This window comes from Salvelinus alpinus, chromosome 12, assembly GCF_045679555.1.
Source record: "Salvelinus alpinus chromosome 12, SLU_Salpinus.1, whole genome shotgun sequence".
Classification (NCBI taxonomy): domain Eukaryota; kingdom Metazoa; phylum Chordata; class Actinopteri; order Salmoniformes; family Salmonidae; genus Salvelinus; species Salvelinus alpinus.
This window is the reverse complement of record NC_092097.1, coordinates 30,180,189-30,293,317: the sequence shown is the minus strand read 5'-3', so window position 1 is coordinate 30,293,317 and position 113,129 is coordinate 30,180,189. Positions and strand designations below refer to the sequence as shown.

Genomic DNA, 113,129 nt, shown 5'->3' with positions numbered 1-113,129 from the left:
ACATTTACATTTAAGTCATTTAGCAGACGCTCTTATCCAGAGCGACTTACAAATTGGTGCATTCACCTTATGACATCCAGTGGAACGGCCACTTTACAATAGTGCATCTAAATCTTTTAAGGGGGGGGGGAGTGAGAAGGATTACTTTATCCTATCCTAGGTATTCCTTAAAGAGGTGGGGTTTCAGGTGTCTCCGGAAGGTGGTGATTGACTCCGCTGTCCTGGCGTCGTGAGGGAGTTTGTTCCACCATTGGGGGGCCAGAGCAGCGAACAGTTTTGACTGGGCTGAGCGGGAACTGTACTTCCTCAGTGGTAGGGAGGCGAGCAGGCCAGAGGTGGATGAACGCAGTGCCCTTGTTTGGGTGTAGGGCCTGATCAGAGCCTGGAGGTACTGAGGTGCCGTTCCCCTCACAGCTCCGTAGGCAAGCACCATGGTCTTGTAGCGGATGCGAGCTTCAACTGGAAGCCAGTGGAGAGAGCGGAGGAGCGGGGTGACGTGAGAGAACTTGGGAAGGTTGAACACCAGACGGGCTGCGGCGTTCTGGATGAGTTGTAGGGGTTTAATGGCACAGGCAGGGAGCCCAGCCAACAGCGAGTTGCAGTAATCCAGACGGGAGATGACAAGTGCCTGGATTAGGACCTGCGCCGCTTCCTGTGTGAGGCAGGGTCGTACTCTGCGGATGTTGTAGAGCATGAACCTACAGGAACGGGCCACCGCCTTGATGTTGGTTGAGAACGACAGGGTGTTGTCCAGGATCACGCCAAGGTTCTTAGCGCTCTGGGAGGAGGACACAATGGAGTTGTCAACCGTGATGGCGAGATCATGGAACGGGCAGTCCTTCCCCGGGAGGAAGAGCAGCTCCGTCTTGCCGAGGTTCAGCTTGAGGTGGTGATCCGTCATCCACACTGATATGTCTGCCAGACATGCAGAGATGCGATTCGCCACCTGGTCATCAGAAGGGGGAAAGGAGAAGATTAGTTGTGTGTCGTCTGCATAGCAATGATAGGAGAGACCATGTGAGGTTATGACAGAGCCAAGTGACTTGGTGTATAGCGAGAATAGGAGAGGGCCTAGAACAGAGCCCTGGGGGACACCAGTGGTGAGAGCACGTGGTGAGGAGACAGATTCTCGCCACGCCACCTGGTAGGAGCGACCTGTCAGGTAGGACGCAATCCAAGCGTGGGCCGCGCCGGAGATGCCCAACTCGGAGAGGGTGGAGAGGAGGATCTGATGGTTCACAGTATCGAAGGCAGCCGATAGGTCTAGAAGGATGAGAGCAGAGGAGAGAGAGTTAGCTTTAGCAGTGCGGAGCGCCTCCGTGATACAGAGAAGAGCAGTCTCAGTTGAATGACTAGTCTTGAAACCTGACTGATTTGGATCAAGAAGGTCATTCTGAGAGAGATAGCGGGAGAGCTGGCCAAGGACGGCACGTTCAAGAGTTTTGGAGAGAAAAGAAAGAAGGGATACTGGTCTGTAGTTGTTGACATCGGAGGGATCGAGTGTAGGTTTTTTCAGAAGGGGTGCAACTCTCGCTCTCTTGAAGACGGAAGGGACGTAGCCAGCGGTCAGGGATGAGTTGATGAGCGAGGTGAGGTAAGGGAGAAGGTCTCCGGAAATGGTCTGGAGAAGAGAGGAGGGGATAGGGTCAAGCGGGCAGGTTGTTGGGCGGCCGGCCGTCACAAGACGCGAGATTTCATCTGGAGAGAGAGGGGAGAAAGAGGTCAGAGCACAGGGTGGGGCAGTGTGAGCAGAACCAGCGGTGTCGTTTGACTTAGCAAACGAGGATCGGATGTCGTCGACCTTCTTTTCAAAATGGTTGACGAAGTCATCTGCAGAGAGGGAGGAGGGGGGGAGGGGGAGGAGGATTCAGGAGGGAGGAGAAGGTGGCAAAGAGCTTCCTGGGGTTAGAGGCAGATGCTTGGAATTTAGAGTGGTAGAAAGTGGCTTTAGCAGCAGAGACAGAAGAGGAAAATGTAGAGAGGAGGGAGTGAAAGGATGCCAGGTCCGCAGGGAGGCGAGTTTTCCTCCATTTCCGCTCGGCTGCCCGGAGCCCTGTTCTGTGAGCTCGCAATGAGTCGTCGAGCCACGGAGCGGGAGGGGAGGACCGAGCCGGCCTGGAGGATAGGGGACATAGAGAGTCAAAGGATGCAGAAAGGGAGGAGAGGAGGGTTGAGGAGGCAGAATCAGGAGATAGGTTGGAGAAGGTTTGAGCAGAGGGAAGAGATGATAGGATGGAAGAGGAGAGGGTAGCGGGGGAGAGAGAGCGAAGGTTGGGACGGCGCGATACCATCCGAGTAGGGGCAGTGTGGGAAGTGTTGGATGAGAGCGAGAGGGAAAAGGATACAAGGTAGTGGTCGGAGACTTGGAGGGGAGTTGCAATGAGGTTAGTGGAAGAACAGCATCTAGTAAAGATGAGGTCGAGCGTATTGCCTGCCTTGTGAGTAGGGGGGGAAGGTGAGAGGGTGAGGTCAAAAGAGGAGAGGAGTGGAAAGAAGGAGGCAGAGAGGAATGAGTCAAAGGTAGACGTGGGGAGGTTAAAGTCGCCCAGAACTGTGAGAGGTGAGCCGTCCTCAGGAAAGGAGCTAATCAAGGCATCGAGCTCATTGATGAACTCTCCGAGGGAACCTGGAGGGCGATAAATGATAAGGATGTTAAGCTTGAAAGGGCTGGTAACTGTGACAGCATGGAATTCAAAGGAGGCGATAAACAGATGGGTAAGGGGAGAAAGAGAGAATGACCACTTGGGAGAGATGAGGATCCCGGTGCCACCACCCCGCTGACCAGAAGCTCTCGGGGTGTGCGAGAACACGTGGGCGGACGAAGAGAGAGCAGTAGGAGTAGCAGTGTTATCTGTGGTGATCCATGTTTCCGTCAGTGCCAGGAAGTCGAGGGACTGGAGGGAGGCATAGGCTGAGATGAACTCTGCCTTGTTGGCCGCAGATCGGCAGTTCCAGAGGCTACCGGAGACCTGGAACTCCACGTGGGTCGTGCGCGCTGGGACCACCAGATTAGGGTGGCCGATGCCACGCGGTGTGGAGCGTTTGTATGGTCTGTGCAGAGAGGAGAGAACAGGGATAGACAGACACATAGTTGACAGGCTACAGAAGAGACTACGCTAATGCAAAGGAGATTGGAGTGGCAAGTGGACTGCGCGTCTCGAATGTTCAGAAAGTTAAGCTTACGTAGCAAGAATCTTATTGACTAAAATGATTAAGATGATACAGTACTGCTGAAGTAGGCTAGCTGGCAGTGGCTGCGTTGTTGACTTTGTAGGCTAGCTGGCAGTTGTTGACTTTGTAGGCTAGCTGGCAGTGGCTGCGTTGTTGACACTACACTAATCAAGTCGTTCCGTTGAGTGTAATAGTATCTACAGTGCTGCTATTCGGGGGCTAGCTGGCTAGCTAGCAGTGTTGATTACGTTACGTTGCGTTAAAAGAACGACAATAGCTGGCTAGCTAACCTAGAAAATCGCTCTAGACTACACAATTATCTTTGATACAAAGACGGCTATGTAGCTAGCTATGTAGCTAGCTACGATCAAACAAATCAAACCGTTGTACTGTAATGAAATGAAATGAAAATGTGATACTACCTGTGGAGCGAAGCGGAATGCGACCGGGTTGTTGAGTGCAGAAGTTCTATTCGGTAGACGTTGGCTAGCTGTTGGCTAGCTAGCAGTGTCTCCTACGTTAAGGACGACAGATAGCTGGCTAGCTAGCCTCGGTAAATTAAGATAATCACTCTAAAACTACACACTCTAAACTACACAATTATCTTGGATACGAAGACAGCAAAGACAACTATGTAGCTAGCTAACACTACACTAATCAAGTCGTTCAGTTGGGTGTAATAGTTGCTACAGTGCTGCTATTCGGTAGACGGTGGACGTTTGCTAGCTGGCTAGCTGCTGGGCAGATGGCAGATAGCAGTGTAGACTGCGTTAGGACGACGAAATACGATAATTACGCAATTATCTTTGATACAAAGACGGCTATGTAGCTAGCTAAGAAGAAATTGCTAAGATTAGACAAATTAAACCGTTGTACTATAATGAAATGTAATGAAATGTAATGAAAAGTTATACTACCTGCGGACCAAAGTGCTGCTATTCGGTAGACGGTGGACGTTTGCTAGCTGGCTAGCTGCTGGGCAGATGGCAGATAGCAGTGTAGACTGCGTTAGGACGACGAAATACGATAATTACGCAATTATCTTTGATACAAAGACGGCTATGTAGCTAGCTAAGAAGAAATTGCTAAGATTAGACAAATTAAACCGTTGTACTATAATGAAATGTAATGAAATGTAATGAAAAGTTATACTACCTGCAGACCAAAGTGCGAAGATAATAAGATAGTATAGTATAATGGGTTACTAGAGATAAAGTACCATAATATTTGTATAATGGGTTACTATGATGATCTGATGAAGTAAGAATAGAAAAATTATAATAATATACAACCTGCACACCCACACGTAGACATAGGTAAGTGGAGTAAAAAGTATTCTGTTCAGAGTGGTCCCTTTACGGATAATTTGATAAAGATGAGGTTAATCCTTTGACGCGTACAATCACGTATTTGTGATCATTGTTGACTGGTCCCTGCAGCGTACCATCACAAATATGTGATTGGAACAGCAGCAACAGAACGTATGACACAACAAACGCGTCTAAACACCATTGTTGTCTGAACAGCATCTAAATATTATTTTCTACTGATGGAAAGTAAGTCTTACTTTATTCCTCAATTTGAACTTTTATTGTAAAAGATAAATGCTAACTTCATCATCCAAGCATCACACGGAACACATCCACAGCCAAACTCATTCAATAAATCAGTCTAAATAACAGGTTGCGCTGACAAAAAACCAAAACATAATGTAACGACCCTGGATTTTTAAACGCGGAAATCTACTCTGCCGCACGAACATGCTTTTGCAGCACAGTCGATAGCGCGCCGGACTTCGGGCTAGAAGGTCGAAGGTTCGAGACCTGCTCCCTGCTGTTTCATTACATTGGTGTCAGAAGTGATCGGACCTTGCATCCACGACAGTGCGTGTGCTTGGCCGGTGAGCGCGTTCCTGTAAGACGTAGCTAGAACGAGGACGCGCTCTTTGAAAGGAAGGAGTAGTGTAACGACCCTGGGTTTATAAGCGCGGAAATCGACTCTGCCGTTCGAGCATGCTTTTGCGGCACAGTCGATAGCGCGCTGGATTTCGGGAAAGAAGGTCGGCGGTTCGAGACCTGCTCCCTGCTGTTTCATTACAATAGGTTAGCGACCTAACAGCTAGACTAGTTTACAATGTACCACATCTCTGGTGAGCACAAAAGACTAATGTAATGTTGTTTAGAAAATAAATGTGTGTCAACTAAACTAACAGCAACTACATTCTTTATTATGGCAGCCATGTTTGTGTAACAGATGTATAGTGTACTCTCCATGCGTTGTGTTTTAAAATAATAAATCACTTCGGCCAGTGGTCCCAGTTGAGCATCATTTATTTCTGCTGTGATTAAATGGGAAACAGCACGTTAGTTGTGCAGGACTTAACAGTGATGATGGCTGTCGATGGCAAAATCCCTCGCATCACATTTTCATACTGGGCGAACAAAATACAAAAATACAATACAAAATATAACATGTGTAAATACCTGTGATTAAATGGGAAACAGCACGTTAGTTGTGCAGGACTTAACAGTGATGATGGCTGTCGATGGCAAAATCTGTAGCATGAAGACAACTGTGTTAGCCGTGGCTTATGTGACCATGACATCGGTGTATGCTAGCTAACACAATTATTTACAGCAATCATATGCCAAAGCACATCCCAGAAAGCCCCTCAATCCCTAACAGGTACCATATAACCACACATGTATAAAATCAGTAACGTACAGCAAATTTGTACACATTGTAAAATAGAAAATAGAAAACAGTATTCAGAACGTGACCTACCCCTCGCATCACATTTTTATACTGGGAAGACCTGACGTTCGCGATCTCCCCCTATCTGCAAGCGGGGCCAATCACAACACCCCTTATTGTCATCAGAGTTGAACTAACCAATAAGAATGCTTGAACATCAAATACACATTTCTTTAGAGGCAAGTGGAAACATAACCAACCCTGTTACATTTGTTTACGTTTGCGAAAACACCCTAATCCCAGAATGCGAATTCACTATAATGCCGCATTCAAAACAACTGGGAAATCGGAAATCTCTGACTAGAAATGGGGGAAGGTATCGAGGTGGAGGAAATATTACTATGATGGGGGATTTATCAATAAACACAGGAGAAGTTTATAAACTAAATAAAAAGAAACTATAAATGTACTGTATAGTTAGTAATACTTGAAGTTTTTATAAATGTAACCACGTTTTGGAAGGAGAGCAATAACTGGTCCACCCATGTAACATTCAGATGGCGCCAAAGCATAAACCTAGATAATCCTGTCTAGCGCCATAGTTTACGATACCCCATTATCTACAACCTCGCTTCACTCACGCCACGTTCTCTGCATACAATATAGCTGATTAGACGCACGCAACATTCAATCTGAACGCCTGCACAAACTACCTCACTGTTACGTTCGTTCGTAAAAACGTATGTTGAGTTCCACATAATTTATTAAAGAAGTGAAACTTTAGCAAAGACAAAACAATAAACAAAAAACTAACAAACAACGAACCGTGACTACAACACTAACTCAAAACATAAACAATATCCCATAACCCACAGGTGGAAAAAATGCTACTTAAATATGATCCCCAATTAGAGACAAAGATAGCCAGCTGCCTCTAATTGGGAATCATACCAAAACCCCAACATAGAAAAAACAACCTAGAACCCCACATAGAAAATATAAACTAGACTAACCCCCCGTCACACCCTGACCTACTCCACCATAGAAAATAAAGGCTCTCTATGGTCAGGACGTGACACTCACTTTGTTGGTAACATGACTTTGTCCACCACCCTGTTCTCATTGTCCTCCGCCTCGACCAGGCTAAAACCTATCCAAGCCATAATACTCACCGCATTTGATGAGAAATATCTTCCTCGCTTGGTGATGAGGCAGGCATCTGTAGGCTACATGTCCAGTGGTGATAATATGTTGACATGGGGATGAAATGTAGCCACCGCTATAGTCTCGTTTTTCCAGGGGAGAATAAATTAAATTCATTTTTAAAAATGAAGAAAAAGTATTTAGGATGCCAGCCTTTTCCGGCCTTAGCAATGGTCGGCATATGTAATATATGCTCATACCACGCTCTCACTTTTTGTATGCCACCACTGTATCAAATACACCGGATTTAGCGCCTCAGGTTTCCCGCCCTATCTCACAAGTGCAGCCCCGCAGACGGGCTAATAGAAAAGCCTCTTTCAGATAATAAAAAATGTAATATAGACGATAATAATAATTATTCAATAATACTATAGATTCTCACTGCTACTACTATAGGAAGAAAGTTTTATAAAGCCTCATATGAAGCAGACATTGCGATATTGATACAATGTGGTTTGTAGAGAATAGCGAAAAAATGCAACAATCAAATTCTAGAACTGCAGCATAGAATTCTGGTACCGCGTGCTAAAAGAACTCACGCTGTAAGGGCCGTTATTAACATTTATAACTTACGTGTCAAAAGGTTAAGCTCGGGGCCCAGGGTCTGAACCCCGCCCTGTGCAACTGGATCCTGCACTTCCTGACGGGCCACCCCAAGGTTGTGAAGGTAGGAAACAACACTTCAACTTCGATGATCCTCAACTCAGGGGCCCTACAAGGGTGCATGCTCAGCCCCCTCCTGTATTCCCTGTTCACCCATGACTGCGTGGCCACGCACGCCTCCAACTCAGTCATCAAGTTTGCAGACAACACAACAGTAGTAGGCCTGATTACCAACAATAACGAGACAGCCTACAGAGAGGAGGTGAAGGCCCTGGGAGTGTGGTACCAGGAAAATAACCTCTCACTCAATGTCGACAAAACAAAGGAGCTGATTGTAGACTTCTGGAAACAGCAGATAGAGCATCGACGGGACCGCAGTGGAGCAGGTGGAAAGCTTCAAGTTCCTCAGCGTACACATCACTGACGATCTGAAATGGTCCACCCACACAGTGTGGTGAAGAAGGCGCAACAGAGCCTCTTCAACCTCAGGAGGCTGAATAAATTTGGCATGTCCTCTAAAACCCTCACAAACTTTTACAGATGAACAATTGAGAGCATCCTGTCGGGCTGTATCACCGTCTGGTACGGCAACTGCACCGCCATCAACCGCAGTGCTCTCCAGTCTGCCCAATGCATAATCGAGGGCAAACTACCTGCCCTCCAGGACACCTTCAGCACCCGATGTCACAGGAAGGCCAAAAAGATCAAAGACAACAACCACCCAAGCCACTGCCTGTTCACCCCGTTATCATCCAGAAGGCGAGGTCTGTACAGGTGCATCAAAGCTGGGGCCGAGAAACTGAAAAACTGTTTCTATCTCAAGGCTATCAGACTGTTAAATAGCCATCACCAGGCGGCTTCCATCCGGTTAAGTAACCCTGCACCTTAGAGGCTGCTGCCCCATATACATAGACTTTAAATCACTGGCCACTTTAATAATGGAACACTAGTCACTTTAATAAATCTTTACATATTTTTGCTTTACTCATTTCATATGTATATACTGTATTTAGTATATGCCACTCACATATTGCTCATCCTAATCTTTATATATTCCTTAATTCCATTATTTTACTTTTAGATTGTGTGTATTGTTGTGAATTGTTAGATATTACTGCACTGTTGGAGCTAGAAACCCAAGCATTTCGCTACACCCGCAATAACATCTGCTAAAAATGTGGATGTGACAAATACATCTGATTTGATTTTGATTTGATCTACAAAGCCCTTCACCATCTTATCTCTCAGACCTTCTTCTCCCCCACCAACCCACAATGCAATCAGTTCTGCCACAGTGGGCCACCTTGTCATCCCCAGGTTGAAGCTCCAGAGCTTTGGCGACAGGGCCTTCTCCAGGGTTGCTCCTAGGCTCTGGAACATCACTATCTTTCAATCCCTCCTAAAGCCCCACCTCTTTGACAAGGCCTACCCTTAAGCCCCCCACCCCTCCTAAGACACACTCTCTTCACCGTACTGAGCAGCACCTAACCCTTACCCAAACTGGGTTCAAATCGAGATCCCAACCATCCCCCTCCCCATAGACTGATACCTCACACTCTTTCCCTTCTGTCCGCCCACTTCTCTTTTATTAATGTCTTGTTTAGTCTGTTTTGTTTTTTATTTCTATAATTGTAAAGCAACTTTGGGTCCTTGAAAAGCTCCATATAAGTCCAATGTATTATTATTATTATTATTGTGTACGTAACCAATAACATTTTATTTTGATTGGAGTGAAATATTGCATGAACTCTTTGAGACAAAAGTATAATTCAAATGGATTTGAGTCAAATGTTGTATGCTGGGACTTTTACTAAATAAAACTCATTAACTGTTGATATACTGATTTATATATGTGCTGTAGCAATACATTTATATTCTCCTATAATAACAGAAAATAGCATATACCTTGAAATCTGGCCTTATTTACTCACCCCCTTCTGAGTCACTTGGCACTGCAAAAGGCTGCTGGTCAGGAGCACTGGAGGTTGCATCTTCCCTGTCCAAGCCAGTGGTTATCTGTCAAGCGACAGACATATGGGTACACTCACAATCGCCCCCAGTCCACCTATTATGGCATCATTGACTTGAATGGGGACCCCAGTTCTATTAATTCTTATTTCTATGGAGGTAACTAGTGACAACCCTGAAGGGCTTGAGCCTTCTGGTTCAAGATTCACAAAGCCTAGCAACAAACATCTTAAAACTTCTTCGGGATCGGTGTCCTTTCCACGGGACAGTGGAAGGGCAGGTTGTAAGTAAAAATAACATTTCCCAGGACAGACATATCTGATATTGGCAGAAAGCTTAAATTCTTGTTAATCTAACTGCACTGTCCAATTTACAGTAGCTATTACAGTGAAATAATAGCATGCTATTGTTGCACAATTTTGAACATGAAAAGTTATTAATAAACAAATTAGGCACATTTGGGCAGTCTTGATACAAAATTTTGAACAGAAATGCAATGGTTCATTGGATCAGTCTAACACGTTGCACATACACTTATGCCATCTAGTGGCCAAAATCTAAATTGCTCCTGGGCTGGAATAATACATTATGGTCTTTCTCTTGCATTTCAAAGATGATGGTACAAAAAAAGAACAGTTGGTTTTTCTTTGTTTTTCTTTGTATTTCTTTGTATTATCTTTTACCAGATCTATTGCTAATCCTTACTACATTCCTTTCACATTTCCAGAAACTTCAAAGTGTTTCCTTTCAAATGGTACCAAGAATATGCATATCCTTGCTTCAGGGCCTGAGCTACAGGCAGTTAGATTTGGGTATGTCATTTTAGGCGAAAAAAAAAAAAAAAAGTGGCTAATCCTTATCATATAATATAATTTCATGAAATCACAAGTCCAATACAGCAAATGAAAATAAACATCTTGTGAATCCAGCCAACATTTCCGATTTTTTAAATGTTTTACAGCGAAAACACAATATATATTTATGTTAGCTCACCACAATAGCCAAACACACAACGCCATTTTTTCACCGCAAACATAGCTTTCACAAAACCCACAAATAGAGATAAAATGAATCACTAACCTTTGAACAACTTCATCAGATGACAGTCTTATAACATCATGTTATACAATACATTTATGTTTTGTTCGAAAATGTGCATATTTATAGGTATAAATCGTAGTTTTACATTGCAGCCATCGTCACAAATAGCACCAAAACAGCCAGAATAATTACAGAGAGCAACGTGAAATACATAAATACTCATCATAAAACATTTATGAAAAATACATGTTGTACAGCAAATCGAACATGTGCATATTTATAGCTACAAATCGTGGTTTTACATTGTGAATACGGCGCCAAAATGCACCAAATTCTCCGGAGAAATTTTGGACAGTCACGTAATCTAACCAAAAAACTCATCATAAACTTTGCTAAAAAATACATGTTGTACAGCAAATGAAAGATACACTGGTTCTTAATGCAACCGCTGTGTTAGATTTTTAAAAATGACTTTAGTACAAAGTACGGCATGCAATAATCTGAGACAGCGCCCAGCCATTCTCGCCATGTTGGAGCCAACATATTCCACAAAAATACGAAATAACATCATAAATATTCTCTTACCTTTGATGATCTTCCATCAGAATGTAGTGCAAGGAGTCCTAGTTCCACAATAAATCGTTGTTTTGTTTTAGAATGTCCATTTCTTCTGTCGAATTAGCATGGTGGAGCGCACATGTCCATGAACTCTTGGCGCATGGAACGAAAAATTCCAAAAGTCACAATAAACGTCAAATAAACTGGTCAAACTCAGTTGAAAATCCATCTTTATGATGTTTTTCTCATATGTATCCAATAACGTCCAAGACGGAGCATTTCGTTGTGTCTACCTAACGCATTTCAGAAAAGAATATGGTGCTCTCTAGTGCGCAGCTAAATACTGCCAATATGGCGGACCTGTCACTCCAAAAGCTCTCATTCGGTCTCACATCAAGCTAGACACCCCATTCAACATTCTACTGCCTGTTGACATCTAGTGGAAGGCGTATGAAGTGCATACAGATCCATAAATATAAGGCAATTGAATAGGCAAGGCCTTACACAGACACCCATTTTCAGAATTTTCACTTCCTGTTTGGAAGTTTGCTGCCAAATGAGTTTTGTTTTACTCACAGATATAATTCAAACAGTTTTAGAAACTTCAGAGTGTTTTCTATCCAATAGTAATAATAATATGCATATCGTATGATCTAGAACAGAGTACGAGGCCGTTTAATTTGGGCACTATTTTTTCCCAAAGTGAAAACAGCGCCCCCTATTAAGAAGACGTTTTAAGAAGATTTGTAAGTTGTTTGAGAAGTTTGTGAGAAAATCATTAAATCTTAAGATATTGTTGAGGAATTGCACTTAAGAACTATTTTATGAACTTCTTTTTTTCTCTTAAGAATCTTCTTACGTTTTTGTACAGCGCCATATTTTCCTAACGGGAAACCCAGAGGGTTTAGTTTTTAGTTTTTCTTGGAATAGAAACACCATAATATTAATCAAATTAATTAAGCTACATTTCTTAAAATTAATCCCATATACTATTATCTTACAAAAAAGGTTTTAAATTATTTAGTACAACCAATATTAAAAACTGTCAAATGCTTCTCAAAGATGTCCTCTGGTGGTCAAACTAGCACTAACTAGCATTAACCCTTTCATGCGTGAGTTCCAAATATCTCTAACGGTCGCCCCAGCGTGAGTTTTTTTATGCACGTAATGTTAGAACGTTCTCTCCATTCCAGAATGTGATTGTTACGCAACAGTACATTTAATCCGCGCTGCCCTCAAACCAAGGCACGCAGCCTGTTTTTATTTATAAACTGTTTTCAACTTCAATTTCAAATGATTTTCGAACAAGTTTTTATTTTCTAAGAACAGTTTGAATTGAGGTGTGTTCCGCCTCCTCATTCATTCACATAACAATTGTCATTTTTACTTTTCTGGACCATTAATTTTTCAGACATTTCTGACCCAGACAAAATTCCCCAAGCACTACCCAATTGTTTGTGCAGTTCAAGTCTGCACACACGTGTTCACATTTTCCATCTGTTGTTTTCATTACTAATAATAACTTTGGAAATGTGTGCGTTTCTATCAAAGTACGTGCCTTATTACGTTATAATAGTTTCTGTATGTCTTTTCTATTGTAGCTCACTGTGTGTATGGAGCATAATATATTTGTGTATATTCCTTATAACCGCGGACATGTGAGGTAACGTTCCTCATTTCATAACCTTTATGATGTTATATTCAATCGTGCTTATGTAGCTAGTTACATTCTTCTATTAGCTCTGTAAAAAATGCTAATTGCATCTGAGAAGTATTAGCTTGTGTTGTATTTTGAAGCTACCCTGGCTTTATGACTCCAAAGTGGCGCAGCGGTCTACGGCACTGCATCTTAGTGCTAGAGGCATCACTACAGACACCCTGGTTTGAATCTAGGCTGTAACACAACCAGCTGATTGGGAGTCCCATAGGGCGGTGCACAATTGGCCTAGCGTCATCCGAGTTTGGCCGGTGTAGGCCGTCATTGTAAATAATAATTTGTTGATAAATGACTTGCCTAGTTAAATGAATAAAAAAATATGACCATGGTTTGTTTTTATTTGGCATATTTAGCATAGCTCTGTTCTGCCCTGCCTTGACCCCTTGTGGAGCTCAAAAGTTAGTTTCTTACTGTTATAACTCAAATATGTGATTTTTGACAAATAAAATATACTATTTTTATAGCAGTGTTTTATGTTACTTCTTTGTAATATTATTTTATTGCTATATCCTTATATTGTATTCTAATGAATAATTCCTCTTTATTCTGTACTTTCAGAAACCACAAACAGTATTTGCCAATATCATAACTGGAACTGGAGCTGGACATCTTTGGAGCTGAAGATTGAGGACAGCTTTTGTATGCTAGTGTACACTCCTTAACAGTTTTACTGGATGAAAACACAGCAAGAAAACACATAGGCCAATATGTAATAGTCATCTATTTTATTGCAGTATTGGTGGTGGTTGGCTGAATAACAACTTGTTTTACTAGAGGGGGAAAAAATGAATATGCATAACCCATATTTAATATTCACGCAGTGACTGAACAACTTCATTTCCACCCCCACCTCTAAAGGCATAGTATCATGGCAGGTCACCTGTCAAGTCACCTGTCAGGTCAGTCTTTCACTAATTGCTGCAGATGTGCTCAATAGTGCTTGAGCATATGATACTCCCCAAAGCATGGTGAAATACGTAGAGGTGTATCACAAGCTAAACACATGTATTTTGTCAACTTCCCCTGCTTACTTCTCCTGGTGCCAGACAGGCAGACTTTGCAGTGCCTCCATGGGTGACTACCTTGAGCATCAGTTTGAGGGACTTTGCAGGGAAATTGCCGTGCAGTGAGGCGTAGGGGATTGTCCACAGCAGGACGACCCCCAGTGGATGGGCGCCGAGGGGTGTGGTGCTCCTCCAGCAGCTCTCTCATGAGGATCTCTCTGTACTTTTGGTAGGTAATTACTTTACCTATGAGGGAGTGGGGAGGATGAGGGAAGGGAGAGGATGATGAGGCAGTGGGTAGGTGGGTGAGATATTGTCACTATAATTGCATAATGGAACTGTATATGATTTGCATGTGAACTGTACATCCAATTACAAAAATACCTTGTTCAGTATCCATCTCACCTGTTAGTTGGTGGTGAACTATGTGGCCATTAAGGGCAGAAGTGTCGATCAGATGGAAAAATATCTTGTCACCGATCCCTCCGGAACTTTCATTACGCACACCTGGCCTCTATTCCCAGTGATTAGTAATTGTATAAGTGTGCCCTTGGTTTACCATTGTCCTGTCGATTATTGTTACTATGTCCGTTGGTCGTGTGAGTACCTGTGCTGTGTGTTTTGGCTTTTGTGCCATTGTGGATTGCGCAGATGATTACGGGTCTCATCCCGTGTGATAATCATTGTACGCTTGCGTTATTTATTCAAGGTACTCCTCCCTCTTTTGTTTGGGTTTCAACCCTGGGTGTTGTATACGTGTTTGATTGGTCCTTTACATGGCACTCTGTAATTTGGGTGAAAAAAATAATAAAAAATTACGCATTCTTGCACCTGTCTCCTGACCCTTTAACGTGACACTTCTTATACCACTTGATTGTTTTCTGAGTGCATTTCACAAAGATGTTTATCATGTCCGCCTTATCCACTGCCCCCATTTTGAGGTTATAGTCAAGCACGCAGTCTGGTTTGATTTTTCTTTCTCCCGTCAGGTGGTCCACCTTCCCTGTGGCCGACATAGTTGCTGTGTGGACAGTGGAGAGGACATGGACTCGTTTGTCTCGTTTGTCATGCCACTTTACTGCCAGCTGTTGACTGTTCTCCTTGAACTCCACCTCCCCTCTCTGCATCTTCCTGCATCCGAATGCTGGCATTCCCTTCCTGTTCGACCTAACGTGCCACAGGCCCTTGTGCTGTTGAAGTTCAGATGCTGGAAGAGTGTGCGACTGCTGTAACAATTGTCCACATACAAAGTGTGTCCCTTGCCGAGATGAGGAGCCAGCATGGTCATCACCACGGACCTGGACACCCCAAGCCCCTCAATGTTGGACCCTGTGTAAACTATAATGTTCTGGACAAATCCTGTCTTCAGGTCACACATGACAAAGAACTTGACCCCAAACCTGTGCCTTTTGGAGGGAAAATATTGACGAACCGCCAGCCTACCTTTCCATAACATCAGGGACTCATCAATGCATAGGTCCTTGTATGGCACAAACACCCGACCAAATGCTGATGTCAGGCTGGTAAGAACATTTCTTATTTTGTATAACGGTCATTTAGGATGGCAGTAGCATTGTTGACGAAATGCAGGCATCACAGCAGAACTAGGAAGCGGTCTTGGGAAAAGAGGGTGCCAAAGAAGGGAATGGCAAACATAGGATCTGTGCTCCAGTAGTCTCTTAGGGAGTTCTTCTTTACTATCCCCATGAGAAAGACTGTCACCAGGAAGGTATACATTTCACTAATTGTGGTTGTCACCCATTTAGCGAGTCCCCCCCCCCACTCCTGGCTCTCTCTTCTCCTGTAGTTCCAAGGCATAGCGATTGGTCTCCTCTACTATGTCTCCCACCAGCTTCTCTGTCAGAAACAACTTGAAGCACTCTGCCTCAGATGGAAATGGAAAGGGGCGTTGCACTCCAGACTGGGACTCATCAAAGCAAACAGCAGGGCCAGGAGGGGTGAAATGGCTGGCGGCCTTCCAGCTACCACAAAACTCCTGTACTTCATCCACTGTCTGTCTGCCTCCATCACCACCAGCATCTTCAAAAGGGACCTGGGACTTCGTCAGTGGACAAGTTGTCCTCAGATTCAGGGTTCTCAATGGCTAAAAGGTTGGGGAGCAGCTCCTCCCTGTCACTATCAGAATCTGATCCTGACTTTCATACTCAGACTCGTTGTCAGAATTTTAAAAAGTCTCCAGAATTTCCGCATTCATGAGTTGTCTCCTTTTGAAAGACATTGCTGATGCTACAGCTTAGCTCACTAGCTACATACATAAACAACAACACTGAATGGCTCAGAGTGGGAGTGAGAGGTTACGTGATTGACTGCCAGCACGCGCCACTTGTATCAATAAATCACCCAGAAAATGTTTTGTGTGATAATTATTTATATAGTTACGGTTTTATTTTCAATGACCGGTGACAAGTCATGCATTCCCGATTCTTGCATAGATTGTAATGGGCACATATTGTGTGTAAAAAACTTTTTTGAAGGTTGTACTGTTTATGATGATCTAAGCTAATTCCAGCGGTGTGTGGAGCCATGTTTGTTGACATACAATGCATTCTGGGTTTCACGTAATCGTCTGTCGGACCAAAGATGTTATAACAAAATGAGTTGAGTAAGGGTGCACTCATTTTTTGAGAACTTCCAGAAATGAATGGTGGGATGTGAATGATGGTAGACGACCCCCCCCCCCCCCTTGAACATGCATACTATAAATAGACCAAACTCATCTTGTCTTCTCTATTCCTTGGTTTCCGTGAGAGAAAAAAGCGTGTCAGCGCACAAACTACCCATCGTCGGATTACTTTCAATTTCTAGAGAGTGTTTTACTCAATTAATTTAGATCAATGGTGAGCTCACCCGTGATGTGATGCAATTATAAATAGTAATTACTATTTCATATTGTAGTTTGTCAGCGAGAGTTATACAAATATGACTGCTTGTGTTACCTCAATCTTTCCTCAGTTAGCGCTAGAAAAAATGTAGCCTACATTTTTCCTGTTTGGATGATTGTGTTATGCTGTAGATACCGCTGTGAATGTCTGAACATTGCATCCAAAAGTAAACTGTTCACATTCTGGACATAACTTTGTAAGGACTGCATTTGTTCAAAATGTTTCTGAAAAAACAATGTGGCCAGCTCAAAAGCTGATTGTTGCGTCATTCGAAACTGGCCATTCTAAATAGGCGTTCTAAATAAATCACACCTGTGTGATCATAAGCTACAGGGACCACTGTAGAATGATGACACCCGTTTGATGGTATGTGTGAAAGGGTCAATGGCAACAATGGCTGACAGTTAAATAATGTGGCATAGGTGTGCTGCAGTATGACACAACTTTTAAATTAATAACCACTGAACATAAAGCTGTCCCAGCAGAGCTTACTTTTCTTTTCGATTACAACAGGTGTAGAAATGCTTTACCGTGAAATGTTTATTTACAAGCCCTTAACCAACAGTGCAAGAGTAAAAAAATAAAATAAAATTAACACAATAAAATAACAATAACAAGGCTATATACAGGGCGTACTGGTTTCGAGTCAATGTGCAGGGGTACAGGTTAGTTGAGGTAATTTGTACATGTAGGTAGGGGTAAAGTGACTATGCATAGATAATAAACAACGAGTAGCAGCAGTGTACAAAACAAATGGAGGGGGTGTCAATGCAAATAGTCCGGTGGCCATTTGATTAATTGTTCAGCAGTATTATGGCTTGGGGGTAGAAGCTGTTAAGGAGCCTTTTGGTCCTAGACTTGGTGATCCGGTACTACTTGCCGTGCGGTAGCAGAGAACGGTCTATGACTTGGGTGACTGGAGTCTCTGACAATTTTATGGGCTTTCCTCTGACACCGCCTATTATATAGGTCCTGGATGGCAGGAAGCTTGGCCCCAGTGATGTAATGGGCCGTACGTACTACCCTCTGTAGCGCCTTGCGGTCAGATGCCGAGCAGTTGCCATACCAGGCAGTGATGCAACCGGTCAGGATGCTCTCAATGGTGCAGCTGTAGAATTTTGAGGATCTGGGGACCCAAACCAAACCTTTTCAGTCTCCTGAGGGGGAAAAGGTTTTGTCTTGCCATATTCACAACTGTCTTGGTGTGTTTGGACCATGATAGTTAGTTGAAACTTGAAACTCTCGACCCCCTCCACTTCAGCCCCGTCGATGTTAATGGGGTCCTGTTCGGCCCTCCTTCTCCTGTAGTCCACGATAATCTCCTTTGTCTTGCTCACATTGAGGGAGCGGTTGTTGTCCTGGCACCACACTGCCAGTTCTCTTACCTCCTCCCTATAGGCTGTCTCATCGTTGTCGGTGATCAGGCCTACCACTGTTGTGTCATCGGCAAATTTAATGATGATGTTGGAGTCGTGCCTGGCCATGCTGTCATGAGTGAACAGGGAGTATAGGAGGGGACTGAGAACGCACCCCTGAGGGGCCCCCGTGTCGAGGATCAGGGTGGCGGATGTGTTGTTACCTACAGTTGAAGTAGGATGTTTATATACAGTTAGGTTGGAGTCATTAAAACTCAGAAAATTTCTTGTTAACAAACTATAGTTTTGGCAAGTTGGTTAGGACATCTACTTTTTGCATGACACTAGTAATTCTTCCAACAATTGTTTACAGACAGATTATTTCACTTATAATTCACTGTATCACAATTCCAGTGGGTCAGAAGTTTACATACACTAAGTTGACTGTGCCTTTAAACAGCTTGGAAAATTCCAGAAAATGACGTCATGGCTTTAGAAGCTTCTGATTGGCTAATTGACATCATTTGAGTCAATTGGAGGTGTATCTGTGGATGTTTTCAAGGCCTACATTCAAACCCAGTGCCTCTTTGCTTGACATCATTGGAAAATTTTAAGAAATCAGCCAAGACCTCAGAAAAGAAATTGTAGACCTCCACAAGTCTGGTTCAACCTTGGGAGCAATTTCCAAATGCTTGAAGGTACCACGTTCATCTGTACAACCATTAGTACGCAAGTATAAACACCATGGGACCACGCAGCAGTCATACTGCTCTGGAAGAAGACGCGTTCTGTCTCCTAGAGATGAACGTACTTTGGTGCGAAATGTTCAAATCAATCCCAGAACAACAGCAAAGGACCTTGTGAAGATGCTGGAGGAAACAGGTTCTAAAGTATCTATAGCCACAGTAAAACGAGTCCTACATCAACACAACCTGAAAGGCCACTCAGCAAGGAAGAAGCCACTGCTCCAAAACCGCCATAAAAAAGCCAGACGATGGTTTGCAACTGCACCTGTAGACAAAGATCGTACTTTTTGGAGAAATGTCCTCTGGTCTGATGAAACAAAAATGGAACTGTTTGGCCTTAATGACCATCGTTATGTTTGGAGGAAAAAGTGGGATGCTTGCAAGCCGAAGAACACCATCCCAACCGTGAAGCATGGGGGTGTTAGCCTCATGTTGTGGGGGTGCTTTGTTGCTGGAGGGATTGGTGCACTTCACAAAATAGATGGCATCATCAGGTAGGAAAATTGTGAATATATTGAAGCAACATCTCAAGACATCAGTCAGGAAGTTAAAGCTTGGTGGCAAATGGGTCTTCCAAATGGACAATGACCCCCCAAGCATACTTCCAAAGTTGTTGCAAAATAGCTTAAGGGCAACAAAGTCAAGGTATTGGAGTGGACATCACAAAGCCCTGACCTCAATCCCATAGATACTTTGTGGGCAGAACTGAAAAAGCGTGTGCGAGCACGGAGGCCTACAACCTGACTCAGTTACACCAGCTCTGTCAGGAGGAATGGGCCAAAATTCACCCAACTTATTGTGGGAAGCTTGTGGAAGGCTACTCGAAATGTTTGACCCAAGTTAAACAATTTAAAGGCAAATTAAAGAAAATAAATAATTCTCTTTACTATTATTCTGACATTTCACATTCTTAAAATAAAGTGGTGATCCTAACTGACCGAAGACTGGGAATTTTTACTAGGATTAAATGTCATGAATTGTGAAAAACTGAGTTTAAATGTATTTGGCTAAGGTGTATGTAAACTTCCGACTTCAACTGTAACTACTACAGTGTGGAAATTGTAAAGGATATGTTCACGTGTCAAATGTTTGCAGACGGGAGAAGTATGATGCTGAATAATCTGTGAATGGAAAATGTTGCAACTGTGGTCGGGATCATACTCCGGACTTCCTTGAGTGCCCTGTTAGGGTGACGGAGGTCGAGGTGTCAAGGATCAGGGCTGCGCAGTGAATCTCCTATGTGGATGCGATGAAGAGAGTCGAAGAGGCAACAGTGTTGAAGATATGGCAGTGGATGCATTGCAACCTGTTTCTAGTGTTTTAAGTAATTTGGGTGATCTGGGTACACTTATTGTGGAGAAGGTGGATTTTGTGGCATTGATAGCCACAGTGATTAATTGTACAACACAAGTGTCTAAGAAGTCCAAGAAGCTGGGTATCATTATATCTGCAGCCGATACAATTTTAGGGCTCCCAGACTTAATGGCAGGAGCACTACAAGGACTTTTGTCACTAGGAAATGTCCCGCCCTGCTTCTGAGCAGATGCTTCTGAGCCTGTGTTGGGACCTGATTAGAATGAGGTTTTTACAGAAAAGCAGGTTGATTTTGTTTAGTTAATTTATTTTTTGGTAGTTTGTATGATTATTTATTTATTTTTACCCAAATGTTTTCCTTTCTTGTGATCCTTATTATCCACCCCCACATTAGGTGGCGGAATCCACATTTAATTGTTGCGAACGCCATTATACCATAGAAGAAGGAAACGTCATGTTCCTGGAAGTGTGCATTTGGTACGAAAATAAATCTAGGCGGGATTATACATAGCTAACGTTACTTACTCGTCACAGAGTTTCTGAATTATTTTCTCATTTTGGGTTTAGCGAATCAAAACTGTAAGAAACTAACTACTGCTTATCAAGAACTGTCATCATGGCCAATTTGAATGAAGCTGATTTACCACCAAATCTGACTTGTCTCAAAGTAAGTGCTGGTTCAAAACAACTCCCACCTCGACAAGCTAACGCTAGTTAGTTAGCTAGCTAACGTTAACTATTTTCGCAAAATAGCTTAACAAAATAGTATAAACCTATGTTAGCAAGCGAATATAACATATGTGTCAGCCAGTTACTTTAGCTAGCTAATTTACTTTTATTGTTTTGCCTTTTTAAACATGCATACAGCTAATGTTAGTTAGCAAACAAAAAAAGCTAGCTATTTATCCCAGCAGTGTGTATAACAATCATGTCAGTGTAGATGCTTTTTGCAACGCGTTACTAAAAGCAGTTTGTTAATGTGATGCTCACCATGTAACTATCATACTAGCCTACCTAACGGTATTATTTCTGTAATGCAGAATGTTGATACCATTCTCCGATGTCCCATTTGTTTCGAATTCCTGAGTATCGCAATGATGACCAAATGTTCTCACAACTGTAAGTTACCCAGATTTTGTCGTCACTAGACACAAACTATCCATTCGTTTTAAAAACAATGTTATAGCTGTACCGTTAGGTATAGGCTATAGAAGAGAACACTTGTCTCATAACAATACTGAATCCACACCTGATTATTTGAATTTCTCATTACAGTCTGCTCTTTGTGCATAAGAAAATTTCTGTCCTACAAATTACAATGTCCAGTATGCAATTCAGTAAGTATGATGCATGGTGGCACTGCATCATGACAATAAAACTATCTTTCAAATGTAATCTGTTTAGGTGGCTTGAACATGTCAAAATCAGACAAGCATTTATTTTTCTCTATTTTAGCCTACAACAGAACAGGACCTAAGAAACAACCGGATACTGGATGACCTGGTCACAAACTTTAAATCTGCAAGGTACCTATTGTGTATTAAATACTCCCATGATATGCTGGTAGAAAAACAGAAATTGAGAAATAATCCATAATGTATCTAGCCTATATCTTGAAGCATCTATTCAGGCAACATCTAGCTCAACTGAGTCTTGTTAAATGTGCTTACTGATACCATAGATGAACTGCCAATTCATAATAGAGAAACCACAACACTTTGTATTTTGAAAAGGCCACCATGCTCAGTGTCTCAAGGTGAAATCTATGCCTGATACCATAAACCCAACTGGCAGGTTTCATTAGTTTATTTCTCAGTTGAAAAAGACCACCTAAGATTTAAAGCATTCTTTGAAAGGTGTGTATTATTTTCAAATACATGTGTATTATGCACTGAGTATACAAAACATTAAGACACCTGCTCTCTCCAAGACATAGACTGACCAGGTGACTCTACAGTGCATTCGGAAAGTATTCCGTCCCATTGACTTTTTGGCTTAGTCATTATGGGGTACTGTGTGTAGAATGATGAGGGAAAGAAATAATGTAATCCATTTTAGAATAAGGCTGTAACGTAACAAAAAGGGGAAGGGGTCTGAATACTTTCTGAATGCACTGTAGGTAAAAAGCTATGATCCCTTAATGATGTCACTTGTTAAATCGACTTCAATTAGTGTAGATGAAGGGGAGGAGACAGGTTAAAGAAGGATTTTTAAGCATTGAGTAATGGATTGTGTATGTGTGACATTCAGAGGGTGAATGGGCAAGGCACAAGATTTATGGTAATGGGTGCCAGGCACACCGGTTTGTGTCAAAAACTGCTGGGGTTTTCACACTCAACAGCTTCCTGTGTGTATCAAGAATGGTCCACCACCCAAAAGACATTCAGCCAACTTGACACGACTGTGGGAAGCGTTGGAGTCAACATGAGCCAGCATCCCTGTAGAGTCTATGCCCTAACAAATTGAGGCTGTTCTGAGGGGATGTCGACTCAATATTAGGAAGGTGTTCCTACTGTTTGGTCTACTCAGTGTATACATTCAGAACCATTCAAACAGTGCTGTTTTGTGTACTGCCTTTATAAGTTTTGTTCCGATGTTTGGGGATGCAATTAAAATGTGTCATTTTAGAATGATTATACTGAGGATAAAGTGGAAGGAATTATAACACAGATTCTTTTCCCTCTGGAGGCTTCGCCTGGCCTTGCGATTTGTCAGCTCATTAATCTAACGCCCACTGTTAATAGCATTTTTCTACCAATTAAATGACGACAAAAAAGCAAGCAGCATGGAATACTTTACTTTGGCCTTTAGGGTAATGTATTTCCCTCCCTATATAGATGTTGTGAATGAGATTGGACGCTGTGTTTAGGGGGCAGGTCTCCTGGTTTCCTAGTAACTATCAGGATGCCCTTTCCTCTGGGAACTGGGTGATTCATGCCTCCTCTAAAACCATGGCTCTGCATTCCTCCCTGTTATTCACAATGGAACTGGCCTGGACTCTGTGCATCTGAATAGTAAATCAGGCAGGCAATCAGATAAAACTGTCATGTAGGCTTAGATCATCTCCAACTCATCTCATCCTCCTCCGCCTGGGCTCAACCCATGCCAAAGCGCACCTCGTGGGGGAAAATTACAACTCTACAGTGTCCTCCGTCTCCTCGTTCTTCCCCAGAGGGCATAGGGGTACATTGTGTGTGTGTGTGTGTGTGTGTGTGTGTGTGTGTGTGTGTGTGTGTGTGTGTGTGTGTGTGTGTGTGTGTGTGTGTGTGTGTGTGTGTGTGTGTGTGTGTGTGTGTGTGTGTGTGTGTTAGGGGTTGGGCGATAATAGGACAGCATCGTCTATCGACAGCTGTCATTGATGGTGATGACATCGTGATAGGCTAAACCATCGTCTGTCACATTTGAACTTGACTGGCGCCACGCAGTAAAGAACATCTTGCACACGTGACATTCTGGTACTTTACCTATTTTATAGCCTAATTCAGTAAATATGTTGTATACAGAACGCAATAGTGGGATGTAGGCCAGACAGAATGGAAAATTCCACCAAAGCAGCGCAAAATGGCCAGTCAGAAAATATAGTTTTTCTCTCTCTGTCAGATGCATGAGCCTTTTTTGTTGTTGTAACGGACACTAGCTGTTTAAAAAACACTTAGCCTCTCTCCATTCGATAGGCAATGAATTTGACTTTGGGCTCATAGGCTATGCTTTCATTGTTTTATGCATGGCTTTCTTCTAATCAAACCATGAATGTAATGGAGTTCCATCTCAAAGTAGTTTGAATAGCCTAAAAAACGTAAGGTAGCCAGGGGACTAATAATAAGAGAGAACCAACAATATCAATAGCCTATAGAAAAATCAAATGACAAGTTTAATGAAGTTTTAAGCTTATTAAGAAATATAGGATTCACGCGATCCGGGTAAATCCCTCCATGCGAGGTTTAAAACCAAATGGCCAATAACCTAGCGTCACTCCAGTAAAACAAATCATGACTCTCGAGTCAGTAAAAAGAGTTGTTCAAAAATAACTAATAATTTGCAAACATCACTACCTACTAGGCCTATCATAAGCTTTAAAACAAGTTAAAGTTATAAACAGTAGCTTATTTATCAAATATTCTATCCTAAGAAGGTGTTGTCCTAAAGTTGCCGCTTTCAAAAATAACAAGAATGAACGTCTATAGCATAGGCTATTCTCAATCACAGCTTTATGATGGTTCTGTGAAATCAGAGTGGAGTTGGGGGGTGAGGTGTTGACTACTAAAACCTAAACCTCTTAGCTACCTGGGATGCATCCTTGATGGAATCCTGGGAGGTGTGAGCATGGCCACTAAAGTGCTAGGGAAGGTTAATGCAAGGACTACATTTTTGGTTAGAAAGTCCAATCTGCTTGATAAGGCCTCCAGTAGAGGGCTAGCCACTGCCCTCATTCAATGCCATTTTGACTACGCTAGTACTTCCTGGTTTGGGGGCTTATCTAAGCTGCTGAAGGGTAAGCTCCAGATAGCCCAGAATAAGCTGATCAGGGTGGTATTGAAGGTGAGTCCACATTAGAGGTCGACCGATTATGATTTTTCAATGCCGATACCGATTAATCGGCCGATTTATTTTATTTATATATATATATATATTTTTTAAAATATATATCATACACACACACACACACACACACATTTTTGTAATAATGACAATTGCAACAATACTGAATGAACACTTTTATTTTAACTTAATATAATACATAAATACACACACGCACACAGCTCTGAAGTGACAATGATACTGAAGAGTCTGCTTAGGAGACAAATACTCTCAACTGTTTGAATAAAAATTGAGTTTAAGTTACCTGTGAATGTTGAAAACAAACTTTAATTTCTATATGCAGGAAATCCTATTTTAATAATGGGCATGACACCTTCTAGCAAAATCTGATAAGCGGTTCCTTCATTTATTCCATAGGATATTTTTAGATTCACTTAAAATAAGGTCTGTGTTTCGTGTAGGCTTACATCACCGTGCCAATTTTATAACTGTGTAGATATCCATAGGACAAGGTAACTCTGATCAATATTGGCTAAATATAAGCGAAGATAAAAAAAATTGTAGAGTGGATTTATGAAAATATGTTGACAAACGTTACCTTATCCTAGTGAGATTTACACGGGTATCAAAAGCCTGCACGAAACACAGACCTTATTTGAAGTAGATCAAGACATTCTCTATGGAAGACATGAACGGTAAAATAACGAAGGAACCCCTTTCAAATTCAGCCGCAAGTTATTACAGGAATTTTAACGCGTCGACTATTTCTCTCTAAACCATATACCTTTGACTAATCCGGAAACTATCACCTCGAAAACAAAACGTTTATTCCGTTCCATATTTGATCTAACGCGTGGCATCCATGAGTCTAAATATTCTTGTTACATTGCACAACCTTCAATGTTGTCATAATTACGTAAAATTCTGGCAAATTAGTTCGCAAAGAGCTAGGCGGCCCAAACTGTTGCATATACCCTGACTCTGCGTTCAATGAACGCAAGAGAAATGACACAATTTCACCTGGTTAATATTGTCTGCCAACCTGGATTTCTTTTAGCTAAATATGCAGGTTTAAAAATATATACTTGTGTATTGATTTTAAGAAAGGCATTGATGTTTATGGTTAAGTACACATTGGAGCAATGACAGTCATTGATTGATTGTTTTTTATAAGATAAGTTTAATGCTAGCTAGCAACTTACCTTAGCTTACTGAATTCGCTAACAGGCAGGCTCCTCGTGGAGTGCAATGTAATCAGGTGTTAGAGCATTGGACTAGTTAACTGTAAGGTTGCAAGATTGGTTCCCCAAGCTGACAAGGTTAAAAATCTGTCGTTCTGCCCCTGAAGGCAGAACGTTCCTAGGCCGTCATTGAAAACAAGAATGTGTTCTTAACTGACTTGCCTAGTTAAATAAAGATTAAATAAAGGTGTAAAAAAAACGAAAAAAAAAAACGGAAAATCGGCGCCCAAAAATACCGATTTCCGATTGTTATGAAAACTTGAAATCGGCCATTCCGATTAATCGGTCGACCTCTAGTCCACATACTCTACTGGCTGCTTGTTGAGGGTTTCCCAGATTAGACTGGTTTTGGTTTACAGGAGTATTTATGGTCCTGCACCCAGATATCTAACTGATTACTTCCCCCATGTTAGGGATGCACACAATCACAGCACCAGATCAGGTGTTGCTAATTTAAGTTTATACAGTTTCAAGAGTAATGCTGGGAAAGGTACTTTCTTGTATGCTGGAGCTTCAGAGTGGAATGTGTTGCTTCTGCCCATATATACTGTATGTAAACATTATTGACGTGACCAGTGTTTAATGACTCGATGTACATAGGGGAGAAGTCTCTAAGGTTCAGGGCATGGTACTGGGAGGAGGCAGGCTAGTGGTGACTGTTTAACAGTTCGATGGCCTGGAAATCGAGAATTTCAATAAGCATTTTTCTATGGCTTGCCATGCTTTCCACCTGGCTACCCCTACCCCGGTCAACAGCTCTGCACCCCCCGCAGCAACTTGCTCAAGCCTCCCCCACTTCTCCTTCACCCAAATCCAGATAGCTGATGTTATGAAAGAGCTGCAAAATCTGGACCCCTACAAATCAGCCGGGCTAGACAATCTGGACCCTCTCTAAAATTATCCACCGCAATTGTTGCAACCCCTATTACTAGCCTGTTCAACCTCTCGTATCGTCTGAGCTCCCTAAAGATTGGAAAGCTGCAGCTGTCATCCCCCTCTTCAAAAGGGGAAGACACTCTAGACCCAAACTGTTACATACCAATATCTATCATGATCTTCTTGGCCTTCCTGTGAACCAGGTGCTTTAGATGTCCCTGCCTTTCTAAGGTCTTCGAAAGCCAAGTTAACAAACAGATCACCGACCATTTCGAATCCCACCGTACCTTCTCCAATACGCAATCTGGTTTCCGAGCTGGTCATGGGTGCACCTCAGCCACGCTCAAGGTCCTAAACGATATCATAACTGCCATAGATAAGAGACAATACTGTGCAGCCGTATTCATCGACCTGGCCAAGGCTTTCGACTCTGTCAGTCACCACATTCTTACTCAACTGGCTTGGTTTCTCAAATGACTGCCTCACCTGGTTCACCAACTACTTCTCTGATAGAGTTCAGTGTGTCAAATCGGGGGGCCTGTTGTCCGGACCTCTGGCAGTCTCTATGTGGGTGCCACAGGGTTCACTTCTCGGGCCGACTCTCTTCTCTGTATACATCAATGATGTCGCTCTTGCTGCTGGTGATTCTCTGATCCACCTCTGCGCAAACGACACCATTCTGTATACTTCTGGCCCTTCTTTGGACACTGTGCTAACTAACCTCCAGACGAGCTTCAATGCCATACAGCTCCTCAAACAGGAATATCGCCTGTTGGGGCAGTGAGAGCATACTCCTCAAACAAGAATATCGCCTGTTGGGGCAGTGAGAGCATGCTCCTCAAACAGTGGTTGATGCATGATCAATTGATGAGAGAACAGCTGTCCACCCTGAGGCAAGAAACAGTGCAAGCTTCTTTTTTGCCACTTTTTCAAATCATCAGTAACGTGTAGTCATAGCCCCTATGTTTTGATTTCTAAGACATTCTAAGGTTTGTATCCTTCACAACTAAAGTTGCCAAATAACTCTTAATGTAGCATATAGGACCTGTTTTAAATGATCACTTTATTACGCTCAACATTGCCATTTCATATGTGCAGTCACTCTGTAATGGGAAAAATATCCTTTCTATTTTATTCCGCTAAGTTCAATTGTATTGTTCTTACTATAAAATCATCTAAAATAAAATAATGGCACAGGACTTAAAATAATTGGTTGGCATATCGCTGTAGAATGCTGTGGTAGCCATGCTGGTTAAGTGTGCTTTGAATTCAAAATAAATCACAGACAGTGTCACCAGCAAAGCACCATCACACCACCTCCTTCATGCTTCACGGTGGGAACCACACATGCAGAGATCATCCATTCACCTACTCTGCATCTCACAAAGACGCGGCGGTCAAATTTGGACTCATAAGAACAGATTTCCACCAGTGCATTGCTCGTGTTTCTTGGCCCATGCAAGTGTCGTCTTCTTATTGGTATCCTTTAGTAGTGTTTTCTTTGCAGCAATTCGACCATGAAGGCCTGATTCACGCAGTCTCCTCTGAATAGTTGATGTTGAGATGTCTGTTACTTGAACTCTGTGAAGCATTTACTTGGGCCTCAATCTGAGGCTGGTAACTCTAATGAACGTATCCTCTGCAGCAGAGGTAACTCTGGGTCTTCCTGTCTGGCCGCAGGTCCTCATGAGAGCTATTTTCATCATATTGCTTATTGGTATTTGCGACTGCTCTTGGAGAAATTATTTTCTTGAAGTGTTCCACATTGACTGACCTTCATGTCTTAAGGTAATGGTGGACTGTCGTTTCTCTTCGCTTATTTGAGCTGTTCTTGTCATAATATGGACTTGGTATTTTACCATAGAGGGCTATCTTCTGTATACCAACCCTACCTTGTCACAACACAACTGATTGGCTCAAATGCATTAAGAAGGAAAGAAATTCCACAAATTAACTTTGAACAAGGCACACCTGTTAATTGAAATGCATTCCAGGTGACTACCTCATGACGCTGGTTGAGAGAATACCAAGAGTGTGCAAAGCTGTCAAGGCAAATGGTGGTTACATTGAAGAATCTTGAATTGAACACTTTGGTTACTACATGATTCCATTATTCCATTATGATTCCGTTATTTCATAGTTCTGATGTCTGATGTCTTCATAGTTCTGATTCTACAATGTAGATAATAGTAAAAATAAAGAAAAACCCTTGAATGAGTAGGTGTGTCAGCTTTTGACTGGAACTGTATAATTTCGGATGGAAAAATGCTTTCAGTGTAAACCTGAACGACTTAAACCAGATATAAAGTATGTAGAAAAGATAATAGACCTATATGTTATAATTTTGGAACTAACAATCACCAAAATAAAAGCTAGACAGACATTATTAGCCATAGCAAAATGCATAGAATTGCAGGAAATTGGCTTTAAAACTGCAACATTTTCTCTCGCCTCCATGGCAAAATGTCTAGAATTGCGGAACATTTGCTAAAAAATTTAAAATAATGTATGCATCACCAAGATGAGGGGCCTCCTTAAATTTTCTCAAACATTCAGATGGGCCGACCTGGCCCATTGCCATGCCCCCTGCCACGCTTACCACCTTAGCCCATTTTTTTAATCCAGATATTTTGATGGGCCACCTAATCCAGTGATTGTCATGCATTGTTTTTTCAATAGAGATGAATTTGCCTGCATCTTTACTGTATGTGCACTAAAATCATATTCTAATTTTGTTGGGACTAATTCACCACCTGAGTAAATGGAAACTCAACATATTATCTGGATCGCTAACTCTAAATATAACATCCACTGCTAGTAACATGTATTAATCTAACAGTAAATTAATTGTCCAAAAAAACATTGCAGTTGTAGCCTACCGCCCAATGAGGCCTATGCTATCACAATGGCCAATGCACATAATCATTTTGCGCGCATCGTATCTCAAATCCACCTCTAATATCTTGGTTGTAAAATCGTTGCTATTGAGCACAAAATTGAGAGTTGAAAAAAAAGTTATACAGTGCATTCGTAAGGTATTCAGACTCCTTTGACTTTTTCCACATTTTGTTACATAACAGCCTTATTTTAAAATTGATTAAATAGTTGTTTTCCCTCATCAATCTACACACACTACCCCATAATGACAAAGCAACATTTAATTTTTTTTGCAATTGTATAAGAAATTCTAAACTACCACTTTTACATACAGTTGAAGTCGGAAGTTTACAAACAGTTAGGTTGGAGGCTGACAGGCTAAATGACATAATTTGAGTGAATTGGAGGTGTACCTGTGGATGTTTTTCAAGGCCTACCTTCAAACACAGTGCCTCTTTGCTTGACATGGGAAAATCAAAAGAAATCAGCAAAGACCTCACATGTCTGGTTCATCCTTGGGAGCAATTTCCAAATGCCTGAAGGTACCACGTTCATCTGTACAAACAGTAGTACGCAAGTATAAACACCATGGGACCACGCAGCCGTCATACTACTCAGAACGCGTCCCCTTCCTATCCTAGAGTTGAAAGTACTTTGGTGCGAAAAGTGCAAATCAATCCCAGAACAACAGCAAAGGACCTTGTGAAGATGCTGGAGGAAACAGGTGCAAAATTATCTATATACACAGTAAAACGAGTCCTATATCGACATAACCTGAATGGCCGCTCAGCAAGGAAGAATCCACTGCTCCAAAACCGCCATTAAAAAAGCCAGACTACGGTTTGCAACTGCACATGGGGACAAATATTGTACTTTTTGGAGAAATGTCCTCTGGTCCGATGAAATAAAAATAGAACTGTTTAGCCATAATGACCATCGTTATGTTTGGAAGAAAAAGGGGGATGCTTGCAAGGGGGATGCTTGCAAGCCGAAGAACAACATCCCAACGGTGAAGCACGGGGGTGGCAGCATCATGTTGTGGGTGTGCTTTGCTGCAGGAGGGACTGGTGCACTTCAGAAAATAGATGGCATCATGAGGATGGAAAATTATGTGGATATATTGAAGCAACATCTCAAGACGTCAGTCAGGAAGTTAAAGCTTGGTCGCAAATGGGTCTTCCAAATGGACAATGACCCCAAGCATACTTCCAAAATTGTGGCAAAATGGCTTAAGGACAACAAAGTCAAGGTATTGGAGTGGCCATCACAAAGCCCTGGCCTCAATCCCATAGAAAATTTGTAGGCAGAACTGAAAAAACGTGTGCGAGCAAGGAGGCCTACAAACCTGACTCAGTTACACCAGCTCTGTCAGGAGGAATGGGCCAGAATCCACTCTACTTATTGTGGGAAGCTTGTGGAAGGCTACCTGAAACGTTTGACCCAAGTTAAACAATTTAAAGGCAATGCTACCAAATACTAATTGAGTGTATGTAAACTTCTGACCCACTGGGAATGTGATGAAAGAAATAAAAACTGAAATAAACTATTATTATTATTCTGACATTTCACATTCTTCAAATAAAGTGGTGATCCTAACTGACCTAAGACAGGGCATTTTTACAAGGATTAAATGTCAGGAATTGTGAAACTGGGTTTAAATGTATTTGTCTAAGGTGTATGTAAACTTCTGACTTCAACTGTATGTGAACTTCAGACCCTTTACTCAGTACTTTGTTGAAGCACCTTTGGCAGCAATTACAGCTTAGTCTTTTTGGGTAGGGCGTTACAAGCTTGGCACACCTGTTTTTGGGTAGTTTGTCTCATTCTTTTCTGCAGATCCTCTCAAGCTTTGTCAGGTTGGATGGGAGCGTCGCTGCTTTCCGAATGCACTGTACATACAGAAAGCTGTATTTTGCCAGCAATTGGATTTTAAAATGCTATACAATCAGAACACCTTTATTCTCCAGGATAATGTTTTTCACCGGGAAAGAGGAGAGTGGCTCGCTAGACACAGCAGCAGGCCCCAGCGAAACAGCTATCCTCCAGGGGCAGGCACACACTTTCATGAGGATAATGTTCTTTACTGTTTTACAAAATCACGGTTTTAGCCTCTTAAAAAAATAAGATGTTTTGAGTGAAGTGACCATGTAGAATTTTCCGCTCGCATTGATGCGACCAATTAGAAGTGTAACTCGCACAGCTAAGTAAAGGGGTCACAAAATGCAACAAAATGGTCGCAGTCTGGAGCCCTGCTATGCATTCATGATTTGTCAAGTTGTAGCATTTGATTTTTGCTATAGGCCAACGGTCGTTTTAGCAGTTGAATTTTTATTTATTTCAGTACAAATATTTTTGGTGGGGTTGGCCGGTAGGGGTCGATAACATCGTATATCACAATGTTTTATGGGTACATAATCACAATAGTACAAAGGTTGACATCGCCCAACTCGAGTGTGTGTGTGTGCTCATCACTGCCACCTCCCTGTACCAATAAACACAGAACTCATTGGCGCTCTCTTCTAATTACAGGCACATTCATTTAGTCTATGAACAGTTTTCAGGCACAAAGGGAAGATATTTGTTTAATTAACTTCACTATTCTATACTTTGTCAGATTTATCTTTCAAGTGCTGCCTCTTTCAACCTTTTGAAAGTGTAGCTAACGGTTTTCTGAAGAATTACAATGTTCGTATTGGGTGCTGTATTAAATGTAGTGGACAAAAGGTCTGGAATTTAAATCAAACCAACAATGCAGTTCAAGAAAAAGTTAAGAAATTGAAATGAAGTACATTTTTGATTGTATTTTATTACATGAAAATAACATAACAATAACGAGGCTATATACAGGGGGTACCGGTACCGAGTCAATGTGCGGGGGTGAAGGTTAGTCAAGGTAATTTGTAAAGTGACTGCATAGATAATAAACAGCGAGTAGCATCAGTGTAAAAACTAAGGGGTGGGTGTCAATGTAAATAGTCCGGGTGGCCATTTGATTAATTGTTCAGCAGTCCTATGGCTTGGGGGTAGAAGCTGTTAAGGAGCCTTTTGATCCTATACTTGGCGCTCCAGTACCGCGTGCCATGTGGTAGCAGAGAGAACAGTCTGACTTGGGTACCTGAAGTCTTTGACAATTTTTGGGGCCTTCTTCTGACACCGCCTAGTAAATAGGTCCTGGATGTCAGGAAGCTTGGCCCCAGTGATGTACTGGGCCGCACACACTGCCCTCTGTAGCGACTTAAGGTCAGATGGCGAGCAGTTGCCATACCAGGCAGTGATGCAACCGGTCAGGATGCTCTCGATGGTGCAGCTGTAGAACTTTTTGACGATCTGGGGACCCGTGTCAAATCTTTTCTGTCTCCTGAGGGGGAAAAGGTGTTGTCGTGCCCTCTTCACGACTGTCTTGGTGTGTTTGGACCATGTTAGTTAGTTGATGTGGACACCAAGGAACTTAACTCTCGACCCGCTCCACTTCAGCCCTGTTGATGTTAATGGGGGACTGTTGGGCCCTCCTTTTCCTATCATCCTATATCAGCACCTTCGTCTTGATCACATTGAGGGAGAGGTTGTTGTCCTGAAACCACACAGTCAGGTCTCTGACCTACCTATAGGCTGTCTCATCGTTGTCGGTGATCAGGCCTACCACTGTTGTGTCGTCAGCAAACTTAATGATGGTGTTGGAGTCGTGCTTGGCCACTCAGTCGTGGGTGGACAAGGAGTACAGGAGGGGACTAATCACACACCCCTGAGGGGCCCCAGTGTTGAAGATCAGCGTGGCAGATGTGTTGTTGTCTACCCTTACCACTTGGGGGCAGCCTGTCAGAAATCAAGGATCCAGTTGCAGAGGGAGATGTTTAGTCCCAGGATCATTAGTTTAGCGATGAGCTTTGTTGGTACTATGGTGTTGAATGCTGAGCTGTAGTCAATGAACAGCATTCTCACATAGGTGTTCCTTTTGTCCAGGTGAGAACGGACAGTGTGGAGTGCAATTTGAGATAAGGTCATCTGTGGATCTATTGGGGTGGTGTGCGAATTGAAATGGGTCTAGGGTTTCCGGCGTGCTGGTGTTGATGTGAGCCATGACCAGCTTTTCAAAGCACTTCATGGCTACCGACGTGAGTGCTACGGGCGGTAATCATTTAGGCAGGTTACCTTCGCTATCTTTTGCACAGGGACTGTGGTCGTCTGTTTGAAACATGTAGGTATTACAGACTCGGTCAGGGAGAGTCAAGTAAGACTCTTTCCAGTTGGTCTGCGCATGCTTTGAGTACACATCCTGGTCATCCGTCTGGCCCCGTGGCTTTGTGAATGTTGATCTGTTTAAAGGCCTTGCTCACATCGGCTACGGAGAGAGTGATCACAGTCGTCTGGAACAGCTGGTGCTCTCATGCATGCTTCACTGTTGCTTGCCTCGAAGTGAGCATATATGGCATTTAGCTCATCTGGTAGGTTCTCGACACTGGGCAGCTCGCGGCTTGGTTTCCCTTTGTAGTGCGCAATAGTTTTCAATCTCTGCCACATCTGACGAGCATCAGAGCCGGTGCAGTAGGATTCAATCTTAGTCCTGAATTGACGCTTTGTCTGTTTGATGGTTCGTCTGAGGGCATAGCGGGATTTTTAATAAGCTTCCGGATTAGTGTCCCGTTCCTTGAAAGCGGCAGCTCTAGCCTTTAGCTCAGTGCGGATGTTGCCTGTAATCCATGGGTTCCGTTTGGGATTTGTACGTACGTACGTATTCATCCAATGGCACTGAATACGTACGTATGTACGTACAGTCAATATGGGGACAACATCGTCGATGTACTTATTGATGAAGCTGGCGACTGAGGTGGTGTACTATTCAGTGCCATTGGATGAATCCCGGAACATATTCCAGTCTGTGCTAGCAAAACAGTCCTGTAGCATCCACATCATCTGACCACTTCCGTATTGAGTGAGTCACTGGTACTTCCTGCTTTTAGTTTTTGCTTGTAAGCAGGAATCAGGAGGATATAATTATGGTCAGATTTGCCAAATAGAGGATGAGCTTTGTATGCCTCTGTGTGTGGAGTGAAGGTGGTCTAGAGTTTTTTTCCCCCTCTGGTTGCACATGTGACATGCTGGTAGAAATATTAGGTAAAACGGATTTAAGTTTCCCTGCAGTAAAGTCCCCGGCAACTAGAGGTGCCACTTCTGGATGTTAGTTTGGAGCCCGTAAACGGCAGCCATCCCTTCCGGCACCATTATATAACTCTGATTAGGAGACAGTAGGCAGTTTTATCTACTCCCATAATCCATTATTGGCATTTTGATTATCTATCTTTCAATGAGGTTAGGTGGAGCAGGCAATGTTGTGCTCTTTGTATGGAGAGGCATTTCTACTTTTGAATAGGAATGGGACTTTGCTAAATCTGACTTTGATCTGATAGCTACCAAGTAATGTTGGGCTCAGTATCACTGAAATTGATATTGTAACCATTACTTTTTACATAACAATACTGCTTCTGCTTTGGCTTTAATGGGGTACATGTTAAAACTAACATAACTAGAAAAAAGCTTTACATGTGTGTGTCAATACTTAGCCTTACTGTCAGCCTCTTAAACTATTGCATTAGCCTAGGCCTAAATGTTGGAATTCTTCAAAGAAATGTAATATACCATCCATTAAAATAACACGTTAGCAAGCAGTTATTTAACCACCATGACACAGTCCTGTCTAAAGGATGTAAACAACTTCACCTTCTTTGGTACTATAAAGGCTATGTTTCAACACTTCCCTACTTCAATTTATTCAGTCTTTGGTTTGGTCTGTGCATTGTCTGTACGGCCAGTCTACTGCTGCTTATTGTTAATGTATGCTTTCCCCTGCTTCTGAAAGGTGTCTAAATGTGTCCTTGACCCTGCTGGTTATCTCACACACTGCAGTCTCTGGAGTGAAGCCAAATAGGGGGTGCTTATAACCTGGACAGTGTGTGGTGAAATGTACATTCATTCTTTTGCATATCCCACTCCCCCTGATCCCATGCCGGAGAGTGGGGTCACAGCATGGGGTCAGCCATTGACTGCGACCTGGGAGCAATTAGGGTTAAGTGCCTTGCTCAAGGCCAGATTGACAGATTTTTTTGATCTTGTTGGCTTGGGGATTTTAACTAGTTACTGGCCCAAGGCTCTAACCCTATTGTATTTAACTAAGGGGTAAGGTACTGTGAGCAGTCCTAGTGTGGGATTTATGTTTTTTTCTGCTCTGCATAGTGTGTGCTGTGAGGGTGCTGGCTGCCCTGTGTGCAGGAGTGTTGTGACCTGCTCTAATGCTCAGAGCGAAGACAAATAAAATGGTTTCAATATGGAAAGCAGAGTATTGCACACCTCATTGATTCCACTTTATGGCCCAGTAATGGCTCTGCAGCTACCAGGCACCAGCTGTATTTGTTTGCTCTCCATATTTCCAAGATTGTGGCCAACTGGCCCAGTCTTTTTCACTCGCAGGGAAGTGCAAGATAATTGGACATGTGCAGTTTCTGTCAAGGGGCTCACATTACTCTTTCCAATGGGCCACAAGACCTCCAAGAAATCCTGCACCTCAATAGATGCAACTGTTGTTGTTTAGCCATTTTAGTGAGTGTTTGTTTCACTGTGTGTGTGTGATTTTTGGTTGTTGTACATATTTGTGTGAAATTGTGAATGAATTTTATCAGACTACTTAGAGCTGGAGGATTTGTCAGCTTTGTCCTCTTGTTCCTCTGCTGTGACTGATTGACTATTTATTCACACTAAAGCTCTGATGTTCTTATCCCAGACAGCAGTTGTCAAACGCTAATTTTGACTCGCCTCCAATATCCCGGAAGACCCCGGGCTCATCTGTCAAGTGTAAAAAACCTAGACAGACCACAGGCCCCAAGAAGGAGGCATCCATCTTCAATCACTTTTTCCGAAAGGGGCCCACCACCTCCACAACTTCTCTCACGACAGAGGCCCCGCCAGCACAGCAACCTATTCCCTGCAGAAAGAGACTGTCTGGCACTCCTCTACGTAGCCATACTGTGAAGGAGAGCCCCCGTCCTACACAGACTGTGAAAGTAGACCCTGATCATCAGGTCTCTGTGAAGGAGAAGCCCATTGAGGACATACCGGCCCAGGTGCTGGTGTCTGTAAAGATGGAGAAGATGGACTTCTCCATGACAGGGCTGGCGTCCCTGGCTGATTCACAGTCCTCATCACAGGACCTGAATCCTCTAGTTAAAGGTAAGGCCTGCCTGCTGACTGACTTTCTCCAGGAATTCTTCGGTGTGTGTGTGAAGACACTAATTCTATTTTCCATTGGAACATTTTGAATATGAGAGACTTGGCTGCCAAAACATAGTGTTTCTAATGCATACAGTATGGGCCTATGCTTAAAATGGAAATGCTCTCCATAGAGAAAGCAATGTTGGTTGTACTGTTTTTCATATTACTAGTTGCATAGAATATTCTTGTCCATTTAAAGACATGCTCAGGACCTTTGGTGACTACTAAGTATTTCTTAAACCTCCCAGTTTGAGCTGGATGTGTAGTTCATACATGCATAATCTATGAGCAGAATTACTGTTTTACCTCAATTAACCACAAAATCCCTAGATTGTAAGCGACTGTTTTTCTGGAAGCTGTGCTGCGCTATTTTTCTTAAATTCTTCCCCATGTGGGACAGCCCCCTAGCTATTTGAGTTCTAGCCAATGAGCTTCAGCCCCTCACCTTCTGAGTGACAGCTAGCAAGATGCACACACACAGCAGAGCGAGAGAGCAATGACATGATGCACATACAGTACCAGTCAAGTTTGGACACACCTACTCATTCAAGGGTTTTTCTTTATATTTACTCTTTTCTACATTGTAGAATAATAGTGAAAACATTTGGGTGATAGTGAAGGCCAGGTCATCTGATGCAGCACTCCATCACTCTCCTTGGTCAAACAGCCCTTACACAGCCTGGAGGTGTTTTTGGTCATTGTCCTGTTGAAAAACAAATGATAGTCCCACTAAGCGCAAACCAGATGGGATGGCGTTTCACTGCAGAATGCTGTGGTAGCCGTGCTGGTTAAGTGTGCCTTGAATTCTAAATAAATCACAGACAGTGTCCCCAGCAAAGCACCATCACACATCCTCCTCCATGCTTCACAGTGGGAACCACACATGCGGAAATCATCCGTTCACCTACTCAGCGTCTCAGAAAAACAATGCGGGTTGGAACCGAAAATCTCATATTTGAACTCATTAGACCAAAGAACAGATGTCCACCAGTCTAATGTCCATTTCTTGTGTTTATTGGCCCAAGCAAGTCTCTTCTTCTTATTGGTGTCCTTTAGTAGTGGGTTCTTTGCAGCAATTTGACCACGAAGGCCTCATTCATGCAGTCTCCTCTGAACAGTTGATGTTGAGATGTCTGTTACTTGAACTCTGTGAAGCATTTTATTTGGGCTGCAATCTGAGGCTGGTAACTCTAATGAACTTATCCTCTGCAGCAGAGTTAACTCTGGGTCTTCCTTTCCTGTGGCGGTCCTCATGAGAGCCAGTTTCATCATAGCGCTTGATAGTTTTTGACTGCACTTGAAGAAACATTTATAGTTTTTGAAATGTTCTGTATTGACTGACCTTCATGTTTTAAAGTAATGATGGACTGTCATTTCTCTTTGCTTATTTGAGCTGTTCTTGTCATAATATGGACTTGGTCTTTTACCAAATAGGCCCATCTTCTGTATACCCCCCTACCTTGTCACAGCACAACTGATCTGCTCAAACGCATTAAGAAGGAAAGAAATTCCACAAATTAACTTTTAACAAGGGACACCTGTTAATTGAAATGCATTCCAGGTGACTACCTCATGAAGCTGGTTGAGAGAATGCCAAGAGTGTGTAAAGCTGTCATCAAGGCAAAGGGTGGCTACTTTAAAGAATCTCAAATATAAAATATGTTTTGGTTTAACACTTTCTTTGGTTGATTCCATATGTGTTATTTCACAATGTAGAAAATTGTAAAAATAAAGAGAAACCCAGGAATGAGTAGGTGTGTCCAAACTTTTGGCTGGTACTGTATCTGCACATATGTGATGTAGTAACCAGGGACCACTTTTGGGTGTTGAGCACTACCTTCAGAACTACTGGCTAAAAAGCATACTGGATAATTCCTTTAAAAATGATGGATGATTTCAATGCTGCATGGAACTGTGGCCATTTCACAATGTGTCTCTCCTTTTCTATATGTGTGTTTGTCTATAAATCCTGCTGTGTGTGTTTTGCAGTGGAGTGTCCTGTGTGTTCTGTGGGCATCCTTGAACAGTTCATCAACAAGCACCTGGACAGCTGTCTGACCCAAGGGGAAAAGAAGGAGAGCCTTAGGAGGTACCATTGAACACACATCTCACAGGGGTTCAAGAGAGTTCCCTTTTTTTGACGTTTCTACTTGTTTTAGGCTTCCTTGACACTGATGACGTCCAAACTAAGCTGAAACTTCAAAAAAGTGTCCCTTAGAATTCCCCTAGAATATTCTATTAAACTTGATGTAAAGCTAGCACTAGGTCAGGTATGTGACTTATGTTTTGATTATTTTGACATGTCTCTGTGTTGTATATTTTGTTTAGATTTCTGTTTTGGGAGATGTAATATCCCTTCCTCTGCTGAAAGTACTGTCTACTCTACCTTCAAATTTGAAGTCAACCTGGAAATGTTTATTTCTGTAGATATCTAATGGAAGGTTCCACAGTAGGATAAATATAGGCCTGAGCCATTTGATTCTCCATCATAAACTGGCGAAGTGTACATGACAGCATGGAGCCCTTGATTCGTGACCTTGATGTCAGAGTGATGGATTACACACGTTCCTATAGTCTTCAACACATTTGACCTGCCACACACCTCTGAATAGGAGCTGGTGAGGAGTTTTCAATGCTACTGTACTCATATAAATACAGGCATTGCGTCTTGGTGATGAAGAGATGCCATGTGGTCAGAACCTTGTCCTGTCCTGAATCCTCCTCATGGAGTTTCTATCTGAAAAGCAGAGATTTGAAAGTATACTTCACATAATGGCTAGTAGGAGAGGGGAACAACAACAGAACTGAAACAGAATTACTTGGAAAGCCCAGAAAAACCCAATATACACTGCTCAAAAAAATAAAGTGCACATTTGTGGCCTGCTGGAGGTCATTTTGCAGGGCGCTGGCAGTGCACCTCCTTGCACAAAGGCGGAGGTAGCGGTCCTGCTGCTGGGTTGTTGCCCTCCTACGGCCTCCTCCACGTCTCCTGATGTACTGGCCTGTCTCCTGGTAGCGCCTCCATGCTCTGGACACTACGCTGACAGACACAGCAAACCTTTTTGCCACAGCTCGCATTGATGTGCCATCCTGGATGAACTGCACTACCTGAGCCACTTGTGTGGGTTGTAGACTCCGTCTCATGCTACCACTAGAGTGAGAGCACCGCCAGCATTCAAAAGTGACCAAAACATCAGCCAGGAAGCATAGGAACTGAGAAGTGGTCTGTGGTCACCACCTGCAGAATCACTCCTTTTTTGGGGGTGTCTTGCTAATTGCCTATAATTTCCACCTTTTGTCTATTCCATTTGCACAACAGCATGTGAAATTTATTGTCAATCAGTGTTGCTTCCTAAGTGGACAGTTTGATTTCACAGAAGTGTGATTGACTTGGAGTTACATTGTGTTGTTTAAGTGTTCCCTTTATTTTTTTGAGCAGTGTATTTATTAGCCTTACGTGGGTGGCCAGTGCAGTAGTAGAAAAACCCAATTGTCACCCAGTAGAATCTTACTTAGGTAAAGTATTTGGTTTGAAATATACTTAAGTATCAAAAGTAAATGTAATTGCAAAAATATTTCACATTCCTTATATTACGCAAACCAGACGGTATTTTTTAAAGTTTTATTTACGGGTAGCCAGGGTCAGTCACACTCCAACACTCAGACATAATTTACAAAATCAGCATTTGTGTCTGCCAGATCAGAGGCAGTAAGGATTACCAGGGATGTTCTCTTGATAAGTGTGAGTTGGACCGTTTTCCTGTCCTGCTAAGCATTTGAAATGTAACCTGTACTTTTGGGTGTCAGGGAAAATGTATGGAGTAAAACGTACATTATTTTCTTTAGGAATGTAATGAACTAAAAGTTGTCAAAAATATAAATAATGTACAGATACCCCAAAAAACTACTTATTAAGTAGTACTTTGAAGTATTTTTACTTAAGTACTTTACACCACTGGGTAAGCGATAGCGAAGAGCTTTATACCATACACTGCTGCCACGATGTCTGGCTCCAAATATATGTGTCTGTTCTTACAAGTGGTAGCGGAGTGACTCCCGGCCTCTAATATAATTTCATTACAGAGCCTCGCTCCGCCCTGCATATCAGGCCTTAGGTTAACCATAAAGAAAAGGAGAGCCTCACACTTTAGGAGCTCAGACGCTATAATTTAATAACCGTTGTTTCGACAGACAAGCTGTCTTCATCAGGGTAAAATGACAACTGTGGGTCACTAGTTTATATGGATTGGAAGGTTAACTATGGACATTCAATTCATGTTGTCTTCTTCTGTGGTGCCCTCCCTATGATGGACTCTTATTGGGCCAGCCAGAGGTCTGAGTGCTGCAATAACACTTCCTCACTGTAGTTCATTATGAAATGAATAATAGTCTAATGACCATGTTATAACAAGTTATTAACTGATCTTCTCTATGGCTTCATATGGCACAGCTGCCTAGGTGCCAAGAGGAAGCCGATGAGGAAGCTGGTATACACTCTGCTGTCCATGCAAGAGCTGAAGAAGAGGCTGAAGGAGTGCCACCTCTCTGCCCAGGGCACCAGAGACCAGCTGGTCAGGAGGCACCAGGACTTTGTACACTTCTACAATGCCCAGTGCGACGCCCTCGAACCGAAATCAGGTAAGAGCGCCATTTTCACTGTGTGAAAAATGACGATGACAGGGAGTCAACCTTGGCTGATGGTACACATCTACTTTTAAATCTCAAAGCAGTCTTCTGACCACCATAAATGTAGTTTCCTCCATTCAAAGCCATCGTTGTATAACTGTTTAGGCCATTATTGACTACAAGCTATCATTCACAATTGATGAACATTTACAAGAAAAATGTGAAATCACAACAGCTAGTTCCAATTTGTGTGCGTGCGCGTGTAGCGGAGGTAATTTACAGCAGCCCAGTGTGGTGTGTACAGAGCCAGGCCCACTGACGGCTGTGTTTGGGGAGAGCCCTGCAGACCATGTCACAGCCCTGCCAAGTCCTCTCTGAGTTAGTATTTCCCCATGATGACACAGAACCTGCCTCTGCATGGAACGGTCAGAGGTTCAGCACAACAGAATAGACATCTCTGATGGGAAGCAGTGTTTGAATGAAACACCAAGGCCTGCTTTGAGCCTAGCACATGATTTGAGAGTCTACTCTTATCAAGACTTAAATCATTTCAGCTCTGGCAAGTATTTTTTCTTGCCTTGACTTTTGCCATGCTTCTGTGATATCTTGAGAGTGTTTATTACAGTACTTGTACATGCTCTAAGAATGTCAGTGAGTGACCTTGATACATGATCATGCTAGGTGTATAATGTCATGTCCTCCTAGACCTAGCTCTTGGCCTGTACTATCCAGTCAGTAGTTGGGTATGTCAGAGGATAAAGGCTGTTAACAACACACACATTTATATATTTGACCTCAGTGGACAGGTTCTCTAATCCAACAGCACCTGCTCAGACTAATCGACATGAAATGGCCAGGAGACGTGTGTGTACAAATCACCCAGAAAAATGTAACCACTTGATAGTTAATGTGCATCTCTGGGGATGCTTCATTTCCTCAGTAGTGGTCTCCTGGTCATATACCTTAATGTGGTAAAAACAACAGTTCACATAAACAAGCCATGGGCACCTGATCCAGAGGGTCATAAAGGTCTCTGTTCATCCTCTTTCAATAGCCAAAGACATCGCCAAAGAAGTGGAGGCCAACGAGAAGGCCAGGAACCAACTGCAGGGGAAAACCAAATGTGTACGTACCAAAACAGGATCAAAGCATCATTGACTAGCTCCACAGGACCACCGGATAGTTTCTGTTGTTCCCAACATGGCAGTATGTCCAATAAAAGGTGTTGTCCCTCGTAAACAACCTGGTCTAGTGTGTTCTTGCAGTTCAAATGATCACTTTACATGGTATTTTTGTTGTCCAATTGTGTTGCAGGCTATGGTCTTCTCTAAGAACCAAAGTCTGGGGCAAATCGATGAGATGCATTCAACTTACAGTAAGTCATGTCTGACTGGTACGCTTCCTCCATTGATCTGTTGTCAGTAGCTAGGTTGTTATCCAATTTGTGACCGATTTTAATGCTAATATTCTAAAATCTTTATAAAGAAAATATGCGCATTTTCCCACCAGTGGTGTTTTCACCAAACGGATTTGTTACGGATAGAAATCAGTGAGTGATGACGTAGTGCACACAAAATGTTATTTTTTGCTTAAGATTTCATGTACCGAATAAAAAAGATAAAGTTCAATGTGTTTCCACCGCATTTTCAACTCTACCAATAGTTTTGTCACAAACTGTTTCGTTTAAGTAGCAAATGTGCCTGATCTAGCCAACAGCATACAGTGCAGGTAGGCTGTGCGGGTAGGCTAGTCTACATGATGAGATTATTATGGATAAGAGCGAGAATATTTTATTTGTCAAACGGCAGTCAAGCATTGATCATCATGTCACCAGTATCAGACCCTCGATATTTATTGGAATGGATCATCAAGATCAATGTACTCTTTCAACACCCTGTGAAGTTCATAAGTTATTTCATCTGTAGCCTAAGAAATTGCATGGTTTCCCTAGTCGTAGTGGAAGGATCACACACCATATCATTGCGTAAATCCAAGTTTAATTCGATATGATGGTTATTATATTAATATTTGCGCATAAAAGCGTTTCCACTGCTATTTCTCGCAGAATACATTTTACCGACACAAAAAAATCCCCCGCATGTCGAACAAACAAATGTATCTGTCGGCACCTATACATTTTGTACCAAAACTTCCTGTTTCCATCACAGATGTTATGATTTATTTTTATACAGTATGACTTTATTTGCATACAAACTGGATGGAAACGTGCTGTGTGAGTTCAGAATTGTTTTTTGAAGGCCTTTTCTCAATTGACTTTAGCACTGATGTGTATTATTGTCTACAATGGATGTGTGCGATATTGATTAAGTTGACCGTTGATCCCTGTTTCGTCTCAGTGAATCTGAATGATTTCTCCTGATGAGTCAGAGCTGACGTCATCTCAGTGAAGGGTTGGTGTAGAAATAGTTTAGCAGCATCACTGCGCTCTGAGTGTATTCTCACTCTGTTCCCACTGGTGCAAAGTATTCATGAATTCATGCATAGTAAACCTCCCACATCAAAAGATACTACAGTTTACTATAGAATATTAAAGTACTTACTATGGAATGGAAGAAAATAAGCGCATTTTCCCACCAGTGGAGTTTTCAACAAAAGGATTTGTTACGGATAGAAATCAGTGAGTGATGACGTCAACGGTCAACTGCATACTTTGCACCAGGACCAATTCGGAAAGATAGGTAGGAGCAAGCCCATGTAACGCTTTGTAGGTTAACAGTAAAACCTTGAAATCAGCCCTTGCCTTAACAGGAAGCCAGTGTAGGGAGGCTAGCACTGGAGTAATATGATAAGTTTTTTGGTTCTAGTCAGGATTCTAGCAGCTGTATTTAGCACTAACTGAAGTTTATTTAGTGCTTTATCCGGGTAGCCGGAAAGTAGAGCATTGCAGTAGTCTAACCTAGAAGTAACAAAAGCATGGATTAATTTTTCTGCATCATTGTCCTTGGGGAGCTCATGCCAGAATTTTTACTCTGATGTTCCCCCCTCGATCATGTAGTGCTTACTATATAATTTTGTAATATACTGTAGTATACCATACTCCCCACTGTAGTATCCCTTGCAGTGCATAAAATTAACTGTTTGGTCCACCGGCCACTGGGGCAGGGGTGCAACGCTGTCATCAAGGCAAAGGGTGGCTACTTTGAAGAATCTCAAATATAAATATATTTTGATTTAACACTTGTTTTGGTTACTATATGTGTTATTTCAGTTTTTGATATCTTCACTATTATTCCACAATGTAGAAAATAGTAAAATAAAGAAAAACCCTGGAATGAGTAGGTGTGTCCAAACTTCCTATTTATCTTTCGATCGATCAAACAAAGTTTATTATAGCTTAGGTTTGCTTGTTTGACAGACAAATAACACATTAACATGTGGTCACCAAAATGACTTAGATCAGTTACTTCCACTAGATAGCTTTCTGAAATGAACTAAAAACGATGACAAACAATACTGTACTTCTGATGGTAGAAAATAACAGGTGCATTTACATGAACAGATATATATATATTTTTTTTTACAAATGGCTTTACTTAAAGACAGTCACCTTATTGGTGGGCGCAGCCAATAAACTGCCTGGACCTGAAACTGGCAATGCCTCCAAAAAAACCTTTACATAATGAACATCTTGAATTTTGTTACACATGATTAAACTCACTGATGGTCAAACTTAACACATACCATTCAGAACAATTGACCACCCCAAACAGTTCTTAAAGACAGCTTGGTCACAAAATGATTGCTCACAGAACTAAACCAACAGCAACAATGCCCTACAGCCTATACTCACAAAGGACCTTCCAGGTACAAAGGCTCTTCCAGGTACAACACTCTCACCTGGACATGACCAAAGGGTGTTTTTTTACATTTCCTGCATGTCCTCCCCTAATAAGGGTGGCTAGGGAAACAGTGACCAAAATGTGGTTCTTGCAGTTTCAAGATTGTAACTGATTGAGGATTGATAGGTAGGAGGTTAAGGTTATGGTGATGCCCATCTGTGGGACTTAAGTTAAAGAGCAGCTGAGTCTTTATAGATTCAGGTAATGGAGATGATACATGGCAGGGAATAATTGACAGTTGTTGATGTGATTTGTCTTGAATCAAGACTTGGTTGGCTTTGTATGGAGTATGGTTTACCTAAAAGGAGGCACAGAAATATAATGAACAGCAATAAACATGCCATTAACAGTCGATTTAATTATGTAATAATCAATGACAATCTCCACAGAGGAGCTCTGTCAGTGACCATCGGGTTCTTGGTCTCCCCCGATTGCTCCGTTTGGCCGGGCGGCCAACTATAGGTAGAGTCTTGCTGATTCCAAACTTATTCCATTTAAGAATAATGGAGGCCACTGTGTTTTGGGGACCTTCAATGCTGCAGAATGTTTTCGGTACAAGGGTTCCTCGACACAATCCTGTCTAGGAGCTCTATGGCAAATTAACTTCGTTTTTGCTCTGACATGCACTGTCAACTGTGGAACCTTAAATAGACAGGTGTATGCCTTTCCAAATACAATCAATAGAATTTACCACAGGTGGACTGCAAGTTGTAGAAACATCTCAAGGTTGAGTAATGGAAACAGGATGCACCTGAGCTCAATTTCGAGTCTGAATACTTATGTAAATACGTTTTTTGTTGGTTTTTTGTAAAAATGTCAACCTTTTTCTTTGTTATTATTGGGTATTGTGTGTAGATTGATTTAGAAAAAAAATTATTCTATCAATTTGGCTGTAATGTTACAAAATGTGGAAAAAGTGAAGGGTTCTGAATAGTTTCCGAATGCACTGTACATATAGTAATGCTACAGTTTTTTTTAGACTGTAGTATTTTCTTCATGTGGGCTGGCCCTTAGATACTGTATCGGGGCGGCAGGTAGCCTAGTGGCTAGAGCATTGGGCCAGTAACCGAAAGGTCGCTGGATCAAATCCCCGAGCTGACAAGGTAAAAATCTGTCATTCTGCCTCTGAACAAGGTAGTTAACCCACTATTCCCCGGTAGGCCGTCATTGTAAATAAGAATTTGTTCTTTACTGACTTGCCTAGTTAAATAAAGGTTAAATTAAAAAAAGATACTAAAACACTGCTGGTGCGTTTCTTATTTCAGAGTGCTTAGTCATTCCAGTCCACTTGAGTGGTGCACTCACTTTAGTCCTTGTACCAGTTTAGGAGAAGTCATCTTCCTCAGAGCTGTGAAGTGAATCAGGCCAGAACCAGAGATAAGAGGAGTGGCTCTGTCACATACACAGATCAGATCAATACAGTGGGAGTGCAACAGGGGTGCACCATCGAGCCTGCTTAATGCCCTCGTATGGCTAAGGACCCACTTCAACGGAGAGAATTGCCAGGAAGACCATAAGCTCCCCTGGTGGCTGTGTAGCTGTAAATTCTGAGAAGGCCTCTAACTGTAATGAAGTGATTAAGCATCAGGGACTCTCACAGCAGCAGACATTACACGATGAGAGGAGGGAAACGCTTAGGTTTACTGGGGTGTTTCAGTGTCTCTTTGGTGAATAATTCTGACCTGTAATAGCCTTTACCCAGCGGGAATTAATTTATACAGAAGAATCTGAGACAGATTGTGTTTGCCTTGCCTCTTGGGCAGACAGACAAAGAGAGAGCGAGAGTTTGTAAGTGGACCGTATGGCACTTTGCAAGGTTAAGTGGCTGTGATAGCCAGAGGAAGATAAAAGGTGGGTGGAACTAGAAATAGCTTGGTGGTGCTAACTTTGATAAATATGGAGATTGAAATATTGATCTGACTCATGGAGGGGTGTATTATAAATAGCTGGCTTAAATGAAAACAGTTTGATTAATCAGACCAGAGCCGGCTCGCCCGGCCCCGTGATGACTCACTCCTGTGACTGTTAGATCAGTGAATGGGCAGACACCAGGGATATGGCAACACACATGCACAAACACAGAGTGCTGGCCTCATGCTGTATGTGGTAGCAGTTTCGCTCTCTCTTCCAAACGTGTGAACAAGATTGGCACACTCAATGAATGTGCCTCCATCAGTGTGCTATTGTATCATTGAACAGCAAGGTTGCGAGCAGGACCCTAAACAATGCCAAACAGAACTCTGTCAATGGAGACCAGTTTTTTTTTTCTCAGTGAACTTCAGCTTTTATTATTATTATTATTATTATTATATATATATATATATATATATATATACAGTTGAAGGCGGAAGTTTAGTTCCTTGCTGAGCGGCATTTCAGATTATGTCGATATAGGACTCGTTTTACTGTGGATATAGATACTTTTGTACCTGTTCTGGGATTGATTTGCACTTTTCGCACCAAAGTACATTAATCTCTAGGAGAAACGCATCTCCTTCCTGAGCGGTATGATGGCTGCGTGGTTCCATGGTGTTTATACTTGCGTACTGTTGTTTGTACAGATGAACGTGGTACCTTCAGGCATTTGGAAATTGCTCCCAAGGATGAACCAGACTTGTGGAGGTCTACAATTTTTTTCTGAGGTCTTGGCTGATTTCTTTTATTTTTTCAATGCCGAAAGACGGCACCCTACACAGGGCACTGCCCTGGGGCCATGGGATATTTTTTAGACCAGAGGAAAGAGTGCCTCCTACTGGCCCTCCAACACCACTTCCAGCAGCATCCAGGGACTGACCAGGACCAACCATGCTTAGCTTCAGAAGCAAACCAGCAGTGGTATGCTGAATTTCAGCTCAGGTGCATCCTGTTTCCATTGATCATCCTTGATGTTTCTACAACTTGATTGGAGTCCACCTGTGGTAAATTGAATTGATTTGGAAAGGCACACACCTGTCTATATAAGGTCACACAGTTGACAGTGCATGTCAACAAAAGCCATGAGGTCAAATAAATTGTCCCTAGAGCTACGAGACAGGATTGTGTCGAGGCACAGTTCTGGGGAAGTGTACCAAAACATTTCTGCAGCGTTGAAGGTACCCCAGAACACGGTTGTCTCCATCATTCTTAAAAAGAAGACGTTTGGAACCACCAAGACTCTTCCTATAGCTGGCCGCCCGGCCAAACTGAGCAATCGGGGGAGAAGGGCCTTGGTCAAGGAGGTGACCAAGAACCCGATGGTCACTAACAGAGCTCTCGAGTTCCTCTGTGGAGATGGGAGAACCTTCCAGAAGGACATCCATCTCTGCAGCACTCCACCAATCAGGCCTTTTTGGTAGAGTGGCCAGACGGAAGCCACTCCTCAGTAAAAGGCACATGACAGCCCGCTTGGAGTTTGCCAAAAGTCACCTAAAGAACTCTGACCATGAGAAACAACATTCTCTGGGCTGATGAAACCAAGATGGAACTCTTTGGCCTGAATGCCAAGTGTCACGTCTGGAGGAAACCAGGTACCGCTCATCATCTGGCCAATACAATCCTTACGCTGAAGCATAGTGGTGTCAGCGTCATGCTGTGGGGATGTTTTTCAGCGGCAGGGACTGGGAGACTAGTCAGGATCGAGGGAAAGATAAACGGAGAAAAGTACAGAGAGATCCTTGATGAAAACCTGCTCCAGCGCTTAGCCCCAGTCTTATTTGGAATGACAGTTCATCTATCGCCTGAACTGAGGTAACGTTTGCTTAGCTGGCTCTGTGTACCTAACGTTATCAAGCCCAGCAGACAAATGTTTTGTTCATAATCAAATTTATTATATTCAGTTTGGATTCATAAACCTGTTGAACAGCAAGTAGTAATATTTTTTTTTTAACGATTGGAAGTTAGCTGCTAAACAGACACAAAATATGAAATTGGTGATATTATGCAAGCACTGCTGCGATGAGCTAATCTGAGTATGTTATTTAGCAATGACAAGGAGTGAATGTTGGCTAAAGAGACTGGTACTTAGACTAGCGACGAGCAGGTGAACTGACTTTTGATGTTCTGTGTATGAAAGTGTGTTCAAGCTTCACAGTTCCTTTCTGTTTATGGTAGATTTAGAAAGCATTTATTTTGCTTTTCCTTATCAGACTGTCAACCCCTAGTGACTAAAAACGATGGGAGTAATTTAGTAAATTACTTTTTTCCCCTGTTGATTGAGGCCTAATAAAAATAATCTTAATTCAAAAACCTGTTCTATTTCCCCCTTGTGGACAATAGCGCATAAAGATTAGGGAGTGTTACAGCATCAGTCAATGTTGTAGCCACCAGTATGAGTGTGCACTTCATGACACAAATGTTCACATCACAACTGAAGGACATATGGCCGGAGTCAAGAATTGCTTCAAATTCAACGTAAAGCAAAAAATTGAGCTGGTTGCAGGAGACTGTCCATGTTTAAGGGAACACCACAGGTTTTCCATGCCGTGCCTTGCCGTGCCTTACACCAGGGTTTTCCAAACTGTCCTGGGGCCCCATGTTTAGTTTTCCTCCCCTAGCACTACACAGCTGATTCAAATAATAATAATTCAATCACATCCCTGAAACCAACCGCCTCGATTCGGTCTTACGTATCAAAACTTGAAATTGTGTTTTTTAAAATAAAATTAAAAAAATTAAAGTAGAGACTCAGTTTTATACTATTTTCTATCATACACTGCAGTTGAGGAACAATGGGAAAGTAATTCTCCTTTGAAAGTTGATATACTTTTAACCCCACTTTTGAGAAAATGGCCCTTGAATGTTTTGGTACACCAACTGGAGAGCTCTTCTTTGTCTATACCCATATAGCATCGTTCACAGCCTCTTAAGCCTTAAACCCACCCATCTCTTTAAGGATTCACATGTGAGGCCATGTGGTAAACACACACTATACCAAATAAATCTACGTTTATTTGTTACATGCACAGGATACAGAAGGTGTAAATGGTACAGTGAAGTGGTTACTTGCATAGTAGCAATATCAAAAACAAAGTGTGTAAACGTCATTATTCGATGACGTTTACCTGACACACTTGTCTAAATTGATGAATCATGTGAAGGAAATGCTATAACCACCTCCCAGCCACATTTAGCTAAGTGGATGGGTCACTATTGTCTAGACATGCACACATGCACACATGTTCATGAAATACAATAGATAATACAATAATCTCCTGTCATAATCCCAACTCCTACTACAACCAATACAAACATTGTCAGTATGATTCTGCAGGTAGCTAAAGCTAACAAACTAGGTTCAATGTTAGCTAGCTAACATAAGGCTATAACTAGCAATGCAAATGGATTTCTGATTTGAATAATATTTGTCTGTAATCATTGAAAACACTTTATTTCGGATGCAGCAGGTTTAGCTACTTAGCTAGCTAGCATTGCTAACATTAGCACCAAAGATAAAGACTAGGATTCCGTAATGATTTGCCTGTAAATTTCATAAATGTTGTTCTAAGATAAATTGTCTGTTATTGTTGCAAACACTTATTTTGGATGTAGCAGTCCGGCTAGGAAGCATGCTAACTAGATACAGTAACTCTGTCTAATAGAAGATACTTCTGTGATAAAGAGAACAAAGGAATTTCAGTCATAGGCCCTATCAGGAAACAACCCCTGGTTCCTACTGCCTAGACACTTGTGTCAATTCAGAAGGATTGGATATACAGTACCAGTCAAAAGTTTGGACACACCTACTTATTCATGGGTTTTTCTTTATTTTTTACTATTTTCTACATAAAAACTATGAAAAAACACATTTTAGATTCTTCAAAGTATCCACCCTTTGCCTTGATGATAGCTTTGCTCATTCTTGGCATTCTCTCATCCAGCTTTACCTGGAATGCTTTTCCAACAGTCTTGAAGGAGTTCCCATATGCTGAGCTTGTGTTGGCTGTTTTTCCTTCACTCTGCGGTCCAACTCATCCCAAAACATCTCAATAGGGTTGAGGTAGAGTGATTGTGGAGGCCAGGTCATCTGATGCAGCACTCCATCACTCTCCTTCTAGGTGAAATAGCCCTTTCACAGCCTGGAAGTGTGTTAGGTCATTGTCCTGTTGAAAAACAGATGATAGTCCCACTAAGCGCAAACCAGATGGGATGGCGTATCGCTGCAGAATGCTGTGGAAGCCATGCTGGTTAAGTGTGCCTTGAATTCTAAATAAATCACATTGTCACCAGCAATTCCTCCATGCTTCACGGTGGGAACCACCCATGCGGAGTTCATCCTTTCACCGACTCTGCGTCTCACAAAGACATGGCGGTTGGAACCAAAAACCACATGTGGACTCATCAGACCAAAGTCTCCTTTGAACAGTTGATGTTGAGATGTGTCAGTTACCTAAACTCTGAAGCATTTATTTGGGCTGCAATCACTGTAGCCTGGTAACTGTAATGAACTTATCCTTATCCTCTGCAGCAGAGGGACCTCTGGTTCTTCCTTTAAAATGAACATTCAATTCTCTGGCAACAGCTCTGGTGGACATTTCTGCAGTCAGCATGCCAATTGCACTCTCTCTCAGTTGAGACATCTGTGGCATTGTGTTTGTGACAAAACTATGCATTTTAGAGTGTCCTATTGTCCCCAGCACAAGGTGCACCTGTGTAATCATGCTGTTTAATCAGCTTCTTGATATGCGACACCTGTCAGGTGGATGGATTATAATGGCAAAGGAGAAATGTTCACTAACAGGGATGAAAACATATTTGTCCACAACATTTGAGAGAAATAAGCTATTTGTGCGTATGGAACATTTCTGGGATCTTTTATTTCAGCTCACAAAACATGGGACCAACACTTTACATTTTGCTTTTCTATTTTTGTTCACTATAGTTTCAGGGGAGCATATCCTAAATTCACACTTTTAGTAAATCATTTACAATATGACTGTTGAAGTGTGCTATGCTGGCAACACTATCTAGCTAATCAATTTCCAAGTATCCTCACCATGCCATTATTTTTAGACACTTTTATGAATCCCCAGGAACTTGTTTCTAACAACCAGAGCAGTAAAGCTTGTGCTTGCTATATTCATTCATCCTACTCTCAAACTGTGTTGCTTCTCGGATTTCCTCATTGATCTGTAACAAGTTGCCCTCACGCTAATCTCTTGTCACAAGAGCCTTGCTGGAAACTGAGAAATACAAATTAAACAACTTATCATTTTAGAAAAAATTACTGAATATCAAAATCAAGGGGAACTGACCCAATAACAAATGGGAAGTCTTTAACAAGAATATGATGTAAAGTATAGCTAGCGAGATACATTGCAAATGTTAGTCAAGCAGAGATGGAGCTTGCAGCTAGCTAGTTGTGAATACTCACCCTAGTAGTTGTTGATGTAACTCAATATGTACAGCTTAAATCCCTTTTTTTTAAGCAACAGCTGATCCTCTCACGATACGATGAACAGCGTTTACCATAATAAGGGGGAGGTCTTGAAGGTAATGGGTGTAGAAAGACATTTCGTCATAAGGTGAATGCACCAATTTGTAAGTCGCTCTGGATAAGAGCGTCTGCTAAATGACTTAAATGTAAATGTAAATGTACTGTGTTTTGACAGCTCTCAGTACAGAAGATTGCGTCAGGTGCTGGAAGTTGTTGGGCTGGCAGAGCTTAAAAACAGAAATGGGTGTGCATAAACGGAATACGGAAACTTCAAAATGACAAAAACAAGGAATTGTGCAGTATGACTAACAAAAACAAGGAATTGTGCAGTATGACTAACAAAAACGATAGAAGTTCAATGTGTATCAAATCTTACTGTTGTTCATATACACAGAGTATACAAAACATTAAGGACACCTGCTTTTTCCATGACAGACTGACCAGGTGAATCCAGATAAACTATCATTCCTTATTGATGTTAATTGTTAAATCCACTTCTATCAGTGTAAATGAAGGGGAAGGAGACAGGTTAAAGAAGGATTTTTAAGCCTTGAGTCAACTGAGACATGGATTTTGTATGTGTGCCATTCAGAGGGTGAATGGGCAAGACACAAGTTTTAAGTGCTTTTGAATGGGTTATGGTTTGTGGCAAGAGCAAGAACAGCAACGCTGATGGGTTTTTCACGCTCAACAGTTTCCTATGTGTATCAAGAATGTCCACCACCCAAAGGACATCCAGCCAACTTTACACAACTTTGGGAAGCATTTGAGTCAACATGGGCCAGCATCCCTGTGGAATGCTTTCGACAGCTTGTAGAGTCCATGCCCTGACGAATTGTGGCTGTTCTGAAGGCAAAAGGGGCGAGTTGGTTATAAAGTGGGGGAATTGTCCTTTAACATAAAGTGGGGTCCCAAATGATTGACACCCTTAATAAAGATGAACAAAAACGACTGTATATACAATGTATTATTCAAATACTGACCTGTATTGTATGCTCAAAGAAATGTCCACAAATGACTCCACTCTCCATGTTGGTGGATTGTTGATGTTATGGGGCTATTTTGCTTCCACTGGTACTGAGGCCTTTCTTAAGGTCAAATGTATATTGTATGCTTCAATGCGCCTTGGCATATATTCTACAAGTGTCTGGAACTCTTAGAGGGATGCGACACCATTCTTCCACGAGAAATTCCATAATTTGGGGTTTTGTTGATGCTGGTGGAAAACGCTGTCTCGGGCGCCTCTTCAGTATCTCCCATAAGTGTTTAATTGAGTTGAGATCTGGTGACTGGCGCGCGTGCACACACACTTTAAACCCCCTATGCTCCTTTGAGATCCATCTTTCAAAGTCAATGAGATTTGTTCTTCTAGGCATGGTAATCAAAATAATGGGCAACTGTGCATTTTTATGCATGACGCTAAGAATGATGGGATATTAATTGCTTAATTAACTCAGGAACCACACCTGTGTGGAAGCATTTTCTTTCAATATACTTTGTATCCCTCACTTACTCTAGTGTTTTCTTTATTTTGGCAGTTATCCGTAGCTCAGTACTTGAATAATCTATTTTATACAGTCTTTTTGCTCATCTTTATCAAGGGTTTCAATCATTGTGGACCCCACTGTATACAGTGTATAGCATCATATCTACCTAATTATTACCCTGACCCTCTGCCAAGACATCTGGCTTCAGGATCCAGCCTATGCCCAACAGAAGAATAGCTAGATAAGAAACCAGGTTACCACCATTTTCCTCTGCACATGTTCCTCATTCCATCAAACATCTGTGACTCATAATACGCCATTTATTTGTGCCCAGGCAATTACTGACAGTTGATGACATTTTATAACTGAACAATGATTCTATTTTTCACTCGGATGTCTCTCTGCATTCAATGTTCTTTTTGGAATTACTCCTTTACTACATGTATTGCTCTATGCTGGTGCGTTATAATATCATATGCTCTTATGGCTAATGGTGGCCTTAACCTACCCCAAAAGAAAACAAAAACTTTAAGGCAATTTTATCTCTATTATTGAACTTCATCTTGAAATGTTAAGATTAGAGACCAAAACGTTTAAAACACTATTAGAAAAAATCTGTTGCCTTTTCCGTCAGTTCTCACATACAGTGGGGAGAACAAGTATTTGATACACTGCCAATTTTTCAGGTTTTCCTACTTACAAAGCATGTAGAGGTCTGTCATTTTTATCATAGGTACACTTCAACTGTGAGAGACTGAATCTAAAAAATCCAGAAAATCACATTGTATGATTTTTAAGTAATTCATTTGCATTTTATTGCATGACATAAGTATTTGATCACCTACCAACCAGTAAGAATTCCGGCTCTCACAGACCTGTTAGTTTTTCTTTAAGAAGCCCTCCTGTTCTCCACTCATTACCTGTATTAACTGCACCTGTTTGAACTCGTTACCTGTATAAATGACACCTGTCCACACACTCAATCAAACAGACTCCAACCTCTCCACAATGGCCAAGACCAGAGAGCTGTGTAAGGACATCAGGGTTAAATTGTAGACCTGCACAAGGCTGGGATGGGCTACAGGACAATAGGCAAGCAGCTTAGTGAGAAGGCAACAACTGTTGGCGCAATTATTAGAAAATGGAAGAAGTTCAAGATGACGGTCAATCACCCTCGGTCTGGGGCTCCATGCAAGATCTCACCTCGTGGGGCATCAATGATCATGAGGGAAGGTGAGGGATCAGCCCAGAACTACACGGCAGGACCTGGTCAATGACCTGAAGAGAGCTGGGACCACAGTCTCAAAGAAAACCATTAGTAACACACTAAACCGTCATGGATTAAAATCCTGCAGCGCACGCAAGGTCCCCCTGCTCAAGCCAGCACATGTCCAGGCCCGTCTGAAGTTTGCCAATGACCATCTGGATGATCCAGAGGAGGAATGGGAGAAGGTCATGTGGTCTGATGAGATAAAAATAGAGCTTTTTGGTCTAAACTCCACTCGCCGTGTTTGGAGGAGGAAGAAGATGGATGAGTACAACCCCAAGAACACCATCCCAACCGTGAAGCATGGAGGTGGAAACATCATTCTTTGGGGATGCCTTTCTGCAAAGGGGACAGGATGACTGCACCGTATTGAGGGGAGGATGGATGGGGCCATGTATCGCGAGATCTTGGCCAACAACCTCCTTCCCTCAGTAAGAGCATTGAAGATGGGTCGTGGCTGGGTCTTCCAGCTCTGTAATTGCAAACAAAGGTTTCTGTACCAAATATTAAGTTCTGCTTTTCTGATGTATCAAATACTTATGTCATGCAATAAAATGAAAATGAATTACTTACAAATCATACAATGTGATTTACTGGATTTTTTTAGATTCCGTCTCTCACAGTTGAAGTGTACCTATGATAAAAATTACAGACCTCTACATGCTTTGTAATAGGAAAACCTTAAAAATAGGCAGTGTGTCAAATACCAACTGTACATCTTCTCTATCTGTCCTTCTGATTCCAGATGCTGCAATTTCCCCTCAAAAAGATTAAACCTCTCATTTATTTTGGGCTTATTGCAATTAACCTTTAGCCCTCTCGTCTGCCTCCATGCATGCACAGTATTAAACACCCATCATTTCATCTTAATGACTATTTGCCATCTAGCCATCAAGTAGTAAAAGGAAGTTTCACCGTTAAGGACATCTGTTTTGATATTGTTCATGAAAGCTGCTCACCTGAGCTGGATCAAAGCCTGAGACGATAAGGCCAGAGAAAGGAGATGATGATCTTCTTCTTTCTTCTCTGCTCCCTTTTTCTCTCTTTCTCTGTGTGCAGCTGAACCCATGTCTGGAGGCAGGTCGTTGTGACATTTTATCAGTTGCGGATGGTGACATTTGCGCACAGAGTGGTGGTCCCTGTGTGATTGACTTAACGGGTTGCCAATAAGAACGAGGTGACTGTGTGATTGGATCCACATCAAACATGGCATTTCCTGGAGACAGTCATCCTGCTACTGAGAAAGATGTACTCCACTTTGAGTCAGTTAGGCTACAGGAGCAAGCAAGGCAGCAGTATGGGTCTTCAACAGATGCTGACAGGATGTCACACAGATAGAAGTTGAAACAGATACCAGGTCTTGAGCTCGTTTAGACGTAAATTACTGGTTTGATAATGATCAGTATTTGTCCATGCAACTGTAATTTCTTCATTACAGCTTAGACTTGAACTACAGCCAAAAAGGTGCTTTGTCGCTCTGGGGCTGCATATGAAACATATTTTTTTTTGCCACAAAACTTTGAAAGCAGGCTTTGCACGCATTAGAGTTCACTCTGTACATGGAATGTCCCTGTCTACGAACTCAAACAAGTGATGGAAGTTAATTCAGTTATACTATAATTTGCTTCATAAAGACTAACATGAATTTCAGAATTAAATACAGCATATCTTGATTTCAAACCCAACAAATAGCTATGAGCAGGTATTGTATTGACATGAAAATAGAAGAAAAGCTCTGGCCAAAACGAGATTAGTCACGGGCAAGTAAGTAATTGTCGTGACTTAACTTTAGAATGAATCTGAGGACTGTTATTTATCTAATCAACTAACTGTTTAATTGTTAGCAGATTAAATTAATCATGTATCATTTAACTCATTAGGATCTGGGGCACCACGAGAGCGGTTCTTTAAAGAGTTACCATCTCCCGAATTAAACTCTAAAAGGTCTTTACCTATCACATCTATAAACAGTCAACTTATTAATCATAACCTTGTATCATATCATCATTCTGAACAGTTGTAACCTTGCATCTGCTAAAACCTGAGCCTTACTTATGATTCAGTACAACACAAATTGGTTTACTATTTATTTACTAGCTAATTAATGGTAACACAGGATAAAAATGCACAGTTACTACTTTAAAAACAGGTCCCTAGCTGACTGACAACATTATGCCTGCTTGTTACAAAAGTGATGGAGAGAGAGAGAGGTACAGAGACACTTAACTTTGGTACATTTAGAAACTACTCTCTCTTACAGTAATCACATACTTTGCCTATGAACTGCCGCCTGCTTGGAGTAAGAAATCATGAATGTATTTACATGAAATTCCTTTGTTCGCCGGATCTCTCTGGGTGGACAGGGCCACCTTGGAAAGGAAGTTGTGCCTTTTCCCCGGCACACTTGTAAGGCTCTGATTGTCCAAAAGGGTTCCAAAAAGTCTTCTACTGTTGTTCTTCTCTGTAGTTGTCAGGTGACTTGTGTAGTCCTGAACAGAACTACAGAGTTTATTTTCTTTCCATCAGCTCTTTCAGATTCTTTGAAGATAGGCTAGCCAGCCGTGTCGATGGTTCCCAGTGGGTGATGAGAGTAGTGTAATATGATGGTTTGAGCAGAGTAGTAGAATGGGCCCACTTAAATTCGCTTTTGAAGATACTTTACTTAGGATGGCTAATCAGTCCGGGAGGTGAGTTTGTCGTCTCTACCTCGTGTTGAGATTCAAAGTTCAGACCACTTTAAACGTGCAGCTGCAGGTCAATGCTTTTCTGGTATATTATGTTAATTTCTTAACCCAACATTTTATATAGTTTGTTTGAAAGTGGCTGTTTCGTCAAGCTGACACGATCTCTGACCTCACTCAGAGGCATGACTTGTCACTTGTACAAAGTTATGTAAAACAATTATCTTGTATTTTCTCATCACATCCCTCTTTTAACAAAAACGCTTTCATAATTATATATATATTTTTTAACATGCACAACGCATAGTATGGAAACTTCGTACATGTAGTGGGTATATGTTACAGTATTTCCTTTATAATGTTAGGTTCTAAATAAACAGAGTAAAAAAACTCACGGACGCTTAATCAAGCTCAAACTAAGTTTATTTGCCCACTGGGTCATACAGCTGCATAAGACAAAGAAAATATTCACACAAGTGCTGATATTTAACCCTTGCTCCTATGCTGAGCCCCTCCTTACACATCTGAACCAATACACCTCTGTTGCTATCCAGAATATTAGTGATATGTTCTTCCTCACTTCATCTAACCTGACCTCTGCCCAAATTCCTTACTCCTCCCCAACTTACGGCTGTCATGGTGACTTGTACCAGACTGTGTCTCTTCTCCTCCCATAGGATCCCTAATGGCTAACAATAACATATCCTGACATAATGTAAACGTTATACGTTACCCTCTCCCTCAGTGAAATGAATAAGTATATTTCATGATTTCAAAAGTTAAGAAATCAGAACCCATCAATAACATCTATAATGACATTACTGAAAAAATGACAGTGTTCTATAGATGGCCTCTGACCACTCCCCACATTCTAGGTTAGAGATATTGTTCCAGTAGTTGCTTTTGAACGTGTTCGAGTTTCAGCAGGAAAAAATATCTTGGAACAAAGTACATTCCTTTGATGAATATTGGAGCGGGAGACCAGAATCTTCTTGATTTACAACAGGACGTGAGTGGTTAATCCCCACCAGTTCCCTTCTCCCCCCCCTGCAGGTGAGAGGGTGTCTGAGTGAAGTTATTTATTGCAAACCTGATCTGACCTATTTGGATTCTCGTGGACAGTCATGACATAATGAACCCATGAATTGTGTGTATTCACCTTGGCTTTCTGAATGCTGCTCTAACTGGTTGGTGTAATATACTGAAGTCTGTTTTCATTCCTCCAAAGATATTCAAATATTACATGCCATCAGATCACAGTGACCTTCCAATAAAATGTGGGTTCTTTGACCTTCATTCAGTGGTCTCACTCAAGACTCTTCAAGGTGGAAACCTGTCATAGCCACGTCAGAAACAGTCCTCAGAATAATAGTCTGATTCAGCCACTGGTCTTGTAGGCCTAATCGGAGTAAAAAAAAAAGTATTTTGTAATAAATATTTATACCTCAGAATCCAAAACACAATGTTAGCCCTCATCGTTCTTGCTTTGTAAAGTGCTGCTGATAAGCAAGCAAACGGGTACAATTTATCAGTGTTCTGCCACTAAATATCCCAGCTTGGTGAATCTGGTGAATCTAATTTACTGTACAGTACATGTGCAAACAGAACAGTACTGCTGAGTCAGGGTTCGGGGAAAGAAGGAGGCGTGAAATGGAGGCCTAATGCGGACCATGCAGGGGCACACACACATGCATGCACATGCACACGCACACACTTCAACTCAATTTACTCTGAACATCGGACTTGCTGCAATGTTTGGTGCTGCAAGAATGGCCTAAGCAGCTGCAGCCAGGGTCCAGTGCTTTCAGAAGCTGAATATCTGTTCACAATGTTTTAGATGGGAGAACGCTGATGTCTGGTCCTGTCTTATGGGGATTTATAAGTGATTTTAGATACTGGTTTACAGTACAAGATGTGAAAGTGATCAGAATGAGAATATCTTAAGCAGATTCCAGAGGATCTATCCATTAGGGCTAGGAATTACCAAGGACCTCACGATACGATATTATCACGGTCCTCACAATTCTATATTTATTGCGATTCCATGATCCAAACATATTGCTCACCTTATGTCTGCTGCAGAGGGACGAGAGCCATGAGAAAACTTATCAGTCATGGAAATAAAAGTGCTGAAAACAAATTGGGTACCTATTTAAAAAGAATATCCCGACATGTAACTGTATCAATTTTGTCCCCCGTCACTACTATCCATATGATCTGCTTTAGTCAGATAGTCAGATCACAAGAGATGAGTGGAGGTTAGCTGTGCTCTAGCTGAGAGAACACAACGTCCTGCAGAACATGGCTATAACAGGCACAGCAGAGGAAAGGAATCTCATGTTGAAATCACTTAACTACACAGGCGGTTGTAATGCAATTCTGTCCTGGTGCGTGTGTTCTCTGTGTGATCTGGACTACTTTGGTCCTAAGTTGTATTGACAGGACACGTATGCTATGAGGAGTTTAATATGCACGGGAATGAAACACTGTCCTTTCAGTTAAATCTGGAACCAGGTATGAGGTCTGAGCAGAAATATTTTGTGCTTTTTGTTTCTCTCAGATCCATTGTTTCATTATAACAACCCTGAAATTGCGATTCCATACTCTTGGTTTTACATTCTCTGGAGTTTGTTCTCAGTTATGTTATTGTATTTTTTACCCCCCCCCATATTTTATGTTTTTGTTCTGCTGAACTGAACCCATCTGTTTTGGCCCTCTACTTGAATCCCTTCTGCAAACTTTATCCATTTATCCAACTTTATCCATTAGTTATCATTTGACCGACTCTGCGTAGGCTGATAAGCTCTCGGAGAGGCCTTTTTATGGAGTTCTCCCTTTTTCAGTTGAAATATCATATTAGTAAAGCCCTGAGTGTTTTTGTCTTGCTATTCAAAACAAAAACCTCCTCCCATGACACACTGTCCTTCCCCTTCACTGCAACTGGATATTGGGCTGTTCTCAACAATGTACACAGAGAGGGCCTCTATATTCTAACTCCCACCAGGACCTTACATTAACATTGTCTCTCTTCCAGAGCGCATGTCTCTAGTTATGATATACAGTGCATTCGGAAAGTATTCAGACCCGTTGACTTTTTCCACATTTTGTTACATTACAGCCTTATTCTAAAATGTATTAAATCGTTTTTCCCCCCTCATCAATGTACACACAATACCCCATAATGGCAAAGCAAAAACAGGTTTTTAGAAATGTTTGCAAATGTATTAAAAATGTAAAACTGATATTACATTTACATAAGTATTCAGACCCTTTACTCAGTGCTTTGTTGAAGCACCTTTGGCAGCGATTACAGCCTTGGGTCTTCTTGGGTATGACGCTACAAGCTTGGCACACCTGTATTTGGGGAGTTTCTACCATTGCTCTCTGCAGATCCTTTCAAGCTCTGTCAGGTTGAATGGGAGCGTCGCTTCAGAGCTATTTTCTGATCTCCAGAGATGTTCAATCGGGCTCAAGTCCGGGCTCTGGAGTGGCTTCCGTCTGGCTACTCTACCATAAAGGCCTGATTGGTGGAGTGCTGCAGAGATGGTTGTCCTTCTGGAAGGTTCTCCCATCTCCACAGAGGAACTCTGGAGCTGTGTCAGAGTGACCATCGGGTTCTTGGTCCCCTCCCTGACCAAGGCCCTTCTGCCCTGATTGCTCAGTTTGGCCGGGTGGCCAGCTCTTCTTTCATCTAAGAATGATGGAGGCCACTGTGTTCTTGGAGACTTTCAATGCTGCAGACATTTTTTGGTACCCTTCCCCAGATCTGTGCCTCGACACAATCTTGTCTCGGAGCTCTACAGACAATTCCTTTGACCTCAAGGCTTGGTTTTGTTCTGACATGCACTGTGAACTGTGGGACCTTATATAGACAGGTGTGTGCTTTTCCAAATAATTTCCAATCGATTGAATTTACTATAGGTGGACTCCAATCAAGTTGTAGAAACATCTCAAGGATGATCAATGGAAACAGGATGCACCTGAGCTTAATTTTGAGTCTCATAGCAAAGGGTCTGAATACTTATGTAAATAAGCTATTTCTGTTTTTTTATTTTTAATACATTTGCAAAAATGTCCTAAAACCTGTTTTCGCTTTGTCATTATGGGTTATTGTGTGTATATTGACGAAGAAAAAAATGTAATTTAATTCATTTTAGAATAAGGCTACTTTCCGAATTCACTGTAACATGAAAATACGTAGGAGGGAGTTTGTATGATAGGTGCATTGATTTATCTGACTTAAACCACACTTGTTTCTCTATGTGTTTGGATGTGGGTTTTTCTTTGAGTGTTAAATGGAATCGAAATGCAGGTCTCCCGCTATGCAATGTTCAGAAACAGGATATCTCTGCCTGGGTGTGAGACTGTGTATGTGCATGTCTGTACTCTTTGTGCCTGTCCTGGTTTCTCACCCCTCCTTCTCCTCTGTCTTGCAGGGAAGCAGCATAACAGTGAGTTCTCCCGCCTTATCGCCCAGGTCCGGGGTCGCCTGGAGACTGCGAGGAAGAGGGAGATAAAGCAGAAAGTGAGGGATGAGGGAGGAGAGGAGGACCAGGGAGTGGGCTCCAGCTCTGCAGGTACCACAGTAACCCTTATTAGCATGCCGAGGGAATGAAACAGGAGGGTTAACACTGTCACCAGTGTTAACCCTCTTACAGCCCCCAGCCTTCTCAGCAGAGCTCAGTCAATAAGCTTTAATCTATCTTCTTTATTAGGAGGTAGCTTATTCGAACCTCTATGACCCCAGCCACCCCTCTTATATTGCCTCTGATCCGTGTTCTGTCATGGTGATGTCTCAATATGGGCATTAGTCATGCCCCTTTAAAGATGCATGATAAAATGGTGCCGAAGAGGATGGCAGACGTTTTACATGCCCATAATCAATTGTGCTATTTTGTTCGTTTTTTTACGTTGTTTGTAACTTTTGTTTTAACTTATTTTGTACATAATGTTGCTGCTACCGTCTCTTATGACCGAAAATAACTTCTGGATATCAGATTTGGGATTACTCACCATGGACCTGAAGAAGCTTTTTGCTTTAACGAGTCCGACGAGAAAGATATACTGCTCTCCCGGGAACAGGCCCAGATCCATGTAATTTGTGTGAAGAAAAGACGGAGGAAAAGAGGACTCAGATCAGGCTGCCTTTTGAGAATCCGTAGGCGAGCGAGTAAACTCCCATTGCCATCAATTCTACTTGCTAACATGCAATCATTGGAAAATAAAATGGATGACCTACGATTATCCTACCAACGGGACAATTAAAACTGTAATATCCTATGTTTCATCGAGCCGTGGCTGAACTACGACACGGACAATATAGAGCTGGAGGGATTTTCAATGCACTGGCAGAACAGAGAAGCTACGTCTGGTAAGACGAGGGGTGGGGGTGTGTGCCTTTTTGTCAATAACAGCTGGTGCGTGATGTCTAATATTAAAGAAGTTTTGAGGTATTGCTCGCCTGAGGTAGAGTACCTTATGATAAGCTGTGGACCACACTATCTACCAAGAGAGTTCTCATCTATATTATTCGTAGCCGTCTATTTACCACCACAGACCGATGCTGGCACTAAGAAAATGCTCACCCAGAAGCGGAGCTCCTAGTGGTCAGGGACTTTAATGCAGGCAAACTTAAATCAGTTTTACCAAATTTTTACCAGCATGTCACATGTGCAACCAGATGGAAAAAAACTCTAGACCACCTTTACTCCACACACAGAGATGCATACAAAGTTCTCCACCGCCCTCCATTTGGCAAATCTGACCATAATTCTATCCTTCTGATTCCTGCTTACGGGCAAAAACTAAAGCAGGAAGTACCAGTGACTAGCTCAATACGGTAGTGGTCAGATGGCGCGGGTGCTACGCACAAGACTGGAATATGTTCCGGGATTCATCCAATGGCATTGAGGAGTATACCACCTCAGTCATCGGCTTCATCAATAAGTGCATCGACGACGTCATCCCCACAGTGACCGTACGTACATATCCCAACCAGAAGCCATGGATTACATCAAGCTAAAGGCTAGAGCTATGCATCGAGCTAAAAACTAGAGCTGCCGCTTTCAAGGAGCGGGACACTAATCCAGACGCCTATAAGAAATCCCGCTATGCCCTCAGACAAACCATCAAACAAGCAAAGCGTCAATATAGGATTAAGATTGAATCCTACTACACTGGCTCTGACCCTCGTCCGATTTTGCAGGGCTTGAAAACTATTACGGACTACAAAGGGAAACCCAGACGCGAGCCGCCCAGTGACGCGAGCCTACCAAACAGCTAAATGCCTTTTATGCTCGCTTCGAGGCAAGCAAAAATGAAGCATGCATGAGAGCACCAGCTGTTCTGGATGACTTTGTGATAACTCTCGGTAGCCGATGTGAGAAAGACCTTTAAACAGGTCAACATTCACAAGGCCATGGGGCCAGTTGGATTACCAGGACGTGTACTGAAGCATGCGTGGACCAACTGGCAAGTGTCTTCACTGACATTTTTAACCTCTCCCTGACCGAGTCTGTAATACCTACTTGTTTCAAGCGGACCACCAAAGGTAACCTGCTTAAATGAATACCGGCCCATAGCACTCACGTCGGTAGCCATGAATTGCTTTGAAAGGTTGGTCATGGCTCACATCAACAGTATCCTCCTGGATACCCTAGATCCACTCCAATTTGCATACAGCCCCAACAGATCCACAGATGACGCAATCTCAATCGGACTCCACACTGCCCTTTTCCACCCGTACAAAAGGAACACCTATGTGAGAATGCTAATCATTGACTACAGCTCAGCGTTCAACACCATAGTGCCCACGAAGCTCATCACTAAGCTAAGGACCCTGGGACTAAACACCTCCCTCTGCAACTGGATCCTGGACTCCCTGACGGGCCACCCCCAGGTGGTAAGGGTAGGCAACAACACGTCTATCATGCTGATCCTCAACACAGGGGCCCCTCGGGGGGGTGTACTTATTCCCCTCCTGTACTCCTTGTTCACCCACGACTGCGTGGCCAAACATGACTCCAACACCATTAAGTTTGCTGACGACACAACAGTGCTATGTCTATAGGGAGGAGGTCAGTGAATTGGCAGTGTGGTGCCAGGACAAACACCTCTCCCTCAATGTGAGCAAGACAAAGGAGCTGATCGTGGGCAAAAGGAAAAGGTGGACCAAACAGGCCCCCATTAAAATCAACGGGGCTGTAGTGGAGCGGGTCGAGAGTTTCAAGTTCCTTGGTGACCACATCACCAACGATCTATCATGGTCCAAACACACCAAGACAGTTGTGAAGAGGGCACGACAAAACCTTTTCCCCCTCAGAAGACTGAAAAGATTTGGCATGGGTCCACAGATCCTCAAAAAGTTCTACAGCTGCACCATTGAGAGCATCCTGACCGGTTGGGTCACCGTCTTGTATGGCAACTGCTCGGCATCTGACTAGTAAAAATTCCCTGTCTTAGGTCAGTTAGGATCACCACTTTGTTGTAAAAATGTGAAATGTCAGAATAATAGTAGACAGAATGATTTATTTCAGCTTTTATTTCTTTCATCACATTCCCAGTGGGTCAGAAGTTTACATACACTCAATTAGTATTTGGTAGCATTGACTTTAAATTGTTTAACTTGGGTCAAACGTTTCGTGTAGCCTTCCCACAATAAGTTGGGTGAATTTTGGCCCATTCCTCCTGACAGAGCTGGTATATCTGAGTCAGGTTTGTAGGCCTCCTTGCTCGCCTACACCTTTTCAGTTCTGCCCACACATTTTCTATAAGATTGAGGTCAGGGCTTTGTGATGTTCACTCCAATACCTTGACTTTGTCGCCCTTAAGCCATTTTGCCACAACTTTGGAAGTATGCTTGAGGTCATTGTCCATTTGGAAGACCCATTTGCAACCAAGCTTTAAGTACCTGACTGATGTCTTGAGATGTTGCTTCAATATATCCACATAATGTTCTTTCCTCATGATGCCATCTATTTTGTGAAGTGCCCCAGTCCCTCCTGCAGCAAAGCACCCCCACAACATGATGCTGCCACCCCCGTGCTTCACGGTTGGGATGGTGTTCTTCGGCTTGCAAGCTTCCTCCTTTTTCCTCCAACATAACGATGGCCATAATGGCCAAGCAGTTCTATTTTTGTTTCATCAGACCAGAGGACATTTCTCCAAAAACTACGATCTTTTTCCCCATGTGCAGTTGCAAACCATAGTCTGACTTTTTTATGGCGGTTTTGGAGCAGTGGCTTCTTCCTTGCTGAGTGGACTTTCAGGTTATGTCGATATAGGACTCGTTTTACTGTGGATGTAGATACTTTTGTACCTGTTTCCTCCTGCATCTTCACAAGGTCCTTTGCTGCTGTTCTGGGATTGATTTGCACCTTTCGCACAAAAGTACATTAATCTCTAGGAGATAGAACGCGTCTCCTTCCTGAGCGGTATGATGGCTGTGTGGTCCCATGGTGTTTATACTTGCGTACTATTGTTTGTACAGATGAACATGGTACCTTCAGGCATTTGGAAATTGCTCCCAAGGATGAACCAGACTTGTGGAGGTCTACAATTCTTTTCTGAGGTCTTGACTGATTTCTTTTTTTTACCCATGATGTCAAGCAAAGAGGCACTGAGTTTGAAGGTAGGCCTTTAAATACATCCACATTTACACCTCCAATTGACTCAAATGATGTCAATTAGCCTATCAGAAGCTTCTAACGCCATGATGTAATTTTCTTGAATTTCCAAGCTGGTTAAAGACACAGTCAACTTAGTGTATGTAAACTTCTGACCCACTGGAATTGTGATACAGTGAACTATAAGTGAAATAATCTGTCTGTAAACAATTGTTGGAAAAATGACTTGTGTCATGCACAAAGTAGATGTCCTAACCGATTTGCCATAACTATAGTTTGTTAACAAGATATTTGTGGAGTGGTTGAAAAACGAGTTTTAATGACTCCAACCTAAGTGTATGTAAACTTCGGACTTTAACTGTATATAATAGGCGGTGTCAGAGGAAAGCTCATCAATTGTCAGACACTCCAGTCACCCAAGTCTCTGCTACCCTACGCCAAGCGGTACCGGAGCACCAAGTCTAGGACCAAAAGGCTCCTTAACGGCTTCTACCCCCAACTGCTGAACAATTAATCAAATGGCCTCCGGACTATTACATTGACCCCCCCCCCCCCCCCCATTTGTTTTGTACACTGCTGCTACTAGCTGTTTATCATCTATGCATAGTGACTTCACCCTTACCTACATGTACAAATTACCTCTAACCTGTACCCCCCGCACACTGACTCGGTACCGGTACCCCTTGTATTTATCCTCATTATTCTTTTGTTATTGTGTTAGTTTTGTATTATTTTTTACTCTAGTTTATTTGGTAAATATTTTCTTAACTCTTCTTGAACTGTACTGTTGGTTAAGGGCTTGTAAGTAAGTATTTCGCTGTAAGGTCTACACTTGTTGTATTCGGCGCATGTGACAAAGTTTGATTTGATTTGACACCACCATACCCATGCCATCTTTCTCATGTGGTGCAAGGAATTACAGCCCCAGAGTACAATTCATTATGAAAGACAATACACACACTCTTACCTCTGCATGTGTTGTTCGTCTTTGCACGTAAGCAAAAAATAAACAAATGCATTGCATAACATTTGGAAACATATTTCCACATGATTTATTATGTATATTATTTTTTGCTGACATGCAACACACCCACGAGCTCTATTGGGATACATGCCCAGTATGTCTTGAAAAAGGTCAAGACAAGGTGTTTTGATCAGTTATGCACAAGAAGAGAATCAGTTTATTCCTTTTCTATGTCTTTATCATGTCTGATTGCTGGCTGCTTAGATTAGTCCACTTGCAATTGCATTTTTTTCTCAAATGTATGCGTTTTTTCGTACACATTTAATTTAGCTGAAACGTGGATTTTGTGATGGTGCCTATTAATTTTCAGTGGAAGGCAAGACCAAACACCAAGCTAGCGCCGAGGTGTTTGAAGCTAGTGGAGCTAGTCAAACAGAGCATGAACAGGGCAGGCTTCAAGTTGCAAATTATTGGCGATATGGCAGCAACATTGACTAATCGCGGCTCGCTATAGCTTCCAGCCCGTGCTGGATTTGCTGTTGATACCTAGCACTACCTAGCATGCTGTTGGCTTGCTCCTTTAAAAAAACACCCACATGGCGATCAACTGTTGCCAAATAAAGTATTTCCGTTCCATGGAAATCCCCCATCATAGACCGAAACATCAGTACATGCAAAGGTAATCATATTCATAATGCATTAGTCACACTTCAGAATGTCTGCCACATATGGAATATCATTAACTGCTGGTCATGAACCTTTTGCTCTCTGCCTAGAAGACAGTGGTGTGTTTGTGGTTAAAACTATTCCCCATTACCTTGGGGAAATATCTATGGGATAAGATATAATTTAACATGGATGACTTTAGCATCTATCACACAGTCTGCTCAAATCATGTTTACAACGTTAAAATAGGACCGATCCAGATTATAAACCATGACATGGATTTCAAGCAAAGTTTCCTAGCACAGATTCCTCATAGCTAATTTTCTCACCACTAAATGATTTTATACCAGTTTTATGATCATGTTATTCATGTTATGATCCATGTTATTTTCCCTCCTTCCTGTAGATAAGGCAGCACAACAGGAACAGAGTGATCCCAGCCCCAGTGACTCAGAGGCCTGCTGCGTATTGATGACATCACTAGTGGAGGAGCCCTCTGAGAAGCAGCAGCAGCAGCAGCCTTCTGTTGTAGCGGTCATCTCCAGGTCACCCAGCCCATGTCTCAGTGAGGTGTCCATCAGCAGGTGAGGGAGCCCAGGAGACGGCAGAATTGAGTAAGGTGAAGTTGCCCGGATACGCTTATCTTGGGTCAGTTTGGCGTTTTCCCCACTAATGGTTAAGGTTAGGCTTGGCGGAGGGTATAGGGCTGTTGCGATGACCATATTAGCCACTCTATTGTCCCTGGAATCACTCTGACATCATTGCAAATGTAATCGAAATCTAATCAAACACTTCATGAGAGCCCATGAGCAACATTTCTATAGACTATGAAATTGCTTGAGAAAACAGAGTGATGGCCTCTTAAAAAGAGGAGGATTTCATCAGCTTTCTATAGGCTAGGCCAACTGTATTTATTTCTCAACTTTCCTAATATTAAGCAATATTAAGCACATTGCTTATCTTTACGACAGGTGTATAACCTACCTGGCTGGCATGATAATTAACCACAGGAAAAGTGTCTTCCATTTGCTATTGTAAGTCCAGATGACAGGCATTTTTCCCTGCCCCTGTTTCGAGACAGGTGCATGATAATGGTCCATTCTATATTCACACATTAAATAAAACTTTATTTGTCACATGCGCCGAATACAACAGGTGTAGACCTTATTGTGAAATGCTTACTTACAAGCCCTTAACCAACAGTGCAGTTCAAGAAAGAGTAAAAATAATACAAAAGTAACACAATAAAATAGCAATAACGAGGCTATATACAGGGGGTACCGGTACCGAGTCAATGTGCGGGGGTACAGGTTAGTCTAGGTAATTAGTACATGTAGGTAGGGGTGAAGTGACTATGCATACATTATTTAGTAAATGTAAAGTCAAGATTAAATCAAGAATAGTCTGATGGGTGACTATTAGCTTATCAGTTGTGAATTATATATTATCACTTGTGAATGAAGCCCAGTTTAAGGCAAGAAACAATGGCAATTCAAAAATAAATAAAAAACTTTTCAGAATCATAGTCACGCACTTCATGTAGACTAGCCCATAGGCCTACAGTGGGGCAAAAAAGTATTTAGTCAGCCACCAATTGTGCAAGTTCTCCCACTTAAAAAGATGAGAGAGGCCTGTAATTTCCATCATAGGTACACTTTAACTATGACAGACAAAATGAGAGAAAAAAATCCAGAAAATCACATTGTAGGATTTTTAATGAATTTATTTGCAAATTATGGTGGAAAATAAGTATTTGGTCAATAACAAACAAGCAAGATTTCTGGCTCTCACAGACCTGTAACTTCTTCTTTAAGAGGCTCCTCTGTCCTCCACTCATTACCTGTATTAATGGCACCTGTTTGAACTTGTTATCAGTATAAAAGACACCTGTCCACAACCTCAAACAGTCACACTCCAAACTCCACTATGGCCAAGACCAAAGAGCTGTCAAAGGACACCAGAAACAAACTTGTAGACCTGCACCAGGCTGGGAAGACTGAATCTGCAATAGGTAAGCAGCTTGGTTTGAAGAAATCAACTGTGGGAGCAATTATTAGGAAATGGAAGACATACAAGACCACTGATAATCTCCCTCGATCTGGGGCTCCACGCAAGATCTCACCCCGTGGGGTCAAAATGATCACAAGAACGGTGAGCAAAAATCTCAGAACCACACGGGGGGACCTAGTGAATGACCTGCAGAGAGCTGGGACCAAAGTAACAAAGCCTACCATCAGTAACACACTACGCCGCCAGGGACTCAAATCCTGCAGTGACAGACGTGTCCCCCTGCTTAAGCCAGTACATGTCCAGGCCCGTCTGAAGTTTGCTAGAGAGCATTTGGATGATCCAGAAGAAGATTGGGAGAATGTCATATGGTCAGATGAAACCAAAATATAACTTTTTGGTAAAAACTCAACTCGTCGTGTTTGGAGGACAAAGAATGCTGAGTTGCATCCAAAGAACACCATACCTACTGTGAAGCATGGGGGTGGAAACATCATGCTTTGGGGCTGTTTTTCTGCAAAGGGACCAGGACGACTGATCCGTGTAAAGGAAAGAATGAATGGGGCCATGTATCATGAGATTTTGAGTGAAAACCTCCTTCCATCAGCAAGGGCATTGAAGATGAAACGTGGCTGGGTCTTTCAGCATGACAATGATCCCAAACACACCGCCCGGGCAACGAAGGAGTGGCTTCGTAAGAAGCATTTCAAGGTCCTGGAGTGGCCTAGCCAGTCTCCAGATCTCAACCCCATAGAAAATCTTTGGAGGGAGTTGAAAGTCCGCGTTGCCCAGCAACAGCCCCAAAACATCACTGCTCTAGAGGAGATCTGCATGGAGGAATGGGCCAAAATACCAGCAACAGTGTGTGAAAACCTTGTGAAGACTTACAGAAAACGTTTGACCTCTGTCATTGCCAACAAAGGGTATATAACAAAGTATTGAGATAAACTTTTGTTATTGACCAAATACTTATTTTCCACCATAATTTGCAAATAAATTCATTAAAAATCCTACAATGTGATTTTCTGGATTTTCTTTTCTCATTTTGTCTGTCATAGTTGAAGTGTACCTATGATGAAAATTACAGGCCTCTCTCATCTTTTTAAGTGGGAGAACTTGCACAATTGGTGGCTGACTAAATACTTTTTTGCCCCACTGTATATGTTTTGATAAGATTATAACTAAAGTGGCCAAATAACTTCTTAAAATTAAGCACATTAATCCCCTTTACAAGGGGTGTAGAGCTTAACTGGCATACATAAGCAGTGCATGAGTTTCAAGTTTGGGGAAGATAATTTTCACCATAAAAATGCACCTTTATAATAAAAGCGTTACATGCATAATCACATTTGTGGTCACTTTTGATAATGGTGTTTTCCCACTAATGGAACATTTGCCCTTAGTCTACTGTCGTGTGCGCATTGCTGTGCTTATAATGTGAAGAAATAGCCTAATAGTTTATCAACATTTTAAGCTAAATGTTCTGATCTGTTGCGTCAACATCATTGCGTAAAAAGTATTTTTTGATTGTAGTGGTTGTATTAATTTGTGATCTATCACATCTCACAACTGTCCCAGACTATGGAATATTTATTTATCGCACAGAATATAATAGGAACAACTTTTGTACTATGGGGGATAGTAGATTGACATAGGCTAGTGCTTTTGCTGTTCGTTAGGCCTGACGAAAAGTAAATGTGGACAGTTCTTCCAATATCTTCATTATGCACCTAGGAATTGGATAAGGACGCGCGCAATTGCGTCCCCGATGTCTGTCTTCACTTGTAGCCTGTGAATGAGAAGTGCTTTGGAGCAGGTAGCACTCGGGAGAAGGGCTGCAAAAGGCATGGATTTTTTTCCCAGTGCATTATGGCCACACAAAGAGGATGCCCCTGGGAAATTTGAGGCATTATCAAGTACTTCTCTAATTGTGAATGAGAGACTGAGGAAGTGTGTACAGCAGGTGCAAAAAACAAAGCGGAGCTCATGCCTTACAATGTATTAAAAATCAAAACGTATAGCCCAACGTTTGTAGAACATTACATTAATAACTCTTAATTAAGCATATAGGAATACCTATAATTCTTTCTTAACCGCTCAACACAGAATAGCCGCATGTGTGCACTCCCTCAAATTGTTTGGAGAAAATATCCTTTCTATTTTATTCAGCTTTGTTCAATTGTATTCTTCATACTATAAAATAATATAAAATAATGCCACTAAGCAAATTTTGTCTGCTAAATAATCTAGTGTAGCCCACAGCCATATGGCATAGCCAGGTCAGGACCTATCATACGGTCAACTCAGAGTATGCTATTCTGTTCTTCTGAAATAGACTACATTTTCTTCATATCATGTTTCGTTAGACCTGTCTAAAGTAAATCATGGATTTATTGTGAAGGTGTAGACTATATTACATGGATTTTTTCAACTTTTCAAAATGTACTCTAACAGTCAAAAGTTTTAGAACACCTACTCATTCAAGGGTTTTTCTTTATTTTTACTACTTTCTACATTGTAGAATAATAGTGAAGACATCACACTATGAAATAACACATATGGAATCATGAAGTAATCAAAAAAGTGTGAATCAAAATATATATATATACAGTGGGGAGAACAAGTATTTGATACACTGCCGATTTTTCAGGTTTTCCTACTTACAAAGCATGTAGAGGTCTGTAATTTGTATCATAGGTACACTTCAACTGTGAGAGATGGAATCTAAAACAAAAATCCAGAAAATCACATTGTATGATTTTTAAGTAATTAATTTGCATTTTATTGCATGACATAAGTATTTGATCACCTACCAACCATACTCCCTTACACAGGAGTATACTTTTTGAGGCTGTCACATTGCTGAAAAGAGAGAACAGTAACTTATTAGTTCAGGTTCATGTTTTGTCTACTGGTACTACATTATCATCTACTGCTCATATACATGTATAATACTGGATTAAATAATGATGTTGTAATAACTGCTTACTGTACCTCCACTGATCTCCACAGTGACCTGCTCAAAGGGTTCCAGGATTCTGTACACCTCCTCACATTCCTCTTGGGTCAGCGCATAAACAGGTGCATTGACAATGGCCAGGGTAGAGATGATGGCATCCGTTGACTCAAGAATCCGCTTGATTCTCCCCCTTGTAGTGCAGTCTTGTTTAGGCCTCAGCTCAGGCATTCCCATCTGGCATTGTGTAGACTTTCGTTTTTTAGCACCTACTGTGCTCCTGTGGAAGTATTCCACAGCTGCTTTCACTTTGTCCACAGTGGACTTCATCACCTTCAGAGCATCTCTTACAATCAGGTTGATTGTGTGGGCAAGACATGGATGATGGGTCCATTTAAACATTTTCATGGCTTTGTTTATATTAGCTGCATTGTCGCTAACACAACAGACCACTTTTCCATCTACTTGCCATTCTCTGGCCACTCTCAACAGTTCCTCCGCCAAGTTCTCTGAGGTGTGTCTGTCACTGAATTCAAAGCAGTCCAGAAGACAGCTAGACATCGAAAAATCTTCAATGAAGTGACATGTAACCGACATGTAAGAAGTGGTTACCCTTGATGTCCAGCAGTCAGTGGTAAGGCAAACTGCAGTAGCTTTTTGGACTCTTTCCCGCACTGAAGCCTGTGTGCTCTCGTACAGTTATGGAATAAGTGATTTTTGAAAGGGTTTTCCTGCTTGGGATTGTGTACTTTGGATTTAGACTATTGCTATACGTTCTAAAACCTCTGTCCTCCGTGATCGAAAATGTCTGGAAATCGGTGGCAATCATTTTAACCAATGCAATATCAATTTGGCCTTCTTTTGCTAAAGACATAGACTTTGGCATAAACTGGTCCATAGAAGACTTTGTTGATGTGGTTCGCAGAGTAGGCCTACTTGACTGAGTAGATACATCTCCACGTCTGGAGGTTCTGGCTCGACCACTATCACTAGCAGGCCCGCTAGTTTCTCAAAGCTCCGCTTCAGCTAGCTTCACAGTTGGGTGCACAGTTCGCATATGCCGGTGTAGGTTGTGCGTAGAACCAGCTTTATGAGATTTTGTTTTTGAAAATTCTACACTGTGCTCTAACATTGTCTACATTATTAAAATGCATCCAAATGCTACTGTGCTTCCGACTCATTTTCCAGCTGATGTTTTCACAGCTGTCCTTCCTCTCTCTCCTCTGCTGCTAAGTGTGTGACTGTCAGTGAGTTGGCTCGGCCCTCCCTCACGCATCTTTGGTTCATTGGTTGACACTGCGTGTCTGATTGACAGGAACAACAGGTGAGGCTGTTAGTTTGAGCAGACAGTCAGAACGAATGTGTGCACTTGAACATTTAGACCTATATTATAAAAATGTTTAGTTATTTGAATTTTATATTTTTATAAATAGATTTGGCTCTTCTAATATGCGAGCCGGCTCGAAAACGTTCACCTACAAGAGCCGGCTCTTAGAATCAACTCGTTCCCGAACGACCCATCACTAAGAGTTTGCCAGTTTGCATTATTAAAAAACTGAAATGAGTTACCTCTGGTTCGTTCAACGATTACTATGGGGGATATTCATTCAATGGGAAAGAATAGGGTTTTGGGATAAACGTCAAAAATAAGGCCAGAGGTAGAGGGCTGCATTCCAGTTGGATGCCCGTGGAACATTTCAGCACGGTCTGCATTTTTCATGCTGCGGTTGGGAGTGGGTAGTCAGACTGACAATTTTGGGATGAAAATATTTTTGTTGTCCCGTGGATTATTTGGAAACAGTCGTCTTTCTGCGTTGTGTGCGTTAGCCTACCTATGGATATTAAAAGCACATCTTTGTCACGTTATTCACACACTTGCAGAATTTCCTGCTTAAAGTTAAGTAGCCTACCTCCATATTGGGCATGCGAGATCAAGTGTGCCTAGTAGTAGTGTGGTCTCAATGAAATAGAGTAGACTGACTATATTTTACTACAGTGTCTGTAAATAAAATGTTGATAATAAAAATAAGTGGAGGATGCTCAACCAACGTTAGTCAAGGTGCAATACATGTTTTTTTTATCATCATTGAAAAGGCGCAACGCAAAAGGCTACCGTGGTGAGTGAGCGATGCACATTTTCATTAAATATTTGTTACCCATTTATTTGTCTCTTGCTGCAAATAATCCTAAAACGTAGGCTATATCCTATATGCAAAACGTAGCTCAAGAGAAAGTGCACGTGTCCAATCTCATCATTCTTGCTGTTTCCAATTCATTAGCCATATGTGCAAGACCAGGTGTGGGTGTGGTCTCAATTAAATAGAGTAGTCTAAAGCCTATGCTTGGGCGGAGAAGCACGAGGCAGTTATCTTTTCAACTAAATATCATTCCTAAATATGATTAGGCTAAAGTTTACTACATTGCTTAGAAATAAATATTGATCACCCATATTGATCACCCAAGTCTGAAAATCATCCCTCTCCTAGAAGGTAGGCTATAACACGTAGCTTTAGAGAAAGTGCAAGTCTCTCTAACTCCGCTCTCTTCAAACTACGTCTAGCCTATTGGCTGATATAGCCCAGTAATACCGAATGCCTAATAGAATAGCGACTTGAGAATATCTGGTAATTTAACCTATTTGTGGATAACACAGGCTTGGGAGATCTTATACATTTTGTTATATGAGATCATTTCAGTCAGTTGACATGACATTTATGAATTTTAAGCCTTTGTGGTTTGTGATTTTTTTTAAATTAGCCTACATAAATGCTTCAAAATTCACAAAAAGTGACATTAGCTGATGAAGATTATCTCAAAAAACAAAAGTATAAGATATCCTAAAAATGTGTTTACCACAGACCTTATTTTCAGCGTTTATCAAAAAACCCTACAAAAACTCCTACCTTTTCTCAATAGGGGGTGCTGTTTACACTTTGTAGAATTTTCGTTCCCAAATTAAACTGCCTCGTACTCAATTCTTGCTCGTACAATATGCATATTATTATTACTATTGGATAGAAAACACTCTCTAGTTTCTAAAACCGTTTGAATTATTTCTCTGAGTGAAACAGAACTCATTCTGCAGCACACTTCCTGTCAAGAAGTGAGATTTCTGAAATCGAGGTCTCTGTTCCAGGGTCGGTTTATAAATTCCCTTGTAAGCTATGAGGCTACATGCACTGCATACGCCTTCCCCTAGATGTCAATAAGCGGTGAGACTTTGAATGGAGTGGATAGCACCATCTGGGGGAGTATAAAGCCTCTTGGAACGGAAGGACCGACCTTTTCGACGTGGCGCCTGACGCAGGAGGGACACCAGCATGGCGTCCTGAAAAGCTTTCGGTTTAGCAGTTTTATATCTCCGGCTCTGATTTAATTTGTTTTTTGTCTTAAAAACTTCATAAGGTAGTTAATTTAAACCGACTTATAGCAGTTTATATCAGTTTATTGCGATTTTCTGGAGTTTCTTTGTCAGGCGTTATCGCGAGTTGGGCACCTCTCCGGTACATCGGCGTTAGCAGCTAATTTCTACAGGAGTAGAGGACATCTTTCAACCAAAAGACGATTGTTCTGGACAAAGGACCACTTGCCCAAGATTCTGATGGAAGATCATCCAAAAGTAAGAGCTATTTATGATGTTAATTCGTACTTCTGTGGAACAATGTAAAATTATTAGTCCTCCATTAATTTCGGCATGGTCTCGCTGTAACGCACGCTGTATGTCGAGTAACGTTAATTTTAAAAATCTAACACAGCGGTTGCATTAAGAACTACTGTATCTTTCATTTGCTGTCCAACCTGTATTTCTTAGTCAAGTTTATGATTAGTTATCGATTAGATTAGGTGCCTCTCCAAGATGGCGCCGGCCAGATTGCCTGAAATGTTGCTACTAATCACATTGTATAACCACGATTTGTGCCACTAAATATGCACATTTTCGAACAAATCCTATATGCATTGTGTAATATGATGTTATAGGACTGTCATCTGATGAAGTATATGAAGGTTAGTCAAAAAATTATATATCTTTTGCTGGTTTGTTAGGATCGCTAACCTTTGCTGCTGGTAAACGGCCTGTGTTTCTGGCTATTGTGGTAAGCTAATATAATGCTATATTGTGTTTTCGCTGTAAAACACTTAAAAAATCTGAAACATTGGCTGGATTCACAAGATGTTGGTCTTTCATTTGCTGTACGCTGTGTATTTTTCAGAAAAGTTTTATGATGAGTATTTAGGTATTTGACGTTGGTCTCTGTAATTATTCTGGCTGCTTCGGCACTATTTCAGATTGCAGCTGCAATGTAGAACTGTGATTTATACCTGAAATATGCAAAATGTTCTAACAAAACATATGCTATACAATAAATATGTTATCAGACTGTCATCTGATGAAGTTGTTTCTTGGTTAGTGGCTATTTATATCTTTATTTGGTCGAAATTGTGATAGCTACCTATGCAGGAAAAAAATGGTGGGGAAAAAAAGTTGTGTCTTTTGCTATCGTGGTTAGCTAATAGATTTACATATTGTGTCTTCCCTGTAAAACATTTTAAAAATCAGAAATGATGGCTGGATTCACAAGATGTGTATCTTTAATCTGGTGTCTTGGACTTGTGATTTAATGATATTTAGATGCTAGTATTTACTTGTGACGCTATGCTAGGCTATGCTAGTCAGCTTTTTTACTGATGGGGGTGCTCCCGGATCCGGGATTGGGACCAATTAGAAGTTAACGCCTCCTCTGTGAAGTGTGCATGTGCACAAACTCATTCGATCTTGCTCTCCTTCTAAACAACGCAATTAAAAAAAAACTTTGGCAAAGGGTGACGTTTATAAAGCTTAGTTCACTGTGTTTGTAACCGATTATAGTTTTGGAAAAAGGAAACATGTATTGAGATCAGATGTTTCGTTGATGCGAAAATTAGCAGAATGTCGGCCCAGTTTCAGTCCATCCTCTCCCGCTACCCGCGACTGCACTTCCTCTTACTACCATATTGGGTAGTGAGAAAACGTAATAATCAGATGCTTCTGCTTTATAGCCCCTGTGAAGTGTCTGGGTTTCCACTTCTGCCTGTGCTGTTAAATCGCCTAAACAAACGGTCAGCATTATCTGAGATTCTTGGGACGTCCCTACCCTAAACCTAACCTTAACCATAATCCTTACTTAACCTTAACCTTTACCTTAACCAGTGCTTAATTTGTAAATTGAGAGGTGCCGGAACACAAAGTTAGCGCTAGAGGGGAGTGACCGGGGAGTCCTGAGGTACCGGAACGCATGAGAAAAAAATCACCTTTATAATTAAGCATTGCATGCATATCATCCAGTGGCGAGTTCAGCATGTATATCTTGGTGGTGGGGGGGACACAACCTTTTTGGGGATGCATGCCAGCAAAGCCACTACACAACACTAAACAATACATGTATTGCACTATAACGGTGACAAACGGTGCCCACAAACTGTTATGCCAAAAGCTGTCCCAACAGCAGAGTCCCAACAGCAGTCCCAACACCTTACCACTGCTACTCCTGGCTATAAGCGGAGCCTTGTCTGGCAGCGAAATAGTTCAATAAGCCTAAAAACATAGCTGATATGGCTGACTTGCTTAAACAAATGTGGTTTCTACTGACAATTGAGATTTACAAACAATGGCATAAGGGGACGACAAGCGGATAAGAGGCAATCCGTAATTTCAATTAAGAAATTTATGAGCGAGCTAGGGCGGACGTAGTCATTATAACTATTTGTTCAGTACTTTTGAAATGTACAGCGACAGAATTCAGAACATGGGCCGTTCTTACAATATTCTCCCTGTACACCAAGTCAGAACCGTAGGATAAATAAAGGGGGCATATAAGCAGGCAATGAAAGCTCTCACAATATTCAATGATGAAGTTTCGCTAAAACAGGTTATAACATGTGCACCACCAAGTCAGAAATGTAGGCAACATTTTAAGAGGTGAAAATAGACCAAATTATTAGGGTGAGGCACATGGCTACTAACACCTTACTACACAACATAAACTGAGTATTACTTTCTTAGCTACAGTATAGAGTGCATTCGGAAAGACCCCTTGACTTTTGACACATTTTGTTACGTTACAGCCTATTCTAAAATGAATTTAAAAAAAATAATCTAAATCAATCTACACACATAATGACAAAGCGAAAACAGATTTTTAGAAATTGTTGCACATTTATAAAAAAATAAATAACTGATACCTTATTTACATAACTATTCAGACCCTTTGCTATGAGACTCGGCATTGAGCTTGGGTGCATCATGTTTCCATTGGTCATAATTGAGATGTTTCTACAACTTGATTGGATTCCACCTGTGGTAAATTAAATTGATTGGAAATTATTTGGAAAGGTACACACCTGTCTATATAAGGTCCTACAGTTGACAGTGCATGTCAGAACAAAAACCAAGCCATGAGGTTGAAGGAATTGTCCGTAGAACTCCGAGAGAGGATTGTGTCGAGGTACAGATCTGTAGAAGGGTACCAAAAAATGTATGCAGCATTTAAGGTCCGCAAGAACACATTCTTAAAAAAACTAAGTTAGGACCACCAAGATTCTTCCTAGAGCTGGCCAAACTGGGCAATCGGGGGTGAAGGGCCTTGGTCAGGGAGGTGACCAAGAACCCGATGCTAACTCTGACAGAGCTCCATAATTCCTCTATGGAGATGGGAGAACCTTCCAGAAGGACAATCATCTCTGCAGCACTCCACCAATCAGGCCTTTATGGTAGAGTGGCCAGACAGAAGCCACTCCTCTGTAAAAGGCACATGACAGCCCGCTTGGAATTTGCCAAAGGCACCTAAGTGACTCTCAGACCATGAAAAACAAGATTCTTTGGTCTGATAAAACCAAGATGGAACTCTTTGGCCTGAATGCCAAGCATCATGTCTGGAGGAAACCTGGCACCATCCCTACGATGAAGCATGGTGGTGGCAGCATCATGCTTTGGGGATGTTTTTCAGCGGCAAGGACTGGATCGTGGGAAAAATGAACGGAGCAAAATACAGAGAGACCCTTGATGAACACCTGCTCCAGAGCGCTCAGTACCTCAGAACTGGGGCGAAGGTTCACCTTCCAACAGGACAACAACCCTGAACACACAGCCAAGACAACGCAGGAGTGGCTTCGGGACAAGTCTCTGAATGTCCTTGATTGGCCCAACCAGAGCTCGGACTTGTACCCGATCTAACATCTCCAGAGAGATGTGAAAATAGCTGTGCAGCGACGCTCCCCATCCAACCTGACTGCGCTTGAGAGCATCTGCTGAGAAGAATGGGAGAAACTCCCCAAGCTTGTAGCGTCATACCCAAGAAGACTCGAGGCTGTAATCACTGCCAAAGGTGCTTTAAGAAAGTACTGAGTAGAGGGTCTGAATACTTATCTAAATGTGATATTTCATATTTTAGTTTTTTATACATTTGTAAACATTACTAAAAACCTCTAACGTAACAAATTGTGGAAAAGGTTAAGAGGTCTGAATACTTTCCGAATGCTCTGTACATATCTCCCTGGCATATTACATAATTTATGAAGCAGCATACAAAGACATTTTTGGAATCACCTTGTTGTGGTGTGCTCACTTGAACAGGAAGGTGGCGTGGCAGTCCTTCGTGGGCAGATTTTGTCATCAAAGTCTGGCATTCACTGGATTTATGGTGCTTTCAAGACAACTGGGAACTCTGAAAAAAACAAGGTCAAATCATGATGATGTCAGTGATCTTCAGTTCGTAGCTCTAGAAAGAGGCCCGAGTTCCCAACTTACAATTCCGAGTTGGATGACCGTTCAAAGCGTATTTTCTCAGTCGGAGCTCGTTTCCCCCCCCGAGTTCTTTTCTTTCAAAAACAAGGACATTTCTAAGTGACCCCAAACTTTTGAACGGTAGTGTATACTATGTTATGACGATATAGACGGATGGATGTGTTCTAGACAAGTATGGCCATACCATCTATTGGTTGATTTAGTGATCTGGAGTGCAAGTAATTGTTTTAAAAGCGTTATGAAATGTCATAGTTATTCCGTATCTCCAGTGACAAGAACGTTATTGTGATGACGCATTACAACACGATTTCCTTATTTCACAGACAAAACACTTAGTAGTTAAATCATGGTTGAAATAGTTATTTTACCTACTCATAGAACATAGACTATCACCAAATTGATAGGAGTTTCATTTCTGAAGTGGGTTATCTCTTTAATTTATTCAACGTGGTGGGTTTTGTTGAAGTTTCCTTAGAAGTAGTGCTGAGCTCTCTGCAGATGTTGGGTGTTTTGAATGTCTCTGAAGAGAACATTTAATGCAGTCTTCTAATCATAGAAAGACCAGTTTAGGGAGGTGAATACTAAGTGTTCTAAAAGCAGGGCCTTGTTTGGTTTTGATTTAATGTTTAGGAGAGACTCATTACTTCCAGCTTTTTGCTCATTATGGGATAAATCAGGGCTGCTCACAGCAGCTGTTAGGGATAGATTGACCCAATGTGTTTTCTTTTTTGTGGTTCTCTCCGGTTTTTCTTTCTGTTGAATCTCATTCCCTCTAGGCACAACTGTAGATTATTCTGCCTACATTTGCTTTATTGATTTTTACTTTTAAGTTGCGCTCCCCTGACATGCATTGATTTACTTCCATGAGCAAAGAGGGGAGTAATATATCAAAGAGCATGCAAAAATAACCCCAAAACAGTGAGTAGGCATAGGCTTCAACAATTATAGCCAGATGAATTTGTATCGTAATAAGGCCATCTTAGAGCTGGAATCATTTGAACTTAGATAAGCTTCTGCAAAGTACTAGTTCCACAGTCAGTATTAAGCCCTCTGTCATTGTGTTGCAGCAGCCCTCAGTATATCTGCAGTGCATCCAGGCAGGGTCTGAGCAGTCACATCAGGACACACCCTGCAGAGAACCCACAGGAGGGCAGAACGCCATCATGCTTGGAGGTGTATGTCCTGCAGTCACAGCAGATAAACACACCCTGATGTTCTTCACCACTACCACTCTCACTCTCTGTCTGATACCTGGTCCACAGAACATGGTACCAGCTACTGTAGGATCCTGTCAGGTCTCCCATCAGGGTTGTGGTCATGCTACACATTGCTTGACAGGGAAGTTTAGATTATCCCTGCCACAACGTTTGGAGACTGGAAGTTAAAATAGAAGAGGATGTGTAGATGTTAACATTTTGGCCTTAGGTAAGAGGTTATAATGAGGACCTAACACATTCATCAGACATGGAGACAAAACCGCTTCAGTGTTGAGAGAGAAATGACTGAGTTCAAGGGCCAGCTTAAGTCAAGGACTGCCTCTTCAATCTAATTATGAGCAGCATGGGCAACACAATGTAAGATAAGGATTTACTTTACCGATACATTTCTCTCAGGGATGTACCACTGTATGAAGATAAAACCAAACAACAATTTAGTGAAACACACTCAGTGGGCAGTTTATTAGGTACTCCACCCAGTTCACGAAAATGGTTCACTCCTACAGACAGTGAGTCAGATGGCAGTGGCTCGCTATATAAAGCAGGCAGACAGCCATCGATGCATTCAATTACTGTTTGATTGAACATTAGAATGGGCAAAACGAGTGACCTAAGCGACTTTGAGCCTGGTATCATCGTTCGTGCCGGGCTCGCCGGTTCCAGTATCTCAGAAACAGTCAACATCCTGGGCTTTTCAGGCACGGCAGTGTCTATGGTTTACCGAGAATGGTGCTACAAACAAAAAACATCAAAGCATCAACAAAACAGCTCGTGCAAGCTACCAGGCGGGCTATAAACAGATGCAGAACGGCATCTCGGTATGTACAAATCGTCGGTCCTTGTCACGGATGGACTATTGCAGCAGATGACCACACGTGTTCCACTCCTATCAGCTAAAAACAAGACAAAGCAGCTCCAGTGGGCACACAACCATCAACACTGGACAATTGAGGAGTGGAAAAACATCACCTGGTCCAACGAATCCCGGGTCCTGTTGTGTCATGCTGATGGCATAAGCAGCATGAGTCAATGGCCCCATCCTGCCTAGCGTCAACGGTACAGGTTGGTGGCGGTGGTGTAATGGTGTGGGGAATGTTTTACTGGCACACGGTAGGTCCCTTGATACCAATTGATTAATATTTCCATGCCCGAAGAATTCCAGCTGTTCTGCAGGCAAAAAAAGAAATGCACGTAATATACAGTATATGTCAAATTAGCTAGGTTTCTTTGAATTATGCAATCAAAATGTGGTAACACCTCCCATCCCAGTATAACGACTCATTAATTTAATGGACTCAGCGGGACTTTGTAGTTTTTCAAAGTCAGAGTTAATCCCCTGAAAAAGTGTGCTTTATTAGCACTCAGTAGTTCACTAGAGGTTCCTCTCTGTTAGTTCATTATTTTTTGTTCATTTTCCCCTAGTCTCAAAGCATTTACGCTGGTCTTTTCATTATTAATAGCTTTCCAATGACACTGGAACCAGCTTCAAAAAGACCTGCTTAAATCCCCAGACATGTGCTCCTTGTGCTGGGTTGTCCTTATCTGCCTCCCAGGCCCTCTGTGGCTCCAAGACACTGATCTCAGTGGATTTAAGCTTGATAAGGGGTCATATTTGATTATGCCTCGCGCCACACACTCTCCGTTCCTCTGTTCCAAGGCCAAGTTTGACTCATCCTTTCAGTTGCTGTTTTTGGATAAAGTACTCAGTGGACCTCACATTATCCCGGCTTTTGTATTTCATTCAGACCCAAACTATCTGCTTGATATGATGACCATGGGATATGGTTGTCTGTCCGCAGTTGGCGTGTACTTGGAAGATCTCAAACTCTTTTGGATGCGTACCATGAACAAAATCATATCACATCCTTTATTGCTCACCCCTTCCACACACAGACTGTCATAGCGCTGGAGGTTATGTTATTCCAAAAGTTTTTTTAATTCTCTGTCATTTTGATACAGTGGGGAGAACAAGTATTTGATACATTGCCGATTTTGCAGGTTTTCCTACTTACAAAGCATGTAGAGGTCTGTAATTTTTATCATAGGTACACTTCAACTGTGAGAGACGGAATCTAAAACAAAAATCCAGAAAAACACATTGTATGATTTTTAAGTAATTAATTTGCATTTTATTGCATGACATAAGTATTTGATCACCTACCAACCAGTAAGAATTCCGGCTCTCACAGACCTGTTAAGAAGCCCTCCTGTTCTCCACTCATTACCTGTATTAACTGCAACTGTTTGAACTCGTTACTTGTATAAAAGACACCTGTCCACACACTTAATCAAACAGACTCCAACCCCGTCTGAAAATTAGTCTGTAACTGGCTGATTAGTCGTTAGCCGGTGCTAATGGAAAACACTGGGTTCTAGTGAGATTTCCCAACACTGAATAGGCCTAAACAGTAGGCTAAGACCTGCTCCTTCCAGTTTAGCTATCTCATCTATCATTGGTCTCTGTCTGTCTGAGCTGGAGAGTGTACGGTATATAGGAGTCACCTCATAGAGATGAACAGTGCAATGTTTTAGTATTAAAAAAATCTCATCTACATCCACTTAGGTACACCCTAGAACAGATTGCATTTGCATTACTTTCTTGTATTGTCCTAGCCTTGACAACTAGCTTTACTTAGTTAGTATCGTTTAATTAGATTTTTCCACACACAATTGCAGGAGACACGCATGTGCGCCCACACACCTTCCCCTTTGCCGTAAGTGGCAACCGTTGAGTTGTCTGTGGAGAGTAATGAGTAAAGCAGACCAACGAAATAGACATCTTATTGGATTGTGGCAGAAACTTTCTACAGTGATTATTCTCCCTTTTAATGCTGCTGCTTTAATTGTTCTATGCAGCTGTGGTGTTTCACGTTGACTAACAGCTGCCTTATATAACTGTTTAGGCTTCATATTGCCCAAGCCTCTTGCTATTTACTACCGTTGACTGTAGCTGGTCTTTTAAGCAGAGAAAAGAAACATCCCCTGTCTGAGCTGAGGGCCACTGCGGCTAGTCTGCACTGCACCCTGTAACGTCTGATCAGCAGACGTAAGACCATCCAATAAAGCTAAAAGGCCACTGGCCTTCTCCAGAGAGGGACTGACGCTCAATTGGCGATAATTGCCATCAGGAATAGTCATGAGCTAAACAAACCAACGCCAGCAGCCGGTCAAATAGTCTGCCCTATGGCACTCTGCATAGGCCTGATGAATTGCTGCTTGATCCTACAGGGGTGTTCAGATAATGCCAAGTAAACTTAAATAAATGTATTCGACCCTAATCTATGTATTTCAAATGACTGGGAATACAGATATGCACATATTGGTCACATGTACCTTAAAAAAAGGTAGGTGCATGGATCAGAGAACCAGTCAGTATCAGGTGTGACCACCATTTGCCTCATGCAGCTTGACACATCTCCTTTGCATAGAGTTGATCAGGCTGTTGATTGTGTCCAGTGTAATGTTGTCCCACTTCTCTTCAATGGTTGTGCAAAGTAACTGGATATTGGTGGAAACTGGAACACGCTGATCCACATGTCGATCCAGAGCATCCCAAACATGCTCAATAGGTGAGATGTCTGGTGAGGATGAAGGCCGTGGAAGAACTGGGACATTTTCAGCTTCCAGGAATAGTGTACAGATCCTTGCGACATAGGGCCGTGCATTATCATGCTGACACATTAGTTGATGACGGCAGATGAATGGCACGACAATGGGCCTCAGGATCACGTCACCTTCAAATTGCCATCGATGAAATGCAAGTGTGTTCGTTGTCCGTAGCTTATGCCTGCCCATACCATAACCCCACCGCCACCATGGGGAACTCTGTTCACAACATTGACATCAGCAAACCGCTCGCCCACACAACGCCATACACGCTGTCTGCCATTTGCTCAGTACAGTTGGAACTGGTATTCATCTGTGAAGAGCACTCTTCTCCAGGCGTGCCAGGGCCATCGAAGGAGAGCATTTGCCCACTGGAGTCGGTTACGAAGTTGTGCTGCAGTCAGGTCAAGACCCTGGTGAGGATGACGAGCACACAGATGATCTTCTCTGAGACAGTTTCTGACAATTTGTGTCAGTTCTTCGATTATGCAAACCCACAGTTTCATAATCGATCTGGAGTGCAAGTATGTCTGGGCTGGTATGGTTACATGTGGTCTGCGGTTATGAGGCCGGTTGAACGTACTGCCAAATTCTCTAAAATGACATTGCATGTGGCTTATGGTAGAAAATGGTAGAAAAATGAACGTTCAATTCTCTGGCAACAGCTGTGGTGGACATTCCTGCGGTCAGCGTGCCAAGTGCACGCTCCCTCAAAACTTGAGACATCTGTGGCATTGTGTTGTGTGACGAAACTGCACATTTTCTGTTAGGTTGGATAGGGAGCGTCGCTGCACAGCGTCACTGCATAGCTATTTTCAGGTCTCTCCAGAGATGTCCTTGTCCCATCGCACTCTAGCGACTCCTGTGGCGGGCCGGGCGGGTGAACGCTGACACGATAGCCAGTTGTACGATGTTTTCTCCGACACATTGGCTGGCTTCCGGGTTAAGTGAGCAGTGTGGCAAGAAGCAGCGCGGCTTGACAGGGTCGTGCTTCTTGACACACTGCTCGCTTAACCCGGAAGCCAGCCAATGTGTCGGAGAAAACACCGTACAACTGGAGACCATGTCAGCGTGCATGCGCCCGGCCTACCACAGGAGTTGTTAGAGCGTGATGGGACAAGGACATCCCGGCCGACCAAACCCTCCCATAACCTCGACGACGCTGGGCCAATTGTGCTCTGCTTCATGGGTCACTCTGTCGCGGCCGGCTGCGACACAGCGTGGGATCGAACCCGACTCTGTAGTGGAGCCTCAAGCACTGTGATGCATTGCCTTAGACTGCTGCGCCACGCCGGAGGCCCATATTGTCACGCCCTGGCCTTAGTTATCTTTGTTTTCTTTATTATTTTGGTTAGGTCAGGGTGTGACGAGGGTGGTTTGTGTGTTTTTGTCTCGTCTAGGGTGTTTGTACTGTCTAGGTTTTTTTTGTAGAGTTATGGGGTTGTGTTCATTATAGGTGTTTATGTAAGTCTATGGTTGCCTAGATTGGTTCTCAATTAGAGGCAGGTGTTTATCGTTGTCTCTGATTGGGAACCATATTTAGGTAGCCATGTTCTTTGGGTATTTTGTGGGTGATTGTTTCCTGTGTCAGTGTTTGTGCCACACGGGACTGTTACGGTTTGTTCACGTTTATTGTTTTTGTATTGGTGTTCATAGTTCAGTTTTTTATATTAAAACATGGATACCTACCACGCTGCGTATTGGTCCGATCCTTGTTACACCTCTTCAGAGGAAGAAGAGGAAGATAGCCGTGACACAATTAATTTAAAATGAAAAGCTTAAATGTCTTCAGTCAATAAGTATTCAACCCCTTTGTTATGGCAAGCCTAAATAAGTTCAGGATTACAAATGTGCTTAACAAGTCACATAATAAGTTGCATGGACTCACTCTGTGTGCAATAATAGTGTTTAACATGATTTTTGAATGACTACCTCATCTCTGTACCTCTTACATACAATTATCTGTAAGGTACCTCAGTCAAGCACTGAATTTCAACCACAGATTCAACCACAAAGACCAGGGAGGTTTTCCAATGCCTTGGAAAGTAGGGCACCAGTTGGTAGATGGGTAAAAAAAAGTAGACATTGCATATCCGTTTGAGCATAGTGAAGTTATTAATTACACTTTGGATGGTATATCAATAGACCCAGTCACTACAAATATGTAGGAGTGCTTCCTAACTCAGTTGCCAAAGAGGAAGGAAACTGCTCAGGGATTTCTCTGAGGCCAATGGTGACCTTAAAACAGTTAGAGTTTAATGGATGGGTCAACAACATTGTAGTTACTCCCCAATACTAACCTAATTGAAAGAGTGAAAAGAACGAAGCCTATACAGAATAACATGCATCATGTTTGCAACAAGGCACTAAAGTAATACTGCAAAAAATGTGGTAAAGCAATTCACTTTTTGTTCTGAATATAAAGTGTTATGTTTGGGGAAAACCCAATACAGCACGTTACTGAGTACCACTCTCCATATTTTCAAGCATGGTGGTGGCTGCATCATGTTATAGGTATGCTTATAATGGTTAAGGACTTGGGAGTTTTCAGGATAAAAAAAGAAATGGAATGGAGCTAAGCACAGGCAAAATCATAGAGGAAAAACTCTTTCAGTCTGCTCTCCACCAGACACTGGGAAATAAATTTATCTTTCAGCAGGACAATAACCTAAAACACAATGCCAAATATACACTGGTGTTGTTTACCAAGAAGACAGTGAATGTTCCTGAGTGGCCGAGTTAGTTTTAACTTAAATCTACTTGAAAATCTATGTCAAGACCTGAAAATGGTTGTCTAGCAATGATCAGAAAAATATATTTTGTACCTAAACTTTCCTCTTGTTTGCTTACGATCCAACATTTCCTGAAAGCTGGGTTGACCTTTTATCTTGTTGTGTGCCCCATGCTGATCTCTGAATCCCATATCATCCCCCAGGTTCAGTCAGCCAAGAACCCTGACTGGTATAAATCCTACAGCTTAGGCCCTTTCTTTCCCAGACCCAGAGCTCTGAGTCACCATGTCCTTCAGCAGTATGACTTGTTTAGCAACGTTTTACAGAGGTTTTCCCTGTGGCAGGCTGTATGTGTGATAAATGCCGAGCTAAGAGAAGTGAAAGCCCATGGACATCAGTGACAGATTCAGGAGTGTTATAGTCCTATTCATAGCCTGTTGGTATTGGTGCCAATGACTCTCTCGCTCTCTCTTCTCTCTTTCTCTCTGTCTGTGTGTTACTTTTGTACTGCATTGCTATCAGATGCTGCTGCATTGCTGTTCCAATGAGGTGATGCCCTGCTGGGATGACTGACTGATGCTCTGAGAAGTTTATTAATGGTATGTTCTCCTCTCTGTTTTTTCAGCTCCGTCTCCGACATCTTCGCTGGCAGATGCTATGAGTAAGTGACTCTGCTCTTCAGACAAAGTTAAAAACAAAACCTTCACACCAACACACTCCTGATCTTCATCAACATCATAAGTATCACCCATGTCAGCTCCTGCCATGTTGCCACTGTTGTCATCTGTTGGAGAAATACATTCTTCTGCTCAGTTCACTCTGCTGGGTTTTTGTCATTTGGAGTTAGCTGATGCAGCGAAATTACCAATAGCAGGTAATTGTAGGCCTCCTTGTGAAATTACTGAGGCATCTGCCAGGACAGCTGTCTCGCTTGACTTGACACAGATTAATGCTTTTTCCACTACATTTTTTAAAGTTGATGTATGTCATGTCTTAGCTGTATACTATCAGTAGCTCCTTCCATCTAGCTCAGGGATGGCAACTTGGATTAGGGTGGGGGCCACAAAAAAATCTGAACTCATCAAGAGGGGCCAGGTAGGCCAGTTGAGAACAAGTTCTCATTTACAATTAAACACTGAAGTGAAAGATGAATGTGCAAGTAGAGATACAGGGGTGCAAAGGAGCAAAAAATAAATAACAATATGGGGATGAGTTAGTTGGTGGGCTATTTATAGATGGGCTATGTACACATAGCAGTCAGAGTTGGCCCTAGCCTTTTGGGGGACCAAAGTGGAATTTAGGGCAAAACATTTTTGGGGTCCCCCACTTGACAGCGCAGAGGAAAAATGTGCGAGTTAATTTCCTGCAATTCTACACATTATGCCATGGGGCGTAGAGAAAATGGTGCATTTTAAGGTAAGTTTCCTGCAATTGTACACATTTTGCCATAGGACAGAGATTTTATTTGCGTTTTTTAATATGATCTCTGAGTGAGAGTGACTAACAAAATCAATGGGGGTCCAATGGTCGGGAATTTAACCATGGTTACTACAAGTTTAGATAGCTGGCTAGACTTATTTACCAATCTAAAAAATGTCAGCTGACATGGGCTAATTGATTGACTGACATAACAAGATAAAAACTGCTGGTGCGCAACCAAATTTGTAAATTGTACCTTGTGTATTCTACTATTCTGGCTCTCAACAGTAAGTTGACACCCCGACTGAGTTCCTAAAAGAAATATACACATTACCAGTCAAAAGTTTGTACACACCTACTCATTCAAGGGTTTTTCTTTATTTTTACTATTTTCAAATAAAATCAAACTTTATTTGTCACATGTGCCGAATACAACAAGTGTAGACCTTACCATGAAATGCTTACTTACAAGCCCTTAACCAACAGTGCAGTTCAAGAAATAGCAAAAAAATATTTCCCCCAAAACTAAAGCAAAAAATAACAAAAAGTTACACAATAAAATAACTATAACGAGGCTATGTACTGGTACCGAGTCAATGTGCGGGGGTACAGGTTAGTCGAGGTAATTTGTACATAGGGGTGAAGTGACTATGCATAGATAATAAACAGCGAGTAGCAGCAGTGTACAAAACAAATGGAGGAGGGGTCAATGTAAATAGTCCAGTGGCCATTTGATTAATTGTTCAGCAATCTTATGGCTTGGGGGTAGAAGCAGAGAAAACAATCTGACTTGGGCAACGAGTCTCTGACAATTATTTGGTCTTTCCTCTGACACCGCCTAGTATATTCATCCTGGATGGCAGGAAGCTTGGCTCCAGTGATGTACTGGGCCGCACGCACTACCCTCTGTAGCGCCTTACGGTCAGATGCCGAGCAGTTGCCATAACCAGGCGGTGATGCAACTGGTCAAGATGCTCTGGATGGTGCAGCTGTAGAACGTTTTGAGGATCTGAGGACCATGCCAAATCTGTTCAGTCTCCTGAAGGGGAAAGGGTCTTGTCGTGCCCTCTTCACGACTGTCTTGGTGTGTTTGGACCATGATAGTTTGTTGGTGATGTGGACACCAAGGAACTTGAAACTCTCAACCCACTCCATTACAGCCCCGTCGATGTTAATGGGGGCCTGTTCGGACCGTTTTTCCTGTAGTCCACGATCAGCTCCTTTGTCTTGCTCACATTGAGGGCGCGGTTGTTGTCCTGGCACAACACTGCCAGGTCTCTGACCTCTTCCTTATGGCTGTCTCATCGTTGTCGGTGATCAGGCCTACCACTGTTGTGTCGTCAGCAAACGTTTTTATTTTATTTTATTTCACCTTTATTTAACCAGATAGGCCAGTTGAGAACAAGTTCTCATTTACAACTGCGACCTGGCCAAGATAAAGCAAAGCAGTGTGACAAAAACAACAACACAGAGTTACACATGGAATAAACAAACGTACAGTCAATAACACAATAGAAAAAGTCTATATACAGTGTGTGCAAATGGTGTGAGGAGGTAAGGCAATAAATAGTCCATAGTAGTGAAGTAATTACAATTTAGCAAATTAACACTGGAGTGATAGATGTGCAGATGATGATGTGCAATTAGAAATACTGGTGTCCAAAACAGCAAAAAAGTAAATAAAAACTATGGGGATGAGGTAGGTAGATTGGATGGGCTATTTACAGATGGGCTGTGTACAGCTGCAGCGATCGGTAAGCTGCTCAGATAGCTGATGCTTAAAGTTAGTGAGGGAGATATAAGTCTCCAACTTCAGCGATTTTTGCAATTCGTTCCAGTTATTGGCAGCAGAGAACTGGAAGGAAAGGCGGCCAAAGTGTGTGTTGGCTTTGGGGATGACCAGAGAGATATACCTGCTAGAGCGCGTGCTACGGGTGGGTGTTGTTAGGGTGACCAGTGAGCTAAGGCAGAGCTTTACCTAGCAAAGACTTATAGATGACCTGGAGCCAGTGGGTCTGATGACGAATATGTATCGAGGGCCAGCCGATGAGAGCATACAGGTCGCAACTTAATGATGCTGTTGGAGTCGTGTTTGGCCACGCAGTCATGGGTGAACAGGGAGTACAGGAGGGGACTAAGTACACACCACTGAGGGGTCCCAGTGTTGAGGATCAGCGTGGCAGACGTGTTGTTGCCTACCCTTACCACCTGGGGGTGGCCCGTCAGGAAGTCCAGGATCCATTTGCAGCCGGAGATGTTTAGTCCCAGGGTCCTTAGTTTAGTGATGAGCTTTGTGGGCACTATGGTGTTGAATGCTGAGCTGTAGTCAATGAACAGCTTCTCACAAAGGTGTTCCTTTTGTCCAGGTGGGAAAGGGCAGTGTGGAGTGCGATTGAGATTGCGTCTGTGGCTCTGTTGGGCGGTATGCGAATTGGAGTGGGTCTAGGGTATCCCGAAGGATGCTGTTGATGTGAGCCATGACCAGCCTTTCAAAGCACTTCATGGCTAGGCAGGTTACCTTCGCTTCCTTGGGCACAGGGACTATGGTGGTCTGCTTGAAACATGTAGGTATTACAGACTCGGTCAGGGAGAGGTTGAAAATGTCAGTGAAGACACTTGCCAGTTGGTATGTGCATGCTTTGAGAAGAACAGTGTTGCTTGCCTCGAAGCGAGCATAAAAGGCATTTAGCTCATCTAGTAGGCTCGGGTCACTGGCCAGCTCGCGTCTGGGTTTCCCTTTGTAGTCTGAAATAGTTTTCAAGTTCTGCCACATCCGACAAGCGTCAGAGCCGGTGTAGTAGGATTCAATCTTAATCCTGTATTGACGCTTTGCTTGTTTGATGGTTGCCGAAATGCCACATGCGTCCAATTTATATCAGTGCATTCCTAATAACCTAGCCATTACGAAACTTCTGTTCGATCTAGTGAGCACCACGTAGTAAATTAGCAATAACAGTTTTTGATGACCAAATTCAACACTCATTGACCCCATACAAAAATCCCTCACTTTATGTGTTTATTTTCTAACTCTGACCAATGGTAACAAAGTAAACCTTGAAGTTGGAGGTTTTAGAATCTCCCTCTGGTGGCCAAGTTGGCCTGTTTTAACAAATGCAATTGGATGGTGGCTCTACAGTGTAAGATCTCTGATAGGTTGATTCGTTATTCTGTTACCGGATATAATCAAGGTGCTTAGCTGTTCCTACTTAGCATAGTGGCTAATTGTGCCAGGTTTGCTTATGAGAGAAGCTAGCGGCTAGCAATTTTAGACCAAAGTTCTAAGCAAAAGTTTGAGTAAGGACCCGTAGAGTTTTTTTTATAAATCTTTACATTTTTGTCATTTAGCAGGTGCTCTTCTGAAGGGCGACATACAGTAGTGAGTGCCTACATTTTTCAAACTTTTTCATACTGGTCCCATGTAGGAATCGAACCCACAAACCTGGCGTTGCAAGCGCCATGCTCTACCATTCAACAGATGTAGTTGGCCATCAGTGCCTTTTTCCTACAGTTATTTTTATCAAGTTTCAGGAAAGTCTACCCCGGGGAGAAGTCCAGATGTCAATTTGATCCGCATCAGTCTTTGTGTGGCCTCCTGAGTGGCGCGGTGGTCTAAGGCACTGCATCGCTGTATTGCAGCATCACTACAGCCTGGGGTTTGGTCATCAGTTGAACTGTCATCGGTCATCAGTTGAACTGTGTTTCCTCCAGCACATTCGTGCAGCTAACTTCCGGGTTAAGCGAGCAGGTGTTAAGAAGCGCGGCTTGGTGGTTCATATTTCGAGGGACGCATGACTCGACCTTCGTCTCTCCCGAGCCCATTGAGGAGTTGCAGCAATGAGACAAGATCGTAATCACGAAATTGGGTAGTTAAAGGGGGTTTAAGAAAAATAGCCATTAGAATTTAGCTGTCCACTTCTCACACTCAGATTTGAGTGTGTGTATCTGTGTAGACAATTTTTTCACCGAACAAAAGTGTGGGTTTGATGTTCCTTAAAAGGCTTAGTGGATTAAATTTCAGCAGGGCTTTTTATGCAACTAAAATGTGTATGTGGTACAGTACTGCATCAAACTCTGAACACATGCAGAGCTGTGCCACCCCCACCACCTACAGTGGGGAGAATAAGTATTTGACACACTGCCGATTTTGCAGGTTTTCCTAATTACAAAGCATTTAGAGGTCTGTAATTTTTATCATAGGTACACTTCAACTGTGAGAGACGGAATCTAAAACAAAAATCCAGAAAATCACATTGTATGATTTTTAAGTAATTCATTTGCATTTTATTGCATGACATAAGTATTTGATACACCAGAAAAGCAGAACTTAATATTTGGTACAGAAACCTTTGTTTGCAATTACAGAGATCATACGTTTCCTGTAGTTCTTGACCAGGTTTGCACACACTGCAGCAGGGATTTTGGCCCACTCCTCCATACAGACCTTCTCCAGATCCTTCAGGTTTCGGGGCTGTCGCTGGGCAATACGGACTTTCAGCTCCCTCCAAAGATTTTCTATTGGGTTCAGGTCTGGAGACTGGCTAGGCCACTCCAGGACCTTGAGATGCTTCTTACGGAGCCACTCCTTAGTTTCCCTTGCTGTGTGTTTCGGGTCGTTGTCATGCTGGAAGACCCAGCCACGACCCATCTTCAATGCTCTTACTGAGGGAAGGAGGTTGTTGGCCAAGATCTCGCGATACATGGCCCCATCCATCCTCCCCTCAATACGGTGCAGTCGTCCTGTCCCCTTTGCAGAAAGGCATCCCCAAAGAATGATGTTTCCACCTCCATGCTTCACGGTTGGGATGGTGTTCTTGGGGTTGTACTCATCCATCTTCTTCCTCCAAACACGGCGAGTGGAGTTTAGACCAAAAAGCTCTATTTTTGTCTCATCAGACCACATGACCTTCTCCCATTCCTCCTCTGGATCATCCAGATGGTCATTGGCAAACTTAAGACGGGCCTGGACATGCGCTGGTTTGAGCAGGGGGACCTTGCGTGCGCTGCAGTATTTTAATCCATGACAGCGTAGTGTGTCACTAATGGTTTTCTTTGAGACTGTGGTCCCAGCTCTCTTCAGGTCATTGACCAGGTCCTGCCGTGTAGTTCTGGGCTGATTCCTCACCTTCCTCATGATCATTGATGCCCCACGAGGTGAGATCTTGCATGGAGCCCCAGACCGAGGGTGATTGACCGTCATCTTGAACTTCTTCCATTTTCTAATAATTGCACCAACAGTTGTTGCCTTCTCACCAAGCTGCTTGCCTATTGTCCTGTAGCCCATCCCAGCCTTGTGCGGGTCTACAATTTAACCCTGATGTCCTTACACAGCTCTCTGGTCTTGGCCATTGTGGAGAGGTTGGAGTCTGTTGGATTGAGTGTGTGGACAGGTGTCTTTTATACAGGTAACGAGTTCAAACAGGTACAGTTAATACAGGTAATGAGTGGAGAACAGGAGGGCTTCTTAAAGAAAAACGAACAGGTCTGTGAGAGCCGGAATTCTTACTGGTTGGTAGGTGATCAAATACTTATGTCATGCAATAAAATGCAAATTAATTACTTAAAAATCATAAAACTTACTTTGTGTATGACATTCACTACCTATATTCACTACCTAGTCATACAAAAACTAGATGTCCTAACCGACCTGCCAAAACTATAATTTGTTACAAGAAATTTGTGGAGTGGTTGAAAAAAGAGTTTTAATGACTACAACCTAAGTGTATGTAAACTTCCGACTTCAACTGTAAGTAATACATAAAAAAACTAAATACTGCAAAGTTTCCTAAGAGCTAGAAGCACGTCAACCCTCTCTGTCGACTCTAGTGTGTTTGTGTTGGTGTATAAGAGTAAAAATGTGTTTAATTGGATGTGGCTTATAAAAGTTGAATAACTAGTCAGCAATCAAAATGAACTATTAATTAGATTTTTTCCTGGCATGTGTCCTCTCTCATTGTAACAAAGTTGCTTTGAGAGGGAGGGAAGCACATAATAACTTCTCTTCTGTGGTGCCATTGCATTAGCAAGGCACATCCATTCTGCTGCCTAGCGAGGATGCCAAGCGGACAAAGCTCGATGTGATAATTGGCTGTGTGACTTGTTGGCCATGCGCTGGCCAAAGTAGAGTGAACCTTAAGCCACAGATAATTCTTCTATACTGTTCCCTTCATTTTCCCATGTCTCGGGGCTACTTAGCCAGTCTGTTCCAGTTATTCCACATGAAATGGAGACCTGTGCGGTCTTTCCATGACAAAGACCGCACAGGTGAAAGCTATGATTCCTTATTGATGGGGGGTTGCAACTCGGTAGTAGGAAGGTATTCTTAATGTTTTGTACACTCATTGTATAATTTTATACTAATACAATTGCTCTTAGAAAAATATTTTGTTTAACAAGTAATCATTTTTTCTCTCAAAATGGTAGGGTTCAAAATTATTGGCACCCCTGTTTTCAGACTGAGATGTACATTTTGTGGCCAATTAATCATTTCTTTGTGGATTGTGATGTGTGCTTGGAGTTATTGTCTTGCTGGAAGGCAAACAGGTTGAAAAACAGAAGCATATGCAGAAAAGTACCTCATAACTACTGTAAAATATGGTGGTGGATCATTGCTGTTATGGGGCTATTTTGCTTACACTGGTCATGGGGCTATTGTTAAGGTCAACGGCATTGTGAACTTTACCAATTACCAGGACAATTTAGCCAAAAACCTGGTTGCCTCTGCCAGAAGGCTGACACTTGGCCGCAAGTGGATCTTCCTGCAATACAATAACCCCAAGTACTAATCAGAATCCACACCAAAAAAATGGTTTATTGACCTCAAAGTCAACATTTTGCAATGGTCATCTTAGCCTCCGGACCTGTGGTTTGAATTGAAGAAGGCAGTTCATACGAGTAGATTAAGATTATCAAGGATCTGGAAAGATTCTGTAAGGAGGAAGGGTCTAAGATCCCTCCCAAAGTGTTTTCCAATCTCATAAAACATTTTAGAAAAGGTTATTGAAAAAGAGTATTGAAAACAGGGATGCCAATAATTTTGACCCCATCTTTTTGAGATTTGTTTTATTACTTGCTAAACAAATATATTTTATAGTATAAAATAATATGATTTCCTCATTTCTTTGAGCATACAATATAGATCAGTATTTGTATTTATTTTTGGTCATCTTTATTAAATGGTGCCAGTATTTATGGGCCTGACTGTATCTCAGGCGTGATCCCTAGGGCCTGGAAGGCTCCTCATGTGCTCCCTCTCCTCAAGGTGGTGCCCCTCTGACATTAATAATTATCACCCGATCTCTAAACTGTCTTGCTTAGCGAAAAATGTTGAATCTTTAATAAACACTCAGCTTAGTGTCCATCGGTCTGGTTTCAGGCCATTCATAGCACTATATCTGCTGCTTCTTTGGTGACAAATGACATTGTAAATTGCCTGGGTCAGGCAGCCTGCAATTGGTTTTAAAACTACCTGACAGGCAGGACACGTGTTTCTTCTGATGGTGTTAAATCAGGATACCTTGATATTATGAAAAGTTGTCCCCCAATGGTCGATGTTGGGCCCTGTACTTTTACTATCTATATAAACAATATTTTCTTGTGTGTAAGAAAATGTAACCTCCCCTTGTATGCGGATGATACTTTAGTGCATTCTGTTGGCCCTTCTGTTGACAAGGCTCTTTCAGAACTTTTATGGTTTTCAGAAAGCCTTTGTTGAACTGGACTTGGTACTTAATGCAGGGAAAAATAAGTATACAGTTGAAGTCGGAAGTTTACATATACCTTAGCCAAATACATTTAAACTCAGTTTTTCACAATTCCTGACATGTATTCCTTGCAAAAACCCCCTGTCTTAGGTCAGTTAAGATCACAACTTTATTTTAAGAATGTGAAATATCAGAATAATAGTAGAGAGAATTATTTTTTTCAGCTTTTATTTCTTTCATCACATTCCCTGTGGGTCAGAAGTTTACATACACTCAATTAGTATTTGGTAGCATTGCCTTTAAATTGTTTAACTTGGGTCAAACGTTTCGGGTAGCATTCCACAAGCTTCCCAAACAAGTTGGGTGAATTTTGGCCCATTCCTCCTGATAGAGCTGGTGTAACAGAGTAAGGTTTGTAGGCCTCCTTGCTCGCACACGCTTTTTCAGTTCTGCCCACACATTTTCTATAGGGTTGAGGTCAGGGCTTTGTGATGGCCACTCCAATACCTTGCCTTTGTTGTCCTTAAGCCATTTTGCCACAATTTTGGAAGTAAGCTTGGGGTCATTGTCCATTTGGAAGACCCATTTGTGACCAAGCTTTAACTTCCTGACTGATGTCTTGAGATGTTGCTTCAATATATCCACATAATTTTCCTCCCTCATGATGCCATCTATTTTGTGAAGTGCACCATTCCGTCCTGCAGCAAAGCAACCCGACAACATGATGTTGCCACCCCTGTGCTTCGCGGTTGGGATGGTGTTCTTCGGCTTGCAAGCCTCCCCCTTTTTCCTCCAAACATTTCTATTTTAGTTTCTTCAGACCAGAGGACATTTCTCCAAAAACTACGATCTTTGTCCCCATGTGTAGTTGCAAACTGTGGTCTGGCTTTTTTTATGGTGGTTTTGGAGCAGTGGCTTCTTCCTTGCAGCCTTTCAGGTTATGTCGATATAGGACTCGTTTTACTGTGGATATAGATACTTTTGTACCTGTTTTCTCCAGCATCTTCACAGGGTCCTTTGCTGTTGTTCTGGGATTGATTTTCACTTTTCGCACCAAAGTACGTTCATCTCTAGGAGACAGAACGCATCTCATTCCTGAGCGGTATGACGGCTGCGTGGTCCCATGGTGTTTATACTTGCGTACTATTGTTTGTACAGATGAACGTGGTACCTTCAGGCGTTTGGAAATTGCTCCCAAGGATGAACAAGACTTGGGGAGGTTTACAATTTTTGGCTGATTTCTTTTGATTTTCCCATGTCAAGCAACGAGGCCCTGAGTTTAAAGGTAGGCCTTGAAATACATCCACAGGTACATCTCCAATTGACTCAAATGATGTCAATTAGCCTATCAGAAGCTTCTAAAGCCATGACATAATTTTCTGGAATTTTCCAAGTTGTTTAAAGGCACAGTCAACTTAGTGTATGTAAACTTCTGACCCACTGGAATTGTGATAGAGTGAATTATAAGTGAAATAATCTGTCTGTAAATAATTGTTGGTAAATGTACTTGTGTCATGCACAAAGTAGATGTCCTAAGCGACTTGCCAAACTATAGTTTGTTACAAGAAATTTGTGGTGTGGTTGAAAAACGAGTTTTAATGACTCCAACCTAAGTGTATGTAAACTTCCGACTTCAACTGTATGTTACTCTCCAAAAAGCTTTAAAATGTATCTGATGGTTTCTGCATATGTGCTTTGGATGGTGCCCACATTGTTTGTGTCTCGGCTTATAAATATCTGGGTATCTGGATTGAAGAAAAGCTATCTTTCAAGAAGCATATTGATGACTTAGTTAAGAATTCAAATGGGCTTCCTTTATAGCAGTGGTCACCAACCTTTTCTGAATCAAAACGCAAGCAGAGATCTATCACTCAGAATTTTTTTTAACATAAAAAACAAGCCTATGCAACATTAACCAAATAAAAAATGTTCTGTAGCGATAAGGTTTGTGCAGTAGACTATAGGCCCAATACATTTTCACTGCATATTAGCTACGCTTGAATTTCTCTGCCAGTGTTGTTCTTCTCAGACCATTTAGAAATTATATTTCAACATTTTAGGTATTTGATCCCACTGGTACTAGATCATTTGTTGTAATACTTGTGAGGCACAGCTGAGTGAGCATAATCATTTGTTTATTTACTGGACTGATGGCCTGCATCTGATGGTCAATCAGAGGAGAGAGTGGTGAGGCTGCCTCCCACCTGACTCACCATCCCTCCTCTCTCCCTCCGCTGAGAAAATGGGACACAGTCTTCCAGCTCATGGCGAGCCTAAGTCGCACTGCATTACTTCTGCCTCATGCACCAATTCATGTTGTTACTCCTATGACCAGAGAAAGTGAAATATTCCTTGATATTAAAAAAGACACAAGCTGCTAATAATAACAACGCAAACTTATCGAAATGCACATTTACGGCTTAAATTGTTGAACAAAGTGTTGACAGTGCTGAATAACAACGTAAACATGAACTTACTCATAAAAACAGCAGCTCTGTGTTGTATTCGTTGAGTCTCTAGTCATGTTTTTAAAAGTTTGAATTTCACATGATCAACTTTGCTGTGCATTCAAGGCTTCTTTTTACTGTCTGGTGCGAGGTAACTGTGCAGACACAGTGATCTGAGCTGTCTGATTGGCCAGCGGTATGCCTATAGTTGCACTTGATTTGCACTCTGGAGCTGCCGGCTGGACGGAGTTCTACTTTCAGACACATTCAATTGTTCAAAACGTGAAGACTGCCTTCCCGGCACTAGGCTGCTGAATCAAGTGCACCTACAGTTTTTCTTTACAGAAATGTTTGGTGATCAACTAGGAATTGCTTGGAGATCGACCGGTTGGTGACCACTGCTTTATAGGAATAGGTCATGCCTTTCGTTAAATAGCAACAAAAAAAACAGACATTCAGTTGACATTCATCCCGGTTATAGATTATGGTGATATTGTCTATATGAATGCTGCTGCCGCTGTATTGAAACCATTGGATGTTTGTCATAGTGCACTCACTGCACTTTCTTATGGGCTACAGTTTCCGTACACGTCACTCCATTCTGTATCAGAAAGTAGGCTGGCCCTCTTTTAAGTCTCGTAGATCAATGCACTGTTCTCTATCTTTATAAAACCCTCTTTTGCAAACTTCCGCCATACCTTACTTCATTGTTAAATTACAGACATACGTATCAGCAGACCCGATCACAGGGATGGTTAACTCTAGATGTCCGGTTGATCTCTACGGAATTAGGTATGTCTGCATGCGCCCTGTATATGGAATGATCTGCAGAGCTCTCTGCACCTTGATGTTCTGGTGCCTTTAGAGCAGTTCAAGTTGATAATGGAGGACCTCATTGTTGAGGAATGTGTTTTGCTTCTTAAATTAATTGTAGTATTGTATGCTTTTATTACGTTGTCTGTTAGAATGTTGTACATTTTATATTTTGTGTTCATGCAGGGCTCCCTTGAAAAAGAGGCCTTGGTCTCAATTGGACTCCCTACTAAAATAAAGGTGAAATAGAATAAAAAATCCTAGGAGGGTGACCTGAAGGGCCACCATAGCTCTTATTGAGACTGTGCTCTTTGTGCTGCAGCACCCTGCCAGGCTGACACTTTACGTCAGGGATGGGCAATTGCGGACCAATAACTTACTGTTAAGAGTTAGAATAATAGGTGCAATTTCGAAATGTGGTTGTGCATCGTCTGTCACTCAATTAGCCCATGTCAGCAAAACAATTTTAGATTGGTAAGTTAGTCCAGCGTCCGGCTATCTAAACTTGTATTAAGAATGGTTGAATTACCAACCGGGATAGGGCCCATTGATCATCAGTTATCATATAAACATGCTAACATTTTCCTCCACCCAATGGCAAAATGTGTAGAATTGCAGGAAATCCGTTATAAAATTGCTAAATCTTCTCTCTGCCCTATGGCAAAATGTGTAGAATTGCAGGAAATCCGTTATAAATTTACTAAATCTTCTCTCTGCCCCATGGCAAAATGTGTTGAATTGCAGGAAATCCGTTATAAAATTGCTAAATCTTCTCTCTGCCCCATGGCAAAATGTGTTGAATTGCAGGAAATCCGTTATAAAATTGCTAAATCTTCTCTCTGCCCCATAGCAAAATGTGTTGAATTGCAGGAAATCCGTTATAAAATTGCTAAATCTTCTCTCTGCCCCATGGCAAAATGTGTTGAATTGCAGGAAATCCGTTATAAAATTGCTAAATCTTCTCTCTGCCCCATGGCAAAATGTGTTGAAATCCAGGAAATCCGTTATAAAATTGCTAAATCTTCTCTCTGCCCCATGGCAAAATGTGTTGAATTGCAGGAAATCCGTTATAAAATTGCTAAATCTTCTCTCTGCCCCATGGCAAAATGTGTTGAATTGCAGGAAATCCGTTATAAAATTGCTAAATCTTCTCTCTGCCCCAAGGCAAAATGTGTTGAATTGCAGGAAATCCGTTATAAAATTGCTAAATCTTCTCTCTGCCCCATGGCAAAATGTGTTGAATTGCAGGAAATCCGTTATAAAATTACTAAATCTTCTCTCTGCCCCATGGCAAAATGTGTTGAATTGCAGGAAATCCGTTATTACATTTACATTTAAGTCATTTAGCAGACGCTCTTATCCAGAGCGACTTACAATTGGTGCATTCACCTTATGACATCCAGTGGAACAGCCACTTTACAATAGTGCATCTAAATCTTTTAAGGGGGGGGGGGGGGGGTGAGAAGGATTACTTTAGCCTATCCTAGGTATTCCTTAAAGAGGTGGGGTTTCAGGTGTCTCCGGAAGGTGGTGATTGACTCCGCTGTCCTGGCGTCGTGAGGGAGTTTGTTCCACCATTGGGGGGCCAGAGCAGCGAACAGTTTTGACTGGGCTGAGCGGGAACTGTACTTCCTCAGTGGTAGGGAGGCGAGCAGGCCAGAGGTGGATGAACGCAGTGCCCTTGTTTGGGTGTAGGGCCTGATCAGAGCCTGGAGGTACTGAGGTGCCGTTCCCCTCACAGCTCCGTAGGCAAGCACCATGGTCTTGTAGCGGATGCGAGCTTCAACTGGAAGCCAGTGGAGAGAGCGGAGGAGCGGGGTGACGTGAGAGAACTTGGGAAGGTTGAACACCAGACGGGCTGCGGCGTTCTGGATGAGTTGTAGGGGTTTAATGGCACAGGCAGGGAGCCCAGCCAACAGCGAGTTGCAGTAATCCAGACGGGAGATGACAAGTGCCTGGATTAGGACCTGCGCCGCTTCCTGTGTGAGGCAGGGTCGTACTCTGCGGATGTTGTAGAGCATGAACCTACAGGAACGGGCCACTGCCTTGATGTTAGTTGAGAACGACAGGGTGTTGTCCAGGATCACGCCAAGGTTCTTAGCGCTCTGGGAGGAGGACACAATGGAGTTGTCAACCGTGATGGCGAGATCATGGAACGGGCAGTCCTTCCCCGGGAGGAAGAGCAGCTCCGTCTTGCCGAGGTTCAGCTTGAGGTGGTGATCCGTCATCCACACTGATATGTCTGCCAGACATGCAGAGATGCGATTCGCCACCTGGTCATCAGAAGGGGGAAAGGAGAAGATTAATTGTGTGTCGTCTGCATAGCAATGATAGGAGAGACCATGTGAGGTTATGACAGAGCCAAGTGACTTGGTGTATAGCGAGAATAGGAGAGGGCCTAGAACAGAGCCCTGGGGGACACCAGTGGTGAGAGCACGTGGTGAGGAGACAGATTCTCGCCACGCCACCTGGTAGGAGCGACCTGTCAGGTAGGACGCAATCCAAGCGTGGGCCGCGCCGGAGATGCCCAACTCGGAGAGGGTGGAGAGGAGGATCTGATGGTTCACAGTATCGAAGGCAGCCGATAGGTCTAGAAGGATGAGAGCAGAGGAGAGAGAGTTAGCTTTAGCAGTGCGGAGCGCCTCCGTGATACAGAGAAGAGCAGTCTCAGTTGAATGACTAGTCTTGAAACCTGACTGATTTGGATCAAGAAGGTCATTCTGAGAGAGATAGCGGGAGAGCTGGCCAAGGACGGCACGTTCAAGAGTTTTGGAGAGAAAAGAAAGAAGGGATACTGGTCTGTAGTTGTTGACATCGGAGGGATCGAGTGTAGGTTTTTTCAGAAGGGGTGCAACTCTCGCTCTCTTGAAGACGGAAGGGACGTAGGCAGCGGTCAGGGATGAGTTGATGAGCGAGGTGAGGTAAGGGAGAAGGTCTCCGGAAATGGTCTGGAGAAGAGAGGAGGGGATAGGGTCAAGCGGGCAGGTTGTTGGGCGGCCGGCCGTCACAAGACGCGAGATTTCATCTGGAGAGAGAGGGGAGAAAGAGGTCAGAGCACAGGGTAGGGCAGTGTGAGCAGAACCAGCGGTGTCGTTTGACTTAGCAAACGAGGATCGGATGTCGTCGACCTTCTTTTCAAAATGGTTGACGAAGTCATCTGCAGAGAGGGAGGAGGGGGGGGAGGGGGAGGAGGATTCAGGAGGGAGGAGAAGGTGGCAAAGAGCTTCCTAGGGTTAGAGGCAGATGCTTGGAATTTAGAGTGGTAGAAAGTGGCTTTAGCAGCAGAGACAGAAGAGGAAAATATAGAGAGGAGGGAGTGAAAGGATGCCAGGTCCGCAGGGAGGCGAGTTTTCCTCCATTTCCGCTCGGCTGCCCGGAGCCCTGTTCTGTGAGCTCGCAATGAGTCGTCGAGCCACGGAGCGGGAGGGGAGGACCGAGCCGGCCTGGAGGATAGGGGACATAGAGAGTCAAAGGATGCAGAAAGGGAGGAGAGGAGGGTTGAGGAGGCAGAATCAGGAGATAGGTTGGAGAAGGTTTGAGCAGAGGGAAGAGATGATAGGATGGAAGAGGAGAGAGTAGCGGGGGAGAGAGAGCGAAGGTTGGGACGGCGCGATACCATCCGAGTAGGGGCAGTGTGGGAAGTGTTGGATGAGAGCGAGAGGGAAAAGGATACAAGGTAGTGGTCGGAGACTTGGAGGGGAGTTGCAATGAGGTTAGTGGAAGAACAGCATCTAGTAAAGTCGAGCGTATTGCCTGCCTTGTGAGTAGGGGGGGAAGGTGAGAGGGTGAGGTCAAAAGAGGAGAGGAGTGGAAAGAAGGAGGCAGAGAGGAATGAGTCAAAGGTAGACGTGGGGAGGTTAAAGTCGCCCAGAACTGTGAGAGGTGAGCCGTCCTCAGGAAAGGAGCTTATCAAGGCATCAAGCTCATTGATGAACTCTCCGAGGGAACCTGGAGGGCGATAAATGATAAGGATGTTAAGCTTGAAAGGGCTGGTAACTGTGACAGCATGGAATTCAAAGGAGGCGATAGACAGATGGGTAAGGGGAGAAAGAGAGAATGACCACTTGGGAGAGATGAGGATCCCGGTGCCACCACCCCGCTGACCAGAAGCTCTCGGGGTGTGCGAGAACACGTGGGCGGACGAAGAGAGAGCAGTAGGAGTAGCAGTGTTATCTGTGGTGATCCATGTTTCCGTCAGTGCCAAGAAGTCGAGGGACTGGAGGGAGGCATAGGCTGAGATGAACTCTGCCTTGTTGGCCGCAGATCGGCAGTTCCAGAGGCTACCGGAGACCTGGAACTCCACGTGGGTCGTGCGCGCTGGGACCACCAGATTAGGGTGGCCGCGGCCACGCGGTGTGGAGCGTTTGTATGGTCTGTGCAGAGAGGAGAGAACAGGGATAGACAGACACATAGTTGACAGGCTACAGAAGAGGCTACGCTAATGCAAAGGAGATTGGAATGACAAGTGGACTATACGTCTCGAATGTTCAGAAAGTTAAGCTTACGTAGCAAGAATCTTATTGACTAAAATGATTAAAATGATACAGTACTGCTGAAGTAGGCTAGCTGGCAGTGGCTGCGTTGTTGACTTTGTAGGCTAGCTGGCAGTGGCTGCGTTGTTGACACTACACTAATCAAGTCGTTCCGTTGAGTGTAATAGTTTCTACAGTGCTGCTATTCGGGGGCTAGCTGGCTAGCTAGCAGTGTTGATTACGTTACGTTGCGTTAAAAGAACGACAATAGCTGGCTAGCTAACCTAGAAAATCGCTCTAGACTACACAATTATCTTTGATACAAAGACGGCTATGTAGCTAGCTATGTAGCTAGCTACGATCAAACAAATCAAACCGTTGTACTGTAATGAAATGAAATGAAAATGTGATACTACCTGTGGAGCGAAGCGGAATGCGACCGGGTTGTTGAGTGCGGAAGTTCTATTCGGTAGACGTTGGCTAGCTGTTGGCTAGCTAGCAGTGTCTCCTACGTTAAGGACGACAAATAGCTGGCTAGCTAACCTCGGTAAATTAAGATAATCACTCTAAAACTACACACTCTAAACTACACAATTATCTTGGATACGAAGACCGCAAAGACAACTATGTAGCTAGCTAACACTACACTAATCAAGTCGTTCAGTTGAGTGTAATAGTTTCTACAGTGCTGCTATTCGGTAGACGGTGGACGTTTGCTAGCTGGCTAGCTGCTGGGCAGATAGCAGTGTAGACTACGTTAGAACGACGAAATACGATAATTACGCAATTATCTTTGATACAAAGACGGCTATGTAGCTAGCTAAGAAGAAATTGCTAAAATTAGACAAATCAAACCGTTGTACTATAATGAAATGTAATGAAATGTAATGAAAAGTTATACTACCTGCGGACCGAAGTGCGAATGCGACCGCACGCTCCAACCCGGAAGTATCCTCGTTATAAAATTGCTAAATCTTCTCTCTGCCCCATGGCAAAATGTGTTGAATTGCAGGAAATCCGTTATAAAATGGCTAAATCTTCTCTCTGCCCCATGGCAAAATGTGTTGAATTGCAGGAGGGGTGTATGGATGTGGGTACTGCAGACCCATGAGCCACTGCGGCCCCTCAGGATGAGTTCCGTTTTTCTGTGGCCCCCACTCCCATCAAAGTTGCCCACCCCTGCTTTACATGTAGTGATGTTTTATATTCACTCCACAGGGCCCTACTGAGCCTGACAATGTAGAGGGGTCTGTGACCTGCTGCCCCCTGCAGAGACATGACCTCCACATGTTGACCTTCTGTCTGTATTCATGGGTATGTGGCCACAAGGGAATGTGAGAAGAGAACAGAGCAGAACAGGGAGATCCTTTATGTTATTAGCCATCTGCAGTGACCGTAGACAGTCAATTAGGATCTGCACTGTACTGCATTGACCACCATGACCAACACTTCAACATATCAGCATCGTTTCCCTGGAAACACTGTTGTCAAGGAGTGCTTTAATCTAGCTATATCATTAGTGGTGATACCACATAGGGATGGGAGATATAACCATAATGTTCTTCTGTTCTTTCCCCCGGAACAACCACATGAACCAGGACTCATCTGGGCTAATAGACAGCTGTTGCTGTTCTGTTTGTCTGTGAGAGAATATCTCCATAGATGTCCTGCATTGTCCTACTTTATTATTTTCTAATAATGTGATTTGGCCTTTCTGCTCCATTAACCTGGGGCTTGATATATGATCAAAGGCCCTAGACTCACTTCTGAGAATTTCTCTCCCCAGAGTTCTGGAGAACGCCTCGAGTGGGAAACGGGCTTCCTGCTCCAAGGAGGAAGAGTCTTCTCCGCCACTTGTCCTGGGAAAACGAGCCCGGAAATCCTGGGAAGGGGACAGGAAGGAGTCGAGCTGAAATCTGTTAAACGCCTTCACCTTTCTATCTAATTACTTTAAGCAAATTTTCAGGATATAGCATGTTATGCAATACATTTTACTTGTCATTTTATAACGGGGTTGTTCCGCCAATTAGATACATTTTGAGTGGTGAAACTTGGTGGAGAAAACCCCAGTTTATTTCACCTAATTGTAACATTCTGTCATAAAGAGCACATATGTGAAATTCTGTTTTTTAACACTGGATAAAAGTAGAGACTCAGAGCTACAAAATGGTATATCATATACTGCATTTTCGAGGAACAATGGGAAAGTAATTCTGCATTGAAACTTGATACATTTATAACCTCACTTTTGAGAAAAGGACCGTTGAATGTTTTGGTACCTACTGGAGACCTCTCCCTTGTCTATACCCATTCAGCATTGTTCACACCCTGTTAAGCCAGCCCCACCATCTCTTTAAGGATTCACATGGGAGGTCATGTGCTAAACAGTGAGTCTTAAACATTAAAAATGAAGACTTAATATCCTAATATCCAACGAGTATCCTATGATAAGGACAAATTCCAGGTAAACAGAAAGTAAAAATATTTAATAAATATTAGACACACTTGTCTAAATTGATTGGTCGTGTGAAAGAAATTCCAGCCACATCCAGTGGTGAAAAAAGTAGTAAATGGTCAAACTTGAGTAAAGATAGAAAATAACTCAAGTAAAAGTCACCCAGTAAATTTTATTTTACCATTATTTAACTAGGCAAGTCAGTTAAGAACAAATTCTTATTTTTAATGACGGCCTAGGAACACTGCCTTGTTCAGGGGCAGAACGACAGATTTATGTACCTTGTCAGCTCAGGGATTCGATCTTGCAACCTTTCGGTTACTAGTCCAACGCTCTAACCACTAGGCTACGCTGCCACCTCTACTTGAGTAAAAGTCTAAAAGTATTTGGTTTTTAAAAATGCTTAAGTATCAAAAGTAAATGGAATTGCTAATAGGTACTTAAGTATAAATAAAGACGGCACAATTTTTTTACATTTTTTTTATTGACGGATAGCCAGGGGCACACTCCACCAGTCAGATATAATTTACAAATAAAGCATTTGTGTTTAAAGTGTCTGCCATATCAGATGCAGTAGGGATGACCAGGTATGTTCTCTTGATAAGTATATGAATTAGACAATTTTCCTGTCAAAATGTAACGAGTACTTTTGCGTGTCAGGGAAAATTTATGGAGTAAAAAGTACATTTTTTCTTTCGGAATGAAGTAAAAGTGAAAGTTGTCCAAAAATAGAATTAATAAAGTACAGATACCCCCCAACAATACTTAAGCAGTACTTTAAAGTATTTTTACTTAAGTACTTTACACCACTGGCCACATCTTTCTAAGTGGATGGGTCTCTACAGAAGGTGTAAACGGTACAGCCAAATGGTTACTTGCATAGCAGAGTATTCTATGCAATTTATTTCACCTTTATTTAACCAGGTAGGCCAGTTGAGAACAAGTTCTCATTTAAAACTGCGACCTGGCCAGGATAAAGCAAAGCAGTGTGACACAAACAACACAGAGTTACACATGGAATAAACAAAGTCTATATACAGCTTGTACAAATTAAGTAAGATTAGGGAGGTAAGGCAATAAATAGGCCATAGTGGTGAAATAATTACAATTTAGCAATTAAACACTGGAGTGATAGATGAATGTGCAAGTAGAGATACTGGGGTGCAAAGGAGCAAAATAAATAATTACTATATGGGGATGAGGTAGTTGGGTGGGCTATTTACAGATGGGCTATGTACAGGTGCAATGATCTGTAAGATGCTCTGACAGCTGATGCTTAAAGTTAGTGAGGGAGATATGAGTTTCCAGCTTCAGTGATTTTTTTCAATTCGTTTCAGTCATTGGCAGCAGAGAACTGGAAGGAAAGGCGGCCAAAGAGGGAGTTGGCTTTGGGTGTGACCAGTGAAATGGATGTGGAGGTCCTGGGCTCGCGTGGTTACTCGTGGGCTGTGGTTGTGAGGCCGGTATTGCCAAATTCTCTAAAATGACATTGGAGGCTTATGGTAGAGACAAAACTGCGTGACTGTGTGACAAAACTGCACATTTTAGATTGTCCTTTTATTGTCCCCAGCACAAGGTGCACCTGGGTAATAATGATCATGCTTTTTAATTTGTTTCTTGATATGCCACACCTGTCAGGTGGACGGATTATCTTGGCAAATGAGAAATGCTCACTAACAGGGATGTAAACAAATTTGTGCACCACATTTTAGAGAAATACACTTTTTGTGCATATGGAACTTTTCTGTGATGTTTATTTCAGCTCATGGAATATGGGACCAACACTTTACATGTTGTGTTTATATTTTTGTTAAGTGTAATTGCTGATTGCCTAGGAGAGGAGATACCATTCTCCCTCCAATACAGCCACTGATTACGGAAACAACAACAGTCCCAAATTGCCCTGCCCCTTAATCCTGGTTGATGTGTCAACAATCATCTGCAAATGATGAGCAGTCAGCAGTTCACACACCAAGTAGGCTACTGGGAAGACAGACAACACTTCAAGTAGATGGCCCTACATACAGTTGAAGTCGGAAGTTTACATACACTTAGGTTGGAGTCATTAAAACTTGTTTTTCAACCACTCCACAAATTTCTTGTTAACAAACTATAGTTTTGGTAAGTCGGTTAGGACATCTACTTTGTGCATGACACAAGTCATTTTTACAACAATTGTTTACAGACAGATTATTTCACTTATAATTTACTGTATCACAATTCCAGTGGGTCAGAAGTTTACATACACTAAGTTGACTGTGCCTTTAAACAGCTTGGAAAATTCCCGAAAATGATGTCATGGCTTTAGAAGCTTTTGATAGGCTAATTGACATCATTTGAGTCAATTGGAGGTGTACCTGTGAATGTCTTTCAAGGTCTACCTTCAAACTCAGTGCCTCTTTGCTTGACATCATGGGAAAATCAAAAGAAATCAGGCAAGACCTGCTGGAGGAAACAGGTACAAAAGTATCTATATCCACAGTAAAATGAGTACTATACCGGCATAACCTGAAAGGCCGCTCAGCAATGGAGAAACCACTGCTCCAAAACCGCCATAAAAAAGCCAGACTACGGTTTCTAACTGCACATGGGGACAAAGATCGTACTTTTTGGAGAAATGTCCTCTGGTTTGATGAAACAAAAATAGAATTGTTTTGCCATAATGACCATCGTTATTTTGGGAGGAAAAAGGGGGAGGCTTGCAACCCGAAGAACACCATCCCAACCGTGAAGCACGGGGGTGGCAACATCATGTTGTGGGGGTGATTTGCTGCAGGAGGGAATGGTGCACTTCACAAAATAGATGGCATCATGAGGGGAGAAAATTATGTGGATATATTATAGCAACATCTCAAGACATCAGTCAGGAAGTTAAAGCTTGGTTGCAAATGGACAATGACCCCAAGCATACTTCTAAAGTTGTGGCAAAATGGCTTAAGGACAACAAAGTCAAGGTATTGGAGTGGCCATCACAAAGCCCTGACCTCAATCCTGTAGAAAATGTGTGAGCAGAACTGAAAAAGTGTGTGCGAGTAAGGATGCCTACAAATCTGGCTGTTACACCAGCTCTGTCAGGAGGAATGGGCCAAAATTCACCCAACTTATTGTGGGAAGCTTGTGGAAGGCTACCTGAAATGTTTGACCCAAGTTAAACAATTTAAAGGCAATGCTACCAAATACTAATTGAGTGTATGTAAACTTCTGACCCACTGGGAATGTGATGAAAGAAATAAAAGCTGAAATAAATCATTCTCTCTACTATTATTCTGACACTTAACATTCATAAAATAAAGTGGTGATCCTAACTGACCTAAGACAGGGAATTTTTACGAGGATGTATTTGTATTTGGCTAGGTGTATGTAAACTTCCGACTTCAACTGTAGCAAAGAGACAATACTAGACAACGTATATTTGGAGATATCAGGAGTCCTCTAGCTATAGAATTATGACCCCCCCCCCCCTTCCTCACATACTTTGTGCATGACACCCCTGATAGCAGTGCACCGGGGACTCAATATTCAGGTGGTCTTGTGCACAAAGACCTGGTACACATTTACAGGGGTTAGGTGAGATGTTCTCTAGAGGAGCTCTGCTATTGTGCTTAAGATTGCAGCTGTGCAAATGACTCCAGGGATGACAAATTTAGGAGGAAAGTTATGTGAAAGACCAGGATGATTCTTCTGGTAATTCACCTTGCCCTTTCCCAGCTCTGTGCCTGTGCAGTTGTTGGATGTGTGATGTGGTTGTTTCAATGTTAATCTGTTCCTTTAGTTTGTCCGACCCTCAATCCCCGCATCAGGTGTTTGCTCCCATGCCTGGCCTGCTGTTTGTCTGCCACAGATTAGCTGGAGCTGAGACGGGTTGGATTTGCCTGTCATTTGCAATTCACGTTGAGCGCCTATGTATAAACAGCTCTCAAACTGATTTTGGGTTTGTTTGAAAGCATAGAGCGGGCCAATATAATTCAATATGTAGTCAAGGTCAGAAAGAAAACAAAAGAGAGCGAGAGAACTGTAAGGAGGAGGCCTGCCGGTTTTGTATGTCGGGGTGAATAAGCAGGAGCACTTTGGAGAACTGACCTCAAATGAAAACAGCGTAGCTGGAGCAAGGCAGGACCATGACATGGTGTTGCTCCAGTCACTGGACCAGAGCAGGGAGGCGGCTCGGCCCCTCACACTGCAGGGGCCAACTGCACTGACTGGACACTGAGCAAAGACGGGCAGGGGCACCTCACTGCGGCACAGAGATACAGACACTGGCCCAATATTAAAGTGACGTGCTCATCCCGGCACACTGCTTCCTCACTCTCTCCCAGTTTTCCTCCCTCCGTCCCCCACGCTGGAGAGCAAACTTAGATGCACTATGCAAAAATCACACAACCATTTCCTGGTTGCCAAATTAGTTTGCCTAATTTCAGTTTGTGACAACAAAAAAATCAAGTATAGTGTAGATAATAATTGTACCATCTAAACTGCTGTTAAGTATCATTTCTATAACCAAAAATATTGTATTCAACTGTTTGAAGCTGGTGTGCAAAACCGAAAGTAAAAGATGCAAAAACAAAACTTAAGAATGGGAAGCATAGAAATAGCACACACAGAACATCTACCGCTTCTTATCTTGCTTTCAATGAGAATGCCACATCTATAACACATTTCTATATGAATATGGTCAGGCCGCCCAAAAAGTTACATAGTGCAGCTTTAAAGAGGGAGAGTTAAACAGCAGTCTAGCTCTTCTAACATCTCTCATGCCAGCTGTAGCATTGGCTCTGCAGCTATTAAATATCACCTGTGCCAGCACAGGTGAAACTAATGACTTACTATTGAGGCGACAGGTGCAACACATCCTGACCAACGAGGATGACT

At 42.4% G+C, this 113,129-nt stretch overlaps 1 protein-coding gene across 2 annotated transcripts; it reads left to right on the top strand.

Moving 5' to 3' along the window:
* Positions 1-20,752: 20,752 nt before the first annotated feature.
* On the top strand, positions 20,753-109,999 carry LOC139535837 (E3 ubiquitin-protein ligase RAD18-like). Of its 2 annotated transcripts, none has more exons than XR_011667203.1 (13): positions 20,753-20,944; positions 21,318-21,396; positions 21,553-21,614; positions 21,733-21,803; positions 36,583-37,028; positions 39,060-39,159; positions 41,521-41,708; positions 42,751-42,821; positions 43,011-43,071; positions 62,839-62,979; positions 69,063-69,275; positions 89,580-89,615; positions 107,592-107,679. XR_011667203.1 is itself a non-coding variant. In XM_071335670.1 (13 exons), the coding sequence occupies exons 1-13, from the start codon at positions 20,894-20,896 to the stop codon at positions 107,716-107,718; spliced, it is 1,611 nt and encodes a 536-aa protein (XP_071191771.1). In that variant the 5' UTR covers positions 20,753-20,893; the 3' UTR covers positions 107,719-109,999. The 2 variants fall into 2 exon arrangements, 1 of the variants encoding a protein (XP_071191771.1); XM_071335670.1 differs by having other exon boundaries at positions 69,063-69,240; positions 107,592-109,999.
* Positions 110,000-113,129: the final 3,130 nt, after the last annotated feature.

What these genes read in the sequence shown, in the direction of transcription:
- LOC139535837 (XM_071335670.1), top strand. Translation starts at nt 20,894, where the DNA reads ATGGCCAATTTGAATGAAGCTGATTTACCACCAAATCTGACTTGTCTC. An exon ending in CGCCCTCGAACCGAAATCAG is followed by an intron (nt 41,709 to 42,750) that starts GTAAGAGCGCCA and finishes CTCTTTCAATAG; the next exon opens with CCAAAGACATCGCCAAAGAA. An exon ending in TGCAGGGGAAAACCAAATGT is followed by an intron (nt 42,822 to 43,010) that starts GTACGTACCAAA and finishes ATTGTGTTGCAG; the next exon opens with GCTATGGTCTTCTCTAAGAA.